The 144,179-nt window shown below is 47.3% G+C and overlaps 1 protein-coding gene across 1 annotated transcript; it reads right to left on the bottom strand.

The window, feature by feature from the left end:
- Nucleotides 1-29,783: 29,783 nt before the first annotated feature.
- Nucleotides 29,784-114,115, bottom strand: GUCY2F (guanylate cyclase 2F, retinal). The gene is made up of 18 exons (XM_009906949.2): nt 113,377-114,115; nt 108,532-108,833; nt 103,842-104,196; nt 97,718-97,802; nt 90,325-90,421; nt 89,385-89,519; nt 87,476-87,556; nt 85,260-85,436; nt 82,381-82,537; nt 79,515-79,664; nt 75,953-76,101; nt 73,640-73,803; nt 71,966-72,158; nt 71,606-71,780; nt 59,529-59,627; nt 54,188-54,282; nt 51,648-51,733; nt 29,784-30,151 (listed from the first exon to the last, which is right to left on the bottom strand). The coding sequence occupies exons 1-18, from the start codon at nt 114,113-114,115 to the stop codon at nt 30,013-30,015; spliced, it is 3,378 nt and encodes a 1,125-aa protein (XP_009905251.2). The 3' UTR covers nt 29,784-30,012.
- Nucleotides 114,116-144,179: the final 30,064 nt, after the last annotated feature.

The raw sequence follows: 144,179 nt of genomic DNA, 5'->3' as shown, positions 1-144,179 counted from the left end.
GTGATTTGCAGGATGGGCATAGTGCTGGCTCCTCTTGTCACTTGTGGTTGGATGCCTGTCCCTAGGCACTGCTTGAGATATTTGTGGGGTGCTTGAGGGCCATTGCACATCACTTGGAGTGGCAGGTATTGTTGGGCCTCCCAGCAGGAGCACATCCCACCACAGGGTCTGGATGAGGTGGCTTTGGTGATGAGGGTCTTCTGCAGTATCACAGTATCACAGTATAACTAAGGTTGGAAGAGACCCCAAGGATCATCAAGTCCAACCTGTTCCAACAGACCTCACAACTAGACCATGGCACCAAGTGCCACGTCCAATCTCCCCTTGAACACCTCCAGGGACGGTGACTCCACCACCTCCCTGGGCAGCACATTCCAATGACGAATGACTCGCTCAGTGAAGAACTTTTTCCTCACCTTGAGACTAAACCTCCCCTGGCACAGCTTAAGACTGTGTCCCCTTGTTCTGGTGCTGGTTGCCTGGAAGAAGAGACCAACCCCTTCCTGTCTACAACCACCTTTCAGGTAGTTGTAGAGGGCAATGAGGTCACCTCTGATCCTTCTCTTCTCCAGGCTAAACAACCCCAGCTCCCTCAGCCTCTCCTCACAGGGCTGTGCTCAAGGCCTCTCCCCAGCCTTGTTGCCCTTCTCTGGACACGTTCAAGTGTCTCGATGTCCTTCCTAAACTGAGGGGCCCAGAACTGGACACAGTACTCAAGGTGTGGCCTAACCAATGCAGAGTACAGGGGCACAATGACCTCCCTGCTCCTGCTGGCCACACTATTCCTAATACAGGCCAGGATGCCATTGGCCCTCTTGGCCACCTGGGCACACTGCTAGCTCATGTTTAGGCAGGTGTCAATCAGCACCCCCAGGTCCCTCTCTGTTTGGGAGCTCTCCAGCCACTCTGACCCCGGCCTGTAGCTCTGCATGGGGTTGCTGTGGCCAAAGTGCAGCACCTGGCACTTGGACTTATTAAATGCCATCCCATTGGACTCTGCCCATCTGTCCAGTCAGTCAAGGTCCCTCTGCAGAGCCTTTCTACCCTCTAACTGACCAACATCTGTTCCCAACTTGGTGTCATCTGCAAACTTGCTGATGACTGACTCAACCCCCTCATCCATATCATCAATGAAGATGTTAAAGAGGATGGGGCACAGAGTGAGAAACCACAGAAGATAACACAAATGCAGGTGTGGTGGAAATGATGGCCATAAGTCAGGTAATGATAAGACTAGGGGGAAATGGAAAAAAATATAGAAATGGGTAGATTCAGATTGGATCTTAGGAAAAAGCTCTTCAGCATGAGGGTGGTGAGACACTGGAAGAGGTTGCCCAGGGAGGTGGTGGAAGTCTCTTCCCTGGAGGTTTTTAAGGCCAGTCTGGATGTGGCTCTGAGCAACTTGATGTAGTGTGAGGTGTCCCTGGCTATGACAAGGGGGGTTGGAACTAGGTGATGCTTGAGGTTCTTTCCAACCCTGACAATTCTATGATTCTATGTAGGAGTTGCTGGGACAGCAAGACAGCAAGAGAAAAAAGAGACATTGTGCTTTGGGACATGGTTTAATGGCCATGGTAGTGTTAGGTTGATGGTTAGACTTGATGATCCTAGAGGTCTTTTCCAACCAAAACAGTTCTATGATTCTCTGGCAACAAAAAGTGTATCTCAGGAGCTGCAGAGAGTCCCAGCATTTGTGGGGGTTGAAATGGGGCAAGTGGAATTTGTGTTTGGATTGTGGGAGGCCAAAACTGTCCCTGGGATCCTCTGGTTTTACTTTCCAGTGGCTGTGGGCCTCAGGCTTACACCAGTTCTTAGTGAAACTTTGAGGTATGACTTGCAAGCAAAGCTGCCAGATGAACCATCTCAAAAAGACTGAAATAAGAGCAGAGACCTTCTGTCTTGCACTTGCCCTGCCAGCTCTGATGGCTGGAGGCAGCCTGAATCTTTAGCCTGGAGAAGAAGAGGCTCAAGGGAGGTCTTATTGCTGTTTACAACTGCCTGGAGGAAGGTTTTAGACAGGTGGGGGTTGGTCTCTTCTCCCAGGCAACCAGTGACAGAACAAGAGGACACAGCCTCAAGCTGTGCCAGGGGAAGCTGAGGCTGGAGGTGAGGAGAAAGTTCTTCACAGACAGAGTAATTGGCCATTGGGATGTGCTGCCCAGGGAGGTGGTGGAGTCACCGTCCCTGGAGGTGTTCAAAAAAGGCTTGCATGTGGCACTTGGAGCCATGGTGTAGTTGTCATGGGGTATTAGGTATTAGGTAATAGGTTGGACTTGATGATCTCTGAGGTCTTTTCCAACCTGGTTGATTCTATGATTCTATGATCCACCTTAGATTTTTCAAGGTGTCTCTGGGCTCTGTCTACACCAACCCAAACATCTCCAGGGATGTTTTTCTTGCTGTGCTTGAAATATCCAAATCTTTATCAACAGGTTCAGGAAGCTATGCTCCATGTGACAAATCTGGTTTGTCTTGAAATGCAAACCAGATGGGACTGATGTGGTTTCTCTTGCAAATGCTTCTCATATCTCTGCATGCCACTGCAGCAGGAGGAGCTCGGAATCAGGTGGTGCCAAACAAGGTGCAGAACAGTTGGCTCTGTCTTCTGTGCTAATGGGGTTAAAGATCATGTTTCTTTCTTTAGATCTCAGTTCAAAGTGTGAAGCAGCATCCTTTCTTCTTCCTTTTTCTCATTTCCTTTTGGCTGGGACAAGGAAGAAGAAAGTCAGTAGCTCCTCCTGGCGTTTTCAGTCCCTGCTATTGACTCAGACCTTGGGAAAATGACTTTGAGCTGTCACCCACGACTGAAATCACCAGTTTTCCCTTTTTCTTGGCCCTTCTGATGCATCCTCTTTACTGTTTGCTTTGGGTAGGTGGTGATTTACTGCAGAGATGCTATAGTGAACAGGCTGCTCAGACAGGTTGTAGAGGTTAAATCTCTGGAAGCAGTAAAAAACCCATGTGGATGTGATTTACTCTGGGTAATCCTGTGCTGTCTGGGGGCTGGACTAGAGGATCTTCAGATGTCACTTCCATCCTCCATCATTCTGTGACTCTCTCGTTCTGTGGTTCTGAGATAATGTGATTCTGTGGTTCTGTTGTTCTGTGGTTCTGTGGTTCTAAGATTCTGTGGTTCTGTGATTCAAAGATTCTGTGGTTCTGTGATTCTGTGGTTCTATGATTCTATGATTCTGTGATTCTAAGATTCTGTGGTTATGTGATTCTGTTCTGTGATTCTATGATTCTGTGGTTCTGAGGTTCTGTGGTTCTGTGGTTCTATGATTCTGTGGTTCTGTGGTTCTGTGATTCTATGATTCTGTGGTTCTGTGGTTCTGTGAGTCTGTGGTTCTGTGGTTCTGAGATTCTGTGGTTCTGTGGTTCTATGATTCTGTGATTCTGTGGTTCTGTGATTCTATGATTCTGTGGTTCTGTGAGTCTGTGGTTCTGTGGTTCTGAGATTCTGTGGTTCTATGATTCTGTGAGTCTGTGGTTCTGTGATTCTATGATTCTGTGGTTCTGTGAGTCTGTGGTTCTGTGGTTCTGAGATTCTGTGATTCTATGATTCTGTGGTTCTGTGAGTCTGTGGTTCTGTGGTTCTGTGGTTCTGTGAGTCTGTGGTTCTGTGGTTCTATGATTCTGTGGTTCTGTGAGTCTGTGGTTCTGTGGTTCTGAGATTCTGTGGTTCTATGATTCTGTGAGTCTGTGGTTCTATGATTCTGTGATTCTGTGGTTCTATGATTCTGTGGTTCTGTGGTTCTGTGAGTCTGTGGTTCTGTGGTTCTGAGATTCTGTGGTTCTGTGGTTCTATGATTCTGTGGTTCTGTGGTTCTATGATTCTGTGGTTCTGAGATTCTGTGGTTCTGTGGTTCTCTGATCCTGTGACAGAGTCTTTTCTGGCATTATATATCCAAGACCTTATATCTAAAAATCAAATCATAGAATCATTGAATGATTTTGCTTGGAAAAGATCTCTAAGATCAGCACATCCAACTGTTAACTCAATACTACCATGGCCATTAAAGCATGTCCTGAAGTGCCATGTCCACACAGTTTTCGAACACCTCCAGTGATGGTGACTCCCCTACCACCTTGGGCAGCCTGTTCCAATGCCTGACCACTCTTTATGTAAACAAATAATTCATAATACCCAAGCTAACCTCCTCCTGGTGCAATCTCAGGCCATTTCCACTCATTCTGTCACTTGATACTAGGAAGAAGAGACCAAGTGGACCTTACTACAACCTCTTTCCAGGGAGCTGTAAAGAGCATGAAGGTCTCTGCTGAGCCTTCTTTTCTCCAGACTAAACAACCCCAGCTCCCTCAGCCTCTCCTCACCAGACCTGTTCTCTAGACCCTTCACCACCTTGTTATGATCACAAGGAGGTTATTAATGTTCAATAGAAGGAAAGAGTAATAAAAATATTCATAACTTTATTAATAATTACAAAAATCCCATGGAAATTACTAATAAAACCTATTTACTGGTTCAAAATACTGGGTTGTGGAACAGATCTCTCACCAGCAGGAACAAGTAACAATTTGAACAACATGAGCAACAATCCAGAAACAAACAAACAGCAATTGAAACTGTAAAGAAAAAAAGAGAACATTGGCAACAGTGCTGGAGATTGCCCTCAAGGCTGGGGGGGAACTCTAGAATTCCCTAGGGCAACAGACCTTTAACAGATGCTTATAAAAATCAGATTTTGTAATTACTCACTGGTGGTGGCACCCCGTGGCACATCTGGGGATTTAAACACAACCATCATCAGTAAATTTGCTGATGACACCAAGCTGGGGGCAGGAGTTGATCTGCTGGAGGGCAGAGAGGCTCTGCAGAGGGACCTCGACAGGCTGGACAGATGGGCAGAGTCCAAGGGCATGAGATTGAACACATCCAAGTGCCGGGTTCTGCACATTGGCCACAACAACCCCATGCAGAGCTACAGGCTGGGGTCAGAGTGGCTGGAGAGCAGCCAGGCAGAGAGGGACCTGGGGGTGCTGGTTGATGGTAGGCTGAACATGAGCCTGCAGTGTGCCCAGGCAGCCAAGAGGTCCAATGGCATCCTGGCCTGCATCAGGAACAGTGTGGCCAGCAGGAGCAGGGAGGTCATTCTGCCCCTGTACACTGCACTGGTTAGGCCACACCTCGAGTCCTGTGTCCAGTTCTGGGCCCCTCAGTTTAGGAAGGAGGTTGACTTGCTGGAACGAGTCCAGAGAAGGGCAACAAAGCTGGGGAGGGGTTTGGAACACAAACCCTATGAGGAGAGGCTGAGGGAGCTGGGGTTGCTTAGCCTGGAGAAGAGGAGACTCAGGGGTGACCTTATCACTCTCTACAACTATCTGAAGGGAGGTTGTAGACAGATGGATGATGGTCACTTCTCCCAGGCAACCAGTACCAGAACAAGAGGACACAGTGTCAGGCTGTGCCAGGGGAGGTTTAGGTTGGATGTTAGGAAGAAGTTCTATACAGAAAGAGTGATTGCCCATTGGAATGGGCTGCCTGGGGAGGTGGTGGAGTCACCATCATTGGAGGTGTTCAGGAGGAGACTTGATGGGGTGCTTGGTGCCATGGGTTAGTTGTTTGGGTGGTGTTGGATTGGTTGATGGGTTGGACGCGATGATCTTGAAGGTCTCTTCCAACCTGGTCTATTCTATTCTATTCTAAAGTAGCTTCGAGCAGGTGAGAGCTGCTGATTGCCTATCTGCTTAACCTAGTGGCTGAACTGAAGGAGGGAGTTACTAGACTTAGAACTGTAAGGGAATGTAAAAGGGAGTTGAACTTGAGGAACTTGAGAAGACTTGACAGGGTACTTGGTGCCGTGGGTTAGTTGTTTGGGCGGTGTTGGATTGGTTGATGGGTTGGACGCGATGATCTTGAAGGTCTCTTCCAACCTGGTTTATTCTATGTATTCTATGTATTCTATGTATTATAATGCTGAAGGCTCCTGGGGCTTCCATGAAAGAAACAGTAAAAGGAAAGCCCAAAACAGTATAATCACTTTATCATCTCACCTGGCAAGAGATTTGTATGAAGAACTGGCCTGAGCGTCGGCCAAGGTGAATAGTGAACTCACCTTAAGCTCCGTAAATGGGATAATTATCCCTAAATTGCATTCTGTAATTAACTTGAGGAACATGAGGAACTTGTGGAACTTTTACTCTGTCCAGTTCTGGGCCCCTCAGTTTAGGAAGGATGTTGAGTGGCTGGAACATGTCCAGAGAAGGGCAACAAAGCTGGTGAGGGGTTTGGAGGGGCTTGGATCTCCACAAGTCCATGGGACCAGATGGGATCCATCCTAGGGTGCTGAGAGAGCTGGCAGATGAGCTGGCCAAGCCACTTTCCATCATTTTTCAGCAGTCCTGGCTCACTGGAGAGGTCCCAGATGACTGGAAGCTGGCCAGCATGGTGCCCATCCACAAGAATGGTTGGATGAGCCAGGGAATTCCAGGCCTGTCAGCCTGACCTCAGTGCCAGGCAAGGTTATGGAACAGGTCATCCTGAGTGCAATCACACAACACTTGCAGGATGGCCAAGGGATCAGGCCCAGCCAGCATGGATCTAGGAAGGGCAGGTCCTGCCTGACCAACCTGATCTCCTTCTATGATCAGGTGACTGCCTGGTGGATGTGGGGCAGGCTGTGGATGTAGTCTACCTGGACTTCAGCAAGGCTTTTGACACCATCCCTCACATCAAACTCCTGGCCAAGCTGTCAGCCCGTGGCTTGGACAGCAGCACTCTGTGCTGGGTTAGGAACTGGCTGGAGGGCTGAGCCCAGAGAGTGGTGGTGAATGGTGCCACATCCAGCTGGCAGCCAGGCACTAGTGGTGTCCCCCAGGGATCAGTGCTGGGACCCATCCTCTTTAACATCTTTATCAACAATCTGGACAAGGGGATTGAGTCCATCATCAATACATTTGCAGATGACAGCAAGCTGGGGGCAGGAGTTGATCTGTTAGAGGGTAGGAGAGCTCTGCAGAGGGACCTTGACAGGCTGGACAGATGGGCAGAGTCCCACGGCATGAGATTTAACACATCTAAGTGCCAGGTTCTACACATAGTGTGGCCACCAGGAGCAGGGAGGTCATTCTGCCCCTGTACTTGACACCGGTTGGGCCACATCTTGAGTCTTGTGTCCAGTTCTGGGCCCCTCAGTTTAGGAAAGATGTTGAGATGCTGGAACGTGTCCAGAGAAGGGCAACAAAGCTGGGGAGGGGTTGTGAGCACAAGCCCTATGAGGAGAGGCTGTGGGAGCTGGGGTTGCTTAGCCTGGAGAAGAGGAGGCTCAGGGGAGACCTCATTGCTGTCTACAACTACCTGAAGGGAGGTTGTAGCCAGGTGGGGGTCAGTCTCTTCTCCCAGGCAACCAGCACCAGAACAAGAGGACACAGTCTCAAGCTTTGCCAGGGGAGGTTTAGGCTGGATGTTAGGAAGAAATTCTTCATAGAAAGAGAGATTTGCCATTGGAATGTGCTGCCCAGGGAGGTGGTGGAGTCACCATCACCGGAAGTGTTTAGGAGGAGACTGGATGGGGTGCTTGGTGCCACGGTTTAGTTGGATGGTGTTGGGTGATAGGTTGGACTTGATGATCTCAAAGGTCTTTTCCAACCTGTTTTTTTTTTTTTTCTATTCTCTTCTATACACAGTTTCACTTTCTGTTGGCTTCCACAGCTTGTCACTGAGGCACATCCAGGGTTTATCTTCGAAGGCTTTGTAGCTGGAAGCTTTGTAGAAAAGAGGCTGCTGCTGAAGCTTGCAGGGCTTGTTGGCTTCGTAGCTTTGCCTATTTGCAGAGGTTCTTCAGCTGCAATCTTCACAGCAGTGCTTGCTGGTTCTTCCAGTAAAACAAAACTGTCCCGGGGACTCTCGGCTCCTCCTGGGGGTTGTCTCTTGGCCCAGTGAGATGCATCTGTTGTGCCCCTGGGCTTTACAACAGTCCTGTCTGGGTAAACTGAAGCACAGCTCAGATTCCAAGCAAGGCTTAGTGACTTCTCCCAGAGCATGGACAATTGCAAGGCAAGGCTCTAGCCCTTTGAGCTGGTACTTATAGATTTCCCAAGACAATGATGGCCAGTGACAGCACAGATTGAGAGATAAAACCCTGACACTGTAACCTACAGAGAGAGTTTTCTCCAAACGTGGCCAAAGGCACACACACCTGGCCCACTTGGACTCCAGGGCATGCTCAGACAAGCCTGGGCAATGTGGGCATCTTCCTATAAAAACAGACCTGCTGGCTCCTGCCCCATTGTCTGGTTCTGAGCATTTTTGAGGCTTTTTGACCCTCCAGGACTCATCTTTATTGCCCTTCTTTGGACACACTCCAGGAAGTCAAGGTCCTTCTTCTAGTCAGGGGCCCAAAACTGAACACAGGATTTGAGATTTGGCCTCGGCAGTGCTGAGTACAGGGGGACAATAATTTCCCTACTCCTGCTGGCCACAGCATTCCTGATACAAGCCAGGATGCTCTTTGCCTTCTTGGCCACCTCAGTCATGTGCAGCTGGCTGTCAACCATCACCCTCAGGTCCTTTTCCTGATGGGCACTTTCCAGACACTCTGTTCCAAACCTGGAGCATTCATGTGACCCAAGGAAGAAGTTTTTCACCATGAGGGTGGTGAGACACTGGAACAGGTTGCCCAGGGAGTTGGTAGAGGCCTCATCCCTAGAGGTTTTCAAGGCCAGGCTGGATGTGGCTCTGAGCAACCTGATCTAGTGTGAGGTGTCTCTGCACATGGCAGGGGAGTTGGAACTGGATGATCCTTGAGGTCCCTTCCAACCCTAACAGTTCTATGATTCTGTAAGTGCAGGACCCAGCACTTGGCTTTGTTAAACCTCATACAGTTGACTTCAACCAGCTGATCCAGCCTGTCCAGATCCCTCCTCAAAGCCTTCCTACCCTCAAGCAGATCAACATTCCCATCCGATTTGGTGCCACCTGCAAACTTACTGAGGGTGCACTTAATCCCCTTGTTCAGATGATAAAGAGAGCTGACCCCAGTACTGAGCCCTGGGGAACACCAACCCTGACTGGCCACCCACTGGATTTAACTCCATTCCCCATCACTCTTTGGACCTGCTCATCCAGCCAGGTCTTTTTAACCCACTGAATTATGAAAGAGGTAATTGTCAGCTTTTGTGGAAAAGGATTTCATCACAGTTGGCTGAAAGTTTGATCTACTCTGCCCTTTGCTCCTTCTATGAGGATTTATTTTTAGGCAAACACTGGAAAAAAAAAACCCCAGAAAGTTGCAATCATAATCCTAGGGAGGAAAGAAATCAGCTAGAAATGCTCTATTTCTGTCATGTTCCTTAAACCCTTTGGTCCTTCCCATAGCCCCTTGATCCATCAATACATCATCACTTATTGAAGGCATTTCTGGGTTTTTGTTTGTTTTTAGAGTCCACAGCTGGGTTCTGGGTTCTTTCCAACATGTCTGTGCTTCCTGTGCAGTGGGTTGGCTTTTCTGGAATAACCTAACTGCCACCCACCCTCAGTGATGTATTTTGGATCTCTCTTTTTTTTTTTTTTTTCCCATGGAGTAAAAATAGTGAATCCTAGAATCATAGAATTGTTAGGGTTGGAAAGGACCTCAAGGACCATCCAGTTCCAGCCCCCCTGCCATGGCCAGGGACACCTCACACTACAGCAGGTTGCTCACAGCCACATCCAGCCTGACCTTATAAACCTCCAGTGATGAGGATTCTACCACCTCCCTGGGCAACCTGTGCCAGTGTCTCACCACCCTCAGCGGAAAGAACTTATAACATCCAATTTGCATCTACCCATTTCTAGTGCTGCCCCATTCCCCCTAGGCCTATCACTCCCTGACACCCTAAAAAGTCCCTCCCCAGCTTTCTTGTAGTCCCCTTCAGATACTGGAAGGCCACAATAAGGTCTCCCTGGAGCCTTCTCTTCTCCAGACTGAACAGCCCCAACTCCCTCAGTCCGTCCTCATAGGAGAGGAGCTCCAGCCCTCTGATCATCCTCGTGGCCCTTCCCTGGACATCTTCCAGCACTTCCAGATCCTTCCTGTAATAGGGGTTCCAGAACTGGACACAGTACTCCATTTGGGATCTCACCAGAGCAGAGTAGAGGGGGAGAATCACCAGCTTTCTTGTAGCCCCCTTCAGATACTCAAGGCCACAATAAGGTCTCCTGGGAGTCTTCTCTTCTCCAGACTGAACAACCCCAACTCCCTTAGTCTGTCTCCATAGGAGAGGTGCTCCAGCCCTCTGATCATCCTCTGCTCATCTGGACACATTCCAGCACCTCCAGATGGTTAATTCTGTATTCTGTGTTCTGTATCCTTCCCATAATAAGGGATGCAGAACTGGATGCAGTACTCCAGGTGGGGTCTCACCAGAGTGGAGTAGAGGGGGAGAATCACCTCCCTTGACCTGCTGGCTATGCTTCTCTTGATGCAGCCCAGGCTCTCCTTGGCTTTCTGGGCTGCAAGTGCACACTGCTGGCTCATGTTGAGCTTCTCATCCACCAGCACCCCCAGGTCGTTTTCTTCAGGGCTGCTCTCCAGCCAGTCACTGCCCAGCCTGTATTGGTGCTTGGGATTGCCCCAACCCAGATGCAGGACCTTGCATTTGGTCTTCTTGAACCTCATGAGATTGTCATGGGCTCACCTCTCCAGCCTGTCCAGGTCCCTCTGGATGGATCCCTTCCCTCCAGCGTGTCTGCTGCACCACACAGCTTGGTGTCATCAGCAAACCTGCTGAGGGTGCACTCAATGCCACTGTCCATGGCACCCACAAAGATGTTGGACAAGACTGGTCCCAGTACTGATCCCTGAGGGACTCCACTTGTCCCTGGCCTCCACTGTGACATGGACCCATTGACAGCCACCCTTTGGGTGGGGCCATCAAGCCAGTTCCTTATCCACTGAATGGCCCTTCCATGGAACCCATGCAACACCAGCTCCAAGCTGGATGTCGTGAAGCCCTGGTTGAAGTCCTGAGCATGCCTCTGCTATTCTGACACAGTACATCATGAGCAGCCCCTATATAGATTCAGGTGGAATATACTTCTGGAGGAGGAGAAAGGTACCTGCACCATCTAAGAACCTCTTTGGACTAAACAATGAAGCTGTGGGAAGACTTAAAAGGATCACAGAATGCATCAGATTGGAAGGGACACTCAAAGGTCATTTTGTCCAACTCTCCGGCAGTGAGCAGGGACACCTCCAGCTAGATCAGGTTGCTCAGGGGCCCATCAAGATAAACCTTGAATGTCTCCAGGGATGGGGCTTCCATCACATCTCTGGGAAACCTGTTCCAGTATTTCATAGAATCATAGAATGGTCTGGGTTGGAAGGGCCCTCCAAAGGTCATCTGGTCCAACCCCTTCTGAATTCAGCAGGGACATCCTCAACTAGATGAGGATGCCCCTGTCCAGCCTCAACTTGAATATCTCCAGGGATGGGGCCCCAACCACCTCCCTGGGCAACACGTTCCAGTGTTCCATCACCCTCATAGTAAAGAACATGTTCCTAACATCCAGTCACCACTCTCATTGTAAAGAACTTCTTAAGTCCAACCTAAATGTTCCTTGCTCCAGTTTCAAACCATTTCCCATATCTCTCTGAGCCCTTCTAAATAGTCCTTCCCCAGACTTCCTCTAGGTCCAACCCAGATACTAAAATGCAGCCTTAAGGCCTGCCTGGAGCCTTCTTTTCCCCAGTCCAAACAGCCCCAACTTTCTCAGCCTGTCTTTGCAGGAGAACTGCTCCAGCCCTCTGATCATTTTTGTGACCCTGCTCTGGACCTGCTCCAGCAGGTCCATGTCCTTCTTGTGTTGGGGGCCCCCAGAGCTGAACACATTACTCCAGGTGAGGTTTCATATTAGAATATCAGAGTTACTTCAGTGGAGAAAGAAAGCAGACATAGTGCAAGAACCTGAAGGAAAAAAAAGAGTCCTTTTTAATTCTTCTCCTCAGGCCCTTTGATTTTGTCCAAACACTGAAAATTTAATGTGATGGTGAACACCTGCCTCTAGATTTCACATGCAAGATGCTCTCAGCAAAAAGATCTTTGAAGCCATTGCACAGAAACTCCATCCCTGGAAATAGTGAAGGTTGAATGGGGCTCTGAGCAGCCTGATCTAGTTGAAGGTGTCTGTACTCACTGCAAGGGTGTTGGACTGGATAATCTTTAAAGGCCACTTCCAACTCAAAACATTCCAGGATTTGGTGAGGTTTAGTGAATTGGAATAGTGAAATATGGAGAGCATGGAAGCAGAGATAACTATGCTCAAACATTTGTCTCCAGTTACATATGGAATACAGAATTAACCAAATTGGAAAAGAACTTTGAGATAATCAAGTCCAACCTATCACCCAGCACCATCTCATCAACTAAACCATGGCACCAAGTGCCTCATCCAGGCTCTTTTTAAACACTTCCAGTGATGCTGACTCCACCACCTCCCTGGCAGTTCTGGGGCCCTCAGTTTAGGAAAGATGTTGAGTTGTTGGAATGTGTCCAGAGGAGGGCAACAAAGCTGGGGAGGGGTTTGGAGCACAAGCCCTGTAAGGAGAGGCTGAGGGAGCTGGGGTTGCTTAGCCTGGAGAAGAGAAGGCTCAGGGGAGACCTTATTGCTGTCTGCAACTACCTGAAGGGAGGTTGTAGCCAGGTGAGGGTTGGTCTCTTCTCCCAGGCAACCAGCACCAGAACAAGAGGACACAGTCTCAAGCTGTGCCAGGGGAGGTTTAGGCTGGATGTGAGGAAGAAATTCTTCCCAGAATGAGAGATTGGCCATTGGAATGGGCTGCCCAGGGAGGTGGTGGAGTCACCATCACTGGAAGTGTTTAAAAAGAGCCTGGATGAGGTACTTAGTGCCATGGTTTAGTTGATGAGGTGGTGTTGGGTGATAGGTTGGACTTGAGGATTGTGAAAATCTTTTCCAACCTGGTTAATTCTGTGATTCTGTGATTTATCATCAGGCCCCCATCAAGCACAGGTAGAAGCTACAGCAGCAGCATTGAGGAGCTGACTGAACTCTTGGTTTCCTTTTTCTTGTACAAATCTCTAACCCCAGAATGATGTCATAGGTGAAGAAGCTGTGATATCTCTGATCAAACGTAGACATCTGCAAGGCAGGCATCTATCAAACCACTGATCTTGATATCCTTCACGGCTCATGGAGGGAAATGGAAACCCTTTCCTCCCCACAGGTGATCTCATCCTCCAGCAGATGAGTCACTCAGAAGGAGCTCCTACATTCTCCTGTGAACTCAAGGGAGTGGTGAGTGACTAACACAGACACAGATTCAAAACTAAAGGAAATGAATCCCTCTCACAGGAAGGAAATAGAGAACTGGAGTTTTTGCTGGTTGTGGGTATACCTCCTGCTGGTGTAAGCCCCCAGCTTTCCTACCCAGGTTGGGCATATCAATCACTTAAAATACTTTCCAGGTTTCCTTGGAAGAAGCCACTTAGAGATGATATTTCTGGATGTGTGACAAACATTGCAAATGAAGCTGGTGAGGGACTTGTTAGGGTGTTGGGGACTAAGGAGAATGGAAAAAAAAAATAGAAATGGGGAGATTCAGATTGGATGAAGAAATTCTTCCCCATGAGGGTGGTGAGACACTGGAACAGGTTGCCCAGGGAGGTGGTGGAAACTTCATCCCTAGAGGGTTTTAAAGCCAGGCTGAATGTAACTCTGAGGAACCTGATCTAGTGTGAGTCCAAGCTATCACCCAACACCATCTCATCAACTAAACCATGGCACTAAGTGCCTCATCCAGTCCCTTCTTAAATGCTTCCAGCGATGGTGACTCCACCACCCTCCTGGGCAGCACATTCCTCTCTGTCCTCAAGCAGATAATGACCTATCTTATCTAAGAGGTGTGTCTCTGTCATATGATAAGCCTCTCCTAGTGGACAGCAAGTTCTGCTGCCCAGAGAGGTTGTGGAGTCTCCTTCTCTGGAGACTTTCCAAACCCACCTGGATGCATTCCTGTGCAGACTACCCTGGGTGATCCTGCTTTGGCAGGGGGGTTGGACTTGATGATCTCTTCCAACCAGGTCCCTTCCAACCAGGTTGGAGGAGCATGCTTCCTAGTATTTACTTTCTGGTGTCTTGACCCCTGTAGTTTCATCCTTTCCATAGCATGAGTGAAAAGAGAAGATCTTCTCTTTGCTCAGTGTACTTTTCCATAAGCTCCACAATCCTGCTGGTACACCTCACATCTTAATGGACAAATAAGCTGTTCCTAAGATTCAGGACTGTGAGAGTAGCCACATCACTTATTGATTCATGTCAAGATTGCTATATTTAGATCTCGGTTGCTTCCAGTCATCAGGTAAGACAGTCTTGAGAAATGTTTAACATACCCCAGAAGAACTCAGTCCTTTTACTGTACAATCTCAAATGTTGTCATAAGGCTCAAGATTCAGGGCAAAAAAGGCTTTGGAGATCATAGAATCAAAGAATGGTTTGGGTTGGAAGGGACCTCAGAGATCATCTAGTTCCAACAAACCCACCATGGATAGGGACACCTTCCACTAGCCCAGGCTGCTCAAGGCCTTTTCCAACCTGGTCTTAAACAATTCCAGGAGGAGGCATCCACAACTTCCCTGGGCAACCTGTTCTAGTGTCTCACCACCCTCACTCTAAAGAATTTCTTCCTGATCTCCAGTCTAAACCTCCCCTCTTCCAGCTTCAACCCATTGCCATATCACAACAAGCCCTTGTTAAATGTCCCTTGCCAGCTTTCTTGTAGCTCCCTTCAGGTACTTGAAAGCTGTTCTAAGGTCTCCCCACAGCTTTCTCTGCTCCAGGCTGTAAAGCCCCAATTCTTTCAGCCTGTCCCCATACAGGAGGTTCTACAGCCTTTGACCACCTTCATGGTCTCCTTTGGACCTGCTCAAACATTTTCGTGTCCTTCTTGTGCTGGGGGCACCAGAACTGGACACAGTACTCACCAGAGCAGAGCAGAGGGACAGAATCACCTCCTCTGTGTTGCTGGTCATACTTCTTTTGATGCTGCCCAGCATATGGCTGATGGAAGCAAACATTGGTGATACCTTTCTGGCTAGTGACTAAGTCACTCACTGACCTGGACCAGCTGGAGAGGTGAAGCCCAGGTGAACCTCACGAAGTTCAACAAGAGCAAGTGCAGGGTTCTACACCTGGGCCAAAACAATCCTCATTATCAATACAGGCTGGGGAGGAGGTGATAGAAAGCAACCCTGTGGAAAAGGATTTGGGAGTGATGATAGATGAGAAGCTGGACATGAGCAGACAGTGTGAGCTTGCAGCACAGAAGGCCAAGGGCAGCCTGGGCTGCATCCAAAGCAGCACTGGCAGCAGAGCCAGAGAGGTGATTCTGCCACTTTGCTCTAGTGGGACCTCACCTCGTGTACTACATCCAGCTCTGGAGCCCTCAGTATAGGAAGGATATCCACCTGATGGAGCAGATCCAGAGGAGGGCCAAGAAAATCATCAGGGGGTTGAAGCAGCTCTACTATGGGGACAGGCTGAGGGAGCTAGGGGTGTTCAGCCTGGAGAAGAGGAGGCTCTGGGGACACTATTAGCAACCTTCCAGTACCCGAAGGGAGCTACAAGAAGGATGGAGAGAGACTATTTACAAAGGCCTGCAAGTGACAGGTTGAGGGGCAATGGCTTCAAACTGGAGAAGAGCAGATTTAGATTGGGTATCAGGAAGAAGTCCTTTACCATGAGGGCAGTGGAACACAGCAACAGGTTGCCTGGGGAGGTTGTTCTTGCCCGATCCCTGGAGATATTGAAGGTGAGGCTGGACGGGGCTCTGGGCAACCTGATCTAGTCGAGAATGTCCCTGCTGAATGCAGAGGGGTCAGACTGGATGACCTTTGCAGGTCCCTTCCAGCCTGGACCATTCTATGGCTTTGTGATTCCACGTGCAGGGAACAGAGAGGACATCTTGATTTGTGTATTCTCTGCCTGCCCTCTTGTGGCGAGTGGCTGCTGATTAATTGTATGGACAGATTTATAGCATAGATACATATTTACCTATCAATATATTCATAGATACATAGATATTTATGGACCTATGGATGTTCACTGGCATACAGGGCAGAAAATGCGTTCACAGAATTGTAGAAACATAGAATTGTTTGGGCTGGACCGGCTGCACCTTAAGCCTGCACCTTACAGATGTGAGTAGCAGCAGATAATTGTCATTATCTGGCCTTTCAGATGCTGAAGACTTTCCCACTTTCACCACGATTTTGCTAAGAATGTTCTTTGTCTAAAATAATTCAGCATGAAAATAATAAGAGTGGAGTTAAATGTCTGTTCCAGCTTGCAGAGACCAGTGAGCTCCTCACGTGTCCCTTCCCTCTCTATAAATAAACTGCTGAAACTGGGTGAGCTGCACAAAACCAAGCAAAAAAAGGTGGGCTTTGGTGGTGGTGTTGTTTTTTTCCAGGACCTGTTCTTACAGGAAACACAGGACAGCAGAAAAAGAACTGCTGCAGCATGGATGTGCTTTTCCTCACCCAGTGCCAGCCTGGGTTAGCAGGAGGGCATGAAGAGAACTGTGGTCCTGGGCTGAAAGCTTGGAGGAGCTGCCACTTGGTGAGGTTTATTTTCCATGTTTATCAATGTCTCAAGGGTGGGGGTCAAGAGAATGGGTCCAGACTCTTTTCAGTGGCGCCTAGCAGCAGGAAAAGGGGCAATGGGCACAAACTGGAGCACAGGAGGTTCCAACTAAAGATGACAAAAGCTATTCTTTCCTCTGAGGGTGCCAGGGCACTGGACCAGGCTGCCCAGAGATGCTGTAGAGTCTTCTTTAGACAGATTCAAAAGCCATCTGGATGTGATTTTGTGCAACCTGTTGTAGGTGACTCTGCTTTAGCAGAGCACTTGGGCTAGATGACCCCCAGAGGGGCCTCCCAGCCCTCACTATTCTGTGATTCTGTGACTCTGTGATTCTCTGATTCTGTTCAGTAAGGATTCAACATCATATTTCCACTCACTTCCCCCTGTATCTCTAAAAAGCAGTGGGATTTGCCTTGCAGCCCTCCACATCTAGAAACACATCCAGCACCTGGACGTGAGGTAGTGAGGATAAATGTGTTTGACATTGTGGATCTCAGGGCACACAAATGTAAGAGGTATGGCTTAAACACTTTATTTCCAGCCTTTTATCTTTGGATGATCTGTTATGGTTGGAAGGGCAGAAAAGTAGCTTCTTAGGCTGTACTAATGTTGGTGAGGTTTGTCTGTGTCTAGAGGGAGGTGAATCTGAGAAGTTTCTCACAGAATCATAGAAATGTTAGGGTTGGAAGGGACCTCAAGGATCATGTAGTTCCAACCCCCCCTGCCATGGGCAGGGTCACCTCACACTACATCAGCTTGCTCAGAGCCACATCCAGCCTGGCCTTAAAAATCTCCAGAGATGAGGCTTCTACCACCTCCCTGGGCAACCTGTGCCAGTGTCTCACCACCCTCTCCAGATGAGAAACGACTCAGCATTTCCAAGTGCACTTACAGCCTTTTCCCTTTGGCAAAACAGCCTTCAGCTCTTGAGATAGAATAGAGTAGAGTAGAGTAGAGTAGAATAGAATAGAATAGAATAGAATAGAATAGAATAGAATAGAATAGAATAGACCAGGTTGGAAGAGACCTTCGAGATCATCGCATCCAACCCATCAACCAATCCACCACCACCTAATCAACTAAACCATGGCACCAAGCACCCTATCAAGTCTCCTCCTGAGCACCTCCAGTGATGGTGACTCCACCACCTCCCCAGGCAGCCCATTCCAATGGGCAATCACTCTCTCTGTATAGAACTTCTTCCTAATCTCCAGCCTAAACTTCCCCTGGTGCAGCTTCAGACTGTGTCCTTTTGTTCCGGTGCTGGCTGCCTGGGAGATGAGACCACGATCTGCAAGTCCTTCTATAGATTAACATCCTGATTTCATATTTGCCTTGGATTGTGTCTTGAAGCCACGCACTGGGATGAACACACCATGTCCCTGGCCTCATGGAACCCTAAGTTGCTGTAAGACCAAAAAGAAGATGGTGCATTAAGTTGACAAGTGCTTTCTCAGGAGCATCATGCACAGCATGTTCAGCTCAACCTATGAAAGGTGCTGCAAGGACAACAGATTGGTTACTCAAATTCACTTCATCCAGTTCTGCTCTTGTGCAAGCAGATCTCTGAGCATCACATCTTTCTGAAAGAGTCACATTGGGTCATCTAAACCTCCCACTTAACTCACTTATGACTTTGTCTTCAAGTAGGAGTTAAGTGGCGGTCCTGATTGTCACTTGTCTCTGTCTAGGAGGGCTGCTAAAGGGCCTGGGGAATAAATCTTATGAAGAGCGACTGAAGGAGCTGGGGATGATTAGTTTGGAAAAAAGGAGGCTGAGGGGAGACCTCATTGCTGTCTACAGCTACCTGAAAGGAGGTTGTGGAGAAGGGGTTGGCCTCTTCTCTCTAGCAACCAGCACCAGAATGAGGGGACACAGTCTCAAGCTGCAGCAGGGGAAGTTTAGGCTCGAGGTGAGGAGAAAGTTCTTTACTGAGAGAGTCACTCATCATTGGAATGTGCTGCCCAGGGAGGTGGTGGAGTCACCATCCCTGCACCACCTCCCTGGGGGTGTTCAAGAAGGGACTGGCCTCGGCACTCGGTGCCATGGTCTAGTCATGAGGTCTGTGGTGACAGGTTGGACTCAATGATCTTTGAGGTCTCTTCCAACCTTAGTGATACTGTGATACTGTGAGAGGCTGGTGCTGATCTCTTCTCACAGGTCATTATTGATAGAACAAGAGGGCATGGCCTCAGGCTGTGACTGGGTAGGTTTAGGCTGGACAGTAGGAATGATTTTTTCCCAGCAAGAGTGGTCAGGCTCTGGAATGTGCTGGGCAGGAAGGTGGTTGAGTCCCCAAGCCTGGATGTGTTTCAAGGTGGTTTGGATGTGGTGCTTGTGGTTATGGTTTAGGGGTGAGCTTTGTATAGTAGAGCTATCCATTGGACATGGTGAGTCTGAGGGCCCTTTCCAACCTGAATGTTTCTGTGATTCTGTGACTCCATAGAGCAGTTCACTTATCTATATCTTTCTGATTTCCTCAGCTATGGAGAGCAACACGAAGGTGATGTCCATAATATCCAAACTCAGCAACTATTGCACATTGCCCAGTGACTGTGGAGGTCCTTGTTTGCCTTTCTGTCTCATGGCAGCTCCATCTGAACCTGTTCCTGGGTGCTAGATTCAGCTGTTAAATTGGTACCACTGTGGTCCCTAGGCCAACAATCACCACCCCAAATCTTGGAGCATTTTTGGGGTCAAGGATGGCCCCATCATGCAATTTGGAGTTTGTGAGGGGAAGTCAATTTATTACCTGGCTGCAGTGCCAGGGAAGGGTGTCAGACACATCTCATTTAATTTTGCAGGTATCTCCATTGCTTTGTGAGGAACATCCATTTGTGCTTTTCCTTTACTAAGTATGTGGAAGTATCCTGCAAGCTTGGTTGCTCTTAACATTTAGGGCCTTCTGGTTTTCCAGTTATGGGGAATTATTTGCTGAAGACCTCATAGGATATGCAATGGGATTCCCTGTCTGTGGTGATTCTTCACTCAGTTTCTTTCTATCTGTCCATCTTCTGCTGGCTGTGCACATGTAACAACACTGCCTGAATGTATAGCCAAGGCAGGTTAAACGAAGAACTTTTTGTCTTCTATCCTCACCTGATCAGCAGGTTAGTCCCTCAGGAAAGAAGGCTCTGGGGAGAACATAGAGAGGCCTTCCAGTACCTGAAGAGACCTTACAAGAGAGCTATTATTTATAAGGGTTTGTGGTGATGGGACAAGGGGCAGTGACTTTGAAATAGAGCAAGGTAGATTTAGAGTAGACATTAGGAAGAAGTTCTTTAATGTGAGGGTGGTGAAACACTGGAATGGGTTGCTCAAAGAAGTTGTGGCTGCCTCAACCCTGGAAGTGTTTAAGAACAGGCTGGATGAGGTTTTGAGCAACCTGGTGTAATGGGAGGCGTCCTTGTCCATGGCAGTGGGGTTGGAACTAGAGGACCTTTAAGATCTTTCCAACTCAAGCTATTCTGTAATTCTCACTACACACACTAGTGCTGGACATTCTCTACCTTTCCCAATGCTCAGCAGCCAGGACAAATCTACAGCAGCAGGGACAGAGAGCAGTTTTCAGGCTGATCCTTCTCCTTCACAGTACAAGAAAATGCGTTCACTGTGTCACCCTGCAGACTGGGCGTGAGGCTTGGACCCCCATGATTATCAGGCCATCATGGAATTATGCAAGTGTTTGGGTTGGAAGGGATCTTAAAGATCATCTAGTTTCAACCCCCCTACCATGAGCAGGGGCACCTTCCCCTAGACCAGGTTGCTCAAGGTGCCATCAAACTTGGTCTTGGACATTTCAAGGACAGGGCATCCACAACTTCCCTGGGCAACCTGTTCCAGTGTCTCACCACCCTCACTAAAGAAGTTCATGATATCCAGTCTAAATCTACCCTTTTCCAGCTTAAAACCTTTCTCCTTCATCCTATCACTACAACCTCTTGCTAAAGCTCGTATTTCCCTCCTGTCCTGACTGTGTTGCACTCCTGACAGCTGCAGTCAACCAGAGCAACCTCAAGGACACCTCTGGACAAATAAGCTTTAGCACCTTATCTGGATCACAGCTTGGGTTTATTCCTTCCAGTGCTGTCTGGACGTTTGGGTAGCTGGAGTTACAGATTTGGCTGTGCAGACCATCACATCCTCAGGGAGCCCACACAAGTAGGTTAAACAAAAGCTTTCATTCCACACAGTGTTTCTGGGACAGTATGCCAAGATTTCACAGACAGCTCAGAACAAGGATTGGCAAGGAATGCTCTGCTCCTGCAATGCTTTCTTATTGCAAACAGCCCTGAGACACAAAATGCATGTTCAGAGGCAAGGCTGAGCTTCCTTTAAAAGCAAAACTGTTCAGATGAACAATTCCAGGTTTATTCTTTAAAGCAATAAAGGCACCAGAGCAAAGCTCACATCCAGAGCTTGTGGGCAGCTGAGAGACCTGGGGTTGTTTCCTCTTGAGAAAAGGAAGCTGAGTGGGGACATTCTTATTCTCTACAACCATGTCAAAGGTGGTCCAAGTGAGGTGCAGATCAGTCTCTTCTCCCTAGAGCTAGGATGAGAAGAAACAGCCTCAAGTTGCACCAGGGAAGGTTTAGATTGGATATTGGGAAATTTTTCTTTCCTGAAAGAGTGGTCAGACATTGGAACAGGCTGCCCAGGGAGGTGGTAGAGTCACCATCCTTGGAGGTGCTCAAAAGGTGTAGATGTGGTGCTTAAGGACATAGTTTAGTGGGCATGATTGCATTGGGTTGACAGTAGGACTTGATAATCATAGAGGTCTTTTCCAACCTCAATGATTGTATGATTCAAAGCAACTTCTACAGCACCAGACTCAATCTGTGTCCTGACATAGGCAAATATCAGGATCTTACCCCTGACAGAATGAAGCCCTCTGGTAGAAGAAGAGGGAATGGCCTCAAGCTGCCACTGGGTAGGTTTAGACTGGACAGTAGGAAATGTTTTTGCAGGGCAAGAGTGGTCAGGCACTGGAATGAGCTGGGCAGGGAGGTGGTGGAGTCACTGAGCCTCGATGTGTTTCAAGGTGTATTGCATGTGGTGCTTGGGGCTATGGTTCAGGGGTGACCCTTGCAGAGTAGGGTTCTAGGTTGGAGTTGGTGATCCTGAGGGTCTTTTCCAACCTGAGTGTTTCTGTGATTCTGTGATCCCGTGTATTACAGCACAAAAAAAAGGATTCAGTAAGGCATGGTTATTAAAGTGCTTAATTGCAGTATTTCTGCCATCAGATATTATTCTATACTACACAATGTTCAGACTCTTGGTGAGCAAAGACCTCAAGACTGCAGCTTCAGCCAAGCAGAGTCTCCTTGCTGCTTTCTCTTTCTGCCCACAATCTTCTGAGGAGCACAGAGAAAGGTCAGTTGGTTTCCTGCAGGTTTTCAATAATTTGAAACTGTTTCAGTTCCAGCTTTTGAACAGCAAATATTAAGGAAATTGGATATGGAGGTTGGATCTGAAGCCTCTGTCCCCAGGGCTGCTTTGTTCTCCCTGGTAACAAGTGCTAGCACGAGAGGAAATGTCCTCAAGTTGCATGAGGGGAGGTTTAGGTTGGGTATTAGAAGAAACTTCTTCACTGAAAGAGTTCTGAAACACTGGAACAGGCACCCCGGAGAGGTGGTTGAATCATCATCCTTGGAGGTGTCTAAAAGATGGAGAGAACACAGAATCACAGAAACATTCAGGTTGGAAAAGACCCTCAGGATCACCAAGTCCAACCCAGAACCCTACTCTACAAGGGTGTCCTGGTTTGAGGCCAGGCAGATCCCCTCTTGCCCCTGAGAGGGGCAAAAGAATGAGACTCACACAAATGGATTGCAAAAGTTTAAATGGGAAAACAATTGGTGTTTTACAGAAACTACAAGCACAGTGACAAAGATACCCCAAAGCATACAGAGTCCCTTCCAGCACACCCAAAAACCTCCCAACACTTCCCATCTCCCCAACTGAAGGTACACCCAAACCCCTTCAGGGCTCTTTCTTCCCCCCACTGCTAGGCTGGTCTCAGCTGGCCAGGTCTGAGACCTCCCCTCCCTCTTCTCCTCCTGGCATTAGGCCCAGCCAGGCCTGAGAGGCCTTGAGATACTCCCCCAGCACTACCTGATAGGGAGCATCTCCCAGGGGAGCAGAGAGGGAAGAGAGAGGAAGAGAAAGGCTTTGCAGATGGATTTGTAGGGGCACAGGACATGATGAGTATGAAACACACAGCTTCCTGCAGCCACCTCCCGGGCTGGACCCTGGGGACACCGCAGCTGTAGCTCGCATGGCAGCAGCGGGAGGCACCCAGCCTGAGCTGCCACAAAGGTTCACCCCTAAACCACAGCCCCAAGCACCGCATCCAAACCACCTCGAAACACATCCAGGGCTGGGGACTCAACCACCTCCCTGCCCAGCACATTCCAGTGCCTGACCACTTTTGCTGTGAAAAAATTGTTCCTACTATCCAGTCTAAACCTACCCAGTGGCAGCTTGAGGCCATTCCCTCTTGTTGTATCACTAATCACCTGTGAGAAGAGACCAGCAGCAGCCTCTTCACAACATCCTTTCAGGTAGTTGTAGGCTTCCTGATGTGGTGCTGAGGGACATGGCTGGTACCAGACTTGGTTAGAGTTAGAGCATGGTTGTACTGGAAGATCTTAAAGGTCTTTTCCAACCAAAACTGTTGTATGACTCTATGCAGCAAGGAGCTAGAATCCCTAGCTGCAACAGCCCAGCAGACAGGCATCTTGAGGTGCCTGGCAAACAAACCAGCACAAACCCAGACCATTTTCCATTTGCAAACTGTAGAACATTTGCAACTTGGCAAGTTCTGACAACAATGACATTAAAAAAAGAGAAGAAGAAGAAGAAGAAGATTTCAGTGTTAATAAATACCTTCTGTTCAAGCCCAACTGGAATTTCATGCATCATATTGTGGTTTTCATTTGGACATCAGGTCTATGTAGATACAACATATTTCAGCGTTGCTCCTTGGCCCCACATCCACTTCCCCTGAGCTCCTCTGCATATGTTCATGAAAAAATGTTTCAGCCAGCTGACTTTGTGAAAATGAAGCTATTTATTCTCTGAGTCTGCTGTACAGTTTTTGTAACCCTGCCTGCAGCCTGTGCTGTCTGGTTTGGCTCCTGGACAGGCCCAAGTTGAGAAGAGATAGTGGCCAAAAGGAGATTTAATTCCTTTGAATAAAATGGGTTTGCTGTGTCAGTGAGTAGTCTCTGTACTGTAGTGGTCAGCACTGCTGTAGTCAACAAAGGAGGGGATTCTGCCCCTCTGCTCCACTCTGCTAAGACCCCACCTGCAGTGCTGGGTCCAGTCCTGGGGGTCCTCAGCCTAAGGACTTGTTGGAGAGGGGCCAGAGGAGGCTAGAACCCCTCTGCTGTGAGGACAGGCTGGGGTTGTTCAAACTGAAGAAGGCTCCAGAGAGATATTATAGTGACTTTTCAGTACTCAAACAAGTTGATAAGAAAGCTGGAGAAAGGCTTTATAGCAGGGCCTCTGGTGACAGAACGAGGGGTGATAATTTTTAGACTAAAAGAGGGAGATTCAGACTAGAGAGAAGGAAGCAATTTTTTTATGCTGAGGGCAGTGAGACACTGGCCCTGGTTGGAGAGAAGTGGTAGATGCCTTGTCCCTGGAAACATTCCAGGTCAGGTTGGAGAGGACTCTGAGCAACCTTCTGTGGTTAAAGATGTCCCTGATGACTGCAGGGGGTTAGACAAGATGACCTTTAAAAATCCCCTTCAACCCAAACCATTCCATCATTCTGCCTCAAACTCCCACAAGTTTGACAAAGAAACAAATCCACTGCTGGTAGCAGGAGGGAAGGTTGTAGGGAAGCAAAGGCTCCTGCTTCAGTGACCATGGAGATATCCCTGACCTCACCACTGAAGGACATGTCTATAATGCCAAGGGAAATAACCAGGGCTTCAGTGAAGGCAGATGCGCTGAGGTTTTTGCATGAGGATGTCAGGACAGAGACAACATAGTTTCAGGAGTTCATAGAGGGGTAATGCTGGGGAAGACCTATGCTCAGCTCTCATTTGGCCTTCAGCCAGCTGCGGCCCCAATCCCCAGAGCAGCATAGAAACACAGAATGTTAGGGGCTGGAAGGGACCTCCTGAGATCATCAAGTCCAACTCCCCTGCCAAAACATCTTGATGTATCAAAGCTTTGATGTATCTTAATGCTTTGATCCCTTGAAGAGGGACCTTAACAGGCTGGACAAATGGGCAGAGTCCAACATGATGGCATTTAACAAGTCCAAGTGCCAGGTTCTGCACTTCGGTCACAACAGCCCCATGCAGTGCTACAGGCTGGGGACAGAGTGTCTGGAGAGAGGCTGGGCAGAGAGGGACCTTGGGGTACTGGTTGACAGCAGCTGAACATGAACCAGCAATGTGCCCAAGTGGCCAAGAAGGTCAATGGCATCCTGGACTGCATCAGGAGTAGTGTGGCCAGCAGGAGCAGGGAAGTCATCCTGCCCTGTGTTCAGCACTGGTTAGGCCACACCTTGAGTCCTGTGTCCAGTTCTGGGCTCCTTAATTCAAGAAAGATGTTGAGTTGCTGGAAGGTGTCCAGAGAAGGGCAACAAAGCTGGGGAGGGGTCTGGAGCACAGCCCTGTGAGGAGAGGCTGAGGGAGCTGGGGTTGCTCAGCCTGGAGAAGAAGAGACTCAGGGGAGACCTTACTGCCTTCTACAACTACCTGAAGGGAGGTTGTAGCCAGGTGGGGACTGGTCTCTTCTTCCAGGCAACCTGTGACAGAACAAGAGGACACAGTCTCAAGCTGTGTAAGGGGAAGGTTAGTCTTGAGGTGAGGAGAAAGTTTTTCCCAGAAAGAGTAATTGGCCATTGAGATGTGCTGCCCAGGGAGGTGGTGGAGTCACCATCCCTGGAGGTGTTCAAAAAAGGATTGGATGTGGCACTTGGTGCCATGGTTTAGTTGTCAGGAGGTGCTGGGTAATAGGTTGGACTTGATGATCACAGTATCACAGTATCACAGTATAACTAAGGTTGGAAGAGACCCCAAGGATCATCAAGTCCAACCTGTCCCAACAGACCTCACAACTAGACCATGGCACCAAGTGCCACGTCCAATCTCCCCTTGAACACCTCCAGGGACGGTGACTCCACCACCTCCCAAATCTCTGAAGGCTTTTCCAACCTGGTTGATTCTGTAATATTTTCCAATGAGAAGGGTGCTGTGAAGAGTGATATTACCTCCTCCTCCCTTTATTATTCCCTGTCATGGGAAACTTTCCCAAACATAAGTCCTTGTAGCTGTTTGGACACCCATCCATGCTGTGGCTGCTCCATACCTTCCTTGGCTAATTCTGCATCTCCTCATGCCTCCTCTGCCTGACTGTCCTGCTGCTGGCTTGCTTCTAAATTGTTGAATAATGGAGTCAACATGTGAAGAAAGGTCTCCAGAGGTGCCTTATCTGCAGAGGGGGATAAGAAGCAAGCTAAGAAGTAAGCTGAATGTAAATACAAGATCAGGGGAACAAGAAGAGACCTCTGAGATCATCAAGTCCAATTTCCCTGCCAGAGCAGGACCATAGAATCTAGAGTAGGTCGCACAGGAGCACATCCAGATGGGTTTTGAAAGTCTCCAGAGAAGGAGACTTCACAGCCCCTCTGTGGAGCCTGCTCCAGCGCTCTGTAAAGAAGCAGTAAAGAAGTTCCTCCTCATGGTGAAGTGGAACCTCCTGTGCTGTAGTTTATATCCATTGCCCCTTGTCCTATCCCAGGGCGCAACTGAGCAGAGCCTGTCCCCTCCCTCTTGACCCCCACCCCTCAGATATTTATGGACATTTATTAGATCCCCTCTTAGCCTTCTCTTCTCCAGACTAAACAGTCCCAGATCCCTCAGCCTCTCCTCATAGGGCACATGCTCCAGTCCCTTAATCATCCTACAATACACAAACAAGAACAAGACTTTCAGGTGGAGGGGTAGGACTCTGAGGATTCTTTATTGCATTTGATTTTAATTAACTGTTCAGAATCATGTATGAAATATGCACTATATTCAGACAGCATATATGGTGCACAAACACATCTTCTATAGCTCTCAGCTTGTTTACATGATTACATAAAAATTCATCCTACAACATTAGTGGTAAAACCTCCAGCAATCAACATGGTTGGGTCTTCCTGAGAGCGGTTCCTAGAGAATGGACTTCACTATCTCAGAAGCTCCAAAGTGGCCACAATGACCTGGGAAGTCTGCTGTGAAGCTGCAAAACTTACTTAAAGATTCACAGCTTCCAGCCCCCATTATCCACGCTGCAACATTCAAAGACATTCAAAGTTTAAGGGGAAAAATAACAAGAGAAGAGAAAAGAACAATGATAGAAGAGCCTGATCACAGTGCTTAGACACTGCCTGCTTACAACCCCCTAAGATACAACACATCAAGCTCATAGATTACTCCCAAGATTAAGGATCCAGCCCATTTTCTCAGAAGAGTAAAACTCAGAAAGGAACTTCACAGAATCACAGAATGTTAGAGCTTGGAAGGGACCCCCAGAGATCATTGAGTCCAAGCCCACTGCCAAAGCAGAATCACTTAGGGTAGTCCGCACAGGAATGCATCCAGGTGGGTTTGGAAAGTCTTCAGAGAAGGAATTGATTAGAGTTAATATGGGAAGAAGTCTCATGAGCAAACCTAAATCTGTCCACACAGAACAGTGAGAGGAAAATATAAATATATTTGATGGCTTTCTACCAGTAGAAGTCATCACACTCAGGGATTAGTCCTTGACCTATTCTTGTGGAAATTAAATGGACAAAAAATTACCACTGGCTTCAAAGAGACATATGAATTATCCAGGGATTACTAAAGTCTTCACTGATTAGGACTTTGCTTCTCTGCTACACTTTCCCACAGACTGACAATTTCATATTATTATTATTATTATTATTATTATTATTATTATTATTATTATTAAAATAAATTCAAAGAATGTTGTTTATTTTAGAAGATTCCAGGCTGAAGAAAGAATCCCAAAATTGTGTGCAAAAGGGCGGGTTGAAATCCTCTTCTTTCAATTGTCACAGCTGGGAAATTCAGGTTTGGGCTACTCAATTGCTTTCTTTGAAAATAGAAAATTAATTGGGGGTACTGGTGGATGGTAGGCTGAACATGAGCCTGCAGTGTGCCCAGGCAGCCAGGAGGGCCAATGGCATCCTGGCCTGCATCAGGAACAGTGTGGCCAGCAGGAGCAGGGAGGTCATTCTGCCCCTGTACACTGCACTGGTTAGGCCACAGCTTGAGTCTTGTGTCCCGTTCTGGACCCCTCAGTTTAGGAAGGAGGTTGACTTGCTGGAGCGAGTCCAGAGAAGGGCAACAAAGTTGGTGAGGGGCTTGGAACACAGCCCTGTGAGGAGAGGCTGAGGGAGCTGGGGTTGCTTAGCCTGGAGAAGAGGAGGCTTAGGGAAGAACTGAAGGGAGGTTGTAGCCAGGTGGGGATTGGTCTCTTCTCCCAGGCAACCAGCACCAGAACAAGAGGACACAGTCTGAAGCTGCACCAGGGGAGGCTTAGGCTGGAGGTTAGGAAGAAATTCTACACAGAGAGAGTGATTGCCCATTGGAATGGGCTGCCCGGGGAGGTGGTGGAGTCACCATCACTAGAGGTGTTCAGGAGGAGACTTGATAGGGTGCTTGGTGCCATGGGTTAGTTGATTAGGTGGTGTTGGATGATGGGTTGGACATGATGATCTTGAAGGTCTCTTCCAACCTGGTTTATTCTCTTCTATTCTATGGTATGGTATGGTATGCTATGCTATGCTATGCTATGCTATGCTATGCTATGCTATTCTATTCTACTCCACTCTACTCTACTCTACTCTATTCCTTGGCCTAACAAAAATGTATGCTCAAAAGATTATTTCTGAGTTTGTTACCCCCAAACTGAAATGTCTGAGGGGTCAAGAAGGAAGGAACAGCCTCAGCTCACTTGTGCCCTGTAAAAGGACAAGGGGCAATGGATGTAAATTACAGCACAGGAGGTTCCACCTCAACATGAAGAGGAACTTCTTTCCTGTACACAGAGCACTGGAGCAGGCTACACAGAGGGGTTGTAGAGTCTCCTCTGCAGACTTTCAAGCCCCATCTGGGTGCATTCCTGTGTGACCTGTGCTAGATTCTATGGTCCTAGTTTGGCAGGGGGTTGGACTTGATGATCTCCAAAGGTCCCTTCCAACCCCTACTTCCTGTGATCCTCTCATCAGTGGGTGGAAGCTGAGGCATAGGAAGTTCCATGGAAACAGGAGGACATTTTTTCCACTGTGAAGGTGACAGAACACTGGAACAGGCTGCCCTGGGTGGGTTGTGGAGTCTCCCTCTCTGGAGATATTCAAGACCTACTTGGATGTGTTCCTGTGTGATCTGGTCTAGGTGATCCTGCTCTGGCAAGGGGGTTGGACTCAATGATCTCCAGAGGTCCCTTCCAACTCCTAACATTCTGTGATTCTGGGATTAACATTACTTCTAAAGGTACTGCAGGATGTCCTTCTCCACATCTCAATTTCCCAGTGTCTTGGCATTCTCTTTTTATCCTGCTTTGGGCTGCAAAGCTTAAAATGTTTTCTATATGCTCTGTATGTGTGCATGTGCGAAACAAAATGTTCTTCCAGTTTGGATCTGGAACTGTGAAGATGCCATATTTTGACATTTTGAGCAGAGTCACATTTTGGCATTTGGAAACAAATATTGATTCATACCAAACTGTTCCATCTCAAAACTGCCATTTCAGTTGGGGGAAAAAAAAACCACACCAATAAAAACTAGCATTCAAATGGCACTTGCTGCTGAAATGTCATTTCTGAAAGAAAATGTTTCAGCTTAGGTTGACACAGAAGGGACAAAACATTTTGATTTAAAGTTTCTTGTTGATTTTCATGAAAGCAGAGTTTCCCACAACAACAAATCTATTTAATGCAAGACAGTTAAACCATTCTAGCACTACTGTTCCCAACCAGGTCCAAGTGCAGCCCTACGTGTTTGTATTGCCATGCAGACCTAGCTAAAATACTCTTGGAGCTCATCCTTGTGACAGAAGCTGATGAAGAGCTGGCACTACCAGCAACCATCCTTGTCCTCCTCAGTGGACCCCTGCCATAAATGCATACATACAGCTCTAAGCTGATGCCCAGTTTCACAGGAGATGATGGTCAAGATTCAGCTGCCTGCTCAGGTTCACCCTCTGCAAGAGCTAAGTGACTATTAAATTGCTTTTGCAGTGTAGGTGACTCCAACCCCTAACTCCATCTATTACTGTGTGACTCCATCTATTACACTGCTTTTGGCTGGAAGGGAATTAAAAGGAGGGTTTGAACTCCTCTAGTGAGTTGGCTTCAAGGTGTCTATCTTGATCTTACTACTGTCTTGCTGTTCTCATCAGATTTCATCCTCTTCCACACTTATTTCAGCCTCCTTCATGCTCCCCAGCTCTTTAAAGGTTGCTTTTGTCAGTGTCCTCTTTGTGCTCCTCAGGACAGATTTGAGTTTCTTGGTCAGTACATCTGGCCAGATGTGGCTGTAAAACAGAGAAGAGAGAAGGAGTTACCAACCCTTGAACCTTTTGATTTTCATCATTTTACATCAGACAAAGAAGAAATATTAGATGTTCTCAAAGCCAGCAGGAAGCATCAGGCAAGGGAGGATGTTGGCAGAGAGCTGCAGGGATGTGGTGGTCTTAGAAGATCGCACAACTGCTGGAGCTGTTCAGAATCAGAATCAGAATGAGAATCAATCAGGTTGGAAGAGACCTCCGGGATCATCAAGTCCAACCTATCACTTAACACCATCTAGTCAACTAAACCATGGCCACCTCCCTGGGCAGCACATTCCAATGGCCAATCTGTCTTTCTATGAAGAATTTCTTCCTAACATCCAGCCTAAACTTCCCCCTGCACAGCTTGAGACTGTGTCCTCTTGTTCTGGTGCTGGTTGCCTGGGAGAAGAGATCAACCCCCACCTGGCTACAACCTCCCTTCAGATAGTTGGAGAGAGCAGTAAGGTCACCCCTGATTCTCCTCTTCTCCAGGCTAAATAACCCCAGCTCCCTCAGCCTCTCCCCACAGGGCTGTGCTCCAGACCCCTCCCCAGCTTTGTTGCCCTTCCCTGGAGACATTCCAGCAACTCAACATCTTTCCTAAACTGGGGGGCCCAGAACTGGATACAGTACTCAAGGTGTGGCCTTACGAGTACTGAGTACAGGGCAGAATGACTTCCCTGCTCCTGCTGGCCACACTATTTCTGATGTAGTCCAGGATGCCATTGGCCTTCTTGGCACCTGGGCACATTGCTGGCTTGTGGTCAACTGCAGTCAACCAGTACCCCCAGGTCCCTTTCTGCCTGGCCGCTCTCCATCCACTCTGTCCCCAGCCTGTAGCTCTGCATGGGGTTGTTGTGGCCAATGTGTAGAACCCGGCACTTAGATGTGTTCAATCTCAAGCCCTTGGACTCTGCCCATCTGTCCAGCCTGTCAAGATCCCTCTGCAGAGCCCTCCTACCCTCCAACAGATCGACACCTGCTCCCAGCTTGGTGTCGTCTGTTGCACGGGTCAATAGGGCACACAGAGCAGATATCCAAGGATACCCACTTTTCAAATGTAAATTGCATTTACACAGAAACAACCAGAGGGCTTCAGCTGCTTCTGAAAAACATCCCTAGCTGTGCATCACAAGCCTGGCTGGTAACAAAAAGATTCCATGTTAATCAGTTGGTTTGAAGTAATTCACTGCTATCCATGTGAAATATGAAAGTCTGGCTGCTCTGACAACCCAGTCATCTCACCAAACCCAAAACAGGATAGACAGAGAAGCAGAAAGCCCTGACACCCGTCTCAGATCCAAGTGTGGGTTTGCTGCCTTAGCCTGGCACTTCTCCTGATGGAATGAGCTCTGCTGAGTACCAGGACTTAAGAGCTGGGCTAGCTGAGAGACTACAACTAGATCCGGGCTAGTAAATGAGTGTGATGGAGCTGGAGAATCATTTGCTGTGATGTTCCAAACATCCATAATGCCCAGGTTCTACCATCTGTTGGTGGGCACAGATTTGTTAGAACATAATGAGGGTTTCAGAGGCAAAACAAACATCAAGGCCTTGTCGAAGGCCAGAAGCTGAGTGAATGGCAGAGCTTTAGGTAGACCTCAACTCTGCAGCTGTCCCGTCCTACATCAAGCTTCACATGAAATCAAATTCATTGTGGAGAGTAGAAGACAATTTCATTCCAGCTGCTGCCAACTGAAAAGAACCAAATGTTAACCCATCCCAACAGTACCACTGTGAGTATACAGGCAGCACAAAGAAATAGCTGAGAAATTGTTGTGTGCGTGCACGCACACGTATGGCTTTGAATTGCAGACACCATTGCTGTGTGCAACGAAGCAGCAATTACTTCAGAACAGAACAGATTACATGAAGCAGGGATTCCTGTTGCACCAGGACAAGGAGTGATGGTTTCAAATTAAAAGAGGCAAGATTCAGACCAGATGTCAGTAAGATATTTACATTCAGGGTGGTGAAACACTGGCACCAGAGAGGTGGTAGATGCCCCATCCCTGGAAACATTCCAGGTCAGGCTTGTGGTAGTTTTAGGCTATGCCTTTAAAATTTTTCACAGCTCTTGAACAGAAAGTAGTAAAATGTAAATAAATCACTATTGGGCGTAAAAAGGAAAACAAAGATAATTCTAAACAACCCAATTGGAAGAGATAAGGGACTAAAACTAGTGGTACCAAAACAACCTTTCTTCTCACTTCTTTGCTCTGGGAGAGATGCTGACTTACTTCTGCTGGACCTTGGCTGCATTGGTTTGGTTAAGTCTAACATCTCTCTGCTCCTTTCTCTTGTCCCTTTTGTCTGAGGGTATAAGGGGCAGGTGAGGAGGGAGAAGCTACTAGCTTCCCCTGGTCTTTGACCAGAGTGGTTCATGTGCTGTTTGTCAATTGTAAATGCCTGTAAATATTGTAAGTACTGTATATTCTGTACACATTCATTGCATTCCATTGTAGATTATAGTTATGCTTGTAAATACACCTTTCATTTGCTTCCAGCTGGTCTGGTCTGGTACATTTAATGCTGGGGGGGGTGGGAAATTTCAACCCACCACAAGGTTGGATGGTGGTCTGAGCAACCTGATCTACTTGAAGATGTCCATGCTCACTGCTGAGGAGTTGGAAGAGATGACCTTGAAAGGTCACTTCCAACCCAAATCACTTCATGGTTCTGTGATTCTATCCCACAAGTATAAGATACAAGGTTTTGAAAGAAGGGGATCAAATATTATTAGATCCAAAGACTATTCACACTAATGACCAATTATTAATACAGAATTGTTAAGCAGCCTAATGAAACTGCTCTTAATGCCAGGCCAGGATGAGCTCCCTTTAAAGTATCTATGGACAAGAAGCTGGACATGAACAGACAGTGTGAGCTTGCAGCCCAGAAGGCCAATGGCAGCCTGGACTACATAAAAGATGTGTGGCCAGCAGATCCAGAGAGGTGATTCTGCCACTGCTCTGCTCTGCTTTGGTGAGACCTCAACTGGAGTACTGCATCCAGGTCTGGAGCCTTCAATATAGGAAGGACCTGGACCATATGGAGCAGGTCCAGAGGAGGACCACAAGAATAATCAGGGGTTTGGAGCACCTCTGCTATGGGGACAGGTTGAGGGAGTTCAGCCTGCAGAAGAGGCGGCACCGGGGAGATCTAATAGCAGCCTTCAGGTACCTGAAGGGGGCCTGCAAGAAAGCTGGAGACTGTTTGCAAAGGCCTGCAGTGACAGGACGAGAGGCAATGGCTTCAAACTACAGAAGAGCAGATTTAGATTGGATGTTAGGATCAGGTTCTTTGCTATGAGGATAGCAGAACACTGGAACAGGTTGCATGGGGAGGTGGTTGGGGCCCCATCCCTGGAGATACATAGAATACATAGAATACATAGAATACATAGAATAAACCAGGTTGGAAGAGACCTTCAAGATCATCGCGTCCAACCCATCAACCAATCCAACACCACCCAAGCAACTAACCCACAGCACCAAGCACCCCGTCAAGTCTTCTCCTGAAAACCTCCAGTGATGGCGACTCCACCACCTCCCCAGGCAGCCCATTCCAATGTGCAATCACTCTTTCTGTATAGAACTTTTTTCTAACATCCAGCCTGAATCTCCCCTGGCGCAGCCTGAGACTGTGTCCTCTTGTTCTGGTACTGCTTGCCTGGGAGAAGAGACCAACATCCGTCTGTCTACAACCTCCCTTCAGGTAGTTGTAGAGAGTAATAAGGTCACCCCTGAGTCTCCTCTTCTCCAGGCTAAGCAACCCCAGCTCCCTCAGCCTCTCCTCGTAGGGCTTATGTTCCAAACCCCTCACCAACTTTGTTGCTCTTCTCTGGACTCGTTCCAGCAAGTCAACATCCTTCCTAAACTGAGGGGCCCAGAACTGGACACAGATACTCAAAGTACAGGGCTCTGTGCAACCTGATCTAGTGGAGGATGCATCTGCTGACTGCAGAGGGGGTTGGACTAGATGACCTTTGGAAGTCCCTTCCAACCTGGACCATTCTATGATTCAATGATTAGATATCTATAAAGTAGATAAAAAGACTTTAATATTTGTAAGACTATAGCAAAGTCAACTAATAAGGTTGACCCCCTCAGACGCTCTGTAGTTTATCACTACATATCTAATGTTTTTTTGTTACTCAAGAGAATTATATTTGATTATCTTATCTAATATTCTGCAGGTGGTGTTTAATGGTCTGCTTCCTTGTGCCTGAGACAGACCATTAATTAATCTGGATGCAACAAGAGAAGAGCCAGGACCTTCAAACTCAGCACACACCATGTTTCTTTCACTCATAGAATTGCCTGGTTACAAAAGACCTTAAGATCACTCAGATCATTCAGTCCAGCCAAAATTTAATATTCCCCTATACACAACTGCTAGACCAGGTCCCAGAGCACCCCGTCCAAATGTCTTTTAAACACCTCCAGGGATGGTGACTCCAACACTTCCCTGGTTGGCCTATTCCTGTGTCCAATGTCCCTGTTAATGGAGAAATGTTTCCTAATATCCAATCTAAAGCTCCCATGGTGCAACTTGAAGCCATTTCCTCTCATTCTATCACTTGTCACCTGGGAGAAGAGGCTGACCACCACCTCACTACAACCTTCTTTCAGGTAGTTGTAGAGAGAGATGAGGTCTCCCCTCAGCCTCCTTTTCTCCAGGCTAAGCAATCCCAATTCCCTCAGACTCCTTAAGACCTTGTGTTCATTGACTCACACTCAGTGGAAGTGCAGCCAAGGTCAGCCAAACATGTCAAACATACCCTGGCAGCCCACTCCAGTGCCTTTCCAGATCATCCATCCCAACAAATCTTTATAGGAACATTGGCTTCCTTTTTCTGACCCTGTGATAGAAATGCTTGATAATGTCTTTGGGTGAAGAGAAAGCTCCAGGTGCCCAGGGAGCAAACAGCCATGCTGTTGTGGGGCAAAGCTAGCAGTCACTGTCCCTGGAGGGGTTCAAGAGGGGATTGGATGTGGCACTTGGAGCCGTGGTTTAGTTGTCAGGAGGTGCTGAGTGACGGGTTGGACTTGCTGATTATCTTAGGTCTTTTCCAGCCTTATTGATTCTATGATTCTATGATTCTATGATAACCAGGAAAGGGATCTAAAGGTACAATGCTGAATCTTAAGAAATCACTCAAATGTATCAGCCTACAGAAATGTAAGATTTAGCAGAGGATTCACCTTGAAAATTCACTCCTTGAACTTTAACAGAAAGAGCTGCTGCCTTTGGACATCACAGAATCACAGTATCACCAAGGTTGGAAGAGACCTCAAAGATCATCGAGTCCAACCTGTCACCACAGACCTCATGACTAGACCATGGCACTAAGTGCCATGTCCAGTCCCCTCTTGAACACCTCCAGGGATGGTGACTCCACCACCTCCCTAGGCAGCGCATTCCAATGATGAACGACTCAGTGAAGAACTTTCTCCTCACCTCAAGCCTAAACCTCCCCTGGTGCAGCTTGAGACTGTGTCCCCTTGTTCTGGTGCTGGTTGATAGAGAAATAAGAGACCAACCCCTTCCTGGCTACAACCACCTTTCAGGTAGCTGTAAAGAGCAATGAGGTCCCCCCTGAGCCTCCTCTTCTCCAGGCTAAACAATCCCAGCTCCCTCAGCCTCTCCTCGTAGGGAGTACTGAAGGGACCACTTGTCACTGAGGTCCTGGTATAGAGATTTGAAAGTTAAAAAAAAAATATGGAGAGAAAATTATTTTAGAAATGGACTCTCAGTAATTTTAGGTGGTCCCAGACTGATCCTTCATCCATGCAGGACATGCTGCCTGTATGCTGAAAGTCAGCAAAAAACAATACAGGTGACACTAAGGTTTATACACCACGGATCCCTCCGTAGATAGAGCTGCTACCAATCACACTTGGGGTGAAATCTCTGCCCCTTGAACTCACAGAATCACTGAATTTCAGGGGCTGGAAGGGACCTTGAGAGATCATCCAGTCCAATCCCCTGCCAGAGCAGGATCACCTAGACCAGATCACACAGGAGCACATCCAGGTGAGGTTTGAATATCTCCAGTGAGGGAGACTCCACAATCCCCCTGGGCAGCCTGTTCCAGCGCTCTGTCACCCTCACACTGAAAACATTTTTCCTCATATTTACGTGAAACTTCCTATGCCTCAGCTCCCACCCATTGCCCCTTGTCCTGTCATTGGCCATCACCAAGCAGAGCCTGGCTCCAGCCTCTTGGCACTCACCCTTTACATATTTATAAACATTGATGAGGTCACCTCTCAGCCTCCTCTTCTCTGAGCTACAGAGCCCTCAGCTTCCTCAGTCTCTCCTCCTAGGGGAGATGTTCCACTCCCCTAATCATCCTCATGGCTCTCCACTGGACTCTTTCAAGCAGCTCACTGATTTTCTTGAACTGAGGGTCCCGGAACTGGACACAATATTCCAGATGTGGCCTCACCAGGGCAGAGTAGAGGGGGAGGAGAACCTCTCTCGACCTACTGGTCACAGCCCTTCTAATCCACCCCAGAATGACATTGGCCTTCCTAGCCACAAGAGCACATTGCTGGCTCATGGTCAACCTTCCATCCACCAGGACCCCCAAGTCCTTTTCGCCTTCACTGCTCTCCAGCAAATCAGTCCCCAGCCTATACTGGTGCATGGAGTTGTTCCTTCCCAGGTGCAAGACTCTACACTTGGCCATGTTGAACTTCATCAAATTTCTCCCTGCCTAGCAACCCCATAGTGAAATCTGACTGACTTGCATGGGGTCTAAGGCTCATCTCCAAAGTGTGATCAATCTAGGGATCCCAGGGAGTCATTGACCTCTCAGTGGGACAATTGGGCTTTGAAAGAAAGAGAAATCCCTTTTCTCCACATCAGAAGCACTCTAAGATGCTAGGGGTAGGAATCAGCTATCTGTGGATACTGCCCAGCAGTGTTTGAGATTCTGTGGCTTATCCTATGTGGTCTTCAGCTGCTATTTCACCTGGCAGCTTTGCAGTGGGTTAGTTGGTACATGTTAAGCTCACAGATACTAGTGTAGGACAAAGTATAAGGACTACCACTGCTATAGCTAAGAGGTTTATCTTCAGGCAACTGGAGGTGCACTTTTGTGTTCCTTACACTTTGCTGCATGTTTCTATTGAGATCCCACCAAAATCATCACCTCTCTTCAAAAACAGATGTCCACCAAGGACAACAGAGCCCACTTTCAGCCTTTCATGGTTACAGGATTTGCCTCCTGAGCATGAGGAGCAGAGTCTCGATGTTCCTTTATACTCCTGGAGAGATAAATATGGCAAAATATAGACACAGTCCAAGATAGGGATCTCTACCTTATCAGAGCAAGGAGACTGTTAGCAGTTTATATACAGTCTAATGGGACTGTAAATTGGGTGAATGGACTACAGGTCACTACATCTGAGATCCTTGTAGAGCAATCCTTTATTGCCTTCAAGGGTTAGTAATGCCATATTCCCTTTCATCATAAATGTCTAAGACAGATTAGCTGGAAGCTCCACTAAACCACCAAACAGGCACGTGGGAATAAGTGGTTGCTGAGGACATAATTGCCTCTGTTGAGAGCTTCATGCACACAAGAAGAATTGAACTAAGAGTGTTGAAAAGCTCCAGGTATAAATGCCTTATTGATTTTTCTGCTGTGTCCCATGATTGGAGCCAAGTGGGCTAATGAGGACCTTCTGCTCCCTATAATTTACTGGTAATCAGCCTTGCTTCAGTGCTGAAGTCTCTGACTGTGGGTGACGTAAGTAGAAAATGCAGTTGCTAACCCAAGTGAGCAACCCCTTTTGTCTCTGGCTTTGGAGAGGAGTAGCTTGTGCTCATAGGTGTAGATCAGCAGGGTGGTCTTCTGTGCCTTGGAGCAGTGATTATTCACACATGGTAGTGCTTATGCAGGGGCCTCTGCACAGCGTGTCCCGCAGTTACAGCTTTGGTTTAAAGGAGGAATTTTTCCTAGAACAGGGAGAGCCTCAGAAAAAAATAATGTAAAAATCTCTCAGGGAGATAAAACAGCAGAGTGAGCCCCACCTTCAACCCTCAAAAGCTGGAGATGGGAAAAAGGAACACAGCCAGAAGTTGCCAGGCTGCTCAGAGAGGTCGTGGACTTTCCACCTCTGGAGACTTTCAAAGCCAACTTGGCTGTGTTCCTGTGTGACCTGCCCTCGGTGATTCTGCTTGGGCAGGAGGGTTGGACTCCATGAGCTCTGGAGACCCCTTCCAACCCCTAACATTCTGTGATTCTATGAAGTTCTCTTCTGAGTTTTACTCTTCTGAGAAAAAGGGCTGGATCCTTAATCTTGGGAGTAATCTATGAGCTTGATGTGTTGTATCTTAGGGGGTTGTAAGCAGCTAGTGTCTAAGCAACGGAGGCTTTCAGCCACCTCTGTCTTTTTGTGTAGATTCAGATTGGATGTTAGGAAGAATTTCTTCAGCATGAGGGTGGTGAGACACTGCAACAGGCTGCCCAGGGAGGTGGTGGAAACCTCATCCCTGGAGGTTTTAAAGGCCTGGCTGGATGTGGCTCTAAGCAATGTGATCTAGTGTGAGGGACCTTGACAGGCTGGACAGATGGGCAGAGTCCAAGGGCATGAGATTTAACACATCCAAGTGCCAGGTTCTGCACATTGGCCACAACAACCCCATGCAGTGCTACAGGCTGGGGTCAGAGTGGCTGGAGAACAGCCAGGCAGAGAGGGACCTGGGGGTGCTGGTCGACGGTAGGCTGAACATGAGCTGCAGTGTGCCCAGGCAGCCAAGAGGGCCAATGGCATCCTGGCCTGCATCAGGAACAGTGTGGCCAGCAGGAGCAGGGAGGTCATTCTGCCCCTGTACACTGCACTGGTTAGGCCACACCTTGAGTCCTGTGTCCAGTTCTGGGCCCCTCAGTTTAGGAAGGAGGTTGACTTGCTGGAACGAGTCCAGAGAAGGGCAACAAAGCTGGGGAGGGGTTTGGAACACAGCCCTATGAGGAGAGGCTGAGGGAGCTGGGGTTGTTTAGCCTGGAGAAGAGGAGACTCAGGGGTGACCTTATTACTCTCTACAACTATCTGAAGGGAGGTTGTAGACAGGCAGAGGTTGGTCTCTTCTCCCAGGCAGCCAGCACCAGAACAAGAGGACACAGTCTCAGGCTGCACCAGGGGAGGTTCAGGTTGGATGTTAGGAAAAAGTTCTATACAGAGAGAGTGATTGCACATTGGAATGGGCTGCCTGGGGAGGTGGTGGAGTCACCATCACTGGAGGTGTTCAGGAGAAGAATTGATGGGGTGCTTGGTGCCATGGGTTAGTTGTTTAGGTGGTGTTGGATTGGTTGATGGGTTGGACGCGATGATCTTGAAGGTCTCTTCCAACCTGGTTTATTCTATGTATTCTATGTGTCCCTGGCCATGGCAGGGGGGTTGGAACTGGATGATCCTTGAGGTCCCTTTCAACCCTAACAACTGATTCTATGATTCTGAGGAAGTGGAAATGAAGTAAAATTTAGTTTAGAGGCACCAAGCAGAAATGTTAATGCTAATTTCAGAGCTACTATTCAAAACCACCCCAACTATACAGCATTTCCATGGAACATCAAACCCTCTATGTGCCTGTGTGGGTGTCCAGGGTTATATGCCAGCCTTGTTCTGGTAGCACCTCTTTGAGCAGGCACATCAGGTCATGTAGTTATACTCCATGTAACTTCTGAATTCCAACCAAATAGTCCTATTGTCCAGGAAAGCTGGTGAGGGACTTTTATAGGGTGTCATGTAGTGATAGGACTAGGGGGAATGGATCCAAGCTAGAGGAGGGGAGATTTAAGTCAGTCATGAGGAAGAAGTTCTTCACCATGAGGATGGTGAGAGACCAGAACAGGTTGTCCAAAGAGGTGGTAGAAACCTCATCCTTAGATGTTTTTAAGGCCAGGCTGGATGTAGCTCTGGGCAAGCTGATGTAGTTTGAGGTGTCCTTGCCAATGGCAGGGGGGGTTGGAACTAGATGATCCTTGAGGTCCCTTCCAACCCTGACAGTGCTGTGATTCTGTGAAATCCATATTTCTTTCTTGTACCATAGTGATAGGCTACCATAGTGATGAATAATATAGCTGAGCACTGCTGCTGTGAAAAAGCTGGGACATCTGGGGTTGGTCAAGCCTGGGGAAGAGAAGGCTCCAGGCAGATGTGACTTTCTAGCACATAAGGGGCCTATAAGAAAGATGGAGACAGACTTTTTAGCAGGGCCTTTTGTGAGAGGACAAGGAGTGGTAGTTTTAAACTGAAGGAATAGAGATTATGACTAGATGTGGAAAATATTTTACACTGGGGATGGTGAGACACCGGCCCAGGTTGCCCAGAGAGGTGGTAGATGCCCTATCCCTGGACACACTCCAGGTCAGGTTGGTTGGGACTCTGAGCAACCTGCTCTACTTGAAGATGTCCCTGCCAAATGCAGAAGTCTTGGATAAGATTACCTTGAATGGTCCCTTTTAACCCAAACCACTCCATGATTCTATGAGATACAGAATTACACTAGGCAGGAGTTATGCATTACAGGAAAGCAACCACAGGCAGCTTGGATTCTTCCAGTGTTTACCATGGACTGGGCTGTTCCTGGAATAGTGCAGGTAGGCACACTAATGCTGTAAGTCTGTCAGAAACTAGAATCATAGGGGTTTGGGTTAGAAGGGACCTCCAAAGGTCATCCAGTCCAGCCCCCTCTGCAGTCAGCAGGGACATCCTCAACTAGATGAGGTTGCCCAGAGCTCTGTTGAATTTCACCTTGAATATCTCCAGGGATGGGGCCTCAACCACCTCCCTGGGCAACCTCTTCCAGTGTTCCACCACCCCCATGGTGCAGAACTTGTTCCTAACATCCAACCTAAACCTGCTCTTCTCTAGTTTTAAGCTATTGCCTCTCATCATATCACTGCAGGCCTTTGCAAAGGCCTTTCTTGTAGCCCCCCTTCAGGTACTGGAAGGTTGCTCTTAGGTCTCCCCAGAGCCTCCTTTTCTCCAGGCTGAACATCCCCAGGTCCCTCAGCCTGTTTTTGTAGCAGAGGTGTTCCAACCCCTCTGTTTATTTTTGTGTCCCTCCTCTGGACTCACTCCATTCAGGTCATGAATGTGCTAGGAAGTCACCCAACAAGGCTACTACTGTCTTTGGACAGCTATGCTTTTGATTGAGGTGAATAATAATGCATATTTTTGACCAAAGGAAACCCCAAAGCAAACCAAACCAAACCAAATGACAACAAAACACCAACCAACAACAAAAACCCAAACCAAAGCAACAACAAAATACAACCAAAACCACAACAACAACAAAACCAACACAAAAACCAACCAAGAGCCCCCCCCAAAAAACACTAAAGAAGACATGACACTAAGACCAACATAGTGCAGACAACACATAAGCAGCCACTAAATAGCAGAGCTAGGTTGGAAGTGTCCTACAGCTACTACCTGGGGTCTAGGCCTTTTTGCCAAGGAGTTTTGCAGCTTTCCTCCTTTTGAACTCTGCAATTTCTTCCTCAGGTAACCCATGAGCTCTACACCTGCAGTGAACATGTAGGCCATTAGAGAAAGAAACAGTTCAGTTTCATCTGCAATACAGAACAGACCATAATGGAGACCGAGGAAAAGCTAAGTGTCTTCTGGCATGAAAAAAGGAAAAGAAATATTGGTGGGCCTGGTTCTGATGTTCACAGAATCACAGATTTCAGTGAGAAAGGACTTTAAAGGTCACCTAGTTCCAACGGTATCCTCAGTTGCATTTAGAAGAGTGCAACCAGCAGGTTGAGGAAGGTTCTCCTGCCCTTCTACTCTGCCCTGGTGAGACCACACCTGGAGTATTATGTCCAGTTCTGGGGTCTCTGGTTTAAGAGAGACAAGAAACTACTCCAGAGAATTCAACAGAGGGCTATGAGGATGTATAAGGGAATAGACCATCTCCTAAAAGGAAAGGCTGAGAGACCTCTTGCTGTGTAGCCTGGGGAAAAGAAGGCTAAGAGGAGATCTGATCAATGTTTACAAATACCTTAAGGTTAGGTATCAAGAAGAAGTCTCTTTTCACTAGTGCCCAGTGACAGGACAAGGAGCAATGCATACAAGCTGGAATCCAGGAAGTTCCTCCTCAACAAGAGAAAGTAATTCTTTACTGTGAGGGTGATGGAGCCCTGAAGCAGGCTGCCCAGAGAGGCTGTGGAGTCTCCTTCTCTGGAGACTTTCAACACCTGTCTGAACATATTCCTGTGTGGCCTGGCCTACATGATCCTGCTTGGGCAGGGAGGTTGGACTCAATGATCTCTAGAGGTCTCTTCCACCCCCTCACCTTCTGTGATTCTGTGATTCCCACCTCCCTGCCATGAGCAAAGACACCTTCCACTAGAACAGGTTGTTCAAAGCCTCATCCAATCTCTCCCGTAACACTTCCAGGGAGGGAGCATCCACAACTTTTTTGGGCAACTTGGGCAAATTTATTTATTCCTTTCTTGTATCACTTCAGCTCCACCTCTTGCAAAGTGTGAGGTTAGCTAATTTAATTGTAAGTGTCCCACAGTTAAGTGCCTGCTCTGAGACAGCTGCTTTGTAATCTCTATAGCCAGGCACTTCCAGAGGTCTCTTGACACACCTTAGACGCTTCGCCCAGCACGAGATGAATGACTTTGTGGATTGAAGACCACAATCCATGCATCTATCATGGCTGTAGCCAGAATCTGTTAGACAGAATGAGTTCTGGGAGAATTATTTCATTACTCCTCTGACCCTCCATCTCATTCATCAAAGGGAAGAGCAGAACTAAATTGCTCTGAAGATCTTTGGTGAATCCAGCTCCTGCCTCAGTGCCTTTTGGTCTTCCAGGGGTGTTGCTATCACAGACTGACAGGTCTCAAAGCTATAGGCCCATTTCCAAATGGAAATCCTATTTAGCTGACCCTAGAAACAGATGCTTTTCCCTGAAAGCTTAGCCTAAATGTAACAGCTTTTCCCGAGGGAGACTGGAGTCAAGTTTCAGCCCTTTTGCCAGCTCCATCCTACAAACAGAAACATTTAAGCAAGCTGTCCTTCCATGCCCTACCTAAATCCTTAGCTCTGAGAACACCTTTCCTTTTTATAGAAACTTGAATTCCTGTTTATAAAGCCTCCCCTGAATGTTGTTGCCTCTAAGGATGGGTCTCAAGGACAAGGAAGGCAGGAGGATACAATCCTGATGAGCGGAATGAGGAATGGCTTCTTCTGGCAATCTACAGCTTGGGTGGGATTTGTTTCCCTGAAATCTAACTATCTGCAACAGAGATGTCTCCCTGTAACCCAAATATTTTGGTCTCTCTTCTGAGTTGGTGGAGGGAAGAAGGTACTGGGGGACCTCAGTGGGAGTTAAACCTGAAGTAGATGTCCTCTGTGGAGAAGATGAGCTGCACCTAGAAGAGCCTATTTCTCTCCATTGACTGTAAAAGATGTATAAGATGACCAGATCAGAGGGAGGTATCTGTGTTAAAGGTAAATAATTTCTCATAAGATCAAATCCTACCAGCTGGAGGGGCAAGAGGAATGCTTTCATCTCCAGCCCATTAAGCAAGCAGTAGCAGAATGCAGCTGCACATGGGTAAGTGTGAGGGGATTGTTCCTTGAGTCCACCCAGCAGGACTTCATCCATGGAGGAGCGGAGGAAGTTGCTGCCTGTTGCTGCACAATAATGCAGCAAGCTGTGACCCACACAAAATGCAGACCAGAGCAGAGTATTTGAAGCTCAAGCACAGTACCAAATAGCCCAAGCATCACCTCCAAGACAGACATCAAATAATCCTTTGATAATGACTTGATCTTCACCCATGGCACAATAACCTGAGGAAAGATCCAGGGCAAGCAGCACAAACACATCTCCTGAACTCATAGAATCATAGAATGATAGGGTTTGGAAAGGACCTCCAGAGATCATTGAGCCCAACCCTTCTTGCCAAATCAGGACCACCTAGGGCAGGTCACACAGGAACACATCCAGATGGGTCTTGAAAGTCTCCAGAGAAGGAGATTCCACAACCCCTCTGGGCAGCCTGTTCCAGTGCTCTGTCACCCTCATAGTAAAGAATTTTCTCCTCAGGTTGAAGAGGAACTTCGTGTGATTGAGCTTATATCCATTGTCCCTCATCCTATCTGGGTATCACTGAAAAGAGACTGGCCCCTTCTTCCTGACAGCCACCCTTCAGATATTTACAGGCTTCAATAAGATCCTCTCTCAGCCTTCTGTTCTCCAGACTGAACAGCCCCAGGTTTATCAGTATTTCCTCCTAAGAGAGATGCTTCTGTCCCTTAATCATCTTTGTAGCATTCTGTTGAACTCTCTGTCGGTTCCCTGTCCCAACTCTGACCTGTTGGAGTGGAACCCTTCTATTGAGAACAGGACTGAGAATAGGCTGAGAGCATTGGGGTTGTTTAGTCTGGAGAAAAGAAGGCTCTGGGGACAACTTATTGTGGCCTTTCAGTACTGAAAGGCAGCCTATAAGGAAGATGGGGACGATCATTTTAGCAGAGTTGTGACAGGACAAGGGGTGTCTGTATGACACAGCTGAAATTGCTGGGTCTGTGCAGGGACATCTGGGCACATCTCAGTCATAGTTAAAAGCCAGAATGTGATCCACAAAACCACTCAGGTCCTGGGCACAGTTTCAGAGTTACCTTTCCCCAAATCCATAGAAATATCCATGGGAGAAAGTTTGATGGTGTGAATCATAGAATCATTGAATTGTTTTGGTTAGAAAAGACCTCTAGGTTCATCAAGTCCAACAGTCAACCTGACACCACCATGGCCATTAAACCATACTCCAAAGTGCCATGGCTGCATGCTTTATGAACTTCTCTGGGGATGGAGACTCCACCACCTCCCTGGGCAGCCTGTTCCAACTCCTGACCACTCTTCCGATAAATGAATTGTTCTTAATATCCAACTTAAACCTCCCCTGGTGCAACCTGAGGCCATTTCCTCTTGTTCTACCTCTTGATACTTGGGAGAAGAGACCAACACCTATGTCACTACAACCTCCTCTCAGGGAGTTGTAAAGAGCAATGCTTTTTTGTGGACACACTCCAGCACCTCAATGCCTTTATTGTAGTGAAGGGCCCAAAACTGAACCCAGTATTTCAGGCACAGTCTTAACAGCACCCAGTACAGGGAGACAATCAATTCCTAATCCTGCTGGTCTCACTGTTCCTGATCCAGGCCAGGATGCTGGTGGCCTTTTTGGCCACCTGGGCACACTCCTGGCTCATTTTCAGCAGCCTGTCAACCAGCACCCCCAGGTCCTTTTCTGCTGGGCAGCTTTCCAGCCACACTGTCTCAAGCCTGGAGCATTACACAGGGGTGTTGTGACCCAACTGCACCTTCCAGCCAAACAATGGCACCACCTGACTTTGCTTCATTTCTGAGTGCTGCATTTAGTGCTTCTTGCTATCAGCAGCAATTCTCTACTCTAATAGTCCAGCCAATTTCCCCAGAAACCTCACCTCACTTAAAAGGACCTTCTTTAAATATATCACCTGAAGCAACCACATTTGAAGCCAGACAGCCTTGCTCAATGGAAGATGAGTCACTGGCTTTCATTCCTCTTCTCCTCCTAATCAGATTTCAGATTAAAAGAAAAAAAGAAATGGATTTTTTTCTTACCTGCATTATGCCATAGCCATGACCAGAATAACCTTTATTTTTTCCCCTTCATTTTGCTGTGGGTGTTAGGGTCTCTGAAGCAATTTGTAAAGAGAGCATTGATTGTGAAACAAAAGGCATCTGTCCTGACACTGAGTGAGCAAGCATGAGCCATGAGGATGCTTTCATTTCCCCAAAATAACCTTTGCTACATGTGCTATGAAGTTTATTTAGGAAATGTTGTGGTGCTATTGTATAATTGCAGTGAAGTGAGGACAGCAAGTTTTTCACTGCTCTTTGCTTCACCAGCAATTTTAGTCCTGATTGAAGAAAATCCATTGGGTGAAAAAAACTACAAATAAGAGACTGGATGGAAATCCTTTCTCTTATCTCCCCAGGGAGACACATCTGTAGTTACAGCACCACTCTACTCATTCCTCTGACTCTCTACTGACCATCTTCCATCTTGCTAGAGCGCTTCAACATAGATAAAGCAAGGAGAACTTTATACTGGGTAAAAGAATCCTGCAATGGTTTGGGTTGGAAGCAAACTCCAAAGGTCATCCAGTCCAACCCCCCTGTAGTCGTCAGGGACAGAGGTGGTTGGGGTCTCAACCACCTCCCTGGACAATTTGTTCCAGTGTTCCACCATCTACTCTTCTTTAATTTCAAACCATTGCCCCTCATCCTATCACTGCAGGCCTTTGTAAACAGTCTCTCTCCATCCTTCTTGTAGGCCCCCTTCAGGGACTGGATGGTGACTATTAGGTGTCCCTGGAGCCTTTTCTTCTCCAGGCTGAATAACCCCAGCTCCCTCAGCCTGTCCTCACAGGGCAGGTATTCCAGCCCCCTGATCATTTTTGTGGCTTTCCTCTGGACCTCTCCACCAGGTCTATGCCTTTCCTGTGAAGAACCCATGTTGTCCTGTTCAATTGTATATGGCAGGGGTTGGAAGGGACCTCTGGAGATCATCTAGTCCAACTTCCCTGCTTAAACAGGATCATGTCCAGGTTGGTTTCAAAAGTCACCAGAGAAGGAGACTCCACAACCTCTCCACAACCAGGGCAGCCTGTTCTAGTGCTCTGTCACTCTCACAGCTCTTCCTTATGCTTAGACTGAACTTTGTGTGTTCTAGTTTGAGCTTGTTGTCCCTTGTACTATCACTGGGCCCCACTGAAGGGAATCTGGGCTCATCCTCTTGACATCCAACTTTTAGATATTGATCACTGTTGATGATATCCCCTCAGTCTTCTCCAGGCTAAACAGTCCCAGGTCTCTCAGGCTTTCCTCCTCACGTAGATGCTTCAGTTCCCTCAACATCATCATGGCCTCCACTGCATTCTCTCCAGTAATTCCTTGGCTGTGTTGAACTGGGGAGCCAGAACTGGACACAATACTCCAGATGCAGTAGGGTAGAGCAAAGAGGGAGAAGAACCTTCCTCAACCTACTGGCCACACTCTTTTGGAAGCCATTGGCCTTTTTGGCCTCAAGGGCACATTGTGGTCATGGGCAACCTGGGGACCACCAGTACGCCCAGGCTCCTCTCTGCAGAGCTGCTTTTCAGCAGGTCATTCTCTAACCTCTGCTGGTTCAGGGGCTTATTCCCAGATAAAGCTGAGATTTGACCAGACCCAGAAAGAAGTGGATAATCCTTCAAAAGGGAAAATTCTCTGGGACAGGAGCACTCTCTGCAATCTGGACTTTAAACTGCACTTTCCCTTCCCTGTGTCCTGGGACTGCTACTGCCCTTCCACCCTAACCCGCAAGAGCATGTTGAAGGCTTGCTTGCTTGCTTGCTGGTTTTCAAGTAAGCTTTCTTACATCTGAAAAGAGATTTACAGACCCTGAGCAGCTTCACACAAGGTTAATTTTAAGAAGAGCCTTTCAGTTAATCTGATTTTATACATGGCTGGAAGACAGCAGTGGTGGTAAGCAAGAAAGGGTGGTATTAGGTCTTTTAATTGAATTACCTCTCTTCTTAATTAAAAAGCTTTCTATCCTGTGTGAACCATGCCATCCACAGTACCTGGGCTTTAAGGGTAAAGTACATTTAGCTGAACACCTTAGACAGCTGCAGATGTATGAAAGCCTCCTGCAAACCATGAGAATGCTCCAACTCATGCCTCCAGTAAGTCTGTAGTTGGGATTAAACAGAGGGGGTGATGAATATCCATTAAATTCCAATTATGTAGGGTGCAACAGTTGTTCCTTTGTTACTCATTTGGTGGTGGCTACAAATTTATTGCTGGACAATCAGATATATCTATCTCAATTGTGTTGTTGCCATTTCAGCAGCACCAGAAGGAGTTGTTGTCACAGTAGTTTATTGGACCATCAGTATTACCTCCACCACATAATGAAATGATTATTAAGTTTGGCTTCTAACCTGTATCTAAACTCACCTTTGTAAGGTCAAGGACCATTCTCCAGGGTGCCAAGGCTACTGCAAGCACAGTGGGGTGAAAGCTTGATTTATCCCTAGACATCTATGAACAGCTCCATGAGCCTACTTGATCACAGATCTGCTCATGACTGTATACCAGAGGTGGAAAATTGCTTTCACTTATCAAGATATCATTCTGCCAAGGACTGGGCTTGCAGCTCTGATTGGTTTTACATCATGGGAATTAATAGGAAGTTAGGGTTGATTTCTTTATCTTCTCTCTTTTCCACAGTGAAGAGAGGCCTGAAATACTCCAGTACTCAAGAACCATGACTTGTCATGGCAGCAAAGAACCTGGAAGCTGAAACTTACTTCATTGAAGCAAATCCTCTTTCCTTGTTGTTTAGTAGTTGATGAATGTGATTCCCTGTGGTGGTCTAAGTCAACAGCTCAGGTAATAAGCCAAACTATGGACTGAAAGCCTCCACCACATCTCTTGGAAGAGATCAATCACTAGCTTTGGTGAGCTATGAGGAACTGAGTGAGGAATATGTGGTATGAAGTGGTGAGAGGGACTGAGTGAGGAATATGTGGTATGAAGTGGTGAGAGGGACTGAGTGAGGAATATGTGGTATGAAGTGGTGAGAGGGACTGAGTGAGGAATATGTGGTATGAAGTGGTCAGGGATGTGTCCTTTGCTCTTGATGATCTTAAAGGTCTTGCCATTGAGGATCTTAAAGGACTTTTTGAATCTAAAGGATTCAATAATTCTATGATTCATTGAATAGGAAGGGAAAACCTGCTGCTGCCCACTGATCTCACCAGATAGGAGGGACTGGGCTATGCAAGACCTCTTTGAAAGGGAAGACCTCAATAAGGGATGAGCTGCTTCAGAACAGAGTGAAAAGATAGCAGAAGTGGAATTTGTTCAGCACCTCCTTCTTGGCACAAAAACCTACAGATGAGAAAATTCCTACACAACTGTATCAAAGCACTGTCTTGACCAACATATAGACAAACCAGAGAAACAACTTTCAGCCTCTCATAAACCTGCATCAAATAGAACCATCAATATAAGGCTGGGAGCAGAAGACCGCATTTCTCTCTGCAGTGCTACTGGTGGGTTCTTCTGAGGTTACACATGGATGGTGATCTTGGGTAGATGGAGAAGTTTTTGTGCCTCCTCTTACTGTCCCCCTGGGCCTGATGCATTTTCTGAAACTTGCAATCCATGCTTAAAAACAGCTCACACCTGCATCTCAGGCCTGCGTTTTCTGACTTGGGGATACATGACCAGAGGACAGGGTCTTTGAGGATTATGGAAAGAACATCAACAGCCAACAGAGGCCTAACACATGACATTTAGGTGGTAAAATCAGGATGAGAAGAACTTACTCTCATGGCAGAAGTCTTGGTATTTCTATGGTCTCATGGTAAGCCAACCCACCTTGCTTATCCAACAAAGCTACCCCACAGTTTATGTTCATAGAGTCATAAAGTTGTCTGGTTGGAAGAGACCTTTAAGATCATCAAGTCCAACTCTCAAGCCAGCACTGCCAGGTCACCACTGAACCATGGCCCTCAGCACCACAGCTACACAGCTTTGAAACCCCTCCATGGGGACTCCACCACTGCCCTGGGCAGACTGGACCAGGCCTTAGCAACTCTCTCAGTAAAGAAATTGCTCCTCATGTCTGACCTAAACCTCACCTGGAGCAACATGATGCCATTTACTCTTGTTCCTTGGGAGAAGAGACCAGCCCCCATCTGGCTTCCACCTCCTTTCAGGGTGTTGTAGAGAGCCAGAAGGTGTCCCCTTGCCTCCTTTTCTCCAAACTAAACACCCCAAGTTCCCTCAGCTACTCTTCACCAGCCCTGTTCTCCAGACCCTTCACCACCTATGTTTCTCTTCCCTAGACACACTCCAGCCCCTCAACGTACTTCTTGGAGTGAGGAGCCCAAAACTGCACCCAGCACTCAAGCTGTGGCCTCACCAGTGCCCAAATCCAGGGGGACAATCCCTGCCTTGGTCCTGCTGGCCACAGTACTGCTGATCCAAGCCAGGATGCTGGTGGCCTTCTTGGTCACCTGGGCCCACCCTGACTATTCTTCAACTGGCTGTCCACCAACACCTCCAAGAAAGATCTCCACTGAACCCCTACCACGAGCAGCATGAGCAAGCCTGAAGCTGTACTTTGCTCTAATACCTGCCCTAGGCTGCTCTCCTTCAGGCATAAAGTCTCTCAGAGCAGTGTGTAAGATGTGAAGGTTGAGGCACTCAGAGCAATAAGGTTGAGGCACACGACTTTGCTCTTGAAGAAACAAACACAACAGCACTTCAGCACAGTGACAACCCTGCCCCATAAATAAGACATCATTGTTATCCACACACATTACTCAGCTGCTCAGTCCCATCAAGTATTTCCAATAAAGTTCCTCCAAGCCTACAAAATATTCTCTCTTAAAATTATCTTCTCTCTTTCACCCTGACAGACATCCAAAAACCTGAAAAGCTATGACCCAAAATGCTGCTAATTCCATGCTATTCCAAGTAAAGCTCTGGGAGGGCTCTGAGTCCCTTCCAACCCCTAACATTCTGTGATCTGTGATTCTCCGTATACAGCTACTCAAGTGGTTAACCATTATCGGTGAAGGGAGATAAAAGCTGTCTGAGAGGAACTGAGGCAAAACTTAGAACAAGATTGCTCAGGAGAAGTCAGGATCAAAATAAACCCAGACCTTGTTTGTTGACAGACTTCTATCTATGAGCTAGTCACTCTAGGGCCTCTTTACAGTCACCAAAACAAGGTTGACTAGCTTTAGTGTGGGTGTCTACCCACTTCTTGTCAAACAAATCCCACTCCTGCTTTTTATGTCCTGACCACAACATCCTTTCAACAGCTGAAGAGGGAATTTGCAAAGCCAAGCATCACTGTGCTCTGTCTTTGCTCATCATCATCTGCATGGAGGCAACCTCAGTGAGTCTTTCATTACCTAATGGTGCCTTGTTTTCACAACAGAAAGTCCCCTTATTGTCCTGTTTGAATGAAGAAATATTTACATGGTGAATGAGGCAATTGTTTTCTGCACTTTGATGGGAGGAGAGAAAAATCCATGTGCAGGTGACACCAGAGTTGTGAGAGTGTCCCTACTTCTGTGTGTCCCATAAGTACACAAAATAGGAAGGAGACTCAGGAAGGAACTTTCTGGTGCTCCATCTCCAAAGAACTGTAGAGGAGGTACAGCAAGTTTCCCTCACATTTCTTGGGAACTGTGATCAGTTTGTGGAGCTGAAGAAATTTACTCACTTCTGAGTCCCAGTACTATGCCTGACAATGTAAGTCACCTAAGGAAAATGATGTGGACTTTGCAAAGAGATACCATAGAAAGACAGCTCTTCATCCTCTGAACTCCAACAAGAACCTTTTAATGACTATATTGAACAGTAGTGAAGTCATACTTACCCTGGCTTCATTTCAGGAGGTTTAGGTAAGGGCTTCAGAAAGCCTTTTTTCCCAGCAAGCCAGTATGTGTCTTCTATTCCTTTACCCTAAAAGAAAACAAAAAAACCCAGATAAAGAGCAGCCTCCTGACCACCCTCTGCTCAATACCTAAATTCCTCACTGGTTTTCTGAGGGCTTCATATGTATCCAGAAAGAGAGTCTGGCTGGAAACCTTGGGCTGCCCTTCACAATGGTTCAGGGATGATTTGAGTTTCACCATGCTAGAAAAGGAGGCCTTATCCAAATTGTCATTTACAGATGACCCTCACTGATCTGGGTCAGTGAAACTACACAGCTCCACAGGAATGAGAAACTAGAGGATCCCTAATCATCTCCTGGGGCAGCACTAACATCATTAATTGAAACAATTTTGCAACTGTTGCTGGGCTGAGTATCAGAACAATAATTCCTCTCCCACCACTAATGATTTAGCTTTGCAGGTGAGATGTATCTGATGAAATACAGGCATCATCTGTACCAGAGACAATTGCCCTTCACTGGAGAAATGAAGGCAAACAGAGGCTTCTAGGGCAACATTCATCTACTGATGAAATGGATGCTGAAATAAGTCAGGTTAAGATGTTCCTAAAGGGTCAATTAATCTTCACTAACTATACAAAAGTTTCTTTCTGATGATTAAAGCTGGGAAAATTACCTCAGATCTCCACTTGCAGACATATCACAGAATCACAGAACATTAGGGGCTAGAAGGGATCTCAAAAGATCATCCAATCCAACCCTCCTGCCAGAGCAGGATCACCTAAAGCAGATCGCACAGGAACTCATCCAGGTGGGTCTTGAATACCTCCAGAAAAGGAGACTCCACAGCCCCCCTGGGCAGCCAGAGTTCTGTCACCCTCACAGTGAAATAATTCTTCCTCCTGGTTCCATTGAACTTCCTATGCCTCAATTTCCACCCAGTGTCCCTTGTCCTGGCATTGGGCATCACTGAGCAGAGCCTGGCTCCATCCTCTTGGCACTCACCCTGCACATATTTATAAACATGAATGAGGTCACCCCTCAGGTTCCTCCTCTCCAAGCTAAAGAGCCTCAGCTCTCTCAGCCTTTCCTCATAAGGAAGATGTTCCATTCCCTTCATCATCTTTGTGGCTCTGTGCTGGACTCATTCAAGCAGTTCCTTGAGATCCTTCTTGAACTGAGGGGCCCAGAACTGGACACAATATTCCAGATGTGGCCTCAGCAGGGCAGTCTAGAGGGGATGGAGAACCTCTCTCAATCTACTAACCACAGCCCTTCTAATCCACCCCAGGATGCCATTGGCCTTCTTGGCCACAAGAGCACATTGCTGGCTTATGGTCATCCTTCCACCCACCAGGACCCCCAGGTCCTTTTCCCCTTCACTGCCCTCCAACAAGTCAGTCCCCAACTTATACTGCTCCATAGGGTTGTTCTTTCCCTTGGGTGAGATGATTCCACCTGCCATGAAGAACTGTTGAGAGACCAGGGCCCATTTTCAGACCCCTGACTCTAGGTATTTAAGGCAAGAAATACTACTTTTCTCTATTGACTATGCAAGGGAAGAAGTGATGGAGCCAGCAGGAGTGGGGGAGTGATCATGACCCTGTACTCAGCACAGGTCAGGCCACACCTCGCATAGTGGTTTCACTTTTGGGTCCTCACTATTAGAAAGCTATTGAGGAGCTGATGCACCTTCAAAGATGATGAAGGTGGTGAAGGTTCTAGAGCAGTGAGGAGTGGCTGAGGGAACTGGGCTTCTTTTAGTCAGGAGAAAAGGAGGCTGAGGGGAGACTTTCTTGCTCTCTACAACCACCTGAAAGAAGGTTGTAGCAAGGTGGAGCTCAGTTTGTTCTCCCAAGTAACAGGCAAGACCAGAGGAAATGGGCTCAAGTTGCACCAGGGCAGGTCAAGGTTGGATATTAGGAAAAATTCCTTTCCCAAAAGTCTTGTCAATCCCTGGAACAGGCTGCCCAGGGAAGTGGTAGAATCAGCATCCCTGGAGGGATTTAAAAGCCATGCAGATGTGCTGAGGGACATGGTTCAGTGGGGACCTGGCAGTACTGGGTTAATGGTTGGACTTGATGATGTTCACAGAATTGTCAGGGTTGGAAGGAACCTCAAAGATCATCCAGTTCCAACACCCTGCCATGGGCAGGGACACCTCATGGTACATCAGGTTGCCCAGAGCCTCATCTGTCCTGGCCTTAAAAACTTCCAGGGATGGGGCTTGTACATCATCTTTCTTTGTCTTCCAAATACAACCATTGTATGATTCTGAAAAGCATAAGCTTCTCTCAAGGGTGGACTAAACAGACCCCTGAGTAAATATTTAGACCCAGCACATACATTGGGGTCCCATGGTCCTTCCATAACTACCTCATGTACTGACAGTACTGGTGGGGGCAATTTGGGAAGGATCCATCAGAAGAGGGGTGGATGAAGGCCAAAGGACATTAATTTGAAAATTCCTTAAAGAAGACCCTTGCCCTGTGGAGCATTTCACACAGCCCTGGCCGCCTTACCTTCAGTTCTGTTTTTCCCCTAGGGATGATCTCATAGCCTTCATTCAGACTCTGAAGGGTATCCACTGTGCTTTGGCTGACATGAATCCTGTAAGCTGGGAAAGGAAAACAAAACAGCTGGGTCACTGGACTGCACACATGCTGGGAAGTCCCCACTGCTTTATACTATCAAGTAAAAATGCTCCAAAGCATGGCAGGTGTGTAGCTGATAGTAGCTGTGTGGTGCTCCTCTATAGGTAGGAGTATGTAGGGCTGTTCTTACATTTGGGTTGTTCTTACAACCCTTGCAGGTAGGATTGTAAGAAGCACAGGGTGAGAGGAATGATAGAATCACTTGGTTGGAAAAGGCCTTAAGATCATCAAGTCAACCACAACCTAACATCTCCCTGCACACAACTGTTAGACCAAGTTCCTAAGCACCTCGTCTAAACATCTTTAATACACCTCCAGGTGTGGTGACACCACCACCCCCCTGGGCAGCTTGTTCCAGGGCTTGACAACCCTTTGGGGGAAGAAGGTTTTCTTAATATCCACTCTCAACCTCCCCTGGTTGAACTTGAGGCTGTTGCCTCTCATCCTATCACTTGTTTCCTGGGAGAAGAGGCCAGAAGCCACCTTGCTACAACCTCCTTTCAGGAGATCTACACAGAGGACATCCTGGGGAAGGATACCAAGCAAACTAAGTATGGAAGTGCAGTTTTTAATGTGGATTCTGAGGGTGTTTTTCAGCAACGTTGTCAGCTGCAATTAAAAGTGGTTGGATTTGTCTATTGCCACAGAATAACTAGGGAGTAAGAAGGAAAATTTAAAATAACCAACTGTGCTCTTCCAGACACCTAATGTCATTTGAAAGTTGGGATGAAGAGCAATAAGATGGAGTTTGCAAGGGAACATAAAGAAAATGTGGCTGTGCATTTAGATCCATCTGGGTTTTTCAGTAGCTGATTCCATCCAAATGTGTCATAAACAGTCTAGAAATGGAAAGGGCAAAGGTGGAGATTAGCCTCTTCTCCCAAGGAACAAGTGCTAGGATGAGAGGAAACAGCCTCAAGTCGCACCAGAGGAGGTTTAGGTTGGGCATTAGGAAATACTTCTTCCCCCAAGGGGTTGTCAACCCTGGAACAGGCTGCCCAAGGATGTGGTGGAGTCAGCATCCTGGAAGTATTTTAAAGACATGCAGAAACATTCAGGTTGGAAAAGACCCTCAGGATCACCAAGTCCAACCCAGAACCCTACTGCACAAGGTTCACCCCTAAACCATATTCCTAAGCACCGCATCCAAACCACCATTAAACACATCCAGGGCTGGCAACTCAACCACCTCCCTGCCCAGCCTAAACCTACCCAATTGTAGCTTGAGGCCATTCCCTCTTGTTCTATCACCAATTACCTGTGAGAAGAGACCAGCAGCAGCCTCTACACAATGTCCTTTCAGGTAGTTGCAGACAGCAATGAGGTCTCCTCTCAGCCTCCTCTTTTCCAAACTAACCATCCCCAGCTCCTTCAGTCACTCCTCATAAGATTTATTCTCCAGGCCCTTCCCCAGCTTCTTTGCCCTCCTCTGCACTCACTCCAGCACCTCCACATCTCTCCTGTATTGAGATGCCCAAAGCAGGACACAATAATATGATGCTGAGGTATGTGGTTTGGTGATGACCAGGGAATGTTGGGTTCATGGCTGGAATCAGTGAACTTCAAGGTCTTAGCCTATCTAAATGATTTTGTGGTTTTATCTTTGTTGAATTCCCAACTCCCCATGTTTATTTTACAGCCATTGTTAGAACTCATTGAGATTTGTTGCTCTGCTGGAGTGACACAGCCAGGGAATGTCCTTATGATGATAGGCTGCAAGAGTTGGGGGTTCAGCAAGGAAAATAGAAGAGTCTGGGGAGACCTTTGTGTGGCCTTTCAGTACCTGAAGGGAACCCTCAAGAAAGTTGTGGAGGGATTTCTGACAAGGACCTGTAGCAATAGGATAAGAGGGAACAGATTGAAGCTGAAAGAGGGAAGACGTAGACTGAAGATTAGGAAGAAATCCTTTAGAGTGAGACAGGTGAGCCACTGGACAGGTTGCCCAGGGAGGTTGTAGATGTCCCCTCCCTGGAGGTGTTCAAGGCCAGGTTGGACAGGGACTTGAGCAACCTGATCTAGTGGAAAATGTCCCTTGCCCATGGTTAGGGTTTTGAAACTAGATGATCTTTAAAGTCCCTTCCAGCCCAAACCATTCTATGACTCTATGAATGTTTCTAAACCATTCCCCCACCCCCAAAATAGTTTTCTCTGTTGTTATTTCTGTCGAGCTTTTATTCCAAAAGTGTCATAAACATTCCCTTTCCCCTTGAAGGATGGGACACGAGCCAATTAAATTTTGCTAGCAGGATAATCAGAAAGAAGAACATCAGTTCGTATATGTAGAGGAAGACCACATGGCTTTGAGCTACACCTCCTGAGACACTAACCTACCACTTAACCTTTCTTTTGCTGTGTATTTATCTCCACCTCTACTGATGTCTAATGATCCTCTGGTATCTGCAGCACTCCTGCTGTCTCCTTTCTCCGTGGGGCTTTCCTTCCAAGGGTCTAAACTTGGAAATCCTTCAAATATCTGTCTTGCCATTAGTAAGCTGCTATCAAAGCATTTCCTTCTCTCCACTGCTTTCCAAATGTAATCCTTGCCTCTTAAAATAAGCCAGCCATAATCACAAGAAAGGCAATTTTCCTTAATTAATGATTAGCCTAATTGCTAGTCTTCATGAGTGTAATCAAAATCACTGGAGCTACAAATGTGAGGGTGGCATGAAAGAGTGAGTAAGTTCTGATGTGGCATCACAAATACTGCAACACATTTCTGGCAAGACCACAAGTTTTTCATGTTAGATACCATAGGCTTTGTGTAGCTTGCAGACCAGCCAGCACAGGCAACTTCTTAGAGCTGTTGAAAATACATCCCAAGGGAGCACAGAGATCAAAGAACAAAACGTATCAGATCTTACCTTTGGACATCAGCTTGTACTGACCTCCTGAGCATCAAAAGAAAATTCCACACACAGCCAGAGCTCTGCTGCTGCTGTCCCCCACTGTGCCATCCACAGTTCAACTCCTACTGTTTTCATATCCCTGTCTTAGCCAGGAACAGCTCCAAATGTACATACAGGACTGAAAAGCAGGTAAATGGTTCTTCTCCACCAGCTCTCTTTGCATCCCTCAAATTTTCCAGTCACAAGGCAGTAAGACTCATCTGAGGGATGGTGCTGTCTTATCTGGTGCAGCTACTGGCTCTGCACATGTGCACTGTAATTTTACGACTGGAATTATGGAATCACAGGATGGATTGAGTTGGAAGGGGCCTTAAAGATCACCTTTCCCCAGCACCTTGCCATGGACAGGGACCTCTTCTGCTAGATCAGGTTGCTCAAAGCCCCATCACCCCCTGACCTGAACACATCCAAATATGGAGCATCCACAACTTCTCTGGGCAATATGTTCCAATCTTTCACCATCTTCATACTGAAAGAGGTTTTTTCCTTACTTCTAATCTAAAGTTCCCCTCTTTCAGTTTAAATGCCCTTTTCCTATCATTACACCCCCTGAACAAAAGAATCCCTCCTCATCTTTCATGTAGCCTCCTTTATGTACTGGAAGGCCATTAAACGGTTTCCTTGATTCCTTCTCTTCTCCAGGCTCAACAATCACAAAGCCAGAGGAAAACAAAGACAAGATCTTAAGGGAAGGACAAGACAAACATCAACCCAGCAAGAAAGACATCATGAAAACCTGAAGAGGACTAGAAGTTTAAGGATTTTGTTAGGACCTGCCAACACTTGTTTATGGAGTTGTTCTTGCTGTTAAATGAAGCCATTACAAAATGTGGCCTTCATGTTGCACAACATCACTGTATGTGGCCTGTTTTTATCTCTCCCCAGCTTGATGGAAACAATGCCCATACAGAATCATAGAATTGTTAGGGCTGGAAGAGACCTCAAGGATCATCTAGTTCCAAACCCCCTGACATGAGCAGGGACACCTCACACTACATCAGCTTGCTCAGAGCAAGCTTACATCCAGCTTGGCCTTAAAAACCTCCAGGGATGAGGCTTCCACCACCTCCCTGGGCAACCTGCTCCAGTGTCCCGCCAGCCTCATGGGTGACGCACTGAATTTAGGGAGTAGAACGTCAAGCAATGCTCAGCTGATAGAAGGAAATGTTTTAGCTCTTATGGGCCACAAACCCTGTGAGCAAACTGCAGCTATGTAGAGAGAAAAAAGCATTTAGGTGATTACCAACGACCATTGTGACTCAGGAAGCCACACAACAACCTGAGAATAAGAGCTGGTAAACATTGCAGGAAGGTCTTTTGTCTCCTCTCTGAACTTAGATAAGAGATGCTTGATCATTTGCCTTTTGTCTAACACCTGTCTGGGCCTTGCCCTGCGATGTGTGTTCCCTGGCATTTCCTCGGCAGCCAGTCATGAGTCTGTCGCAGGGACACATCTAATTACCAAGCACGAGTTGCTTTTGATTATGTTAGCCTATATAAAGAAAAGACTTTGTACAATAAAGTAGACACTTTGCTTGCATCAAGCTTTGTCTCCATCTCTCAATCGCGGTACATGGGGAAGAACATCTTCCTAACATCCAATCTGAATCTACCCATTTCTATTTTTATTCCATTCCCCCCAGTCCTATCACTCCTTGACACCCTAAAAAGTCCCTCCCCAGCTTTCTTGTACCTCCTTTCAGATACTGTAAGGCCGCAATAAGGTCTTCTCAGAGCCTTCTCCTCTCCAGACTGAACAGCCCCAACTCTCTCAGTCTGTCCTCATAGGAGAGGTTCTTGATGGTCCCTTCCAGACCAAACCACTCCATGATTCTATGGTTTTATTTCACTGCACAAGAACAGCTCTGAATTAAAGGTTCTCAGCACTACCACAAAGCACAATCCACCCCATGTAGGAGAAATCTAGGGAAAGATTCATGTTGATTTTTCTGACGGGATCCAAATCAGACATCTGTAGCTGGCAGACATGGTCCTAAAACCTGAGATGTCAAAGCTGATGACCTCCCCTTCGCAGCCTTGGAGGTGTTTAAGAAAAGACTGGATGGGGCACTTAGTGCTGTGGTTTAGTTGATTAGTTAGGGTTGGGTGATTGGGTTGGACTTGATGATCTTGGAGGTCTCTTCCAACCTGGTTGGTTCAGTGATTCAAGCTGTATGTCATTTGCGCTACCGCTTTCTTCAGACCTGGTTCAGTTGCAGTTTGTAACTAAAGCTGTGCATTGCTCCCTCTCTCTTGAGAAGTTTGTTCAAGCTCCCACCCCAGAGACTGTCCCAAATACTCACGCAGGCCTGTGGACTCCATCCGTGATGCCGTGTTCACCGTGTCTCCAAAGAGGCAGTACCTTGGCATGGTAAGCCCCACCACACCTGCCACACAAGGCCCTGCAAGACATGTCATCTGCAGAATCCATCTGCACAAATCAAGGAGCTCACCAACAAGCAAATCCCATCCTCTCCTCTGATATTCAAACCCCACTTAGAGACAGAGAAGAATGTTTTTTAAAGATCTCATTGATCTTGGCGCTTGCTACAAGTCATTAACAAATCATAGAATCGTAGAATTGTTAGGGCTGGAAGAGACCTCAAGGATCAGCTAGTTCCAACCCCCCTGCCAGGGGCAGGGACACCTCACACTGCAGCAGGTTGCTCAGGCCCACATCCAGCATGGCCTTAAAAACCTCCAGGGATGAGGCTTCCACCACCTCCCTGGGCAATCTGTTCCAGTCTCTCACCACACTCATGGGGAACAACTTCTTCCTAACATCCAGTCTGAATCTACCCACTTCTATTTTTGCTCCATTCCCCCCAGTCCTATCATTACCTGACATCCTAAAAAGCCCCTCCCCAGCTTTCTTGTAGGCCCCCTTCAGATACTGGAAAGCCACAATAAGCTGTCCTTGGAGCCTTCTCTTCTCCAAACTGAACAGCCCCAACTCTCTCAGCCTGTCTCAATAGGAGAGGTGCTCCAGCTCCAGCTCATCCTCTCCTCTGGTATTCAAAACTCACTTAGAGACTTAGAGCCTTTTAAAGATCCCATTGGTCTTGGTGCTTGCTGCAAACATTGCTCTGGATTGCACATTGGTGTTTGGTGCCTGGGAAAGGTCTTACATGGTAGGACTCAGTTCACCATCATCTGGGAGAAATTAATTCAGAATTTATGGAAGCTCAAGGACTATCTCAATCTCATTTTTAAAAGACCTCCTTTTCCATCTGAGAAAAGTTCAGATCCTGAGATATGACCTGTTCCCCAATAAAACAGGCTTGAAAATCAGCTGTGGAATCCAGAGATGCTGGCAGCATTCTGGACCACCCTGTGTCCCCTCCTTGGAAAGGAAGACATCGTTAGCCTGCCTGTCTAGCCAAAAACTGTTTGTTTTTCCTCTTTCTCATTCTTTAGGCAAGATCCACTCCCTTCCAAAGTAGCTCCCAAAGAGTCAGCGCCAAGTTCTCAGGGAGAAGTACATGTGTAGGATTCACACAAACATGCACACACTGAGAGCTAAAATGTGTGACAGCCAAACAGCACAGACAACTGTCAGCTGAGGCATTTGGCTTAGCTCATGTTTGCACTGTGCTCTGAAGGATGAGATGCTAAATTTCATCACCCACAGCTGAAAATATCAGGCTTGTGAAATGAACACACCAGGGAAAGGGAAAGGGAAAGGGAAAGGGAAAGGGAAAGGGAAAGGAAAAGAGAGAGAAAGAGAAAGTGAAAGAGAAAGAGAAAGGGAAAGAGAAAGAAAAAGAGAAAGAGAAAGAAAAAGAACAAGAAAAAGAACAAGAAAAAGAAAAAGAACAAGAAAAAGGAGAAAAAGAAAAAGGAAAAAAAAAGGGTAAGGAAAAGGAGAAGGAAAAGGAAAAGAAAAAGAAAAAGAGAAAGAGAAAGAGAAAGAGAAAGAGAAAGAAAGAGAAAGAAAAAGAAAAAGAGAAAGAGAAAGAAAAAGAAAAAGAAAAAGAAAAAGAAAAAGAAAAAGAAAAAGAAAAAGAAAAAGAAAAAGAAAAAGAAAAAGAAAAAGAAAAAGAAAAAGAAAAAGAAAAAGAAAAAGAAAAAAAAAGAAAAAGAAAAAGGAGGGGAAAAAAGAAAAACAAAAAGAAAAAGAAAAAAAGGGGGGAAAAGGAAAATTATAAAAGAAGAAAATAAAAGAAAACCAAAAAATATAAAGGAAAATTTAAAATAAAGAAAAAGAAGAAGAAAAACAAAAGTAGAAAGAACATTAAAAAGAGAAAGAAAAAGAGGACAAAAAATTGAAGACAGAGTGCTCTGAGCAATGCAAGCGGAAGTGGGACTTCCTGCAGACAAAAGATCCTCTCTGTCTTTTCCTGTGGAAGCATTTCTGTAATTTCTTTTCAGGCTCTGCTTGGCTTTTCAATGTCATGATCCTTCAGGGCTAGGATTTAGCAAAACTGACATCTAGGAAAGCTTTTTGTGTGCAAAGGTTGCAAGAGATGTGAATGCAGTACATTACAGGGTGGTAAGGGTTGCCAGGGACCTCTGGGGATCCTGGAGTCCAACCACCCTGTTAAAGTAGGGTCACCTAGAGCAGGTGGCAGAAGATTGTACTCAGGTCGGTTGCAAATCTCTCCAGAGAAGACTTCACCACATCTCCGGGCAGACTCTTCCAGTGCTCCATCATCCACAAAGGAAAGAAGTTTTTCTTTATGTTTAGGTGGAATTTCTTTTGTTGTGCTCATTGCTTCTTGTTCTGTCACTGGGCACCACTGAAAAAAGTCTGGCCACATCCCCTTGAGCCCTGCCCTTTAGCTATTGATCAGCATTGAGAAGATCCAACCTCAGTCTGCTTTTCTGAGGCTAGACAGACCCAAGTTTCTCAACCTCTCCTCATCAGAGAGATGCTCCATCTCCCTCATCATCTCTGTAGTTTGTCTCAGAGCCTCTCTGGAACTGGAGAGCCCAGAACTGGACCTAGTACTGCAGATATGGCCTTATTAGAGCAGAGCTGGAGGCAGAACCCCCCTCCACACTCTTCTTCATGCACCCCAAGAGACACAAAGGCACATCACTGGCTCATAGTGAACTTGTCCACCACCTCTCCCATATCCTTCTCTGTATAGCTGCTTTCCAGCAGGTCAACCCTTAACCTGTACTAGTGCAGGGTGGTTTTCCTCCCCAGGTATAGGACTCTACACTTGCCCCTGTTGAACTTCATGATGTTCTGCTCCACCCAACTCTCCAGTCTGTCCAGGTTGTACATCAGCAGTTAAGTTTTTCACAATAGAAAAATTCCTAGGTGAAAATGTTGTTAAAAAAAAAATCAAATCAAATAATAATATCAACAACAAAAGCAACCACCACCACCACCACCTCATTTAGACATGGCTATTTACTTGCTTTAGGACAACGGAATTTTACTAAGATTTCTCACATTCCTAGTTAGAAAAAGTGGTAGAATAGAATAGAATAGAATAGCATAGCACAGCATAGCATAGCATAGCATAGCATAGCATAGAATAGAATAGAATAGAATAGAATAGAATAGACCAGACCAAGTGGGAAGAGACCTTCAAGATCATTGTGTCCAACCCATCATCCAACGCCACCTAAGCAAGTAACCCATGGCACCAAGCACCCTATCAAGTCTCCTCCTGAACACCTCAAATGATGGTGACTCCACCACTTCCCTGGGCAGCCCATTCCAATGGGCAATCACTCTCGCTGTGTAGAACTTCTTCCTAACCTCCAGCCTAAACCTCCTCTGGTGCAGCTTGAGACTGCGTCCGCTTGTTCTGGTGCTGGTTGCCTGGGGGAAGAGACCAATCCCCACCTGGCTACAACCTCCCTTCAGGTAGTTGTAGAGAGCAATAAGGTCACCCCTGAGTCTCCTCCTCTCCAGGCTAAGCAACCCCAGCTTCCTCAGCCTCTCCTCAGGGCTGTGTTCCAAACCCCTCACCAACTTCATTGCCCTTCTCTGGATATGTTCCACCAAGTCAACCTCCTTCCTAAACTGAGGGGCCCAGAACTGGACACAGGACTCAAGGTGTGGCCTGACCAGTGCAGTGTACAGGGGCACAATGACCTCCCTGCTCCTGCTGGCCACACTGTTCCTGATGCAGGCCAGGATGCCATTGGCCCTCTTAGCTGCCTGGGCACACTGCAGGCTCATGTTCGGCCTACCATCGACCAGCACCCCCAGGTCCCTCTCTGCCTGGCTGCTCTCCAGCCACTCTGACCCCAGCCTGTAGCTCTGCATGGGGTTGTTGTGGCCAATGTGCAGAACCCGGCACTTGGATGTGTTCAATCTCATGCCCTTGGACTCTGCCCATCTGTCCAGCCTGTTGAGGTCCTTCTGCAGAGCCTCTCTACCCTCCAGCAGATCAACTTCTGCCCCCAGCTTGGAGTTGTCCACTTCATCTAGTTCTCAGATACATCCTAAAGACAGTGAAACTCTTGTACAGCTTGTACCTGTGGGGAGCTTTGCAAGAACCCTTCTTCCTGTGACCTCTGAAAAATCAAAGTAGGAGGATTTCCATCTAATTTGCAGAGAATGCAAAGTGGAAGTGAGAGAGATTTTAACTCCTGGCTGATGAAAGATAGCCATCTTTAATCTTATTTAAAGATTAAGGAGAGAAAAAAAAAAGAGGGGGATAAATGTTTTATACCAAAACTGTTGTAAGGACTCAAAGACCTTCTCTGAGTCACACACAACATGCAGGGACTGCTGGAGATCAGGAGAACCTCATTTAATGTCGGGGTGGGTTTTTTTACTGGCAGTATGTTGTGCAGCTTTGGGTAATACACTGCTCCTCAGAATGTCTTCTAACTTAATTTTCATCCTTTTCAATAATCATGAATTTGGTTCAAGCTCCTCAGGAAAGGAGATGTATATACCAGAGGAAGTTATTTGGGGGTTTAGTTTATGGGTGCTTTAATAGAACAACTGTAAAGGCACTGTTCACAGAATCACAGAAACATTCAGGTTAGAAAAGACTCTTAGGATCACCAAGGCCAACCCAGAACCCCACTCTTCAAGGGTCACCCCTAAACTATAGCCCCAAGCACCACATCCAAACCACCTTGAAACACATCCAGAATTGCTTACTGAACCACCTCCCTGCCCAGCACATTCCAGTGCCTGACCACTCTTGCTGGGAAATTTTTTTTCCCAATATCCAGTCTAAATCTACCCTGCCACAGCTTGAGGCCATTTCATCTTGTTCTATCACCAATTACCTGTCAGAAGAGACCAGCAGCAGCCTCTCCACAATGTCCTTTCAGATAGTTGTAGACAGCAATGAGGTCTCCCCTCAGCCTCCTTCTCTCCAAACTAACCATCCCCAACTCCTTAGTTGCTCTTCATCGGATTTATTCTCCAGGCTCTTCACAGCTTCCTTGCCCTCCTCTGCACTGGCTCCAGCACCTCCACATCTCTCCTGTATTGAGGTGCCCAAAACTAGACACAATACTCAAGGTACTCATCAGAGCTGAGTACCAGGGGACAATCCCCTCCCTGCTCCTGCTGGACACAGCATTTCTAATCCCATCCAGGATGCCATTGGCTTTCTTGGCCACCTGGGCACTGCTTGCTCATATTCAGCTGCTTGTTAATTATCATCCCCAGGTCCCTTTCTGCCAGCAGCTTTCCAGCCACACTGCCCCAAGCCTGTAGTGTTGCTTGGGGTTGTTGTGACCCAAGTGTAGGACCTGGCATTTGGCCTTGTCAAAGCTCATCCTGTTAATGCTGGCCATGGATCTAATCTATCCAAGTCCCTCTGTAGAGCCTCCCTACCCTGGTGCAGATCAACACTCCTACCCAACTTGGTGTCATCTGCAAACTTACTGCTGACACACTCTGTGTCTTCACCAGGCTCATCAATAAAGATGTTAAACAGTGCCCTGAGGAGCACCACTTGTGACCGGCCGCCAGCTGGATTTAATTCCATTGACCACCACTCCTTGGGCCTGTTTGCCCAACCAGTGCTTTATCCAGCAGAGTGTGTGCTCATTCGAGCCACCAGCAGCCAGTTTGTCCACAAGAATCCTGTGGGGAACAGTGTCAAAGGCTTTTTGAAAGTTTAGGTAAACAATGTCAACAATATCCACGGCCTATCCACAGTGCCACTGTTGGCACTCCTGGGTCAAGAACATTGCCTCTATCTACCAGGTCCTTAATGTGTGCTCACTAATGTGACACATGCGTGCAAAAAGGGCTGTGTTGGAGACTTTTAAATTCATGTTTCAAGAGGAACTTTCCCTGAGAAAATACAGCATCACTTCTCTTCATCTTGTGATGATGACATGACAGTGCCACTCAAACCTCAGTAAGGATCAAAGCTCCTTCTGTAATAAGTGTTACAAAGACACCAAAAAAAGTGATTCTGGGCAAAAAATGAGGAGGGGTTGAGTCTTTTTTAAGAAGCACAAATAGAAGAAGATGAACACCTCTGTAGTTGGTGGAATCTAAGTCAACACAGTCAACTAAGCTGTTAAAGCCTTTCCACTCCTGCCCCTGAGCATCTACCCAGAGTACACTTCTATGTTCACCAGATCCCCACTGACCACAAACTGAGAGCAGATCACAGAATCACACAGAATCACAGAATGTCAGAGGCTGGAAGGGACCTCAAAAGATCATCCAATCCAATCCCCCTGCCAGAGCAGGATCACCTAGAGCAGATCACACAGGAACTCATCCAGGTCAGTCTTGAATATCTCAAGAGAAGGAGACTCCACAGCCCCCCTGGGCAGCCTCTTCCAGGGTTCTGACACCCTCACAGTGAAATAATTCTTCCTCCTGCTATGCCTCCACTTCCACCATTGCCTCTTGTCCTGACATTGGGCATCACCCTGCAGAGCCTGGCTCCATCCTCTTGGCACTCACCATTCACATATTTATAAACATTAATGAGGTTTCTCTGCTTCCTCTTCAGGCTCCTCTGCTCCAAACTAAAGAGCCCTCAGCTGCCTCAGTCTCTCCTCATAAGGAAGATTTCCTTCATCATTTTTGTGGCTCTGTGCTGGACTCATTCAAGCAGTTCCCTGAGGTCCTTCTTGAACTGAGGGGCCCAGAACTGGTTGCAATATTCCAGATGTGGCCTCAGCAGGGCAGTCTAGAGGGGAAGGAGAACCTCTCTTGACCTACTAACCACAGCCCTTCTAACCCACCCCAGGATGCCATTTGCCTTCTTGGCCACAAGAGCACATTGCTGGCTTATGGTCAGCCTCCCATCCACCAGGACCCCCTGGTCCTTTTACCTGCTCTCCAGCAGGTCAGTCCCCAACATGTACTGGTACACGGGGTTGTTGTCACCCAACACTCCTGGAAACATTTCCATATTGATGCCTAAATTTAGGTTTCCTACTCAGTGCAATCTTTAAGAAGGACATCGAGACACTTGAACATGTCCAGAGAAGGGCAACGAGGCTGGGGAGAGGCCTTGAGCACAACCCTGTGAGGAGAGTCTGAGGGAGCTGGGATTGTTTAGCCTGGAGAAGAGAAGGATCAGGGGTGACCTCATTGCCCTCTACAACTACCTGAAAGGTGGTTGTAGCCAGGAAGGGGTTGGTCTCTTCTCCCAGGCAACCAGCACCAGAACAAGGGGACACAGTCTCAAGCTGCGCCAGGGGAGGTTTAGACTCGAGGTGAGGAAAAAGTTCTTCACTGAGCGAGTCATTCATCATTGGAATGTGCTGCCCAGGGAGGTGGTGGAGTCACCATCCCTGGAGGTGTTCAAGGGGAGATTGGATGTGGCACTTGGTGCCATGGTCTGGTTGTGAGGTCTGTTGGGACGGGTTGGACTTGATGATCCTTGGGGTCTCTTCCAACCTTGGTTATACTGTGATACTGTGATCTTCCTACAGTTTCTGCAAAGCTCACAACCTAAGATAAGCAAGATTTTTAGGGTGAACTGCTGTCTTTCTAGAGTAGAATCACAGAATCATAGAATGGTCTGGGTTGGAAAGGAACTCCAAAGGTCATCCAGTCCAACCCCTTTTGCAGTAAGCAGAGGCATCCTCAGCTAGATCAGGCTGCCCAGAGTACTGCTTTTGCTCCTGTTCTCCTGATGCAGTTGAAGATGTCCCTGCTGACTGCAGCAGGTCAGACTAGATGACCTTTAAAGGTCCCTCCCAAGCCAACCCATTGTATGATTTCTCTTGCCAAAAGTTCTGAGTTCAACCAACTCTACAGTGTAAGCATTCCCAAAGGATGTCGCCATGTTGAAGGCATCCAGAAGTTAATTTGCTTGCTGCCTTCTCTGCCTGTGTGTGTTCCCCAGTGTCTAGACAGCTTCAACATGGAGCTGACAAAACCTCCCAGCAATAAATCTCCCACAGTAACAAGTTTCAGAGGAAAGCAGATGAGAACACCATGGCCGCGTTGTTTAATTACATAGGCTCATTGGTTTGTTTTGGGATGGCTTTCTGCCATGGCTTGCAGGGTCACTTAATGAGCTGTGCTGCTTAGGACTCTGCAATGAACATCAGTGCTGCCACAGAGGTTAATGAGCTTGATTGAGGTGCAGGGCTCCCTGCAAGAGAGCCTGACCAACACACAGATCTTCTTCAGCCTCCATGGAAAAGGTTATCTTCACACCACCACTCCCCTGACTGTCCAGCTCCAGCCCAGACATGGTCAGCATAGAATCAGCTGAATCAGCTGAATTTTTCTGGATGTGCAGTCAAGAGGAGGAGAGCCAAGATTCCAGAGTGCATTTTAAGCAGGGGAGGAACTGCAGACCAAACACTGGTCTTCCTGTCCTCTTTGCCTTACCCAGATGATGGGCATGGGCCAGCAAAAGTTCCCAGAGGTTCAGGTCTGCACTGGGGTTGGAAGGATGTAGGCAGCAAATGTTCAAATGGTGTTTACTGCTTTTTCAGAGAAGGGATCATGAGTTCTTCTTGTCACCAGTTTCCAGAGAGCAGCTGACCTGAAAAACTGGTGGTCACACCCATCCTTCATCCTCTCCAAGACAGTGAAAATGCTAGCCAGGGTCTCTTTTCCTCCAGGCTCTTCTTGATGCTTTCATAAAGCTGGTGATTCCCTCTTCATGCTGCTCTCCTCAGGAGAAACAGGGTCGAGGGTTAATCAAACTCTGCTGTCAGCTCGGTGGCTCAGCGAGCTGCTTTGCTTTTCTGGCTGCTCTCATGACAGTATGACATTGCCAGATCTGTGCAAAACAAGGTCTGGCTTCTGCTGCTTTAGAAAAAAGACACCAATTCCTCCCCCTGTTCCTCTCACACCCTACCCAACAGCTCATAGCAACACTACTTTCCAGATACTCAGAGTTCATAAAAACAAGAGCAAAATTAACATCCCTTTCCCCCCCACACACATCACCTAGGGATAGATTTTTGGCTGAGTGCATGGAAGATGCATTGCAGAACTACTATCAACAGTCACCAGCAGTAGTTGTATGCCTAATTCTCCTCTTCCCATGCTGCTGATTCTCCAGAGACTCCTGCTCTGGGGAAGAGAAGCTGAGGCTGCGATCTCATCTGATTTCTGACAGAGTATAAAATCCCACAGTGCTCCTACAATCATTCCTTAACACTTTAGACTTCTGAGAAGGGTCACCTAAACCCCCTGAACTGCAAAGAAAACAGTAGGGAGATGAGTTTTCAGACACAGCCAGTTGAACATGAACTAGCAGCGTGCCCAGGTGACCAAGAAGATCACCAGCATCCTGATCTGGATCAGCAATAGTGTGGCAGCAGGAGTAGGGAAATAACTGTCCTCCTGTACTCAGCACTTGTGGGGCCATACCTTTGGTAGAGGGTTCAGTTTTGGGTCCCTCACAACAAGAAGGACACTGAGGTGCTGGAATATGTCCAGAGAAGGGCAACAGAGCTGGTGAAGGCTCTGGAATACCGGTCTCATGAGAAGCAGCTGAGAGAAATGGTAGTGTTTAGCCTGGAGAAAAGGAGGCTCAGGGGAGACCTTCTCAATCTCTACAACTCCCTGAAGGAAGACTGGAGCCAGGGAGTTGGAGCTAGAGGAAATGGGCTTAAGTTGCACCAGGGAAGGTTTAGATTGGATGTTAGAAGGAAATTCTTCACTGAAAGGGTTCTCAATCATTGGAAGAGGTTCCCTAGGGAGATGGTTGAATCCCTGCTGGTGTTCGAAGATGCAGAGATGTGGTGCTGAGGGACATGGTTTAGCACCAAACTTGGTAGAGTTAGATCGTGGTTGGACTCAATAATCTTAAAGGTCATTTCCAACTAAAATGATTCTATGATTCTATAACCCCCAAAGAAGAACTTCTATGGTCTAGGAGATATGAAATATTGATTTTAGGTCTGCTCAAGTCACAGCTCTGTTCTTGGCATATTCTGGATGACATTTTTCTTTTTCTCTGCTCTTGTTTCCTGATGTGTACAACAAGAGGAGGACACTGACTTCTGTAAAACATTAATGCACCAAAAGTGTGGGCATTGTCAGGTGGGCAGGAGAATGAAACTCCCCTGCACTAGTGGGACAGACTCATGGGCAATTTTATTCACTGGCTCCCCACAGTGGGCAGCATCTGGTACTTTAGAGGAAGAGGCAACGAGTCTGGGGATGAATGGACATCTGAAGGTGTTTAAAAGACATTTGGATGAGTAGCTTAGGTATAGGGAGCTCTTAGAATCACATAACATTTGAGTCAAAAGGGACCTTAAGGATCATCTAGTTCTACTCCCCTGCCATCGAGTTGCTCAAGGCCTTGTCCAGCTTGACCTTGAACACCTCCAGGGAGGAAGCAGTCACAAACTGCCTGGGCAACTCATTCCAGTGTCTCACCACCATTACCATTCCTGCACAGTAATAAGACAAGGAACAACAGGTTCAAACTTGAACATAGAAGGTTTTACCTCAACACAAGAAGGAATGTCTTTACAGCGAGGGTGACAGAGAACTGGAACAGGCTGCCCAGAGAGGTTGTGGAGTCTCCTTCTCTGGAGACTTTCAAAACTCAACCTGGATGGATTCCTGTGTGAATTACCCTGGGTGACCCTGCTTTGACAGGGGGGTTGGAGGTCCCTTCCAACCTCTTATATACTGTGATACTATGATACTCTGATACTGTGATACTTTATGGTTGCACTCAGTGATCTCAAGGTCTTTTCCAACCAGGCAGTTCTATTGTTCTATGAAAACATTATGAATGTTATAAAATCATGAAAGTCCACATGTCTTATAAAAACACTTGATTGCATGACAGCAGCAGATGTCTTCTCCTCCATTTAAAATCCTGGTCATATTCTTGCTTATGTGACTGCAGTCCTGTGGGGATTTTTTGTTTTGTTTGGTAGGTTAATTATACTTTGTATTAAAATTAACTTCCCATTTTCTTTTTAACTAAGCCTTTTTTGTTGTTGTTGGTCTTCCTTGAACAGATGATGAATTCTACATCAGAGAGAGCTGGCTTTCTTTATAACATCCTTTTTTTCTCACATATTCTCCCTGTTATGTCCTACCTGCGAAAAATCTCATCCGAACTTTTCACTCTTCCACTCTATTTTCCTGTTTTTCTGTGCTTTTTCATTTCAGAACAGCATTACAAAGGCATCACTGAATGCCTCCATATCACACCAGTGAAGATCCTGTGGCACATCAAAGAGACACCCTTACAACAAAACCCTTGTGACTAACATGTCTGATGTAGCTTCTGACTGTGACAGAATAATTTCTCCCCTAAATGACACTGAACCATTTCCCTCCTCAGGGTTTGTGCTTCCATTTGAATGACCTTGTTACTATGGTAGATTTTGAAGCATCTTCTGAAGGTGTGTGTTTTGGGGCAGGCATGGAGAAAGCATTCAAATACAACTGCAAAGGAGTTCTTTGATGTTCAGGTAGCAGGGAAATGATTGTGCCCCTGTACTCAGCACTGGTGAGGACTCACCTCAAATACTGGGTTCAGCTTTTGCTCCCTCACTACAAGGAGGACACTGAGGTGCTGGAGCATGTCCAGATCAAGCAACAAAGCTGGTGAAGGGTCTGGAAAACAGGTCTGGTGAAGAATGGCTGAGGAAACTGGGGTTGTTTAGTCTGGGAGAGGCTAAGAGACCTTACTGCTCTCTACAAGTCCCTGAAAGGAGGTTACAGTGAGGTGAGGGTTGGCCTCTTCTCCATAGTGTCAAATGATAGGACAAGAGGGCTTAAGTTGCACCAAGAAAGGTGTAGATTTGATAGTAGAAAATACTTCTTTACTGAAAGGGTGGTCAGACATTGGTCAGACTGAAGTGATGGAGTCACCATTACTGCAGGTGTTAAAAATCTTCTGAACAAGGCACTTGAGGACATGGCTTAATGGTCATGGTGGTGTTAGGTCGACTGTTGGACTCAATGGCCTTGGAGGTCTTTTTTGACCCAAAGAGTTCTGCTATTCTACATCAGGCACAGGCAAGTGGCACTGCCTACCTGTGTGCAGCCCAATTCGTATCCTGAGGGGGATGTCTGGCATGTGTCTCATCTTGAATGTTCCCACTGAGCTGAGGATGTCCAAGGACATGTTGGCTATCTCAGCCGCATGCTTGTTTCCGTTCCTTTTTGGGAGCCCCGAGGCAACCATGTAGGCATCACCAATTGTCTCCACCTAGCAAATACCTTTATGTTAAAACTAAATAAACCTGTTTTTACCAAAAAAACCCCCAACAAATCAACAAACAAAAAACCCAAACCAAACCCAACCAAAAACCAGTTGGAAAAGAGATGTAGAATCAAATGACAAGAGTGCTTGACTCATGGACAGTTTGATCATCATGCCCAGGTGCTCCTCACCTTATAAACGTCATGGTTTCCAAGGACAGCATCAAAGAGTGTGTAAAGGTCATTCAGAAGGTCGACTACTTCAATGGGTTCACTGAGGGCTGAAATGGTGGTGAAGCCCACAATGTCACTGAAGTAGATGGTCACCTGGTCAAAATACTCTGGCTCCACAGTGCCACCAGTCTTGAGGGCTTCTGCCACTGATCTGATAATAAGGATGCAAGCAAAGATGTCAGGGCACAAACCCTTTTGCAGTACATGGTCATGAGCTCACAGACTCCTCATGGAATCATAGAATTGTAATGGTTGGAAGGGACCTCAAGGATCAGCTAGTTCCAACCCCCCTGCCACAACCAGGGACACCTTACACCAGATCAGGTTGCTCACAGCCCCATCCAGCCTGGCCTTAAAAACCTCCAGGGATGAGGCTTCCACCACCTCCCTGGGCAACCTGTGCCAGTCTCTCACCACCCTCATGGGGAAGAACTTCTGCCTAACACCCAATCTAAAACTACCCATTTCTAGTTTTGTTCCATTTCCCCTAGTCCTATCACTACCTGACACCCTAAAAAGTCCCTCCCCAGCTTTCTTGTAGGACCCTTTAAATATCGGAAGGCCACAATAAGGTCTCCTTGGAGCCTTCTCTTCTCCAGACTGAGTAGCCCCAACTCTCTCAGTCTGTCCTCATAGGACAGGAGCTCCAGCCCTCTGATCATCCTTGTGGCCCTTCTCTGGACACATTCCAGCACTTCCAGGTCTTTCTTGTTACAGGGGCTCCAGAACTAGACACAGTACACCAGGTGGAGTCTCACAAGAGTAGAGGGGGAGAATCACCTCCCTCGACCCGCTGGCTATGCTTTTGATACAGCTCAGGATGTCATTTGGGTTTCTGGGCTGCAAGTGCACACTCTTGTCCTACTGTATTCAGAAGATCTTCCAGTAAATAGGAGGATCTACATGGCCCTAACAAGCATTGGTGAAAGTTTCTTCTTGTGATTGGAAGGTGCTTGTCAACGTTGGAGGTCAGCTCTACAGTCCTGCTCACTTCTTGTAGCGGTGTGATGGTTTAATCCACCCACACCAACAAAAACTCAGCTAGGCACAGTCAGAGAAGCCAATGAAGGTGTATTTTACAAGCAACAATGAAATGCAATGAATATATACAACATATAGAGTATTTGCAGTATTATACAAGAATCTACAGAAAAGAAAACAAACACAGAAATCCTCCTCCTCAGAGGATCCCACCTCGGTTTCCCTCCGCCCTCTCTCCCTCCCCTCTAGTTAATTAGGAGAAAAAGAGGAAAGGAAGAAATTGTTAAGGGAATTTTTAGTTAGGCTCAAAAGCTTCATTAGAGAAAAACTAGTATGCTTATCTCAAAGTCTGCAGATAAGAGGTCTCCCTCTCTGTCCAGAACAGCACCACGTGAGCAGCAAGAGCCAGAGTGCCGGAGTGAGTGAGAGAAAAGAGTGTGAGAGAGATTTGCTATGGTACGTCTCACATCTGACCACCACATTTGTTTAGAATTAACCTTTGGTTTCCTTTTTTACACCCAAACATTCAGCTAGAGAATGTTGCATCTATCCTTTCTTAAAGGCACAGCCTAAACTGTCACACTTCTGGGGGACAGTGTTGTCCAATCTAGCAAAGAGAGGTGTGTTTACCATCTAAGTAGCAGTACTTACGGGGGGAGCATTTGTGACAGGAGCTTTTCTGTCTTCTGTTTTTCAATCTCTAGCTGCTCTGTCCGTTCCCTGATTAAATCTTCCAGGTTGCTGGAATACTGCTCGAGCATCCTGAGCATTGAGTCAATGATATTGCTCTTTTTCTCTTTGTTGATGGTTTTAAACTGGGAAAGCAAACTGGAGAGTTAGTTCTCTATCCTTATGACTCTAGGTTTGGAAAGGAATAAAATGCAAACACTTTAATGTGACAGTGCTAAAGGTTGGCTCTCTCAGTGGCAACAGCTCAGCAATATAGGAAAACTGCAAACTAGAGGGTGAATTTGCATCAATTGCTGCAGAAGCTGCTCAGAAGCATGTTGCTTCTCTTTGAACTTTTAGTGAGGTTTAAGTGAAACACCACTTTCCATGAGATGACAACATGTATGAGTTGTTATGGAGTCCTATCGTAGAATCATTTTGGTTAGAAAACACCACAAAGATCATCAACTCTGGCTGTTAACCCAGAACTGCCAGGCTACCACTAATCTATGCTCCTCAGCACCACACCTACATGGCCTTGAGATCCCTTCAGAGATGGTGACTCTGCCACTTCCCTAGGCAGCCTGTTGCAGGGTTTGACAAGCCTTTTGGGGAAGACATTTTTCCTAAAACCCAACCTAAACCTTCCCTGGTGCAACCTGAAGCTGTTTCTCTCATCCTACCACTTGTTATTAGGGAGAACAGACAGACTCCCACATCACTACAGCCTTCCTTCAGGTAGTTGTAGAGTTTGAGGTCTCCCCTTGGTGTCCTTTTCTTAAGGCTGGACAACCACACTTACTCAGCCACTTCTGGTAAGACTTGTTCTCTAGGCTCATCACCACCTTCATTCTCCTTCTCTGGATACACTCCAGCACCTCAATGTCCTTCTTGTAGTAAGAGCCACAAAACTGAACCCAGTCTTAAAGGTGAGCCCTCACTTGGCTGAGTACAGGGGGACAATCATTCTAACCACTTCCCTAGGCCTGTGAGCCACATTATTGCTGATTCAGCAATAATGAAGGATGTTGTTGGCAATCTGGGCACACCACTAGCTCATGTTCAGACAGTTATTGACTAACACTCTCAGGTCCTTTTCTACTGGGCAGCTTTTCAGGTATCATGCTGAAGACATCTCATCAATGTGTTTAAATATCTGAGGGCTGGGTGTCAAGTGGAGGGGGCCAAGATATTTTCAGTAGTGCAAAATAATACACCAAGGAGCAATGGATACAAACTTGAACATAGAAGGTTTCACACAAACACGAGGAGAAACTTCTTTACCATGAGGGTGACAGAGCCCTGGAGCAGGCTGCTCAGAGAGGTTGTGGAGTTGCCTCTGGAGACTTTCCAAACCCACCTGGGTGCCTTCCTGTGCAGACTACCTTAAGAGATCCTGCTCTGGCAGGGGGTTTGGACTTGATGATCTCTGGAGGTGCCTTCCAACCTCTAATGTTCTATGATTTGTACCTTCATGTATCCCCTGATTAAACATCAGGGTAAGCTGCAGCCCTTTGCCGTCTGAAGTGCAAATTTCAGGACATTAGCAACACTTAACCTCTTTGTGTATTCCTGGTTTCAAAGCCACCTCCCATCCCCAGTTCTTCTCTGAGGTGTGCTTTCTCCCTTTGTCTTCAGAGCTTCCTTAGACTCAACAGCGGAGTCATGTGGATGCAAAATTATTCCCAGTTTCATAGAATTGGAAAGTAAAAGCTCTGGATATTGCTTTACTTAGTCTGACCTTTTAAAAAACATAGGAAAAACACTGCTGGATCAGACAAGGGGCTTGTTTTGCTGGTACCTGCTCATGAATTTGCCCAGCAACAGAAGTCTGGGAAGGCTGTTCACACAGGACTCAGGTACCATCATATTTCCCTAGGATATGATCCCAGCCTCCACCAATCTGCCGTTCAGAGACCTTCTGTAAGAAATGTTCTATCTTTGTGTTTAACAGCCTTTGGGGAATTTTCCTTTCAAATTAATCACCTTTAAAATACTTTAGAACATCAAAAAATAGGTTGGGCTGAGGGTACTACCATAATTTACAGCTCTTCAGTCTCCATGAGATCACTCATGCAGGTACATTGCAAATGTGAAGACATCAAGCCCATGTCCAGCCTGCTTCACACCATACATGACAGTGCCAGAGCAGCCCAAATTCAGGACAAGGTGTAAGACAAACACCACAAACTACAAAATGACCCAGTAGCAAAGGCAAGAGTAGAGCTCTGGGACTTCTTCTTTTGTTAATGGAGGGCTCACTTAAGGGTTGTACCTGCTGCTCTGCTCACCGACCTTATTAAATACCTCCTCAAATGTCGGACGTCGTTCGGGGGCTTCCCCCCAGCACTGCTTCATTACTTGGATGCACTCCAGGGGAGCCAACTCAGGGCCAACATTGGGGCGGCACAGAGGAGGAGGCTTCTTCACTTTCTTTATAATTTCTGTGACAAAAACCAGAATGGGGAAGCATGTTGTGAGATGGAGGGTCTTGATGGGGTCCAAGGTCATGGATCTTTTCACCTGTCCCTTGTTTGTTCCTAGAGCCATTAGTGAGATTCTTCATCACCCAATGGCTGTGTCAAATGAATCATAGAATAGAATAGAATAGAATAAACCAGGTTAGAAGAGACCTTCAAGATCATCGTGTCCAACCCCTCAACCAATCCAACACCACCTAAACAACTAACCCATGGCACCAAGCATCCCCATCAAGTCTCTTCCTGAACACCTCCAATGACGGCGACTCCACCACCTCCCCAGGCAGCCCATTCCAATGGGCAATCACTCTCCCTGTATAGAACGTCTTCCTCACATCCAACCTAAACCTCCCCTGGCACAGTCTGAGGTTGTGTCCTCTTGTTCTGGTGTTGGCTGCCTGGGAGAAGAGACCATCATCTGTCTGTCTACAACCTCCCTTCAGGTAGTTGTAGAGAGCAATAAGGTCACCCCTGAGTCTCCTCTTCTCCAGGCTAAGCAACCCCAGCTCCCTCAGTCTTTTCTCATAGAGCTTGTGCTCCAAATCCCTCACCAACTTTGTTGCCCTTCTCTGGACACTCCAGTAAGTCAACCTCCTTCCTAAACTGAGGGGCCCAGAACTGGACACAGGACTCGAGGTGCGGCCTAACCAGTGCAGTGTACAGGGGCAGAATGACCTCCCTGCTCCTGCTGGCCACACTGTTCCTGATGCAGGCCAGGATGCCATTGGCCCTCTTGGCTGCCTGGGCACATTGCAGGCTCATGTTCAGCCTACCATCCACCAGTACCCCCAAAATACCCCATAGAATCAAAGAATCACTGAATCACTGAATCACTGAATCACAGAATCATGGAATCACAGGATCATGGAATCATAGATTTGTTTTGGTTGGAAAAGACCTTTGAGAGCTGGCCATTCTCTAACTCTACCAAGTCTGATGTTAAACCACACCCCTTACTACCACATCTCTGTGTCTTTAAAGCACCTCTAGGCATGCTGATTCAACCACCTCCCTGGGGATCCTCTCCCAGTTTTGGAGAACCCCTTCAGTGAAGAACTTTCTTCTAATATCCACACTAAACTTCTCCTGGAGCAACCTGAGCCCATTTCCTCTTGTCCTGTCACTTGTTAGTAGGGAGAAGAGACTGACTCCCATCTCTCTAAGACTTCCACTCAGGTAGCTGTAGAGAGCAATAAGGTGGTCTCTGCTTTTCTCTGCCAGGACTGTCTTGGAGGACTTAAAAGGTAATGGATTCACCTGCCTTCTAATCCCTGAAGAACTGGGTTATGAGCAATAAAGAGGCTGGGTAGGGGAAAGTTATGTGACAGATGGATGTGTAAACCTGCAGGCTTGTATTTAATGACATTGCTTCTGATTCTGGCCATGAAGTCCTGAAGTCCTCTGGGAGAGCACAGGGTTATTGCTGAACCCAGACAGGGAGGATGCCAGGCTCTGAGGTTTCATTGATAACTAAAATCAGTATGTAGGAAGTTGATGGGAATGGAGGCAGAGGGAAGTGTTCTAAGAGGGAGAGTCTGGGTTCCAAACAACATCTGGGAAATGAATCCCTACTCAGAGATGAAATAAGATTAATAAGAAATTGAACTTGGGCTTTCAGACCCTGAGAAGTCAGTCCTTAAATCTGCAGATTTTAGATAAACCAGGACTTGAGAACCTCAAGGTTTTGTTGGCAGCTGAAGCGTGAATGTTGGAGTGATGTCTCAACCCAACCCGGACTGGAAAGGACCTCTAGAGATCACAGATTCCAATCCCCCTGCCAAAGCAGGATCAGCTAGGGCAGGCCACACAGGAACACTTCCATATTGGCTTTGAAAGTCTTTAGAGAAGGAGACTCCACAACCTCTCTGGGCAGCCTGTTCCAGCGCTCCATCACCCTCACAGTAAAGAAGTTTCTCCTCCTGTTGAGATGGACTTTCTTGTACTCTAGCTTATATCCATTATTCCTTGTCCTACTACTGGGTGCTACTGAAAAGAGCCTGACCCCTTCCTCCTGACACCCACCCCTCAGATATTTACAGACATTAGTAAGATTCCCTTCTCAACAAGATCCACTCCTCAGTGTAAGTATCTTTTAGTAAGACTGTCCTGAAGGAGGAAATATAATTTCTGTAAGGTAGAACAGCATATTCTTGCTTAAAAAAAACCCAACAAAACAACAACCAAACCATCAACAAAGTGGTAATAATGAAAGGTTTCATTTTATGTAGTGCAGAGCAGTCAAATGGAGTGAAAGTCACTTTCCTTCTGGCAGGAGCTCTGCATTTCCACAGCTGTTACTGTGAGTACCCAAAGCTTTTTTGGTGTTGACAGCTTACTTGAAAACTCTTTGGCTCATCCCACCAGTTTCCACCAAAAGAACCAAGCCAATCAGCTGGCCCAAATATTTCTAGGAGCAGCCAAGGGGAAATGTCTTCCCCAGGCAGTTTTAAAGTTCACACCATGAGTGAAAGCTCCTTGAGGATTAGGAGGCAATGAGTAGAAATTCCTCAGATTGTCAGGAAAACAGTGCACTGTGTGCAACATTTGTTGGAGGTTCCCCTTGGGGAATAGTCAGGCAGGCTGGGTGCAGAGTGGGTTGAGAGTAGCTCTGAAGAAAGAGACTTGTGGGTGTTGGTTGAGGAGAAGCTCACCATGAGCCAGCAGTGCCCTCATGCAGCCCACAAGGCAGCTGTGTGCAGGGCTGCAGCAAGAGGAGTGTGGCAGCAGGGCAAGAGAGAGGATTCTGTCCCTTTACTCTGCTTTTGTGAGATCCCATCTCAAATTCTGTGCCCAGTTCTGATGTCCTGACCATAAGAAGGACACTGAGCTGGTGGAGCGGCTGCAGAGGAGGGCCACAAAGATGAATCAAGGGCAGAAGCACCTCTGCTATGAGGATAGGCTGAGGGAGCAGGGGTTGTTCAACCTAGAGAAGACTCCTGGGGGACCTTACAGCTGCCTTCCATTATCTGAAGAGATCCTACAGGAAGGCTGGAGAGGGCCCTTTCATAAGGGTGTCTAGCAATAGGGCAAGGGGGAATGGTTTTATGCTGAGGGAGGATAGGTTTCTACTGCATCTTAGGAAAAAATTCTTTAATATGAGAGTGGTGAGACTCAGGAATAGGTTGCCCAGGGAGGTTGTGGCTGCCTCCTCCCTGGGAGTGTTCAAGGCCAGGTTGAATGAGGCCTTGAGCAGTCAAATTTAGTGGAGAGTTGTCCCTCCGCATAGCAGGGGGCTTCAAGTAGATGATCTCTGAGGTCCCTTCCAACCTAAGCCACTTTATGATTCTGTGATACTAATGTTTTGCCCAAGGGGCTTGGCCAGATATTTTTGAGCACTCCCTGTAAAGCCTTAAAGTCACAGTGAAATAGTTGCCTACCTTCAGCTGAGAGTTCTGACATGCAGTATGGTGGACCCCGAACAACCACTTCTTGCAGGATGATCGCAAAGCTGTAAATGTCCCCTTTGAAGGTGCCCTTTCTGCACATGGCTGGGTCCCTCAGTAACTCAGGAGCTGTCCAGAGCAAGTCTACAAAAGTTAAGAGCATCACATTTCTTACACTTGAGCTCAGACCATCTCAAATTAAATGCTTAAATGAAGACTTTGTTTCAGCTATTTGAGGAGAGATTGGAGCACACGTCATTGTTTACTGAATCAAGTCTTTTTTAATTGTGATGTGCCAGAGACTAACCTTCCATCATCACCCAAAAAACCCTGAATTTTCCAAATTTCACTCTACCTTTCAAGAAAAAATATGGCTATAACAATTTACATACTACAAGGTCAGCTTGTCTGTCTACATAAGTCTTCCCAGCACTGCCAAGAATGAGGAGAGACCTCATTGCTCTCCACATCTCCCTGAAAAGAGGTTGGAGCGAGGTGGAGGTTGGTCTCTTCTTGCTAGTATCAGGTGATAGCATGAGAGGAAATGGCCTGAACTTGTGCCTGGAGAGGTTTAGGTTGGATAGCAGGAAAAAAATCTCTTTACTGCAAGAGTGGTCAGGCATTGGAATAGGCTGCCCAGGGAAGTGGTGGAGTCACTGTCCCTGGAGGTGTTCAGGAAACATGTGGGCATGGCAGTTTGGGATATTGTTTAATGGCCATGGTGGCCTTAGTTTGATGGTTGGACTCAATCATCTTGCAGGTCTTTTCCCATCAAAACAATTCTATGATTCAATCACTCAGAAAAGCATTGTCTCTTGAAGTGCAGATTTCCTGTCACTGGCATTGCTCTTCGGCTGAGCTGGAGTTAATTCTCCTCAGAGCATCTTTCTAGTGCTGTGCTTTGCAGTGCTGTAGCTGGGTGTTGATAGCACAGCAGTGTTTTGGCTGCTGCTGAACAAAGCACCCAGGCTGGGCTCACAGTGAAGAAGTTCCTCCTCATGTTGAGGTGGAACCTCCTGTGTTTATTCCTGAAATATGGCTTGAAATAAAATCACAGAAACAGAATTGCTTGGGTCAGAAAGGACTCTTAAGACCACCGAGTCCAATGATTGACCTAACACCACCGTGGCCATTAAACCATCTCCTGAAATGCCATGTCTCCATGTTTTTTGAACACCCACAGGGATGGTGACTCCACCACCTTACTGGACAGCCTGTGCCAATGCCTGACTACTTTTTCAGGAAAGAAATGTTTCCTAACGTCTGACCCAAACCTGCCCTGGAGCAGCCAGAGGCCATTTCCTCTTGTTCTATCACCTGATACTAGAGAGAGCAGCCCAACACCCATGCCTCTGCAACCTCCTAGCAGGCAGTTGTAGAGAGTAAGAAGGGCTCCCCTCAGCCTCCTTTTCTCCAGACAAAATAAACCCAGGTCCCCCAGCTGCTCCTCATAAAACCTGTCCTCCAGGCCCTAAACCCCATTGTGTTTTGACTCCTGTGTCATGGGATTTGATTCCCACACATTTCTGTTGTCACAGAATCAGAGAATCACAGAATACCTGATGCTGGAAGGGACCAATTTGATCAATTAGTCCAATTGTCTCAGGTAGAGCAGTTGCCAGAAGACCTTCTCCCTTACAAAAATGATATATATTGCAGTAGCTGATACATTCCTTATTCCTGTTACTGGGAATGTTCTGTTACCAGGGTAACAATATCCTGGTTTGAAGAAGATTCATTTCTTGATGGGTCTAGGTATGTTTCACAACTGTGTCTTTCATCGCTTGATCTATAGGCTGATAAAGAATGATTGTACTTCAAACTGACACAAACTGCTTTCACAGAAGGTACTTTAATCTATAATGAACTTGTGGTGGTTTGGCCCTAGCTGGGGGGCCAAATGCCTACCAAAGCCACTCTATCATTCCTCTTCTTAGATGGACAGGAGAGAGGGGGGAAATATAACAAAAGCCATTAATAAGGTATAAGCAATTTAATAATGCTAAACACACATGAAGAGGAAAGGCCACATGTGGAAGCAAAAGCAAAGAGGGAGTTTATTCTCTACTTCCCATCACCAGACAATCTTCTGTCCCAGGAAGCAGAGTTCTACACACAGTTGCTCTGGGGTGCAGATGCCATGGAGGAATCGAGGGAGGTTCTCCTACCCCTCTTCTACTCTGCCCTGGTGAGACCCCACCAGGAGTACTACTGTGTCCAGTTCTGGAGCCACTAATATAGGAAGGATTTGGATGTGCTGGAAAGTGTCCAGAGAAGGGCCACTAGGATGAGCAGAGGGCTGGAGCTCCTCTCCTTTGAGGACAGACTGAGGGAGTTGGGGCTGTTCAGTCTGGAGAAGAGAAGGCTCTGAGAAGATCTTATTGTGACCTTCCAGTATCTTAAGGGGGCTTACAGGAAAGCTGGGGAGGGACTTCTTAGGGTGTAAGGAGTGATAGGACTAGGGGGAAAGGACCAAAAATAGAAATGGGTAGCTTCAGATTGGATGTTAGGAAGAAGTTCTTCCCCATGAAGGTGGTGAGACACCGGAACAGGTTGCTCAGGGAGGTGGTAGAAGCCTCTTCCCTGGAGGTTTTTAAGGCCAGGCTGGATGTGGCTCTGGGCAACCTGATGTAGTGTGAGGTGCCCCTGCCCATGTCAGGGGGATTGGAACTAGCTGATCCTTGAGGTCCCTTCCAACCCTAACAATTCTATGATTCTATGATTCTGTGTTCAGGGAACCAGCAGTCATAAGACTGAGCGCCTAAATCCTTTATACAGCCATTGATCTGCAGTAGCATAAGGTCAATGGAGACATCAGTGAAGACATCTTTCCAAAAATCTCTTTCCTTCTGGCACTTACCTTCAGGGGGAGGCTGAATGTATGGGCATTTCTGTGCCTCTAAGAGCTCATTATAACCATAGTCAGTGATCTTCAGCACGAACCGGCCGTCCACCACGCAGTTACGGGACTTGAGACGTCCGTGGGCAAAATCTCGGTGGTGTAAATACCTAATTCCCTAGGAAACACAGAAAAGATTGAGGCTGCTCCTCAGGAATGATATTATCCATCTGCCATCAGAGACATCAAGCTAAACTGTCGCCGGAGATTGCATCAGATACAACATCAACGCTATGTCAAATGCAGTCATGATCAACCCACAAAACTATGGGGAAGTTCAGAAATGGATTTGGTTAGTTGCAGTCTAAAGTAATACTAGAAATGGCTGGCAGCTTTAGGAACATGAGATAGAATAGAATAGAATAGAATAGAATAGAATAGAATAGAATAGAATAGAATAGAATAGACCAGACCAGACCAGACCAGACCAGACCAGACCAGGTTGGAAGAGACCTTCAAGATCATCATGTCCAACCTATCATCCAACACCACCTAATCAACTAAACCATGCAACCAAGCACCCTATCAAGTCTCCTCCTGAACACTTCCAATGGTGGTGACTCCACCATCTCCCCGGGCAGCACATTCCAATGGGCAATCACTCTCTCTGTGTAGAAATTCTTCCTAACCTCCAGCCTAAACCTCCCCTGGTGCAGCTTGAGACTGTGTCCTCTTGTTCTGGTGCTGGCTGCCTGGGAGAAGAGACCAACCCCCACCTGGCTACAATCTCCCTTCAGGTAGTTGTAGAGAGCAATAAGGTCACCCCTGAGCCTCCTCTTCTCCAGGCTAAGCAACTCCAGCTCCCTCAGCCTCTCCTCACAGGGCTTGTGTTCCAAACCCCTCACCAACTTCATTGCCCTTCTCTGGACTCGTTCCAGCAAGTCAACCTCCTTCCTAGACTGAGGGGCCCAGAACTGGACACAGGAGTCAAGGTGTGGCCTAACCAGTGCAGTGTACAGGGGCAGAATGACCTCTCTGCTCCTGCTGGCCACACTGTTCCTGATGCAGGCCAGGATGCCATTGGCCCTCCTGGCTGCCTGGGCACACTGCAGGCTCATGTTCAGCCTACCATCAACCAGCACCCCCAGGTCCCTCTCCGCCTGGCTGCTCTCCAGCCACTCTGACCCCAGCCTGTAGCTCTGCATGGGGTTGCTGTGGCCAGTGTGCAGAACCTGGCACTTGGATGTGTTCAATCTCATGCCCGTGGACTCTGCCCATCTGTCCCCTCTCCCTCTGTAGCCGTGGGACCACTGAACTCAGAACTTGTGCTTTTAGACATGAGGGGAGACCTGCTCGCTGAAAGGAATTTGCAGTGACATGGGTGTGGGTCTCTTGTTCTGAGTGTCAGGGAATAAAACATGAAGTTGGATAGTAGGAAAAATTTCTTGACTAACAGGGTGGTCAGACACTGGAACAGGCTGCTCAGGGAAGTGGTGGAGGGATTCAACCAATGTGTGGACATGGCACTTCAGGACACGGTTATAATGTCCATGGTGGTCTTAGGTTGACAGTTGGACTCAAAGAGATAAATGATCCTTTCCAACTGGATTCTGTGACTCTAAGAAGGTGGGCTGGTGTGGTATCCCATGATTAGACAACGGGAAACCACTAAGAGCTGGAGTCTCTGGCCCAGCTCTCTCAATCATAGAATCATAGAATGGTCTGGGCTGGAAGGGACCTCCAAAGGTCATCCAGTCTGACCTCCCTTGCAGTCAGCAGAGACATCCTTGATTATATCAGGTTGCACAGAGCCTCATCGAGCCTCATCTTGAATATCTCCAGGGAAGGGACCTCAACCACCTCCCTGGGCAACCTGTTCCAGTGTTCCACTGCCTTTATAGTAAAGAACTAATTTCTAACATCCAATCTAAATCTGCTCTTCTCTAGTTTGAAGCCATTGCCTCTCATCCTGTCACTGCAGGGCTTTGTAAACAGTCTCTCTCCATCCTTCTTGTAGCCCCCTTCAGGTACTGGAAGGCTGCTATTTGGTCTCCCTAGAGCCTTCTCTTCTCCAGGCTGAACACCCCCAGCTCCCTCAACCTGTCCTCATAGCAGAGGTGCTCCAACCCCCTGATCATTTTCATGGCCCTTCTCTGGACATGTTCCATCAGGTCCATGTCCTTCCTATATTGAGGGCTCCCCACCTGTGCACAGTACTCCAGGTGAGGTCTCCCCAGAGCAGAGTAAAATGGCAGAATCCCCTCTCTGGATCTGCTGGCAATGTATCTTTTGATGCAGCCCAGGATGTGATTTGCCTTCTGGGCTGCAAACTCACACTGTCTGCTCATGTCCTCAAGGAGAACCAGCAGGTGGACCATGGGTTTCAAGAAAGATTCCAGAAATCCACCCTGTATAGGCCACCTGTCCCATGTTGGTAGTTCATCTTTAGGGGGTGAAAACACAGGGGACATGATTGAAAGTGTGGGAACGTTCTTCTAAAGTGCCCATGCACGTATCTGTCCTGTGACCAAGGGGTAGCTGTGACGTGGTTCTATGCTGAATGCATTTCTGATTTCTGACAAGAAAGAGTCCTTGGAAAGCACGAATTTGCCACCAGCTTCATTGTTCTAGCTGACCAGTTCTAAGCTGATGTGTATTTTTAACCTCTCAAACTGCTGTGTGGGTGTGGTGCAATTACCCCACGTAGGGCTTCTCCCAGCTAGGAACAAAAGAAGAGTAAGAGGTCTCCATTAAAGACCCTATATACTGCTGCAGTCACACCCACACTGGGTTTTTTTCCCCTCTGCATTACTGTAAAAGTTCCAATATCCTGGATGAAATATCCATGTCAATATAGCAGTCACATGCAGGTCATGCCTCAGCAGGAGCAATGGATTTACTTTAATTAGATCCATCACGAGAGAGGACTTGAACATCCAATCCAGTTTCATATCTTCGCTTCTCAGCAGGTCCTCCAGGCTGCCTCGGGAGCAGTATTCTGTCACTATGGCAAAGATGCCACAGTCAGAGAAAAAGCCCAGGAACAGGTTCACATTCTCGTGACGCAGATCTTTCATCTGAAACAAGACAGCGAATTACAGAGAGGCTGGATCCAGCCAAATATCTGCTGAGCAGCTGCTTTAAATCACAGTCACAGAATGGTAGGAGTTAGAACAACAACACCTTGCAGTGCTACAGGCTGGGGTCAGAGTGGCTGGAGAGCAGCCAGGTAGAGAGGGACCTGGGGGTGCTGGTCGATGGTAGGCTGAACATGAGCCTGCAGTGTGCCCAGGCAGCCAAGAGGGCCAATGGCATCCTGGCCTGCATCAAGAACAGTGTGGCCAGCAGGAGCAGGGAGGTCATTCTGCCCCTGTACACTGCACTGGTTAGGCCACACCTCCTCACTGCTTACTTTCAGCTACCCTACACTCTTTTTAAGCTTAGTCTATCCATTGAGATAGCAAAAACCAACTGGACAGAAACTTCTGTTTCTTTAGGCAAGATGCCCAGGTCTCTGGGCAACCTGATCTAGTTGAGGATGTCCCTGCTGACTGCAGAGGGGGTTGGACTAGATGACCTTTGGGGGCTCATTCCAACCCAGAACATTCTGTGCTCCTATGATTTTATGATGCTGTGAATCTTTCACTAGGACAAATTGGTCTCACTGGGGTATATTTTGTTCAGCATGTCTTCTTCCAGCTCTGCTCTGCTCTGGAAAGCAATACCATGCCTGGAGGATCCAAAGTAATCCATCAGTGGTACCTTTGGAGACTTGCCCTGCTAGGTTTGTTATATTTATAAGCATAAAAATGCCACTCTGATGTTAGCAGAAGCTGCCAACACCTAATGGACTTAAATCTGGAAAATCAATGTGTTTGCTTGTCATTTGCTAGTAATAATAGAACTGGAGACTGAAAGTGAGCTTCTAAGAGGCATCTTAGTTAGAGACACAAAGTAAATCCCACTGAAATGCACAACTGTGCCTCAAGGACTATGTAGTTCCAACCCCCCTGCCATAGGCAGGGACACCCCACACTAGAGCAGGTTGCTCACAGCCACATCCAACCTGGCCTTATAAACCTCCAAGGATGAGGCTTCCACTACCTCCCTGGGCAACCTCTTCTAGTCTCTCACCACCCTCATGGGGAAGAACTTCTTTCTAACATCCAGACTGAATCTACCCATTTCTATTTTTGTTCCATTCCCCCTAGTCCTATCATTCCCTGACACCCTAAAAAGTCCCTCCCCAGCTTTCTTGTAGGCTCCCTTCAGACCCTGGAAGGCCACAATAAGGTCTTCTCAGTGCCTTCTCTTCTCCAGACTGAACAGCCCCGACTCCCTCAGTCTGTCCTCAGAGAGGTGCTCCAGACCTCCGATCACTCTCGTGGCCCTTCTCTGGACATGCTCCAGAACCTCCAGATCCTTCCTGTAATAGGGGTTCCAGAACTGGACACAGTACTCCAGGTGGGATCTCACCAGAGCAGAGTAGATGGGGAGAATCACCTCCCTCGACCTGCTGGCTATGCTTCTCTTGATGTAGCCTGGGATGTGGTTGGCTTTCTGGGCTGCAAGTGCACACTGCTGGCTCATGCTGAGCTTCTCATTCACCAGCACCCTCAAGTCCTTTTCTTCAGGGCTGCTTCCATTCCAGTGTTCCACCTCCCTCATAGTGAAGAATTTCTTCCTAATGTTCAATCTAAATCTCCCCTGATCTAATTTAAGACCATTACTACTTGCCCTATTGCTACCTGCCCTTATAAACAGACACTCCTCAGCTCTCTTGTAGGGCGCCTTCAGGTACTGGAAGATAAAAGCAGTCTGCTTTTGCCAACAAGGTCACTTAGAGGAGTCATTGTACATTCGGCTTTGAAATGGCATGTCCAGGCTGGGTTTTTGCAAGCTGCTGAATGACTGACATGGGTCATTGATAAGTTTGTCAGATGCAATCGTTCATGGTCCATTCCACCAGATTTCACTAGGCAAGTCTCATTGACAGCCATGAGATGTGATTCATTGGATAAACAGGAGACAAGGAGAATAAAAACATCCTGCAGTCATAAAAGTCCCTCTGAGCACACTTCCCTCCACATGCCCCATCACCCCTTTTGCCTCCTACCTTCCTCAAGATGCTGGTGGAGCTTTGCCTTAGCTCATGAACTGCTCCCACCTCAAATTTCTTCAGCCATACGCAGTCTCCCTGTCCACAACAGAAGTGGGTGAATGATAGAGCAAGGTTCTGAGCAACAGGGGATATTGGCACCCAGGTCTGAACTCCAGATCCTTGACTCTTGGGTGAGGAACTTTTTAGGGTGTCAGGTAGCGATAGGACTAGAGGGAATGGAGCAAAACTAGAAGTGGGTAGATTCAGATGGAATATTAGGAAGAAGTTCTTCACCATTGTGGTAGTTTTAGGCTATGCCTTTAAAAATAAGCTGCACACCACAATCACAAGGGTGGTGAGACATGGAGGTGGTGGAAGCCTCATCCCTGGAGGTTTTTAAGGCCAGGCTGGATGTGGCTCTGAGCAACCTGCTGTAGTGTGAGGTGTCCCTGCCCATGGCAGGGGGGTTGGAACTGGCTGATTCTTGAGGTCCCTTCCAACCCTGTCAATTCTATGACATTGAACATGATTGGGGATTTTCAGTGTTTTGGGCAGTAGCTTCTCTCCATACTGCACCCCAATAAGAATACCAACAGGAAAAAAAAAAAAAAAGAAAAGAAAAAAAAAGTGGGGTTAGGTAGGACCTTCACCTGGATCAGAACAGTACCTGGAAGTTGCATTAGTACAACTTTGATTAAAAAGGCATTAAGAACCAAATCTAGTTTCCTCCTTTTTCAGGAAAAAAAAATAGTCTTGGCATTTTACAAAACAAAACAAAAGACAAAAAATAATTTGTCATTGGGATGTGCTGCCCAGGGAGGTGGTGGAGTCACCATCCCTGGAGGTGTTAAGAAAAAGGATTGGATGTGGCACTTGGAGCCGTGGTTTAGTTGTCAGGAGGTGTTAGGTTATTAATAGGTAATAGGTTGGACTTGATGGTCTCTGAGGTCTTTTCCAACCTGGTTCATTCTGTATTTTCCATGATTCTGTAAACTGTATTTTTAGGAAGGAACTGATGGATGGGATTAGTTTTCTTGGCCATTGCTTCCCCTCAAACTCCACAAGGTCCTATTGGCACAAAGTGGAATTTGACAGCTTTTTTTCTGTCTTGTAAGAAAGGTCTTTATTAAACAGATCACTACCTACAGGCTGTCCTGTAAGAAAGGTTCTTCATGATGCCTTTAGGTGAAGACATCTCTAACAGAGATCAGACCTAGGAATGCTGAATGTGGATGTCTAACACCACCGTCTCAAATGACTCCAAGTGCCAGGGTGAGGGCTGAAGTAGTAAGTCCATAGAATCATAGAATCAATCTGATTGCAAGAGACATAGAATAGAATATACATAGAATAAACCAGGTTGAAAGAGACCTTCAAGATCATCACATCCAACCCATCAACCAATCCAACACCACGTAAACAACTAACCAATGGCACCAAGCACCCCATCAAGTCTTCTCCTGAAAACCTCCAGTGATGGTGACTCCACCACCTCCCCAGGCAGCCCATTCCAATGGGCAATCACTCTCTCTGTATAGAACTTTTTCCTAACATCCAGCCTGAACCTCCCCTGGCACAGCCTGAGACTGTGTCCTCTTGTCCTAGTACTGGCTGCCTGGGAGAAGAGACCTTCAAGATCAAGTCCAACCAACCCAATACTGGTAGGTCACCACTAAACTATGTTTCCCAGCACCACAATGGCTTTTAAATCCCTCCAGGGATGGGGACTCCATCGCTTCCCTGGACAGCTTGTTCAGGGCTTGGCAACCCTTTCTCTACGCTTGGGAACTTACTTTCACCCTTAGGGTCCATCAGCAGTATTCTCATCCTGGGACCTACAGTACAGCAGTCCAAGTCTTTCCTTGCTTGAGCAGCTCAGTGAACAGGAGGGGTGGGAGAAGGCTGCATGAAGGTCCTGACCTACCTCACACAAAGCCACATTGGAGGTCTCAAGGGTGGCAGCTGCACTTTTCGAGGAAGAAGAGCGGGTTACAGACTTCAGGCTTCTGCCATCAGCTGCCACACTGTTTGCATCAGTCAGACTGCCCAAGGTCAGCCTCTGGGGGGAAAGCAAAGCAGGTGCAAGTTACCACCTATGCATGTGAACCTCCACTCAAGCTCTGCCTTGGGTCAAACATTTCACCTGTAGTAGAAACCTCCCAAAGCTTCCAAATATTCCATCTCACCTCACTGAAAACCTCTAAGGGGCTCATGAAGTCCACCTTGTTTAGTGCCTTGAAACACAACTGCAAGATTTGAGGTGATGGAAATGCCATGGCTCAGTGGAGACACCAGAGGAGACATGTGGCTTTCAAAGCAAGGCACAGGGAAGTGTCTCCTCTGGCAGATGCAAGAAGCCTGGTCTGTGCTGACAACCTTGGCAAAGGGATTGGCCCACAGTAGTTGATACTGTTGGCATGGCCCTGGGCATTCCTCAGGCCTATGTCAAGTGATACTCCCTCAGCACCTCTCCAGCATGAGCAGGAGCCAGTAGAGGCCAGGAATGGCTCCTGGTTGGTAGTTTGGCTGCAGATACCTTATTTTAGAGGGCAAGAAGGTTAAGCTATATTGACATGAACTATGCTACACCACCCAGCCTCAAGAACAAAGACTAAGCCCTGGCTATCAGAATAAGCACAACCAAGTGAACTATTTTATATCATCATAACCTCTCTGACACTGAATGGTCACCTGAGCCAAGACTCAAAAACACTTGGCATGGAGGAAATCTTCTGATATGCAGGGGAAGCTGAGGCATGGAGAAGCAAATGACCTTCCCAGACCATCATGCAAATGAAAATATCATATAGCAAACCTATCTTTGAATGTCCCACCAGATTACTTTCATGAATGGAAGGACTGACCTTTTTACGTAGCTCTGGGTTGATGAAGATGAGGTCCTCCAAGGTCAGTATGATCTTGTTAGGTCCCCTGAAGAGCTGGCTGTTCAAGATGTTATGCCTGGGAGATTTGGAGAGCCACAGTTATCATTTTTAGGTATGCAACCAGTGTACCCCACCTCTAAGTCCCCCCACATATGGCTCCCCTGCACTGGAGAGGAGAAGGCTCTGAGGAGACCTTATTGTGGCCTTCCAGTATCTGAAGGGGGCCTACAAGAAAGCTGGGGAGGGACTTTTTAGGATGTGGGGTAGTGATAGGACTAGGGGGAATGGAACAAAACTAGAAATGGGTAGATTCAGATTGGATATTAAGAAGTTCTTCACTGTAAGGGTGATGAGACACTGGAAAAAGTTGCCCAGGGAGGTGGTGGAGGTTTTTGAGGCCAGGCTGGATGGGATTCTGAGCAATTCTGATCTAGTGTGAGATGTCCCTGGCCATGGCAGGGTAGTTGGAACTACATGATCCTTGAGGTCCCTGACAATTCTATGATTCTATAAGGAAAGTGCAACATGTGATGTGGCAGCAGGGATGGACATGGGTGAAAGAAGTAGACAAAACATGATGTCCTGACTTGGACTGAAATCTCCTGAGTCAAACAGCAAGGATTATCCAATCCAAAGACAACAAAAGCTGCAATTATCAAAAGTTTGCAGCACAAACAGACATTATAGAACCATGGAATCATAGAAACGTTTGAGCTGGAAGAGGCTTCACTACAAAAAGGATATTGAGCTGCTGAAGCATGTCCAGATAAAAGCAACAAAGCTGAGGTCTTCTCAGGAGCAGCTGAGGGAAATGGGGTTGTTCAGCCTGGAGAAAAGGAGGCTGAGGGGAGACCTTCATGGTTTCTACAACTACCTTAAAGGAGGTTGTAATGGGGTGGTCTCTTAGAATCATAGAATCAATAAGGTTGGAAAAGACCTCAAAGATCATCAAGTCCAACCTGTCACCACAGACCTCATGACTACTAAACCATGGCATCAAGTGCCACATCCGATTCCCTCTTGAACACCTCCAGGGATGGTGACTCCACCACCTCCCTGGGCAGCACATTCCAATGACAAACGACTCTCTCAGTAAGGAACTTTCTCCTCACCTCGAGCCTAAACCTCCCCTGGCACAGCTGGAGACTGTGTACTCTTGTTCTGTCGCAGGTTGCCTGGGAGAAGAGGCCAACTCCCAGGTGGCTACAACCTCCTTTCAGGCAGTTGTAAAGGGCAATAAGGTCTCCCCTGAGCCTCCTCTTCTCCAGGCTAAACAACCCCAGCTCCCTCAGCCTCTCCTCACAGGGCTGTGCTCAAGGCCTCTCCCCAGCCTTGTTGCCCTTCTCTGGACACATTCAAGTGTCTCAATGTCCTTCTTAAACTGAGGGACCCAGAAATGGACACAGTACTTAAGGTGTGGCCTAACCAGTGCTGAATACAGGGGCAGAATGACTTCCCTGCTCCTGCTGGCCACACTATTCTTGATGCAGGCCGGAATGCCACTGGCCTTGGCTGCCTGGCCACACTGCTGGCTCATGTTCAGACTGCTGTCAGTCAGTACCCCCAGGTCCCTTTCTGCCTGGCTGCTCTCCAGCCACTCTGACCCCAGCCTTTCTTAGGGTCTGGAACAGAACCATGGGTAAATTATAAAAGTTCCCCAGGACACAAGTCACCATCAAAATGTGCTGGCTGGCTCTCTATATTGTAGCCTGATGCAGCATGAAGCACACAGTGAGCTGAGGCCCCATCCCTGGAGATATTCAAGGCCAGGCTAAGCAAAGCTCTGGGCATCCTGATCTACTAGAGGATGTCCGTGTCCCGCCCCCCCCCCCCCCCCTCCCCAAGGGGGTTTGGTCTAGATGACCTTTGGAGGTCACTTCAACCTAAATCATTCTATGATTTCTATGATTCTACTCGCCCTTGTAATGACTGCATGCTCCTACAGAGGGAAAAGATACAGGGGGATGAGAAGTTTGGCATGCATGGAGGTCTTGGATGCAGTAATGCTGAACCACTGCTGTTCCTCTTGCTCAGGAATAATTAGATCAAGTTGATGACTGTGCTGATTCAGATCTACTTCTTCCAGGACCTGAGCCAGATGGGATGTCTATCATGCACTGTGTAACGCAGCACAAATGTGCTTCTGGCACCTCCACAGGGTGCTGCTGCCTGTTTTTGCAAGGAATGACTCTCTGCACTCCTTGGTAGGCTACCGGATTTGCAGAATTGCCACAAGCAAGAGAGAAAATTCAGTTATCTGACCAGCAAAGACACTACCTGTGGCTTGACTGCAACCCCCTATTTGCCCAACTGCTCTTGAATAGAATAGAATAGAATAAACCAGGTTGGAAGAGACCTTCAGGATCATCATGTCCAACCTATCATCCAACACCACCTAATCAACTAACCCATGGCACCAAGCATCCTGTCAAGCCTCCTCCTGAACACCTCCAGTGATGGTGACTCCACCACCTCCCCGGGAAGCCCATTCCAATGGACAATCACTCTCTCTGTGTAGAGCTTCTTCCTAACAGCCAGCCTAAACTTCCCCTGGCACAGCCTGAGACTGTGTCCTCTTATTCTGGTGCTGGCTGCCTGGGAGAAGAGACCAGCCTCTGCCTGACTACAACCTCCCTTCAGGTAGTTGTAGAGAGCAATAAGGTCACCCCTGAGTCTCCTCTACTCCAGGCTAAGCAACCCCAGCTCCCTCAGCCTCTCCTCACAGGGCTTGTGTTCCAAATCCCTCACCAACTTTGTTGCCCTTCTCTGGACTCGTTCCAGCAAGTCAACCTCCTTCCTAAACTGAGGGGCCCAGAACTGGACACAGGACTCGCGGTGTAGCCTAACCAGTGCAGTGTACAGGGGCAGAATGACCTCCCTGCTCCTGCTGGCCACACTGTTCCTGATGCAGGCCAGGATGCCATTGGCCCTCCTGGCTGCCTGGGCACACTGCAGGCTCATGTTCAGCCTACCATCGACCAGTACCCCCAGGTCCATCTCTGCCTGGCTGCTCTCCAGCCACTCTGACCCCAGCCTGTAGCTCTGCATGGGGTTGTTGTGGCCAATGTGCAGAACCTGGCACTTGGATGTGTTCAATCTCATGCCCTTGGTCTCTGCCCATCTGTCCAGCCTGTCGAGGTCCCTCTGCAGAGCCTCTCTACCCTGCAGCAGATCAACTCCTGCCCCCAGCTTGGTGTCATCAGCAAATTTACTGATGATGGACTCAATGCCCTCATACAGATCAGCAATCAATATCCAAGGCAGAAGAGACCCCAGCAAGAAATTAAATGGTGCACTGTCAAGGACTACATGTTTACAGAATCATAGAATAGTTTGGGCTGGAAGGGATCTTTAGTGCTCATGTAGTCCAACATCTCTGCAGTGAGCAGGGATAACTGCAACTAGATCAGGTTGCTCAGAGCCCCAGACAACCTGACCTTCAATGTTTCCAGGGATGGGACATCTATAATACCTCTGGGCAACCTCAGCCAGTGTTCCACCACTGTCATTGTAAAATATTTCTTCTTTAGATTTGGTGTGCATCTCCCCTCTTCTAATTTAAGGCCATCACTCCTTATCCTGTAACAACAGGCCCTTATAAGAATTCTCTCCCCAACTATTTTACAGGCCCTCTTTAAATACTGAAAGGCCACAACAAGGTTCTTCCCAGAGCCTTCTATACTTCAGCCTGTCCTCACAGCAGAGGGCTTCAAGCCCTCTCATTATTATTGTGGCCTACTCTGAATCTGATCCAACAGGTCCATGTCTCTCCTGTGTTGAGGATTCCCCACACACCAGGTCCACACTCTGCTTGAATACCCCCAGGGCTGATGACTCTACCACTTCCATGGGCAGACCATTCCAATGTTTGATAACCCTTTCAGGGAAGAAGTATTTCCTAATACCTAGCCTAAATCTTCCCTTGATGCTGTGCATCTGCTTTAGGGGACCCTGCTTTAGCAGAGGGGTTGGACTAGATGATCTCCAGAAGTTCCTTCCATCCCCTACCATTCAGCACTAAACCATGTCCCTAAGCACCAGGTCCACACTGCTTGAACACCCCCAGGGATGGTGACTCCACCATGGCCCTGGGCAGATCATTCCAATGTCCACTACAATTTCAACTGCATTTTAGAAGAGCATGGCTAATTTTGTGGAGTTCAGAAGGAGGGATGATCACCTGTGATGGTGTTTTATAATCTAACTGGAGGCTACAAAGGGCTAATGGAGGTTTCTTAAGATGTTGAGGGTCCTGGAGCATCTCTCTGAAGAGGAAAGGCTGAGAGACCTGGGTTTGTTTAGCTTGGAGAACAGAAGACTGAGAGGGCATCTTCTCAATGCTTATCAATATCTAAAGGGCAGGTGTCAATAGGATGGTGCCAGTGGTTTCCAGTGATAGAACAAGGGGCACAAACTGGAACACAGGAGGTTCCACCTGGACATAAAGAAAAACTTTTCTCCTGTAAGAGTGCCAGAGCCCCGGACCAGGATATCCAGAGAGGTTGTGGATTCTCCTTCTCTGAAGATATTCCAATATATCATCCTTCTCTTGGTGACCCTCCTTTATCAGGGGGGTTGGACAAGATGATCTCCAGAGGTCCCTTCCAACCCCTACAATGCTGTGAGGTGGGGGGTTGGTCTCTTCTGTCTAGTATCATGTGATAGGACAAGAGGAAATGGCCTGAAAAATGTGCCAAGGGACATTTAGATTTTGGTTATCAGGAAACATTTCTTTACAGAAAGAGTGGTCAGGCATTGGAAGAGGTTGCCTAGGGAGGTGGTGGTGCCACCATCTCTGGAGGTGTTCAGGTGTGGATGTGGGAGTTCAGGACACAGTTATGGTGGTGTTAGATTGATGGTTGGGCTTAATGATCTTGGAGGTCTTTCCCAACTGGAACAATTCTATGATTTTGTAACTGGCTTGTTGCTACCCACCCATCTCAGCTTCATGCAAAAACCTCATCACTGAGGTACTTTTCACCATGTTTGGTCAATCATATCCTCTCCCCCAACCATGGAAGGAAGCACCTCTCTGCTGAAAGCAAAATACAGAGAGTGGGGTGAATCACAGCTGAGACCACTGAGCAGATCCCTGGCCATGCTAAGACCAGAGCTCCCACAATTTAAATCAGAACATGCTGTGGTTTAAATTCAGTTCCAGACAAGCCCTTCCCAACATAAATCATGGTCTGAGTCATGCCAGACTGTGTTTTTTTTTTTTTCCTTTTCTTTCTTTCCCTCCTTGCAGATGGTCAAACATCTTTACTCATGCCTGAGCCTTCCCAAGCACAGTCTGGGACTTGTGGAACAGTTTACAAGTGGAGTAGGAAGAAAGATTGTCTTTTATTTACGTCACTGTTGAGGCTAGAGGGCAAGGGCTTTAAAGTGTGGATGGATCAAGGCAACCTCCTCAGTGGCTGAGGTATCAGAAGCAGCTGTATGTTATAAGCAGGGAAAACACTGGGGGTGTCTCTTGCTGGGTGGCCTTATATCATCTGGGCTTGGAGGGATGAATCAGGAGTAGAGAGAAAACAAGTTTTGGGATGAGTTGATAGGCAGAGCTGGATGATCCAGGAACTCTGCTCTGCTGAACTCCTTGCTGTGGTACCTTCTGATTTCAGTCTAATTTGATTCTGATTTCAGTGATGTACCATGAAGATAATAATAATGGCAGACAGATTGCTCCAGGGACCAGTTTGGACCAGGTTACCTTGTGTTATGGCCATATTGCCCTTGCCATGGCTCCTAGACCATGCAGTCTATGCTGCCTCAATTCCACCTTGGATGTAGGGCTGGAATTCAAGTGTGGCTTTTGCAGTAGTTGGAAACTTCCCCAGCAGACTGCTTCATTTGCTCCAAAGATCCCATGGCCAGACTAATCCCATGGCCAGGGAAATGGACTCCAGCTCAAAGCAGGGCGTGAATCAGCTTGGTAATGAAGAAATAGCCTAACTGATTGCTCCAAACCACCTCCAGAGATCATAGAATCATAGAATGCTTTGAGTTGGAAGAGAGCTTAAAGGTCATCTAGTTCCAACTCCTCTGTCATGGGCAGGGACACTTCCCACTAGACCAAGTTGCTCAAAACCTCATCCAGCCTGATCTTAAACACTTCCAGAAATGTGCTCTCTCTTTCTCTTTAGCACACAAAGAAAGTCAAGAGGGTCAGCCTAGGTGCATCATGGAACATATTAGGACAGAAACTCAGGAAAGAAAGGTCTAGAATGAAAATAGAAGAAAAATACATACATCATGGTAGCCTGCTCAGTCTCCTCCAGCATGTTCCTAAAGTAATCTCCTATGTTTGGTTTGCACAGTTAGTATTTCTAAAGCGACAGTCACCTTCCTAATGCTGCAGAGCCATCGCCCAGGTAATCCTTCCAGCAAAAGCCTGCAATGCTCTTCTATATCTGGGGTGGATTAAGGGTAAGATGGCTCCTCCTGAGACTGCAGAACCAGTAGCTGTAGTGCTCAAACCACTGTCACATAATAATATCACTGAATAATGAAGAGATAGGTATCTGGAGGTCAATGACCATAGCTATGTGTTCACAGAAATATAGAATGGTTTCGGTTGGAAATGACAATAAAGATCAGCAGGTTCCAACCCCTTTGCCATGGGCAAGGACACCTACTAGGTCAGATTCTCAAAGCCCATCCAACCTGGCCTTGAACACTTCCAGGGATGGGACATCCATGACTTCTCTGGGCAACCTTTTCCAGTGTCTCACTATCCCCACAGTAAAGAATTTATCTAATCTAAGTCTATCCTCCTTCAGTTTCAAACCATGACTCCTTGTCCTGTCACTATGCTCTCTGATAAAGAGCCATACAATTGTTAGGGTTGGAAGGATGCTCAGGGATCAGCTAGTTCAACACCACCACCCCCTGCACCCCACCATGGGCAGGGATACCTCACACTAGAGCAGGCTGGCCAGAGCCACATTCAACCTGGCTTTAAAAACCTCCATGGATGAGGATTCTACCACCTCCCTGGGCAACCTGTTCCAGTGTCTCACCACCCTCATGCTGAAGGACTTCTTCCTAACATCCAATCTGAAGCTAGCCATTAGTTTTGTTCCATTTCCCTTAGTCCTCTCACTCCCTGACACCCTAAAGAGTCCCTCCCCAGCTTTCTCCCCAGCTTTCTTGTAGGCCCCTGTAGGACACCTTTAGGTACCAGAAGACTACAATAAGGTCTCTCTGGAGCCTTGTCTTCCCCAGGTTGAATAACCCCAACTCTCTCATCCTGTCCTCATAAAGGAGGTGTCCCAGCTCCCTTTATTCACATGGTTTAATCTGCTGGGTAAAATGCACATCTCCCACAGCAGGTAAAAATGGCATCAGATCAAATCCATCCTGCAGTTCTCACCTGATGAGAGCAGCCAGGCCCACAAGAAAAAGCACCAGGGCAAATATCAGCATTACTCCCAACATTATGACTGCAGGCTCAATCCCTGTGCAAAGAGAGGGAAAAAAGCATCAATGAATTAGAATCCCTTTGATTCAGGCAATCATATGGAAAGTATCAAACCATTAGGCTACAGGAGCAAATATTCAGCCAGGAGAATGCTAGAGGACAATTTTGAGGCCATGTTAATTTCTGCATAGCCAAATGCTTACTGACTTTATCTTCATGAGACTGAAACTAATTATTTAATCCCATGCATGTTTATTTTTTTTTCCTATGCCAGACTTAAAGCCTTGGATCAGTGGAAAAAAATCAGTTTTTATTCAAACAGATAAAGACTGGACTCCCAGGGAAGTATTACATTTCAGAGGTACCTTCTTCAAAGGTCATAGCTTTGGAGCAGTTGATCTTCTTCTCTCCAGGAGCTGCAGTGCTAAGAAATCTTTGCCATGTGGTACCAAACTGATGGCCAAAGTGAGTGACCAGCCCAGCTGGGTTCTTTCATTCCCTGCTAAAAATTCTAATGTTGAAAAGAGCAGGGCAGAAGGAGGAGAAGGAGGTTGTTGATGGCTTTCTCTATGGGCCAGCCTACAGGAAGGGATATCTCCAGATACTTTACTCACCAGTGTCTTTGCTAGAGAGCTAAGGAAAGCTGGCATGAGTGGATGAGTTAAATTCCAGTATGAACTGTTTGTTGTCACTGTCTCTTCTGGATTTTTCCTTTTTTCCCTATTCTGTCTGTATTCAGACATAGAATCATAGAATTGTTAGGGTTGGAAGGGACCTCAATCTAGTACCAAGTCCCCTGCCATGGGCACACCCTTAAATACAACCAAGCTTGGAGAAATTTGAGTTGAAAGGAGGTTCATAACTCTGTCACACTTGGACCTAAACCACAGACCTTGCTGCAAGCACTGAAACCTTCCCAGTGAAAGCTGCAGTCATTTTCAATGGTTTTCTTTGTAGGAAAAGACAGAGTGTTTTAGCTCAGATTTTCATGCTGGAGTTGAATTTTCTTTCTGCTTCAACACAAGGACCCAAACCCTGATTATCCTCACACTTACGCTAGAATGGGTTACTAGTTGTGGATGCCTCATCCCTGAAAGTGTTCAAGGCCAGGCTGGTTGGAGCTCTGAGCCAACTGGTCTAGTGGGGGGTTGGACTATATGGAGTGGTTGGACTAGATGACTTTGAAAGGTCCCTTACAACCCAATATATTCTATGATTCTAGTGAAAGATGATCTTCAAGGGTTCCTTCCAACCCAAAATGCCACATCTTAAGCATTGTGTCCAGTTTTTGGCACCTCAATACAAGAGAGATGTGGAGGTGCTGGAGCCAGTGCAGAGGAGGGCAAGGAAGCAGGAGAAGGGAATGGAGAATAAGTCTGATGAAGAGCAACTGAAGGAGCTGGGGATGGTTAGTTTGGAGAAGAGGAGGCTGAGGGGAGACCCCATTGCTGTCTACAACTGCCTGAAAGGACATTGTGGAGGGCCTGCTGCTGGTCTCTTCTCACAGGTAATTGGCGATAGAACAAGAGGGAATGGCCTCAAGCTGCCACTGGGTAGGTTTAGACTGGACATCAGGAAAAGTTTTTTTCCCATCAAGAGTGGTCAGGCACGGGAATGTGCTGGGCAGGGAGGTGGTTGAGTCCCCAGATAAGGAAGGACTGAAGGGAATCCAGCAGAGGCTATGAAGATGTTGAGGGAACTGGAGCATATCTCTGATGAGGAAAGACTTGGGGCTGTTTAGCCTGGAGAAGACCAAGAGCATATCTTCTCAATGCTTATCAATAGCTAAAGGGCAGTGAAGAGGATGAGGACAGACTCTGTTCAGTGGTGCCCAGTGACAAGACAAGAGTCAACAGTCCTTTGAAAGTGCTGGAGCACTGGATCAGGCTGCCCAGAGAGGTGGTGGAGTCTCCTTCTCTGGAGAGATTCCAAAATTGGCTGAACACAATCCTGTGAAACCTGCTCTGCTTTAGAAGAGGGGCTGGACTAGGTGATGCTCAGAGGTCCCTTCCAACCCCTACCATTCTGTGATTGTGACATCAAACCATATCTTGGCAATACTGGCTATGGGTAATGGTGCCTGCAACCACATTGGTCTCCGGCGTGTGTTACACTGCTTGGGACAGGTTGTGCGTGCAGTGTGTATTTTGGGCCCCTCACTTTAGGAAGGATGTTGACTTGCTGGAACATGTCCAGAGAAGGGCAACAAAGTTGGTGAGGGCTTTGGAACACAAGACCTATGAGGAGAGGCTGAGGGAGGTGGGGTTGCTTAGCCTGGAGAAGAGGAGACTCAGGGGTGACCTTATTGCTCTCTACAACTACCTGAAGGGAAGTTGTAGTCAGGCAGAGGTTAGTCTCTTCTCCCAGGCAACCAGTACCAGAACAAGAGGACACAGTCTCAGGCTGTGCCAGGGGAGGTTTAGGCTGGAGGTTAGGAAGAAGTTCTACACAGAGAAAGTGATTGCCCATTGGAATGGGCTGCCTGAGGAGGTGGTGGAGTCACCATCACTGGAGGTGTTCAGAAGGAGACTTGATGGGGTGCTTGGTGCCATGGGTTAGTTGATTAGGTGGTGTTGGATGATAGGTTGGACACGATGATCTTGAAGGTCTCTTCCCACCTGGTCTATTCTATTCTATTCTATTCTATTCATTCATGTTCTGGGAGCACCTGCTGGTGGACCTGGGGTCAGGAACATCAGCCTGGCAGCCCCCTCCCTGGAGGTGTTCAAGGCCAGTTTGAGCAACCTGATTGAGCAGCCTGATCTAGTGGACAGTGTCCTTGCCCATGGCAGGGGGGTTGGAACTAGATTATTTTCATGGTCTCTACCAACCCAAACAACTCTGTGAATCTATGAACTTCACATCCCATCTGCCCTCTCAACTCCAGCTCTATGCATTGCATGGATTGAATTCTAGTAATAAACTCCAGGCTCTAAAATATCAGTAATAACAATAAATTACCACTTTCCTGAAAAATGCCTGCAGCTTTATGCTTTTGCAAAGGTGAGAACATAAAACCTGATCTTTCTCAAAATCAGGGAGATTTTTCCATAGCCTGCACTGGGATGCTAAATTACTGCACTGCTCCTAGTAGCAGTGTGAAATTAGATCTATGGTAGCATTATATTTGTCTCTTCTATAGTTTGCTAGCTGCTGTAAGATCAATATATCTCCAATTTTCATGGAGAGACACTGATTTAAACCAGCTATGGCAGAGCCAAGGGGTATGTTTTTCTCAGCTGCTGCATGAAATATTCTGTAGATGTGGTTAATTTTGTCTGTTTAAGTCATATCCTGGAGCAGTAGGAGTAAATGCTTACCATTGTAAGTAAATATGTCAAGTGGAGGCTAAATACCTTACCCTGAGATTTTTGGTTCCCCTGAGGACATTACATTGCACCACAAATGCCTCAAATTAAAAATAACAAATACAACCAGTGCTTGGTCTTGCAAATCCAGGAAGCAACAGAGATATCTCTGCCTCTAAGTCCTTAATTCACCACCTCTGTGGTCCACAGCAACTCCAATTATTTTGAGCAATGATGATCATCTTTTCCTGATGAGGTGAGCTCTGATGATCCTTAAAGCTGCACAGCTACCTGGGTAAAGAAGCTGAAGTAAACCAGGAGAGGTGATGAGAGCATGTGCTGTAGGGCAGCAATCTTAGGCTGTCTTCAATGCAAATCCTCTTAATGCCCTGCCCTCTCAGAAGGACACAGTGCTGGCTCAAGCCTCTAGCATATATTGATTGCTATCAGAATAGCCAGATCTTAGAGTCATGGAATTGGTTTGGTTGCAAAAAGACTCCCAAGATCATCAAGTCCTCACCTGGAATATTACATATGGAGGTGTTCAGGAGGAGACTTGGTAGGGTGCTTGGTTGCATGGTTTAGTTGATTAGGTGGTGTTGGATGATAGGTTGGACACGATGATCTTGAAGGTCTCTTCCCACCTGGTCTATTCTATTCTATTCTACTCTACTCTACTCTACTCTACTCTACTCTACTCTATTCTATTCTATTCTATTCTACATCCACTTCTGGGCTCCCCAGTTCAAGAGGCACAAGGATCTGATGGAGAGAGTCCAACAGAGGCTTCAAGGATCATTAAGGGACTGGAGCACTGCCTTATGAGGAGAGGCTAAGAGACCTGAGGCTGTTTAGTCTAGAGAGGAGAAAACTGAGAGGGGATATAATAAAAGTCTATAAATATCTGAGGGCTGGGGGTCAAGAGGAAGGATGGGAGAGCCTCTTCTTACTTTTACCCTGTGATAGGACAAGGGGCAATGGATGTGAACTGCAGCACAGGAAGTTCCACCTCAACATGAGGAAGAACTTCTTTATCAGAGTCACAGAGCACTGGGACAGGCTCCCCAGAGAGGTTGAGGAGTCTCTGCAGGCTTTGAAGCCCCATCTGGATGCATTCCTCTGTGACCTGTGCTAGATTCTATGGTCCTGCTATGGCAGGGGGTTGGACTCAATGATCTTCAGAGGTCCCTTCCAACCCCTAACATCCTGTGATCCTGAGAGTCCAATCATCACCTAAGATCACCATGGCCATTAAACTATGTTTTTAAGTGCCATGTTCACATCTTTTTCACCTCCAGGAGCAGTGAATCCACCAACTCCTTGGACAACCTATTCCAATGTTGATTGTTAGACCTGGAAAACTCCTTCCAGCACAAACCAATGGCAATAGGCTTATTGACCTAACAAGCAATAAGAAGGTCTTGTGGAGTACTGCATCCAGGTCTGGAGCCCTCAATATAGGAAAGATGTGGACCTGATGGAGCAGGTCCAGAGGAGGGTGACAAAAATGATCAGGGGGTTGGAGAAGCTCTGCTAGGAGGACAGGCTGAGGGAGCTGGGGGTGTTCAGCCTGGAGAAGAGAAGGCTCTGGGGAGATCTGATACCAGCCTTCCAGTACCTGAAGGGGGCTACAAGGAGGCCTGTGGTGATAGGATGAGTGGCAATGGCTTCAAACTAGAGAAGAACAGATTTACGTTGGATGTTAGGAACAGGTTGTTTACTATGAGGGTGGTGGAACACTGGAACAGGTTGCCCAGGGAGGTGGTTGAGGCCCCATCCCTGGAGATATTCAAGGCTTGACAAGGCTCGACAGGGCTCTGGGCAAACTGATCTAGTTGAGGATGTCCTTGCTGACTGCAGAGGGGATTGGACTGGATGACCTTTGGAGGTCACTTCCAACCCAGACCATTCTCTGATTCTCTGATTCTGTCTCGCTCTACAGCTCCCTGAAAGGAGGCTGTAGTGGAGTGGGGGGTTGATCTTTTCTCCCAGGTATCAAGTAATAGAATGAAAGGAAATAGCTTCAAGTTGTGCCAGGGTAGATTTAGGTTGGATATTAGGGAAAAAAAACCAACACAAAACCAAACATTTACTTAAAGGGTGGTCAGGCATTGGAAAAGGCTGTCTAGGGAAGTGGTGGGCAGTCACCATCCCTGGAGATCATAGAATCATAGAATCAGTCAGGGTTGGAAGGGACCACAAGGATCATCTAGTTCCAACCCCCCTGCCATGGGCAGGGACACCCCACACTAGATCAGGCTGGCCACAGCCTCATCCAGCCTGGGCTTAAACACCTCCAGGGACAGGGCCTCAACCACCTCCCTGGACAACCCATTCCAGGGCTTCACCACTCTCATGGTGAAGAACTTGCTCCTCACCTCCAGCCTGAATCTCCTCACCTCCAGCTTCATTCCATCCCCCCTACTCCTATCACTACCTGAGATCCTAATGTTCAAAGAACATGTAGCTGTGGCACTTCAGCACATAGTTTAATGGCCATGGTGGTGTTGGGTTGATGGTTGGACTTGATGATCTTAGGGGTCTTTTCCAACCCTAATAATTCTATGATTCTATAAACAGTGTGATCTCTTTATAGGATTCCCATTACAAACAATGATGATGACTGGTCATATTTATATGAATCTTTTGATTTTAGGGTTTTCTCCTTGGGATGTTCTCCACTGGAGTAAGAGAAAAGATGAAATAAATAAGAAGCATGGACACAATGCCATTTGACCCTGTTTTCTTCTTTTTTTTAGCTTTCTTACCTCCATTGCACAGAACATCTGGATCAAACCAACAGCTGGAGTCTGGCTTGGGTGGAGCTCCACTGGGAAAGTGGATGGCCCAGTCTAAGGACTTCACAGAGTCTGAAGACATGTCCAGCAAGTGGGTTGGGAAGAGCTGGTTCCCACGACCATCTGTGTCCAGTATCACATAGTTGCTCATCCTCTTCCCACAGCTGTCTGTCTGTATCCAGTTATTAAACCCAGGGAAACTGAAGTTTTTTGTGTGCTCAGCTATGTTAAATCCTGAGACTCTGGCTCCATTCCTCCGAGCACTGTCTATGGCCATTGCCATGAAGTAAATGGCATCATAGATTGTGCCAAAAAGTGGAGAAACCTGAAAACAGAGGAGAAATTGTGGTCAGGATATGCTGCTGCCAACCTCGAGCTGGAGATCAGAACCACAGAAACATTCAGGTTGGAAAAGACCCTGAGGATCGCCAAGTCCAACTCAGTACCCTGCTCTACAAGGGTCACCCCTAAACCATATTCCCAAGCACCACATTCAACCCACCTTCATACACATCCAGGCTTGGGGACTCAACAACCTCCCAGCCCAGCACATTCCAGTGCCTGACCACTCTTGCTGTGATTTTTTTTTTATCTAATGTCCAGTTGTGCTAGGTTAAGCCCAGCCCAGGAGGTGGGTGGGCTGAGAAGATGCTAGCCTCAGGTGGACAAAGAAACATAGCCAAGGTGGGCAAAGAGACATAACCCCCCTACCAGGGGGAGGGGTCCCTGGGTCAAAGTCTATTCCACTCCCACTTCCTGTCCACAATCCTATTTAAAAGGAAGCCATTCCCTGCCTCACTCTCTTCTCTTGCCCATGCCCCTCTGACATCCTGCCCTTGTTACCACACGGTGGGGCTTGTTCCGTGCTATTCCAGACTCCTAAGGCATTCTCCTAAGGAGAATCTATCTTGCATCCAGAGAATCTTTTTCCAGCTGTGACTGGTTTTGCATATATTTTTATTTACCCTTTCCCCTTACACAGTACCACAGTATCACTAAGGTTGGAAGAGACATCGAGGATCATTGAGTCCAACCTGTCACCACAGACCTCATGACTGGACCATGGAACCAAGTGCCACATCCAATCCCCTCTTGAACACCTCCAGGGATGGTGACTCCACCACCTCCCTGGGCAGCACATCCCAATGACGAACAACTCTCTCAGTGAAGAACTTTCTCCTCACCTCGAGCCTAAACCTCCCCTGGCACAGCTGGAGACTGTGTACTCTTGTTCTGTCGCAGGTTGCCTGGGAGAAGAGGCCAACCCCTTCCTGTCTACAACCACCTTTCAGGTAGTTGTAGAGGGCAATGAGGTCACCCCTGATCCTTCTCTTCTCCAGGCTAAACAACCCCAGCTCCCTCAGCCTCTCCTCACAGGGCTGTGCTCAAGGCCTCTCCCCAGCCTTGTTGCCCTTCTCTGGACACGTTCAAGTGTCTCAATGTCCTTCTTAAACTGAGGGGCCCAGAACTGGACACAGGACTCAAGGTGAGCCCTAACCAATGCAGAGTACAGGGCACAAAGACTTCCCTTCTCCTGCTGGCCACACTATTCCTAATGCAGGCCAGGATGCCGCTGACCTTCTTGGCCACCTGGGCACACTGCTGGCTCATGTTTAGGCGGCTGTCAATCAGCACCCCCAGGTCCCTCTCTGTTTGGGAGCTCTCCAACCACTCTGACCCCAGCCTTTTATTCAAATACCCTTTGTACTTTGTTAAACTTACCTTTTTACTTCCAAATTGATTCAAGACTGTTTCTTTTGTAATTTTACCTCTCTTTTCTCCTCCTGCCTAATTTGCTTTTTCCCTACTGGGAAAAAAGGGGAGAGGGGAGGCAACCTAAATCTGTGACATTTTGGGCCTTTGGGCTAGCAGGAAAGCTTAAACCAAAACACCGCTGTAAACCTACACAGTGGCAGCTTGAAGCCATTCCCTATTGTTCTATCACTAATTACCTCTGAGAAGAGACCAGCAGCAGCCTCTCCACAACATCTTTTCACATAGTTGTAGACAGCAATGAAGTCTCCTCTTAGCCTCCTCTTTTTCAAGTTAAACAGCCCCAGCTGTGACGGAAATGTCTCACTGGCTAAGCTGTAAACTCAGGAACTGAGACAGTTGAGCACCAAGGTTTAGTGAGTAATGGGCTTGAATAATAGGCTGAAGGCTGTTCTGGATCACTCAATGTGTTGGAACTTTGAATATCTTTCTTTTCTAATGGATGCTACCCAAAATGAAATTTCAAAGTATTTTTAAGACCATGTAGAATTGTATCATCTCGGGAAGAGCCAAGTCCCTGAGCCTGATGCTCAGCTGGCATTTTATCACAACCTGCCTCAGAGCACTCCACTAAAACATCTTTCACAAACAGAAGATCAAAGACAGAGACTTGTGACTCTACCAAAGTAGGAATAGAGTCATGCCCAAAGGATCTACCTTGTCAGTCAGAACATTCTATGTTCCTAGGATGTACAAGGTAGAGCCACAGCAAACTCATTCTCTGGGTATCAGAGCCTTTTCTCCTTGTATTTCTCCCTTCCATGCCAGAGTTGCTTTAGGAAACTATCACAGACTTCACAGAAATTTAGGGGTTGGAAGGGACCTCCAGAAATCATCAAGTCCAACACCTCTGCCAAAGCAGGATCAGCTAAGGCAGGTCTCAAAGGAACCCATCCAGAGGAGACTTTCCCCTCCCCTAATTGCACACATGGTGGCTTTTGTAATCACATGGTCATCCACAGCGGGTAGATGAAGAGAGATTATAGCAGTATCACAGTATAACCAAGGTTGGAAGAGACCCCAAGGATCATTAAGTCCAACCTGTCCCAACAGACCCCACAACTAGACCATGGCACCAAGTGCCACGTCCAATCTCCCCTTGAACACCTCCAGGGATGGTGACTCCACCACCTCCCTGGGCAGCACATTCCAATGACAAATGACTCGCTCAGTGAAGAACTTTTTCCTCACTTTGAGTCTAAACCTCCCCTGGCACAGCTTGAGACTGTGTCCCCTTGTTCTGGTGCTGGTTGCCTGGAAGAAGAGACCAACCCCTTCCTGTCTACAACCACTTTTCAGGTAGTTGCAGAGGGCAATGAGGTCTCCCCTGATCCTTCTCTTCTCCAGGCTAAACAATCCCAGCTCCCTCAGCCTCTCCTCATAGGGATTGTGCTCAAGGCCTCTCACCAGCCTTGTTGCCCTTATAGCCATAGACTTGTGACAAAATGAGAAGTGCAGTTGGGAGCCATAGAACTTGACATATGTGGTGGGATTCATTGAGGTTTAGGCTGGACATTAGGAAGAAATTCTTCCCAGAAAGAGAGACTGGCCATTGGAATGGGCTGCCTAGGGAGGTGGTGGAGTCACCGTCACTGAAGGTGTTTAAAAAGATTGGATGAAGCACTTAGCACCATGGTTTAGTAGATTAAAGGCCATGGTGGGCTTAGGTTGACAGCTGGACTTGATGATCTTAGAGGTCCTTTCCAACCAAAGCAATTCTTTGATATTCTATGATATCAGAAATAGGCACCTACAAGGAAGAATCCTACACTCAATGGAGTTACCCTGGGCTCTCTTTATAATGAAGAGGAGGAAATGAGTGCTTTGAAAGCATGACTTATGTCCTTCTAAAGCAGACACCCATGTAGATCTGATGAACCATGCCCTAAAAGCACTTGTATGTTTTTGCAAGATCATAGTTAGATTTGAGGATTGGCTCAGCTGAATCCTGCATCTCTTCACCAATACAATGTAATAATTGTCATGGATGCATTTCAGTGTGATCTGCTCTAGGTGATCCTGCTCTGGCAGGGGGGTTGGACTGGTTGATCTTTCCAGGTCCCTTACAGCCCCTAACATTCTGTGATTCTGTGAATATGACAAATTCCTCAGTTCTTCTTGTAGGCAATGACTGAATTTTGTTATAGGCTTCTGGTGACATTTAGATAATTGAGCTGATAAAGAATAACTTTGACTATAGTGCTAAGAAGAAGGCAGCAATGATCCTGAGCATTTTGATCTAGAAGCATCCACTATTTCATTTTCCTGTTGCATCCCCACAAATTCTCAAGCATGTGGACACCTTATTTTGGTGTCTTACAAACTCTATGCATTTTATTCACCTTAGGAGAAAACTCTTAGCTTGGGCCTACGGCATTTAGAACACAGAAGGTTCCACCTCAACACGAGGAGACACTTCTTCATGGTGAGGGTGACAGAGTACTGGAAAAGGCTGCCCAGAGAGGTTGTGGAGTCTCCTTCTCTAGAGAGAGTCCAAATCTGCCTGGCTGTGTTCCTGAGTCACCTGCCCTAGGTGATCCTACTTTGGCAAGGGGGTTGGATTTGATGGTCTCTGGAGGTCCCTTCCAAGCCCTAACATTCTGTGATAGCAAACAAAATCCAGGAGCCCCAGAGACGAGTCTTGAATTTGAAATATAGTCCTTCAGCTCAATCAACTGTGTTAGACTGGCAGACATCCAGGAGGCATAGTGTTTCCAGGAGAAACAGTGTTTCCAGAGGAATGTAGACCACATCTAACTTTCACCATGTTTTTCCCAAAACAAAAGCACACAATCTAGGTTGTCTCTCCCCTGTACTTTATGACTATTGCTTGTCCCATATCTCCTGTTTCCAGGTCCCAGAAAAGCCCAAGAGAAAGAATATTTACCTGGGTTGCTTCCAAATCCCTGATTATTTCACCACTTTCTTTAGCTTCCCTGAATGCATGGTAGAAAGTCCTTTCTCCAGACTCCAGTGTGATAGTCAGCACAGCATCGTAGGCTTCCTGGAGCTTGGTATCATTATCAAAGATGTTGAATGAGATGTTTTGGTAAGGAAGACTGTACAGCAAAGTGTCATATGGAATGAAGACATATCTTCCATCTGCTAGTCCCATTTCCAGAGCTTTTGTGAGTAAGGCAGCCTGTTCCTCCCCTCCAATAAGCATAGAATGCATGCACATCACTATAACTAAAACACAAGAATCACAGACAGTGTTGTTAATCCATTTGGGGTTTTCAGCACAAAATAGAATCATGGAATCATAGAACAGAATCATAGAATCAGGTTGGAATAGACCTCAGAGATCACCAAGTGCAACCTATTACCCAATACCTAACGCCTCCTGACAACTAAACCATGGCTCCAAGTGCCACATCCAATCTTTTTTTTAACATCTTCAGGGATGGTGACTCCTCCATCTCCCTGGGCAGCACATCCCAAGGGTAAATTACTCTTTCTGAGAAGAACTTTCTCTTCACCTTGAGCCTAAACTTTCCCTGGTGCAGCTTGAGACTGTGTCCTCTTGTTCTGTCATTGGTTGCCTGGGAGAACAGACCAACCCCCACCTGGCTACAGCCTCCTTTCAGGTAGTTGTAGAGAGCAATTAGGACTCCCCTGAGCCTCCTCTTCTCCAGGCTGAACAACCCCAGCTCCCTCAGCCTCTCCTCACAGGGCTGTGCTCAAGACCTCTCCCCAGCCTTGTTGCCCTTCTCTGGACACTTTCAAGAGTCTCAATGTCCTTCTTAAATTGAGGAGCCCCTCTACCCCAGTAAAATACCTGTATCAGGTCAGACTCTAATGGTCCCCCATCAATCTTACATGCTGAGGAAGTTGGGGGCTGCACCAATTTTGTTCAGCAACATCTAGCAAAGGAGGCTTTGAGTATTTACTGTTCCTGAAGTCACACAAAAGGAGGAGTGGAGAGAATTCTGACTGAGTGAAGCACAGGCCAGTATGATAGGTGGTCATGGTGAGTGTTGTCATTGACTGAGAGACCCGAGCTTTGTGTGCCCTGAGCTGACAGACACTGTAAAGTCATCACTGCCCAAGATCCACCCAGACACCCTGCTGCCATATATACAGATTTTAGGCTGGGCACTGTGCTGTGTTTCAACATCTGGTCCATGTTTGGCCATCCTAGGGTCTCTCTCTTTGCCTGCAAAATGCTGTGGGGCTATTGTCCCTGTTTATAGATCTGAAATATAGATGTGTATGTTTCACAGGCTTTCCACTGGCCCCTCATAGAATCATAGAATGGTCCAGACCAGAAGGGACCTCTGGAAGTTGACCTCCCCATGGTCAACAGGAACAACCCCAACTAGATCAGGTTGCCCAGGCCCTCACTGAGTCTCACCTTGAATATCTCCAGGGAAGGGGCCTCAACCACCTCCCTGGGCAACTTGTTCCAGTGTTCCACCACTCTCATAGTGAAAAACTTCTTCCTGATATCCATCTAAATCTGCCTGTCCCTAGTTAGAAACCATTGCTCCTCATCCTGATACTCCAGGTCTTTGTAAATAGTCTCTTTTTGTCGTTTCTGTAGACTCTCTTCAGGTACTGGAAGGCTTCTACCAGGTCACCCCAGAGCCTCCTATTCTCCAGGATGAACACCCCCAGCTCCCTAAGCCTGTCCTCCTGACAGAGCTGCTCCAACACCCTGATCATTTTCATGGCCCTCCTCTGGACCTGCTCCATCAGCTCCATGACCTTCCTGTATTGAAGGCTCCAGACCTGTACGCAGTATTCCAGGTGAAGTCTCACCAGAGCAGAATAAAAAGTGACTGCCCACCACTTCCCCAGGCAGCCTTTTCCAATGCTTGACCACCCTTAAAGTAAATGTTTTTGGTTGTTTGTTTTGTTTTGTTTTTCCCCTAATATCCAACCTAAACCTCTCCTGGCACAACTGGAGGCCATTTCCTTTCATTCTATTACTTGATAACTGGGAGAAGAGATCAACCGCCACCTCACTACAGCCTCCTCTCAGGGAGCTGTAGAGAGAGACAGAATCAGAGAATCAGAGAATGGTCTGGGTTGGAAGAGACCTCCAAAGGTCATCCAGTCCAATCCCCTCTGCAGTCAGCAGGGAAATCCTCAACTAGATCAGTTTGCCCAGAGCCCTTTCAAGCCTCACTTTGAATATTTCCAGGGATGGGGCCTCAACCACCTCCCTGGGCAACCTGTTCCAGTGTTCCACCACCCTCATAGTAAACAACCTGTTCCTAACATCCAATCTAAATCTGCATTTCTCTAGTTTGAAGCTGTTGCCCCTTGTTCTATCACCACAGGCCTTCTTGTAGCCCCCTTCAGGTGCTGGAGGGCTATTATCAGGTCTCCCCAGAGCCTTCTCTTCTCCAGGCTGAACACCCCCAGCTCCCTCAGCCTGGCCTCAGAGCAGAGGTGCTCCAACCCCATGATCATCTTCATGGCCCTCCTCTGGACCCTCTCCATGAGGTCCATGTCCTTCTTGTACTGAGGACTCCAGACCTGTACACAGCATTCCAGGTGAGGTCTCACCAGAGCAGAGTAAAAAAGAAAGGAAGCTCTCACAAAAGCTTCATGAAAGGAAGCTCTCATGATCTTTCATCCAACACACCATTTCAAAGCTCAGTCAGTGAGAGGATCAAAGTAAGGCAATAATGAGAAGGGGAGCTGCACAGGAGACCTGCCTGCTACTAAATCAGGAGGGAGCAGGATCACTAGAGTAGTTGCGGTCTTTCCTTGGAAGAAAAACAAAATCCTTGATAAAGTAGAAGCTGAACAGGAGCATTTTCAGGTTGCTGAATTAAAGAAAAGGAATGAGTGTTTCTAGGCAGTAATCTATCTCATACTACAGCAGAGGGCTTAAGATGGTCAGATGAACCACATCTGAGGAGGAACTGGTTATCTCCACTGGCTATGAAAGGAGCCCCTCAACTCTAAGTCACATGGAGAGGTGTGCTGGTGATAAGAAGAACCCACTCAAGGACTTGAGCATAGATTTGAGCACTGACAAAACTCCAAACTGGGCAGCACCTTGCTAACCTTGCTAGTCTTTGGCATAGAAGCCAGAGTCTTAGCTCACCCTCTTTTGGATTCACAGTGCTGACTGCAGAGGTGTACATGCAGGACCAGAGCTCCATCCCAGACTTCCTACCAGGGCTCTGAACCAGCAAAATAAGACTTCTTTTTTTCCTTGCATTTTTCTGAAGATGAAAAAGATCATTCTTTACTCTGTGCTGTACATCAACAGGAGCCCTTCCACTGCTTCAGTATGTGATGTACATCACTGGATTTCACTTGTGACACCTTCACTGGACACAGCATCCAAGTATGAGACACCTGATAATCCATAATCCAAACCACCACAAACGTAAAACCTTTCAGTGAACCCCTCCTTACACTTGACAGGGGCAAGCACAGGCACACATCTATTAAATACAACTTTTTCAAATGAGCTATACCAAATCCTTCATGTTCTAGAAGAATATTTTGCCCTATCTCCACCACATATAAAATGCTCAGTATTCTTTTCCTTGAAGTCCTGGCTCCATTTGGGTCAGACATAAAATTTCTTCTTGACTTAAATGATTTCAAAATGTCACTGGCTGAGTTATGCCTATTGAATAGAATAGAATAGAATAGAATAGAGTAAACCAGGTTGGAAGAGACCTTCAAGATCATCGCGTTGAACCTATCAACTAATCCAACACCACCTAATCAACTAAACCATGGCACCAAGCACCCCATCAAGTCTCCTCCTAAACACCTCCAATGATGGTGACTCCACCACCTCCCTGGGCAGCCCATTCCAATGGGCAATCACTCTATCTCTGCAGAACTTCCTCCTAACCTCCAGCGTAAACCTCCCCTGGCACAGTCTGAGACTGTGTCCTCTTGTTCTGGTGCTGGCTGCCTGGGAGAAGAGACCAACATCCACCTGTCTACAACCTCCCTTAAGGTAGTTGTAGAGAACAATAAGGTCACCCCTGAGTCTCCTTTTCTCCAGGCTGAGCATCCCCAGCTCCCTCAGCCTCTCCTCGTAGGGCTTATGTTCCAAACCCCTCACCAACTTTGTTGCCCTTCTCTGGACACGCTCCAGCAAGTCAACATCCTTCCTAAACTGAGGGGCCCAGAACTGGACACAAGACTCAAGGTGTGGCTTAACCAGTGCAGCATACAGGAGGAGAATGACCTCCCTGCTCCTGCTGGACACACTGTTCCTGATGGAGGCCAGGATGCCATTGGCCCTCCTGGCTGCCTGGGCACACTGCAGGCTCATGTTCAGCCTACCATCAACCAGCACCCCCACCCTGTCCACCTGACTGCTCTCCAGCCACTCTGACCCCAGCCTGTAGCACTGCAAGGGGTTGCTGTGGTCAATGTGTATAACCCAGCACTTGGATGTGTTCAATCTCATGCCCTTGGACTCTGCCCATCTGTCCAGCCTGTTGAGGTCCCTCTGCAGAGCCTCTCTACCCTCCAGCAGATCAACTCCTGCCCCCAGCTTGGTGTCGTCAGCAAATTTGCTGATGATGGACTCAATGCCCTCATCCAGATCATCAATAAAGATGTTAAAGAGGATGGGGCCCAGCACTGATCCTTGGGGCACACCACTGGTGACTGGCCACCAGCTGGATGTGGCACCATTCACTACCACTCTCTGGGCTCGGCCCTCCAGCCAGTTCCTGGATATCAACGTAGCCCTACCCTGGAGAAAACAAAAAAGGAAAGGAACGAGACTCAGAACACTTACTTTTAATGCCATCAACTTCTTTAATCTCATTCCAGGTGTCTTCAATGCCTTTTCCTCCTTTGCGCATGGATGTAACAATGCCTACAGGAAGGCCGTGGTTCCTGAGTGCGCTTGCTAACTTGTTGGCAGTGTCCCTCCAAATATCATCATTGGAAGCAATGATGCCAACATGAGCCCAGCTAAAATACTTCATTACTGTAAACAAAACCTGGGCTGGAGAAGGCAGGGTCCTTGCAAACGTAGGGTGGTGGATGGTGGAATCCAGTCCATAATTGACACACATCCACGAGAAGATAGCTTTATTCCAGTGTTCTCCTAAAAGTGTGGCCATCTCACAGAATCCAGGGTTCTGAGGGCCTATGAAAGCTGAAGAAAGCTTCTCAAAGTCAAAGAACCGAAGCAGAGCTCTTGGTGTCTCACATTCTTCTCGCAGAACCACATAATCCAGCCTGTGGCCAATATCTAGTGAAGGATCTTTGCTTATTCGTTCCACTGCTAACCTGGCAGCCACGTGGGGAAAGGCTTTGGAAAAGAAGGGATCACAGTCCCAGGGCCCAAGCACTCCAATTTTAAAAACAGAAGAATATACTGGAGAGCAGAGTAGATTAATTCCCAACAGCAGCCAGCAGAGAGCCTGAAAAAATGTCTTGAATGAATTTCCAGCATTGAACTGATGCAATCTCATGTGCCTTGGCAGCACCCAGCGCACGCTGTGAGGACACCGTAGGAGAAACGACATTTTCTTACAGGTGGGGAGGTCCTCAGGAAGCCAAGCAGTGCACTACCAGCTGCGGGAAGAAAGGAGATTATGTTTACCTTCCTGTATCTGTTCAGAGCAGGTAGATAGCAGCTGAGTCAGCCCAAATCACACAACGCTGCTCAAGGTGCAAAGCCATGAGCTACCAAAACCTTCTTGTCCTACCACTTGTTACTAGGGAGATGAGACCAGCCCCTACCTCACAACAACCTCCTTCCAGGTAGCTGTAGAGAGCAATAAGGTCTGTCTTCAGCCTCCTATTCTCCAGGTTAAACATCCCCAGTTCCCTCAGCTGCTCCTTAGAATACCTGATCTCCAGACCCATCACCAGCTTTGTTGTCCTTCTCTGGACATTCTCCAGTACCTCAATGTCTTTCCTGTAATGAGGGTCTCAAAACTTCAACCAGCATTTGAGATGTGGTTTATCACTGCTGCATACAGGGGCATGATCACTTCCCTTCTCCTGCTGGCCACACTATTCCTGGTCCAAGCCAAGATGCTGTTGACCTTCTTGGCTACCCAAGCACACTACTGGCTCATGTTCAGCTGGCTGTCAACCAACACCCTCAGGTCTTTCTGTGCCAGGCAGCTTCCCAGCCATTCTGCCCCAAGCCTGTGGCATTGCATGGGGATAATTGCCAAACCACAACGACAGACACACATGGAAGAAAACAAAAAGGTGAAAAAGGCTCAGCCAGGAGCTTTGACCAATCCAAAATAGAATAGAATAGAACAGAACAGAATAGAATAGAATAGAATAGAATAGAATAGAATAGAATAGAATAGACCAGGTTGGAAGAGACCTTCAAGATCATTGCGTCCAACCCATCATCCAACACCACCTAAGCAACTAACCCATGGCACCAAGCACCCCATCACGTCTCCTCCTGAACACCTCCAGTGATGGTGACTCCACCACCTCCCTGGGCAGCCCATTCCAATGGGCAATCACTCTCTGTGTAGAATTTCTTCCTAATCTCCAGCCTAAACCTCCCCTGGCACAGCCTGAGACTGTGTCCTCTTGTTCTGGTGCTGGTTGCCTGGGAGAAGAGACCAACCTCTGCCTGTCCACAGCCTCCCTTCAGGTAGTTGTAGAGAGCAATAAGGTCTCCCCTGACTCTCCTCTTCGCAGTGAGATTGGAATTTGAATCAGAGCCCATAGAAACACAAATACACTCACCTACAGACACATATATACCTCTGTTTGGAGATCCATATGGATGTCCACATCACCTTAACACTTTCTGAAAAGGGTTTTCAAGGACAATTCACAGCAGAGTGTCTCAAGCCTGGCAAAAAGAAAGGAGATCACAAAATGAGCAAAAAGGAGGATTATGATTTGAATTTAGATACAGAATTGGTAAATAACTTCTGAGGGAAAAGCTTGGCTTAAAATACTCTTGGTTAGAGACCAGAAGCCGTAGGGATTTGGGGCATAACAACCTTACCCTTCACAGCCAGAAACAGAAACTGCAATCTCTCCACAGTGTCCCTGCCATCCACAGTGTCACCCTGTGGCTTAGAAAATGTGCTGATCCAAGCAGGTTTGTGCTCTAACAATAGCAGGTCCCTTACACCAGTTACCTGTTCAGCACTGGAGAGGTATTTTTATCCTGGATCCTCAGCCACGAGATGTGTGACCCAGAGCACTGCAATGCAGTGTTCTAAATGCACCTGAAAGTCCTCTAGCTTGATGGAGAGACACCTCCAGGAAAAGCCACCCACCAGCAAAGCAGCTTCTACTCACCAGTGGCTATTCTTGGATGCATGTCCCACCTCAAGGAGAGGTGATGCATGGCCAGCCTGCCCTGCAAGTTTGCTTCAGTGCCTACCTCCTTTGGCTTCCTGCTTGCGTGGGACACTCCAGCTGCATGGGAGCTCTGGTATCATCCACACCGTGTCAAAAGTTCTCTTCCAACCAAAATGGTTCTATGATTCTAACATCTTCTTGTCACTTTGGGTGAGGACCATCCTTCCCCTCCAGGGGTTCACAGCTTGGGGTACATCCCTGCAAGCCCTTAGTTCCTCAATGAAGGCCTTGAAGAGCTCCAAGGCTGCCTCACTCCGAACTGCCTGAAGGCAGAGACGTACTCATATCTAAGTAATTGTAGAGATGGCATCTTAAAGCTCTATCCTGGGATTAGTGGGATTTAGCTCCTGGGATCTGTCCCTGGAGAACAGCTCTGTAAGTCTCTCTGCAAGGCAGCAGGGATAACTCCTCTTCTGCCCTGTCAGCAGCAGAGACAAAAGCTATCTTAGGTTTGGGGTAAGCAGAATATTTGATTTTGGGCTTTACCATCCTGCTTATGTTCTATATTCCCCTTTTCCCCATTTCTTCCTTCCACCCATTATGACACACAAACAGCTGTTTAGACTAGCATCAAAGTCTTATTGGTTATAATGATTATAAAGGAATGGTTATAATGGAATGAAGCTGGAGGTGGGGAGATTCAGGCTGGACATGAGGAGGAAGTTCTTCACCATGAGAGTGGTGAAGCCCTGGAATGGGTTGTCCAGGGAGGTGGTTGAGGCCCCATCCCTGGAGGTGTTTAAGCCCAGGCTGGGTGAGGCTGTGGCCAGCCTGATCTAGTGTGGGGTTGTCCCTGCCCATGGCAGGGGGGTTGGAACTAGATGATCCTTGTGGTCCCTTCCAACCCTGACTGATACTGTGATACTATGATTTCCCTGGCTCCTCTACAGGGAGGAGCTGAGTCCTCCAATAACCTTCTCCACACATCTAGACACCTTCCTTCCCCAGTGGACTTGGCAATAAAACTGCTATCCCAAAAGACCTTGAATGTCTCCATGCCTGTCCTAGCCAGGGATCCCTTTGCAATACTTCAGCTGAAGCCACAGGACCAGCTCTTGTGGTCTAGAGGAAACCATTTGTAATTCAACCTTTTAGCAGAACTAACTACAAATGGATCATATAAATTATGGACATCTTGTTGGTGTGTGCTCAGGAGCTGTTCCTCATGACTGATGTTCGAGGGAAGCCACAAAGTCTTTCGGATGCAGTGGGAAGAGCAACTGTTTCCATTATTTCATTGATTTCCTACCATTCATCCATTTGCTTCACAGCCCATACAGAATCATAGAATCAAAGAATGGTTTGGGTTAGAAGGGACCTCCAAAGATCATCTAGTCCAAGCTCCCTGTAGTGAGCAGGGACATCCTCAACTAGATCAGGTTTCCCAGAGCTCTGTTGAGCCTCACCTTGAATATCTCCAGGGACGGGGCCTCAATCACCTCCCTAGGCAACCTCATGGTGAAGAACTTGTTCCAAACATCCAGTCTAAATCTCCTCTTCTCTAATTTCAAACGATTGCCCCTCATCCTATCACAACAGGCCCTTGGAAACAGTCCCTTTCCAGCCTTCTTGTAGGCCCCATTATGGTATTAGAAGGCTACTTTTAGGTCTACCCAGAGCCTTCTCTTCTCCAATCTGAACAACCCCAGGTCCCTCAGCCTGTCCTCACAGCAGAGGTGTTCCAGCCCCCTCATCATTTTTGTGGCACTCCTCTGGACCAATTCCATCAGGCCATATCTGAGAAAGTTCCTGAGGACTGGTAGAGCTGAAGACAGCTACCAGAAATTACCAAATAGGTTCACATTTGGAAAGCACCTAAGAGAAACACTGACATCGAACTCCAACTCAGGACACTGCTTTGTATGCTACTACTGCCTTAGGTTTTGACAGTAGGTTTTAATCAAAGCATGAAATTAAAGAAAGTTCTTGCAGCTAGGAGTCAGATGGTTTGAATTGAACTGAAAAGGTTGGTTTGTTCCTATACAAATGTACCACATCTCTTTCTATATATAGCATATGCTCCCTACTGTCTCGTTTCCTTTGGTACCAACAATGGCACTGCACCAAGGGTCAGTGGTCTCAGACTCTCATGGAGTAGCTGCTAAACTCCAGTGACACTTCTAGGGGACATCTATAGCATTAAAACCGCCTGTGTCAATAAAAACCAAAACACATGGGTCAGGAACCCAACAGGGAATTATATTATCAGAGAATTGTTTTGCTTGGAAAAGACCTTTAAGATCAAGTTCAACTGCTAACCAAATACTGCCAGGCCACCACTAAACCTGATCTAGGTACACCTGAGTCAGCATGGGGGCTGCAATCAATGATGGTCAGAGGTTCCTTTCAACCCCTATGATTCCATGTTTCCATGATTCTGTGTTTCTATGATTCTATGAAACCATGTCACTCTAAGCACCATATCTACATGCCTTTTTAATCCCTCCAGGGATGAGGACTTCACCATTCTGGGCTAGAGGACCTCACCTATGAGGAAAGACTGAGAGAGTTGGGGCTGTTCAGTCTGGAGAAGAGAAGGCTCCGAGGTGACCTAATTGTGGCCTTCCAGTATCTGAAGGGGGCTACAAGAAAGCTGGGGAGGAACATTTTAGGCTGTGAGGTAGTGATAGGACTCTCCTATATTCACTGGAGTGAGTGAGGGATGGCCACACTCACACAGCCACAACATCCCCCGTGGGAAGGCTGAGCCACAGCTCCATTGCTTCGCTTTAAATTTTCAGGGCAGAAGAGGGTGCTCTAGTCTCTCTCTCAGACCTCTTACAACAGCTTGGCCAGACAGCCTCTCAGGAGATGCTTCTCTGAGCAGCTCAAGCATGCTGGAAATAAAATGTGTTTGGTAATGAATTGGATGAACAAATTCAAAGGGCACCACTGAATGAAACTGAGGTGTCTGGAAAGCTTCTGCAGCCATCAAAGAGAAAGAGGGAAAAGGGTTGGCTCCTCTTCTACTTCTGACTTTCCCTGTAGAAAAGTCTCATATCTTCACTGATTATGGACAAAACTGAGGGAGAGCAGCATGCCAATGTTTGCTTTTCTTCACATCCACTGAGCCTTAATTAAAAGATCCAGCCTTGGAGGATCTACCAGGTTCCCACGTCTATTATTCCAGCTCTTAATTACCCTCACCATTAAAAATACCCACTTAATGTCTACTGTGTCTGGTTTCAGCTTCCTGAAACTGCTTCTCCCTCCACCTATGCCTGGGAAACAAAAACCCCAGGAAGCACAATAAATATCACCTCCCTTTAGTCATCTGCACACCATAATTAGCTTACATTCTAGTCAGCCTCTCAGAAAAAGAAGTAAACAGCTCCTCAAGGCTATAGAAGAGAACTTCAGGATTTTATCCTTTCAGTTCTTCTTCCCCCCCACATCCTTCCTTAATTTTCTTTCTCTTTGCTAATTAAACCCAGTATCACAGAACCATAGAATTGTTAAGGTTGGAATATACCTCAAGGATCATCCAGTTCCAACCCCCCTGCCATGGCCAGCGACACCTCACACTAGATCAGGCCCAGCCTGGCCTTAAAAGCATCCAGGGATGAGGCCTCCACCACCTCCCTGGGCAACCCGTTACAAGGTCTCACCACCCTCATGGGGAAGAATTCTTCCTAACATCCAATCTGAATCTACCCATTTCTAGTTTTGTACCATTCCCCCCAGTCCTATCACTCCCTGACACCCTAAAAAGTCCCTCACCAGCTTTCTTGTAACCCCCTTCAGATACTGGAAGGCCACAATTAGGTCTCCTTGGAGCCTTCTCTTTTCCAGACTGAACAGCCCCAACTCTCTCAGTCTGTCCTCATGGGAGAGGAACTCCAGCCCTCTGATCATCCTCATCATCTCTGGACACCTTCCAGCACCTCCAGGTCCTTCCTGTAATAGGGGTTCCAGAACTGGACACAGTACTCCAGGTGGGGTCTCACAAGAGTGGAGTAGAGGGGGAGAATCACCTCCCTCAACCTGCTGGCTATGCTTCTCTTGCTGCAGCCCAGGATCTGATTGGCTTTCAGGGCTGCAAGTGCACACTGCTGGCTCCTGTTGAGTTTCTCATCCACCAGCACCTCCAAGTCCTATTCTTCAGGGCTGCTCTCAAGCCAGTCCCTGCCCAGCCTATATTGGTGCTTAGGATTGCCCTGACTCAGATGCAGGACTTTGCACTTGGTCTTGTTGAACCCCATGAGGTTGTCATGGGGACAGCTCTCAGAATCACAGAATCAACCATGTTGGAGGACACCTCTGAGATCATCAAGTCCAATTGATCACCCAACCCCATCCAAGCAACTAAACCATGGTGCTTCATTCAGTCCCAAACACCTCCAGGGATGCTGACCCCACCACCTCCATGGGCAGCCCATTCCAATGGCCAATCTCTCTTTCTGTGAAGAAATTTTTTCTAAGATCAAGCCTAAACTTTCCCTGCAGAGCTTGAGACTGTGTACTCTTGTTTTGCTAGCAAGCCTCGGTCTTTCATGTTGAATATAGAGGAGGTATGTAGGCTTGAGGCAGAATGCCTGGAAAGCCACCCTTGGTAATGTGCATCGGGGTATTGGTCAACAGCCAGCTGAAGAAAAACCAGTTGTGTACCCAGGTGGCCATGAAGGCCAATAACATCCTTGCCTGGATCAGCAATAGGTGGCCAGCAAGAGTAATCTCTTTCAGTATCACTAAGGTTGGAAGAGACCTCAAAGATCATCAAGTCCAACCTGTCACCACAGAGACCTCAGGACTAGAGTAGGGCAGACACTACTGCCCACTGCAGACTTGAACTCACATTAAGGGTCTAGACAGATGCTTGTTCCCCTGTACTCAGCATTGGGGAGGCTGCACCTCAAACCCTCAGCTCCATTTTGGTCCCCTCATTACAAGAAGGATATTGAGGTGCTAGAGAATGTTCAAAGAACTGCAACAAAGCTCATGAAAGGTCTAGAACACAAGACTTGCAAAGAGCAGCTGGGCGAAATGGAGTTGTTTAGCCTGGGGGAAAGGAGGTTCAGGGGAGACTACATCACTGTCTATAACTCCCTGAGAGGAGGTTGGAGCCAGGTGGGTGTTGGCTTCCTCTCCCAAGGAACAAGGATTATGACAAGAGCAAATGGTCTTAAGTTGCAAGAGTGAAAGTTTAATTTGGGTATTAGGAAATATTTCTTGCCTGACAGAGTTATCAAGACCTGGAAATTTTTGCCCATGGCAGTGATGGAGGTATTTAAAAGCTGTGTAGATGTGGTGCTGAGGGGCATGGTTTAGTGGTGACTAGGCAGTTCTGGCAGTTCTGATGATCTTAAAGGCCATCTGCTATCTGAAGGGGGCTACAATAAAGCTGGGGAGGGACTTTTTAGGGTGTCAGGGAGTGATAGGACTGGGGGGAATGGAGCAAAACTAGAAATGGGTAGATTCAGATTGGATGTTAGGAAGAAGTTCTTCCCCATGAGGGTGGTGAGACACTGGCACAGGTTGCCCACAGAGGTGGTAGAAGCTTCATCCCTGGAGGTTTTGAAGGCCAGGCTGGATGTGGCTCTGAGCAACCTGATGTGAGGTGTCCCTGCTCATGTCAGGCGGGGTGGAACTAGATGATCTTTAAGGGCCCTTTCAACCCTGACAACACAGGGTTGGATTCCTCTTCTATGGGACTCAACCTAGGAAGTGGCTACTGTTCACCATTTTCTTTGCATGAGGTTTAGCAAGGCTGGGCTTTTAATAAGCAAGTTAAAGCCAGGTGCTGGAGTAGATGGAAGCACTGGAAAACTTGCTAAACACATCTGAAATGTTTCTCTTGAAACATGTCAAGTTCCCCAAACTTCAGACATGTCTGGATCTGTGGCTGAAGACCTTAGAAATTGCCATGGGTCATCTGGGAATGAAGGTATCAAGTGGGTCTGTCTTGGGGGCAGAGAAGCTGAAAGCAGATGAATGAGTGATGTATGTTTCTCAAGCCTCACCCTCAACAAGACATATTTGCCACAGCAACACCATACAGCACTACATGCTGGAGAGCAGCCAGGCAGAGAGGGCCCTTAGGGTGCTGGTTGACAGTAGGCTGAACATGAGCCAGCACTGTGCCCAGGTGGCCAAGAAGGCCAATGGCATCCTGGCCTGCATCAGGAATAGTGTGGCCAGCAGGAGCAGGGAAGTCATCCTGCCCTGTACTCAGCACTGGTTAGACCACACCATGAGTTCTGTGTCCGGTTCTGGACTCCTCAGGTTAGGAAAGATGTTGAGTTGCTGGAAGGTGTCCAGAGAAGGGCAACAAAGCTGGGGAGGGGTTTGGAGCACAGCCCTGTGTGGAGAGGCTGAGGGAGGTGGGGGTGTTTAGCCTGGAGAAGAGGAGGCTCAGAGGAGACTTTATTGCCATGTACAACTACCTGAAAGGAGGTTGTAGCCAGGTGGGGTTTGGTCTCTTCTCCCAGGCAAGCACCAACAGAACAAGAGGACACAGTCTCAAGCTGTGTAAGGGGAGGTTTAGGCTGGATGTTACGATGAAGTTCTTCCTGGAAAGAGAGATTGCCCATTGGAATGGGCTGCCCAGGGAGGTTGGTGGAGTCACCATCACTGGAAGTGTTAGTGCCATGGTTTCTTTGATTAGATGGTGTTGGGTGATAGGTTGGACTCGATGATCTTGAAGGTCTTTTCCAGCCTGCTTAATCCTGTATTCTCAAGGAGAAGTCTGAGGATCAGCCTCAGAAGCTCAGTGACAATCAAATAGTTTAATTGATGGCCTTAACAGAAAACCTGAAGGAAACACCAAACTCAGCCAGCACTTGCAAAGTTCAGGAAGCTTGCAGTTGTTTAGATAATGGAAAACCAGATTACTTCATCACAGTAAGAAACACAAAAAGAAACAAAAAACAAGATTGCACTAAATCTTCTGGAAGACAAAGAATGATGGATTTTGGCCAGCCCTGTTCATGGTGAATGGCAACAAGACTCCCAAGTGCGTCAATGGACTCATGAATGGTTGGCTGATGTTTTAACATGATGACTTACCTTGTGCTGTGTTGCAAGTTCTCCCACAAGCTCATAACCTTACTGGAACACTCAGCAGATCCTGCCAGATCTGATAAGAGGCATTTATCCTTAAAACAAAGCTTGAAAACCATGCTGAGCTGCATTGCCTTTACGCCAAGGCTTCACAAAGCCTGCAGAGGAAATAATCACAGAAGATCTACTCTGCTCTGGTGAGACTCCACCTGGAGTACTGCATCTAGTTCTGGAGCCCCTATTACAAGTAGGGTCTGGGGGGTGCTGAAAGGTATCCAGAGAAGGGCCAGGAGGATGAGCAGAGGGCTGGAGCTCCTCTGCTATGGAGACAGACTGAGAGAGTTGGGGTTGTTCAGTCTGGAGAAGAGAAGGCTCCAAGGAGACCTTATTGTGGCCTTCTGATATTTAAAGGGTCCTAAAAGAAAGCTGGGGAGGGACTTTTTAGGGTGTCAGGTAGTGATAGGACTAGGGGAAATGGAGCAAAACTAGAAATGGGTAGCTTCAGATTGGGTGTTAGGAAGAAGTTCTTCAGCATGAGGGTGGTGAAACACTGGAAGAGGTTGTCCAGGGAGGTGGTGGAAGCCTCATCCCTGGAGGTTTTTAAGGCCAGGCTGGATGTGGCTCTGAGCAACCTGATGTAGTGTGAGGTGTCCCTGGCCATGGCAGAGGGGTTAGAACTAGCTGATCCTTGAGGTCCCTTCCAACCCTAGCAATTCTATGATTCTCTCATCTTCTGTCCCAGTAGGTCTTTCCTAGCCACTGTTGTTGTTGGCAGCTTGAAGGAAGCAGCCACTTTTACAACCTTATCTAAACATTCGAGCCTTCAGATGTTTGCGGCAGGGATTTTAACTTAGATACTGAACTACAGCACAAGCCACAGGGCACTGGTGTTGTATCTTCCTCCAGCTTTCACCTTGCCTACAACAATATGAACCTTTGTCCCCTGTTATCAGGCTACCCAAACATCTAGGCAATGTGTGGTGAAAAAGTAAGTGTCTGCTCTTCTCCAGGCTAAATGCCCTTAGGTCTCTCAGCCTTTCCTTGTAAGAAAGATGCTCCAGCTCTTTCATCATCTTTGTAGCCTTCACTGGACTCTCTCCAGTATCTCCCTGCCTCTCTTAAACTGGGGAGCCCAGAATTGGACACAGCAGTCCAGGTGTGCTCTCACTAGGGCAGAGCAGAAGAATAGAATAGAATAGAATAGAATAGAATAGAATAGAATAGAATAGAATAGAATAGAATAGAATAGAATAGAATAGAATAGAATAAACCAGGTTGGAAGAAACCTTCAAGATCATCGTGTCCAACCTATCATCCAACACCACCTAATCAACTAACCCATGGCACCAAGCATCCTGTCAAGCCTTGCCCTGAACACCCCCAGCAATGGCGACCCCAGAGATCCTAACAGAAGGAGAGAATCTCTCTTGACTTGCTCTAACACTTCTATGATTCTGTTGCTGGTTATTTGATGACTAGGTGGCAGTCAGGACTGATTCTTTCTATACCCCCAGGAGGCAAAAATGAAAAGAGACTCTGTGTGTTTTTCTCTGTTATCTCTGGTCTTAGCTTTCCTGAAGCATGTGTTCACCAGATATGTCAGCCTAGCTGGGTCAACTGGCTTTGAGCAGCACTACAAAACAACCATCTGCAACAGTCTGTGTGGTTCAAATTGCCTTGGAAAGATTCATCTCAAGGGCTGTGTTCACAAATGACAGTTAAAGGGCACTAAAAAGTAGGTGTTCTCTGAAACCGTGCACATTGATCCTCATTAAGTTTTCTGCAGGCTCTGGAAACAAAGTGAAGCCAAAATAGTTCCTTCTGAGATGGTCCTCAGAAAGGCTTTAAATGCAGCTTTCAAAAGTACCAGTAGAAATTCCTACAGATTTGCTTTTCTGCCAGTTTGAAATAGGACCAGTTAATTCCTATTAAACTGAGCAAGCACTTGCCCAAGCCTGTGGGCATAGGGGGGATTAGTGGGAAGGCTTGGGAAGACCGTAGGCTGTCTGTGGGAGAGGACTTTGCAGGGAGTCATTAAAGCCAGACAGCAGTGAGGAGCTGGCATTCCTGCCACACTGCAATGCAGAGCAGCTGCCAGACCCCCCAGACAGCTCAGGGGGTAGACACAAAACTGAATGTATGTGTATAGATATAAAAAATAATCATATATAAAAATATACATAAATATATATATATCACAGAATCACAGAAACATTCAGGTTGGAAAAAAAAAAGACCCTCAGGATCACCAAGTCCAACACAGAACCCTACTCTACAAAGCTCACCCCTAAACCATAGACCCAAGCACTACATGCAAACCACCTTCATACACATCCAGGCTTGGTGACTCAATCACCTCCCTGCCCAGCACATTCCAGTGCCTGAACACTCTTGATGAGAAAAAATGTTTCCAACTGTCCAGTCTAAACCTACCCAGTCACAGCTTGAGGCCATTCCCTCTTGTTCTAATGACCTGTGAGAAGAGACCAGCAGCAGCCTCTCCACGATGTCCTTTCAGGTCACTGTAGACAGCAATGAGGTCTCCCCTCAGCTTCCTCTTTTCCAAACTAACCATCCCCAGCTCCTTCAGTTGCTCTCCATCAGATTTATCCTCCAGGCCCTTCCCCAGCTTCCTTGCCCTCCTCTGCACTGGCTCCAGCACCTCCACATCTCGCTTGTATTGAGGTGCCCAAAACTGAACACAATACTCAAGGTGTGGCCTCACCAGAGCTGAGTACAAGCAGACAATCCCCTCCCTGCTCCTGCTAGAGTGTTATATATATAGAACACTGAATTAGAAGGGATGAAGCCAGGAGGTTGCTGGAGTCTGCTGCTTACTAAGACTTTCCACCTACCCAGGGAAATTCATACCTAACACATGTTCCAAGAGGGTTGGTCTCTTCTCCCAGAACAAGAGGACACAAGTCTCAAGCTGTGCCAGGGGAAGTTTAGGCTCAAGGTGAAGAGAAAGTTCTTCACAGAGAGAGCTGTTAGCTGTTGGAATGTGCTGCCCAGGGAGGTGGTGGAGTCACCATCCCTGGAGGGGTTCAAGAGGGGATTGGATGTGGCACTTGGTAGTAGTCATGAGGTCTTGGGTGACAGGTTGGACTTGATGATCTTTGAGGTCTTTTCCAACTTTATTGGACTTGATGATCTTTGAGGTCTTTTCCAACTTTATTGATTCTATGATTATATGATTCTGTGTTTTGGTAACTCCTCATTATGGATGAAGTGGTGCTAGAAAAGGGAGCTATAAGAAACTATTGCTTATGCTGCTGGCAAAATAATCAAGTGTGTTGTGACAGCAAAGCTCTGAGGTAGTAGAAGTTTCATCTTGGGAAGTTCAGATGCTGTCAGACATGTCATGGTAATGCAGCTCAGAGCCTTAGATGATTCCTTTCTCTGCTCTTGAATGTTTTTCTGTTTATGATCTGGCTGGTCATGCAGAGATCTCATCTTAAAAATGCTGACCTAAGACCTCCACGGTGGAAATTTACATTTAAAACAGTGGGAACATACCTCCTGGACATTGTTTCATCCCACACTGAAAATAACATAAAACTTTGGGTCTGGTACACAGATTTCACATGCAGCCTAGGCTAGATAGCTGAACTTCATGAGTCCTCAGTTTCTAAACCTTTAAATGCATTAATCAGCAGGTTAAGGGAGGTTCTCTTCTCCCCTTACTCTGACCTAGTGAGGCCACATCTACAGTCTGGGATCCCCAGTTCAAGAGAGACAAGGAACTACTGGAGAGAGTCCAGTGGAGACTACAAAGGCACTGGAGCATCTCTCTTACAAGGAAAGCCTGAGAGACCTTGGAAGGGACCTTAAAGATCATCTAGTTCCAAATTCCCTGCCACAGGCAGGGATACTTTCCACCAGACCAGGTTGCTCAAGGCTTCATCCAACCTTGCCTTGAACACTTCCATGTACAGCCTCCCTGGGCAACCTGTGACAGTATCTCACTACCCTCACTGTAAATAGTTTCTTCCTTGCAGCAAGTCTAAATCTACCCTCCTCAAGCTTAAAACCATTAGAGGATGACCAAAAAAAATCACAGGATATATCTGGGTGGAAGAGACCTCAAAGATCATTCAGTCCAACCCTTAAACCAACACTGAAGAGTCAATAACAAACCATGTCCTCAGCAAGCAAGTCCATAGGCTGCTTGAACCCCCCCCCAGGGATGGTGACTCCACTTTGCAGACCATTCCAATGTTTGATAACTCTTTCAGGGAAGAAATATTTCCTAATATCTAGCCTAAACCTCTCCTTGATGCTGTACAACCTGCTTTAGGTGATCCTGCTTTAGCAGAGGGGTTGGACTAGATGATCCCCAACGGTCCTTTCCGACCCCTAGCATTCTGTGATTTGATGTAACTATGGCAAGGGGAAAGGAAATTAAACAATCAATCTATCTTCATGCCAGCCATGTGATTATTTTGTTTGGTTTGGTTTGTTGGGTGTTTTTTTTAAGAGGAATTATCATTTAATGAAAACATTGAGAGCAGCAAGGCAAAGGATAAATCCCAGTGTAAACATTGCCTTAATCCCAAGCCAGATTCTGCAGGTGTCCCAAACAAACCCCCCCCAGATATTAATCCCTTCATCTGAAACACGCACATCCAGGCTAACACCTCACTAATTCTGTATTATCTGCTGCTGCACAGTGTGGCAGGCTACAGCAGGGCAAGTGTGGGATGACAACCTCATGAGGTTCAACAAGAGCAAGTGCAAGGTCCTGCATCTGGGTCAGCACTGATATAGGCTGGGCAGGGACTGGCTTGAGAGCAGCCCTGAAGAATAGGACTTGGAGGTGCTGGTGGATGAGAAGCTCGACAGGAGCCAGCAGTGTGCACTTGCAGCCCAGAAAGCCAATCACATCCTGAGCTGCATCAAGAGAAGCATAGCCAGCAGGTCGAGGGAGGTGATTCTCCCCCTCTGCTCCCCTTTGCTCAGTACCTAGGTACTGCATGCAATTATGGAGCCTCTATTACAGGAAGGATCTGGAGGTGCTGGAAGGTGTCCAGAGAAGAGCCACGAGGATGATCAGAGAGCTGGAGCTCCTCTCCTGTGAGGACTGAAGGAGCTGGGGCTGTTCAGTCTGGAAAAGAGAAGGCTCTGAGGAGACCTTCTTGTGGCCTTCCAGTATCTGAAGGGTGCTACAAGAAAGCTGGGGAGGGACTTTTTAGGGTGTCAGGGAGTGATATGACTAGGGGGAATGGAACAAAAATAGAAATGGGTAGATTCAGATTGGATGTTAGGAAGAAGTTCTTCCCCATGAGGGTGGTGAGACACTGGCACAGGTTGCCCAGGGAGGTGGTGGAAGCCTCATCCCTGGAGGTTTTTAAGGCCGGGCTGGATGTGGCTCTGAGCAACCTGACCTGGTGTGAGGTGTCCCTGCCCATGGCAGGGGCGTTGGACCTAGCTGATCCCTGAGCTCCTTTCCACCCCTAACAATTCTATGATTATAAAAGAAGAGAAAAAACAGATTAAAACTACTGGTAAAAAAAATAAGCACTGACCCAGAAGTCATCCAGTTCTTGGAAACAGCAGCAACCTGCTCCTGCTCCAGCTTTTCAGAGTGGTCATCATGAAGGGTCCCTTCCAGAGAGGTGAGATAAATAAACAGCATGCTCCTTGTGGAGAAAGAAACCCTTCAGAGAAACTGAACTTTCAAAGCACATCTGTGGCTAAAGAGCCAAGCCATTAGCAGCTGAAGATCAGCATGGCACTGGTGTGGTTCATGAAGCAATTATTTCAGCCAGGATGAACAGAGGAAGAGTCCCAGAGCTGCAGCTCAGGTCTTCTGGTGCCCATTTAAGGGAATTGATAATATCTTTGTCTCTTTGGGTGTGAAAGTGTCTCTGCTGATTAAAATTCCCTGAAGCCCTACATCTCCTAAGCTGATAATGATAAGCCTCTCAGGCTGCCTGTGTGATGCTCTGTTCCTTCCAGTGCTCATGTGGATGAGCAGCAGACATGAGGCACAAGTAGTTCACTGCTGAGAGCTCTGCAAGCTGTGCTCAGAGCCATTGGAGAAAGAGGCAGGAGCAACACATGGGTCTGGGGATGCAGCAAATCTGCTGCCCTAGGAACTACTTCCCCTGGCTTGCCTATGGCCAGATCAGGCTGCCTGAATGTCTGCAGGGCCTGTAGAGCAGGAGCAGGGAGGTGATTGTCCCCTTGTACTCGGCTCTGGTCAGGCCACACCTCGAGTATTGTGTCCAGCTTTGGACACCTCAATACAAGAGAGATGTGGAGGTGCTGGAGCCAGTGCAGAGGAGGGCAGCATAGCTGGGGAAGGGCCTGGAGAATAAATCTGTTGAAGAGTGACTGAAGGAGCTGGGGATGGCTAGTTCCTAAACTGTCCTGGGCTCTGACAAACTGCTTCTGACTTCTCATAGCTCCTGGCTGTTGCTCCCCATCAGATATGTGATCTAGAGAAGACTGGCAGGAGATGTTCTCAATGCTTATCAGTATCTAAAGGGCAAGGGTCAAGGGGATGGGGCCAGACTCTTTTCAGTGGTGCACAGTGATAAGACAAGGGGCTTCAGGCACAAACTAGAGCACAGGAGGTTCCATAAGGAACTTCATAAGGAAGAACTTTGCTGTGAAGGTGCTGGAGCCCTGGAGCCCAGAGGGGTTGTGGAGTCTCCTTCTCTGGAGAGATTCCAAAGTGTCTGGACATTGTGATCCTGTGCAATCTGCTGTGGGTGACCCTACTTCAGCAAAGGTGTTGAACTAGATGATCTTCAGAGGTCCCTTCCAGCCCCCACCACTCTCTAATTCTGTGATCTGATCTGAGACTCATTCCCAGGCCAGGCCACTTCTCATTTGACCTTTCAAATCAAAGTCATAGTGTCTCTGTGAGGCTTGCAACGTTCAAAGGCAGGCAAAATAGAGAGGTGTAGTGAGAAATGACTTCCCCAGGTACTAGGATTGCCTCCTTCTCAGATGGATTTAATAGGGGCAAGGCAATGGGGAGGACAGCTTGCCTTTTTCTCCTAGCACTGGAGGTTTCATGCTGTGAAAAAGGGATATAGTTGCTGCCTTCATTCTTCTATCATTTTACCTCCTGCAGGTGATCTGCAGCACAACATGTACTTTTGTACAATAAGACACCAGAGCCTTGATTACTTTTTGCTGTGTTTTAAGGAGCACAGGATGTGTCCAAGCCTGCATCTGGATCAGCGTTACTGTGAGCAACTGCGGTACCAAGTAGCTAATCCAGCAGGTGCAGCAAAGAGTTGTCACTTCTCCTTCTTCCCTGAGACACAGCAAGGACATAAGTGCAAGCCATGTTTTATCCCATGTTGAGCAGCAGATGCTATTTTTCCTGAGCACTAAGCTGTTCAGACGGGAATCTGCTGGAAGATTTCATATCTGGCTGACTGGCAGGGAGGATGTCAGGGAGCTGTGTAAATAGGCCATCAGGTGTGCAGCTGATGGACTGAAGATGCTCAGCCACAGCAGTACCAAACTCTGCTTCTGGTCCTACCTCACCCTCTGAGCATTATCCTTGGAGTGGAAAAGCCAAGGAGAAGTTCTTCTGGGCCAAGAGGAAAGTCAATACAGTCAAATAGGTAAGGAGATGCTTAACTGTAACAATTAAGATTTCATATATTAGCTCAGCTCCATGTGCTGGACCTGGGCTGGAACAGCTTCCAACTCTCTGCTTGGAGCTTCCTGGTGGCTTTTCTAGTTTCTGAAAGCTCCTGTGTGATGAAATGCAGCAGAGAAGGGTATGTATGTGGGTGCAATGCAAGAAAAGTAATGAGCATGTTCTCCACAGTACACCAAGGCAGGTCCAAAGTGGTGGAGCATGCTCCAGGCAGGAGAACACATTTCAGGGTTTCCTGCTTTGTCCTTTGCCTTTTGTAAGAGCAGGGGCAAATAATTTCACCCAGACAGTAAAGATGTGTGGCTGCAAGACTTTAAAAGGGAGTGTGAAGCAGGGTCTTCCTCCCATTCATCATCCTCATTTCTTCTTCCTCCTTGCATAGAATCATAAAAACATAGAATCACAGAATGGTCCAGGCCAGGAGGGACCTCCAAAGATCAGCCAGTCTCAAACTGCACCAGGGGAGGTTTAGGCTTGAGGAGAGAGTTCTTCACAGAAAGAGTTGTTAGCCATTGGAATGTGCTGCCCAGGGAGGTGGTGGAGTCACCATTCCTGGAGGGGTTCAAGAGGGGACTGTATGTGGCACTTGGTGCCATGGTTTAGTAGTCATGAGGTCTTGGGTGACAAGTTGGACTTAATGATCTTTGAGGTGTTTTCCAACCTTATTGATTCTATGACATCCTCAACTAGATCAGGTTGCCCAGGGCCCTGTCAAGCCTCACCTTGAATATCTCTGGGGAAGGGGCCTCAACCACCTCCCTGGGCAACCTGTTCCAGTGTTCCACTGCCCTCATAGTAAAGAGCTTCTTCCTGATTTCCTATCTAAATCTGCTCTTCACTAGTTTGAAGGTATTTCCCCTTGTCCTGTCACTGCAGGTCTTTGTAAACAGTCTCTCTCCAGCCTCCTTGTTGCACCCTTCAGTTACTTGAAAGCTGCTATGAGGTTGCCCCAGAGCCTCCTCCAGACTGAACACCCTCAGCCTGTCCTCATATCAGAGTTGCTCCAACCCCCTGATCATTTTTGTGGCCCTCCTCTGGACCCTCTCCATCAGCTCCATGTCCTTCCTATTTTGACAGCTCCAGAGTTGGATGCAGTACTCCAGGTGAAGTCTTCCCAGAGCAAAGTAGCAGAACCACCTCTCTGGATCTGCTGGCCATGCATCTTTTGATGCAGCCCAGGCTACCATTGACCTTCTGGGCTGCAAGCTCACACTGCCTGCTCATGTCCAGCTTCTCACCCATCACCACCCCCAAGTCCTTTTCCTCAGGGATGCATTCTATCCCCTCTTACCCCAGTCTGTATTGATAGTGAGGATTGTTCCAGCCCAAGGGCAGAACCCTGCACTTGCTCTTCTTGAATTTCATGGGCAAAATAACACCCACACAAAATTGCCTGCTCCTGCTGCCATCCTCAGGTGCTGTTTGCTTTGCCAAGGCCCCAGCATGGGCAAAGTTAGAGCAAACTCAGCATGTCTGTGTCTTGCAGCCAACTGTCCTGCCTGAATTTAGAAGTCATAAGCCCCAGCTAGGGGTCGTGACACACTAGACCTTCCCTTTCATCTCAGCTGACATCAGGCAGCACTGTGGGTGCCTAAAGTGGCTCTGGGGGATGTATTTGATTTATTTGTACTCCCTTTTCTTTGATTAGACTTATAAAATCATGGACTGGTTTGGGTTGAAAGGGACCTTTAATGGTCATCTAGTCCAAACCCCGTGCAGACAGCAGGAACCTCTGGAAATAGACCAAACTGCTCAGGGTCCTATCCAACCTGATCTTTAAGTACTGAAAGACAACAATAAGGTTTCCCTTCAGCCTTCTCTTGTCCAGGCTGAACAACCCCAACTCTTTCAACCTGTCCTCACAGCAGAGGGATTTCAAACCTCTGATCATGTTGGTAGCCTCCTTTGTTCCCATTCCAACAGGTCCACATGGTCTCTCTTGTGCTGAGGACTCCAGAGCTGGACTCAACACTGCAGGTGGAGTCTCAGCAGAGAAGAACAGAGGTGCAGAATCCCTTTTCTTGACCTGTTGGGCATGCTGCTGAGGATGCAGCCCAGGACATGAGTGGCCTTCAGGGCTGTGAGTTCACATTGCAGCTTTTCATACAAGGTTCTTCAAGGAGAAAACCAAAACAGTCTGACATCTGGTTGCACTTCACTGCCCTGCTGCCTTATGTCATGTCTTTCTTCCACAGGCTTTATTTTCTTTATGAGTCACCTCTGAGCCAACACAAATGACACAGGCTTGAAGCCTCATGCAGCCCACGAGAGAGCCTTCCCTCACCGGTACACTGCACACTTTGCCAACTGGTTAGGTTGGAAATCAACTCAGCCAGGGTAGCTTGGCCCTTAGGCTGCCCTCTAAACCCCTTCTCACCCAAATCATAGAATCAAAGAATTATGGAATCATGGAATCATAGAATCATGGAATCATAGAACCATGGAATCATTGAGTTGTTTGGGTTGGAAGAGACCTCAAGGGTTATTATCAAGTCCAACCATCACCCCAACACCACCATGGCCACCAAACCATGTCCCCAGGTGCCATGGCTGCACATTTCTTGAACACCTCCAGGCATGGTGGCTCCACCACCTCCCTGGGCAGCCTGTTCCAGTGTCTGACATCTCCATTTTCCACCATCACAACCCAAACCTAACACAATCCTCAGCTCCCAGTGCACCTCCCCATATCACAGCAGTGCCTTCCCTACCCACCTAAATCCTCCCACCAAAGTCAGCTCCCTGGGAATCAGACACTATGCATCAGCATCTAGCCTGTCAGGAGGGTTTCCTCCAGGGAAGAGGTTTCTGTAGGACACAAGAACTTGCGAGCAAAACAGCAGAGCATGATAAAAGAAGGGATTTCTTTTCTCCCAAGGAGAACGTGCAAGTGTGGTTTGCCAGTTCATCATCTGGACTAAACTGTCACCAGTAGGATTTTTTGAGCCTTAGAGCAAGCTGAAATCTGTACTGGTAAAACATATTTCACTGCCCTCAGCCTTTCTTTTCATGTTCAGAGGCCTGCTGTCCAAAAGAGCTTTGGTTGTTCCACTAAGCCAGCAAGCACACCTTGCTCCTCCAATTAAGCAGTGAGATGCTGTGGAGAGAGGTGTGGTGAACTTGTCTCAGTGCCTCATTTTAACTAAGTTTCCCTTGTGGTGAACTTCTGAGGATGGCAGACAGTTCAGATGACTCCCCCAAACGCCAGGCTTAGAACAACTCCTGGTTTTGTGCTGTTCTGAGGTGGTTTTTTTCCCCCTTTCTTCCTGCTCTGATGATCACTGGGTCTCATCAAGCCATGTGCCTTAAGAGTCCTCAGCTCTGGTGAGGCCACACCTCGAGTATCATGTCCAGCTTTGGGCACCTCAATACAACAGAGATGTGGAGGTGCTGGAGCCAGTGCAGAGGAGGGCAAGGAAGATGAGGAAGGGCCTGGAGAATAAATCTGATGGAGAGCAACTGAAGGAGCTGGGGATGGTTAGTTTGGAGAAGAGGCGGCTGAGGGGAGACCTCATTGGTCTACAACTACCTGCAGGGAGGTTGTAGCCTGGTGGGGGTTGGTCTCTTCTTACAGGTAATTGGTGATAGAACAAGAGGGAATGGCCTAAGCTGCCACTGGGTAGGTTTAGACTGGACAGTAGGAAACATTTTTTCCCATCAAGAGCAATCAGGCACTGGAATGTGCTGGGCAGGGAGGTGTCCCCAACTCTGGATGTGTTTCAAGGTGGTTTGGATGTGGTGCTTGGGGCTATGGTTTAGGGGTGACCCTTGTAGAGTAGGGTTCTGGGTTGGACTTGGTGATCCTGAGGGTCTTTTCCAGACTTAATATTTCTGTGATTCTGTAAGGAGCACATCACAGCTGCAGCCCCCGACTTGCCACACCCTGCAGCTGTGATGTGATGCCAGAAAAACATTCAATGAGGCATGATGCCTGAAAAACACCCAGCTCATTCCTCCAGGGAACGGTAATACCCTCAGCCATGATTAAAGTGATGCTCAGACCTGGTGGCTGGTGGGGAGGATGGTGTTCATAGCATCGTCAGAGAACCATAGAGTGGCTTGAGTTGAAGAGACCTGAAAGTTTCAAACCCCCTGCCATGGACAGGGACATCTCCTACTCGATCAGGTTGCAGCAAGCCTCTCATCCAGCCTGGTGTTAAACACTTCCAGGGACGAGGAATCCACAAGTTCTTCTGGGCAACCCATTCCAGAGTCTCACCAACCTCATAGTAAAAAATTTCTTCCTGATGTCCAATCTAAATCTATCCTGCTCTAGTTTACAACCTTTGCCCCTTGTACTATCAACACAGGCCCTTGTACAAAGTCCCTTCTCAGCTTTCTTGTAGGTGCCCTTCTGGCACTGGAAGCCTGCTATAAGGTGTCCCCAGAGCCTTCTCTTCTCCAGGCTGAACAGTCCCAGCTTGCTCAGACTATTCTTGTAGGACTCGCTCCAGCCCTCTGCTTATCTTTGTGGTCACCTCTGGATGCCCTCAAACAGATCCATGTCCTTCTTGTGTTGGGTGCTTCAGGTCTGGATGCAGTACCCCAGGTGGTGTCTCACAAGAGCAGAGTAGAAGGGGCAGAATCACCTCCCTTGACCTGATGTCCACCCATTTTTTGATGCAGCCCAGGACATGGTTGGCTTTTTGGGCTGCCAGCACACATTGCCAGCTCATGCCAAGTGTTGGCTGCCTGGTGTGCTCTGTCTCTCACACCTTGCTCTGTGCTGGATGGCACTGTTTGATTCAGCATCCTGAGGCTTTGGGAGAGGGGAAGAAAGACTGTCCTCTCCAGAGTCTCCTCCAGGCTGTCTCTTCCAGAGTTTGTTTAGCTGGAACTGGCTTGTTATAAACATCCAGTCGAAGGTAGGAGCCCTAATCCCTAGTATGTCATTGTCTGGCAGAAAAACATAAATAGAAGAAAAACAAATAATCCCCCTGAGTGGCCATCTGTGCTGATACCAAAGGAGCTCCCAGCAAGAGCTACAGACAGGGTCATGCTTAGCAGTGAGTTAACCTTTGCAGAGGATCATATTAAAACATCTGTTCTGCACAGAACTTGTTCAGCCCTCCCCCCTGGAGCTGAACCCTCCAGCTGGGTTGATGTCTCTCTTCACAGTATCCATCTCCTCACAAGGAGTCGCAGAATCATTTTGGTTGGAAAAGACTTCTAAGATCATTGAGTCCCAACATTGAAGCTTTGTTCCAGGGTAGAAGACATCTTGTTCTGGGAAATGAGCCCCCTGACACCAAGCAAGGATGAGGTGTAGTAATGAAGGGCTGTATCCTGGGCTGCATCAAGAGAAGTGTGACCAGCAGGACAAGGGAGGTGATTCTCCCCCTCTACTCCATTCTGGTGAGACCCCACTTGGAGTACTGCATCCAGTTCTGGAGCCTCTATTACAAGAAGGATCTGGAGCTGCTGGAATGTGTCCAGAAAAACGCCACCAGGGTGAGCAGAGGGCTGGAGCTCCTCTCTTGTAAGGACAGACTGAGAGAGTTGGGGTTGTTCAGTCTGGAGAAGGCTCTGAGGAGACCTAATTATGACCTTCCAGTATCTGAAGGGAACTACAAGAAAGCTGGGGAGGGACTTTTTAGCGTGTCAGGGAGTGATAGGACTAGGGGGAATGGAACAAAACTAATGGCTAGCTTTAGATTGGATGTTAGGAAGAAGTTCCTCAGCATGAGGGTGGTGAGACACTGGAACAGGTTGCCCAGGGAGGTGGTAGAATCCTCATGCCTGGAGGTTTTTAAGGCCAGGCTGGATGGAGTGGCTGGAGCAGGTCTAGAGGAGGCCACAAAGATAATCAGAGGGCTGAAGAACCTTCCCTGTGGGGACAGCCTGAGAGAGTTGAGGCTGTTAAACCTGGTTCCAAGGCTGCTTAGCGTAGCCTTCTGGTAGCTGAAGGGGGGCTACAAGAAAGCCAAGAAAGGACTTTTTGCATAAGCTTGTAGTGATAGGATGAAAGGGATTGAGACTGGAGATTAGGAAGAAATTCTTGGCAGTGAAGGTGGGGAGACATTGGAACAGGTTGCCCAGGGAGGTTGTGGATGCCCCCTCCCTGGAGGAGTTCAAGACCTGGCTGGATCTGGCCTTGGGCAACCTGGTCTAGTGCACAGTGTCCTTGCATGTGGCAGGGAGGTTGGAACTAGATGATCCTCAAGGTCCCTTCCAGCTAAAACCATTCTATGAATCTATGAATAAACCTCTGCAGCAATTTGTTATGAAACAGAACATTTCTGCTGAACTCTTAAGCACCACAGACCTCCACAAATGTCTCTAATATATACAGAGGATCATTAAATTTTCAGTGTGCAATCCTGGAGGGAAAAAGCCAAAACAAAACAAACCCAACCAAAATGAAAAAGAAGCTAGCAAGCAAATTTCTGACTCTAAATGGGGTATGTTTACCTCATGTCCGACATTGTGACTAGAGATGAAGCAGAGGTGTTGTGGAGCTCTTTATCCACAGGAAAAACCAAAGCAGTTTGCCTGAGAGGAAAAAGTTGACACCTCAGAGGTCTCTGTCACCACCCTTAGTAGATAACTATCCAGGTATTTCTAATAAGCCTCAGAGTACCTTGTCATAGAACCACAGGATGCTTTGGGACAGAAGGGACATTTAAAGGCCATCAAGCTCAACACCCATGTCATGGACAGGAACATCTGGAAGTACATCAGATTGCTCAGGGCCCTGTCCAACCTGACCTGGAATGTTTTGAGGGATAGAGTGTCTGCCACCTCTCTGGGCAACCTAGGACAGCATTTTGCCACCCTCTATGGAAAACGATTGTTCCTTCTCTCTAACCTGAATCTCCATCTTTTAGTTCAAACCCACTACCCTCTGTCCTGTTGCTACAGGTCTTGCTGCCCCCATCTTTCTTCTAGGCCCCTTTAAGTGCTGAAAGACTGCAATAAGATTTCCCTGCAACCTTCTCTCCTCTGGGCTGAACTACCCCAACTCTCTCAACTTGACCTCACAGAGAGGGGTTCCAGCCCTTGCATCACTTTTGTGGCCTCCTCTGGACCTGCTCCAACAGGTCCACGTCTTTCTTATGCTGAAGTCTCCAGAGCTGAATACAGTACTGCAGGTGGGGTCTCAGCATAGCACAGAGGGGCAGAGGCTACAGGCTGGGGTCAGAGTGGCTGGAGAGCTCCCAAACAGAGAGGGACCTGGGGGTACTGATTGACAGCCACCTAAACATGAGCCAGCAGTGTGCCCAGGTGGCCAAGAAAGCCAACGGGATCCTGGCCTGTATTAGGAATAGTGTGGTCAGCAGGAGCAGGGAAGTCATTGTGCCTCTGTACTCTGCATTGGTTAGGCCACACCTTGAGTCCTGTGTCCAGTTCTGGGCCCCTCAGTTTAGGAAGGACATTGAGACACTTGAACGTGTCCAGAGAAGGGCAACAAGGCTGGGGAGAGGCCTTGAGCACAGCCCTGTGAGGAGAGGCTGAGGGAGCTGGGGTTGTTTAGCCTGGAGAAGAGGAGGCTCAGGGGAGACCTCATTGCTCTCTACAACTACCTGAAAGGTGGTTGTAGCCAGGAAGGGGTTTGTCTCTTCTCCCAGGCAACCAGCACCAGAACAAGAGGACACAGTCTCAAGCTATGCCAGGGGAGGTTTAGACTTGAGGTGGGGAGAAAGTTCTTCACCAAGTGAGTCATTCGTCATTGGAATGTGCTGCCCAGGGAGGTGGTGGAGTCACCGTCCCTGGAGGTGTTCAAGAGGGGATTGGATGTGGCACTTGGTGCCATGGTCTAGTCATGAGGTCTGTGGAGACAGTTTGGACTCGATGGTCCTCGAGGTCTCTTCCAACCTTAGTGATACTGTGATACTGTGAAAGCAGAACAGAGGTGCAGAATCCCCTCCCTCGAAGCTGCTGGGGATGCAGCCCAGGACCTGGTTGGCTTTTGGGCTACGGGCATGCATTGCCAGCTCATGTCCAGCTTTTCACCCACCAGTTCCCCCAAGTAGTTCTCTGTAGGGCTGCTCCTCATCCCTTCATCTCCCAGCATGTGTTGATACCAGGAATAGTGGATACAGTTCTGCACTAACACCGCTGATGATATAGAAAGCCTCAGCAGTTTTGCTCTGCTGCATTTTGCTATGGAGGGGATGCAGCGTAACAGCCATAACAAATAACAGACATAGGAACTCAAAGCAGGAACTGGAGCTCACATCCATGCAAAGGTTTGGCATGGCAGGATTTAACTTTGTGGCTTGGCCCATTCTAAAGAGAGTTATTGTTTGCAAAGCTTCATTGTGGGATTAGATTTCCAAAGTCTTCAAAGTCTGAGGGATGCTTGGATGGAGAGCAAAGGTTTGGGTTATTTGCTAGATGATGATGATGATGATGATGATGATGATGATGATGATGATGATAATAATAATAATAATAATAATAATAATAATAATAATAATAATAATAATAATAATAATAATAACAACAGCAGCAGCAGCTTCTGGTTGCTATGTTTGACCCAAATATTTCCTTGGAAATAAAGCACAGCAGAAGCTTTTGCCAAGTCACATGGAGCAGATTTGAAACTAAAATCTAAATGTAAATAACAAGAACCATTTGGAGGGCAAGTTACCAAAAAAAATCTCAGGTAGGTAGCTGCAGGTGAATTTATCTACCTGAGTTCTGCATACCCTGTGAGGAGAGGCTGAGGGAGCTGGGGTTGCTTAGCCTGGAGAAGAGGAGACTCAGGGGTGACCTTATCACTCTCTACAACTACCTGAAGGGAGGTTGTAGACAGACAGATGATGGTCTCTTCTCCCAGGCAACCAGTACCAGAACAAGAGGACACAGTCTCAGGCTGCGCCAGGGGAGGTTCAGGCTAGATGTTAGGAAAAAGTTCTATACAGAGAGAGTGATTGCACATTGGAACGGGCTGCCTGGGGAGGTGGTGGAGTCACTGTCATTGGAGGTGTTCAGGAGGAGACTTGATGGGGTGCTTGGTGCCATGGGTTAGTTGTTTAGGTGGTGTTGGATTGGTTGATGGGTTGGACACGATGATCTTGAAGGTCTCTTCCAATCTGGCTTATTCTATTCTATTCTATTCTATTCTAGTGGAAGGTAACCCTGCCCATGGGTGGAACTAGATGATCTTTAAGGTCCCTCCCAGCGCAATACGTTCTATGATCCTATGATTTTATTCCAAGTTTTCATATTCCTGTGATTCACAGAACTTTTTGTTCCAAATTATTGCTATAAGATGAAGAAATTATATGTATTTAGCTGGGATAAAAACTACTGACTGCAATGCTCTCAGTGCTGTTGTTCCAGCCAATATGGGTCACAGAATCACAGAATGGTCAGGGTTGGAAAGGACCCCAAAGATCATCCAGTTCCGACCCCCCTGCCACGGGCAGGGACACCCCACACTAGATCAGGTTGCTCAGAGCCACATCCAGCCTGGCCTTACAAACCTTCAGTCATTCTGTGTCTCAGCAGTTGTGTCTGAAAACTCTGCCAAAATAGCGTGGAAAGATGTAATCCTAGTGGGGAATTACCAAGACCTGGAAGGATGAATCTGTGGTTAGCAAGATGTAGCAATGATTTTGATAATTGTTGCCTTTCTTTATGAGTTTGACTCCCCAGTGTAGTTCATACTTCAAAATGAGAAGGGCATAACAAACATAACATAACAAATCTAAACATAACAAAACCTTTTTTTTTTTTACTTTGTGGATGACAGAGTGCTGGGCCAGGCTTCCCAGAGAGGTTGTGGAGTCTTCTTCTCTGGAGACATTAAGATCACATCTTCCCACACTGTTTCCTTTTGGCAGAGTTTTCAGACATAACTGCTGAGACACAGAATGACTCAAGATTTTTAATGCCAGGCTGGATGTGGCTCTGAGCAACCTGATCTAGTGTGAGGTGTCCCTGCCTATGGCAGCGGGGATGATGATGATTCCAGTTATGGAGCCCCTATTACAGGAAGGATCTGGTGCTGCTGGAACATGTCCAGAGAAGGGCCATGAGGGTGATCAGAGGGCTGGAGCTGCTCTGCTATGAGGACAGACAGAGAGTTGGGGCTGTTCAGTCTGGAGAAGAGAAGGCGCTGAGGAGACCTTCTTGTGGCCTTCCAGTATCTGAAGGGTGCTACAAGAAAGCTGGGGAGGGACTTTTTAGGGTGTCAGGGAGTGACAGCACCAGGGGGAATGGAACAAAACTGGAAATGGGTAGATTCAGATGGGATGTTGGGAAGAAGTTCTTCATCATGAGAGTAGTGAGACACTAGAACAGGTTGCTCAGGGAGCTGGTAGAAGCCTCATCCCTGGAGGTTTTTAAGGCCGAGCTGGATGTGGCTCTAAGCAACCTGATCTAGTGTGAGGTGTGCCTGCCTATGGCAGCGGGGATGATGATGATTCCAGTTATGGAGCCCCTATTACAGGAAGGATCTGGTGCTGCTGGAACATGTCCAGAGAAGGGCCATGAGGGTGATCAGAGGGCTGGAGCTGCTCTGCTATGAGGACAGACAGAGAGTTGGGGCTGTTCAGTCTGGAGAAGAGAAGGCTCTGAGGAGACCTTCTTGTGGCCTTCCAGTATCTGAAGGGTGCTACAAGAAAGCTGGGGAGGGACTTTTTAGGGTGTCAGGGAGTGACAGGACTAGGGGGAATGGAACAAAAATGGAAATGGGTAGATTCAGATGGGATGTTAGGAAGAAGTTCTTCATCATGGGATTAGTGAGACACTAGAACAGGTTGCTCAGGGAGCTGGTAGAGGCCTCATCCCTGAAGGTTTTTAAGGCTGAGCTGGATGTGGCTCTAAGCAACCTGCTCTAGTGTGAGGTGTCCCTACCCATGGCAGGGGGGTTGGAACCAGATGATCCTTGAGGTCTCTTCCAATCCTAACAATTCTATGATTCTATGATCCTTGAGGTCCTTTCCAACCCTAACAATCTGTGATTCCTCATGCTTCTAGATTATAATTAGAATCATAGAATCATTTTGTTTGGAAGAAACTTACCTTCAAGATCATCAAGTCCATCCATTAGCCCAATACTGCCAGGTCACTACTAAACCAAGTCCCTCAGCACCACAGCTGTGTGGGTGCTGCTTTCATGGCTTTAAGGCTTCACTGCTGCCTCGGGTGTTTTTTTATGCAAGATGGATCCATGTTATTTCCCTCAACCCCTTTCTATATGAAAAGGACCTCCTTCAGCTCTCCTTTCAGCCCTAAACAGGTCAGTCTGTGATGACCTGACTTGATTTTCCCATTTCAACCCATCAGTGCACCAGAAAAGGTGTGAAACCCATCCCTTCACCACTGGTAGAGGCAAGAATCTGAGCTGCTACAGCAAATATATTCTATCAGTTGTGCTTTTCAAGAGCTCTCCACTGGTTCTTCCCATTAATGTGGCACTCCAGAGAAATGCCTCTGCATTTCTGTGGATAAGGAATAACTTCTCTCTTGGTTTCAGCTATGGAAGGTGTAAAAGCACCTGTGGGACTAAAAAGTTCATAATACAAATGTTGGTGGCAAGCAAACTTTCATGTCCCAGGACTGAAATATATCCCTCTGTAGCATCTCTTCTTTCCAAAGAAGGCCTCCCCATCACATTATTTTTTGCTACCTTGCTACCCCTTTTAGCAGTTGTCCTCTACAATGCTGCCAGCACCTCGCAGCCTGCCAGGTTGCACAGAGATTCTTGTGGGGCTGTCTAGGGACAATGTTAGGAAATGTGACCATGTAGTTGGTTGCATCATAGAATCACACAATCACAGAATGGTCTGGGTTGGAGGGGTCCTCCAAAGGTCATCTAGTCCAACCCCTTCTGCAGTCAGCAGGGACATCCTCAACTAGCTCAGGTTGCCCAGAGCCCTAATGAGCCTCACCTTGAATGTCCCCAGGGATGGGGCCCCAGCCACCTCCCTGGGCAACCTGTTCCAGTGTTCCACCACCCTCGTGGTAAACAACTTGTTTCTACCATGCAATCTAAACCTCCTCTTCTCCAGTTTGAAGTCATTGCTCCTTGTCCCATCACTGCAGGCCTTTGTAAACACCTGCCTAGTCTTAATTTTTTTTTAGTTCATGGTGCTGTTCCCCCACCCAGGGAGAATTCTCAATGCAAACAACTTCAGATTAATTCAGGCCATAATATGGTCCTTATTCAATGCTTATTTTGCTCCTCACTGAAATGAGAACAAAGTTTCAAGGTGTGATAGCAGCTGTTAGGGGGGATTTGAAATGAAATTGTGGAAAATGGCTTTGCAGCTTTCTCATTATCTTGTGCATTTTGTGTAACACTTTTCAAGTGTTATTGCCTGGGAAGTTTGGATAGAAATAGGTCCCTAGTTACTGGGGATTTCATCTCCTCCTGTTCAACATCAGATGCCACATGTGGCTACTACAGCAGTGGAGTTTTTGATGTTTGCAGACTAGAGATGGCAATGCACAGCAGGACATAATCAAAAACAATGAAAGCTTTGCTTGCCCTGGTTTCCTAGGGAAATGAGTCCTGTGCCTTTGTGATTGCCACACTGAAAGTGGCTCTGCTTGCCTAACCAGCCTGCCTTCTATTTTCCCCAGGCAGTTTGAAATATGTTGTCCAATTTGGATCACTTTTCACAGAAAGGCAAAGACCTCAGTTATTCTGCAGCAAAAGATTTTCTGTTGTTAGTCAATGGAGATAACCTTTACTGTTGGTACAGAGGGAAAGTCTGCAGGAAAACTTCAACTTTATAGGTTGGACTTGATGATCTTGGAGGTCTCTTCCAACCTGGTTGATTCTGTGATTCAACATTTACTGGACATTAGAGAATCAGGCACAAGGTATGGACCCATAGGAAGGCAGGTTTTGCAACCCCAGAGCTCAGAGCACCACATGTTAGAGGGATCCTTCATTGTGAGTTATAGAATCATAGAATTGTTAGGGTTCAAAGGGACCTCAAGGATCAGCTAGTTCCAGCCCCGCTGGCATTGGGCAGGGACACCTCACACTACATCAGGTTGCTCAGAGCCACATCCAGCCTGGCCTTAAAAACCTCCAGGCATGAGGCTTCTACCACCTCCCTGGGCAACCTGCTCCAGTGTCTCACCACCCTCCTGGGGAAGAACTTCTTTCTAACATCCAATCTGAATCTACCCATTTCTAGTTTTGTTCCATTCCCCCTAGTCTTATCACTACCTGACACCCTCAAAAGTCCCTGCCCAGCTTTCTTGTGGCCCACTCCAGATACTGGAAGGCCACAATAAGGTCTCCTTGGAGCCTTATTATAATGAATATGGGTGAGGGAAAGAAGCACAGAGGTCTTGTCACCAGTTCCAAAATGATAGGTAACTAAAGCTAACTTCTTAACAGGTTAATTCAAATATAGGAGTTTGCAGAGTTGCTTCCTCATCTTGGGTCAGAGCCTTTTTTCTCTATGCCATTCCAGGGTGGATTGGAAGGGGTGTGAGTAGTAGGTCGAAAGAGATTCTTTTCCCCCTCTACTCTGCCTTGGTGAGGCCTCATCAAAGGATCACAGGATGTTAGGGTTAGAAGGGACCTCCGAAGATCATTGAGTCCAGCTCTTCGTGCCAGAGCCAGACCATAGAATCTAGCACAGGTCACACAGGAACACATCCAGATGGGTCTTGAAAGTGTCCAGAGAAGGAGACTC

The sequence above is a fragment of the Dryobates pubescens genome, chromosome 10 (assembly GCF_014839835.1).
Source record: "Dryobates pubescens isolate bDryPub1 chromosome 10, bDryPub1.pri, whole genome shotgun sequence".
Classification (NCBI taxonomy): Eukaryota; Metazoa; Chordata; class Aves; order Piciformes; family Picidae; genus Dryobates; species Dryobates pubescens.
Note: the sequence above shows the minus strand (reverse complement) of the source record. Positions and strands in the feature narration are given on the sequence as shown.

Excerpts from the sequence above, each read along its gene's own strand:
- GUCY2F (XM_009906949.2), bottom strand. The coding sequence starts at position 114,115 with ATGTCGTTTCTCCTACGGTGTCCTCACAGCGTGCGCTGGGTGCTGCCA. Across the intron at positions 72,159-73,639 it reads CTGTCACAAATGCTCCCCCC|ATCAGTGGCAGAAGCCCTCA; the intron begins GTAAGTACTGCT and ends CCTTATTATCAG. Across the intron at positions 54,283-59,528 it reads GATGGAGTCCACAGGCCTGC|CTTACAGGATTCATGTCAGC; the intron begins GTGAGTATTTGG and ends TTCCTTTCCCAG.